At 39.0% G+C, this 144,179-nt stretch overlaps 5 protein-coding genes across 11 annotated transcripts in view; 3 read left to right on the plus strand and 2 right to left on the minus strand.

Annotated features, from left to right (window-relative positions):
* Positions 1-433: 433 nt before the first annotated feature.
* TM7SF3 (transmembrane 7 superfamily member 3) lies at positions 434-31,992 on the plus strand. Of its 2 annotated transcripts, XM_032472803.1 has the most exons (13): positions 434-703; positions 11,032-11,186; positions 13,564-13,714; positions 16,689-16,809; positions 17,549-17,720; positions 20,234-20,411; positions 21,400-21,486; positions 23,056-23,136; positions 23,218-23,340; positions 23,737-23,889; positions 27,276-27,373; positions 27,978-28,140; positions 29,877-31,992. In XM_032472803.1, the coding sequence occupies exons 1-13, from the start codon at positions 613-615 to the stop codon at positions 30,137-30,139; spliced, it is 1,836 nt and encodes a 611-aa protein (XP_032328694.1). In that variant the 5' UTR covers positions 434-612; the 3' UTR covers positions 30,140-31,992. The 2 variants fall into 2 exon arrangements, with proteins under 2 accessions (XP_032328694.1, XP_032328695.1); XM_032472804.1 differs by lacking the exon at positions 23,218-23,340 and having other exon boundaries at positions 435-703.
* Positions 31,993-38,586: 6,594 nt separating this feature from the next.
* Positions 38,587-59,134, minus strand: FGFR1OP2 (FGFR1 oncogene partner 2). Of its 5 annotated transcripts, none has more exons than XM_032473501.1 (8): positions 58,876-59,134; positions 53,489-53,662; positions 50,487-50,635; positions 48,226-48,343; positions 46,877-47,019; positions 44,399-44,512; positions 41,758-41,871; positions 38,587-40,641 (listed from the first exon to the last, which is right to left on the minus strand). In XM_032473501.1, the coding sequence occupies exons 3-8, from the start codon at positions 50,619-50,621 to the stop codon at positions 40,504-40,506; spliced, it is 762 nt and encodes a 253-aa protein (XP_032329392.1). In that variant the 5' UTR covers positions 50,622-50,635; positions 53,489-53,662; positions 58,876-59,134; the 3' UTR covers positions 38,587-40,503. The 5 variants fall into 5 exon arrangements, with proteins under 5 accessions (XP_032329392.1, XP_032329391.1, XP_014414642.1 ...); XM_032473500.1 differs by having other exon boundaries at positions 58,713-59,134; XM_014559156.2 differs by lacking the exon at positions 53,489-53,662 and having other exon boundaries at positions 58,713-59,134.
* Positions 59,135-59,294: 160 nt separating this feature from the next.
* INTS13 (integrator complex subunit 13) lies at positions 59,295-87,833 on the plus strand. Of its 2 annotated transcripts, none has more exons than XM_032473499.1 (17): positions 59,295-59,827; positions 60,804-61,039; positions 63,063-63,137; positions 68,740-68,942; positions 69,334-69,414; positions 70,859-70,949; positions 72,315-72,443; positions 74,148-74,232; positions 76,573-76,662; positions 76,849-76,956; positions 78,061-78,239; positions 79,357-79,527; positions 79,774-79,928; positions 80,242-80,472; positions 82,152-82,291; positions 86,294-86,429; positions 87,229-87,833. In XM_032473499.1, the coding sequence occupies exons 2-17, from the start codon at positions 60,815-60,817 to the stop codon at positions 87,266-87,268; spliced, it is 2,139 nt and encodes a 712-aa protein (XP_032329390.1). In that variant the 5' UTR covers positions 59,295-59,827; positions 60,804-60,814; the 3' UTR covers positions 87,269-87,833. The 2 variants fall into 2 exon arrangements, with proteins under 2 accessions (XP_032329390.1, XP_006184619.1); XM_006184557.3 differs by having other exon boundaries at positions 59,296-59,827; positions 76,867-76,956.
* Positions 87,834-129,808: 41,975 nt separating this feature from the next.
* Positions 129,809-134,251, minus strand: LOC106729592 (serine/arginine repetitive matrix protein 1-like). The gene is made up of 5 exons (XM_032472896.1): positions 134,118-134,251; positions 133,585-134,074; positions 132,851-132,915; positions 132,188-132,223; positions 129,809-130,806 (listed from the first exon to the last, which is right to left on the minus strand). Exons 1-5 carry the CDS (start codon positions 134,249-134,251, stop codon positions 130,518-130,520), a joined length of 1,014 nt encoding a protein of 337 aa, XP_032328787.1. The 3' UTR covers positions 129,809-130,517.
* ITPR2 (inositol 1,4,5-trisphosphate receptor type 2) overlaps positions 133,966-144,179 on the plus strand; it is a 417,643-nt gene continuing 407,429 nt past the window's right edge. Inside the window, exon 1 of the mRNA XM_032472913.1 lies at positions 133,966-134,351. Coding sequence (XP_032328804.1) covers positions 134,260-134,351 — 92 coding nt within the window. The 5' untranslated portion in view covers positions 133,966-134,259. The remainder of the gene's footprint in view (positions 134,352-144,179) is intronic.

The following is a 144,179-nucleotide window of genomic DNA, read 5'->3' on the forward strand; positions in this document are numbered from 1 at the left end:
CTTCGAGGATATTTCGCTTCCAGAAAACGAAACTTTCCCCCCCAATGCGCAGCAACCGCTGCAGAAACAGCGCTGCCCCCGCATTTTCGTACCAACATCTCCATGGACAGCTAAGGCAATTGCGACAGGGAGAAACGATCATTTCTAGCGTTTTGAGCACCAGATTCCTCTTTTTTTTTTCTGTTTGCAAAGGACCGTTAAACGTGGGAACGGGAGCCTTGAGACGTTAGGCCACAACAGAAGGGGTTATTTTTTTAACTCGAACGGTGGTTTTCGTAAGTGAAGACAGATACACCTCAAAACTTCCTGGGGGCGCGGGGATCCCGGGAGCGCGGCCGGCGGGCCAGGGGCGCGCGCCGCCCGGACACGCCCCTGCGCTCCAGCCCCCGCCCCCCGGGGCCCCGCCGCCGTGACGTGAGGGGCGGGGGAGGAGGCGCGGGGCGGCGCTGCGGGGCTCGTTGCCGGAACAGGAACCCTCCCGCTGGGGCGGGGGCGCGCGCCGGCTCGGCGGGGCTGGCAGGTGTGCGGTGTGTGCACCTGGCGAGCGATGGCGCGGGGCGCGGACGCCCCGGGGTAGCGCGCGCGCGGCGGCGAGTCCCGGACGGAGCAGCGATGGGGCTCCTTCGGCTGCTAGTCCTGGCGGTGCTGGCGTCGGAGCCACGGGCGGCCGGCGGAGCCGAGACCGTGGGCAACTCGAGCGAGGGTAAGGTCCGGGGCGCGGCGCTTGTGCAACCCAAAGTTGGTTTTCCATTTCTTGCGAGGTCAAAATCCATCCCAGGGTCTGTCTACCTGGCAGGGGAGGCGGTGAGTTCAGAGCCAGCTGGAATGAATCAGGGTCTTTTCCTGCAGAAGGAAAATCCCTTTGCTAAGGAGGCCTTACTGTCAACCTCCTAATTTACTAATTTAGGCTGGGGAAATGGGAGAAGATGGGCAACTCTCTTGTTCGGACACATTATTCGCTCCCTTAGGGCGCAGCCATGTTTGTAGGTTTAATTTAACACTGTCCAACACCTCTTTGCTCCCAAGTGGCTGATCTGAGCCTCTGGACAGCGAAGCTTGGTGCAGAACTGAGGGTTTGATGGTTGATGACCCGCCAAGCTGCAGCGGGTTTTTTTTACACTCCAAAATCTAGATCCTTTTCAAATTGGTTATGCTCTACGGAGTTTCAGAGGAAAAGTGAACCCAGAACAGGACTTTAGATTATAGGTCATGTGCTTGGTGAATGAGTTTTAGCAGTAATTGGTGGTTTGTTAATATAAACTGTAAAAAGCGCTAATTGTACCAAGCTGATAATCATGTGCTGTTCTGTGAGGTTAAGCACATTCTTGGTTTTATTTTGAGCTTAAGAGACTCGTTGTAGTTCTGAAACATAATTTCTGAATAATCTGATTGTGTTTCTAAATGTTTATCTTTGAAAAGCCCTTGTGCACACTGAATCCTAGAATTTTTGCCTAGGACTTAAGGCCAAAGCTGAAAAGGGCAGTTATATTTTTGCAGAAAAAAATAGCCTTGTTTGTCATAGGGCCCTGACATTCACCGCGTGCAGCATGTACCAGGTGCTTTTCATGGCAGTGTTATTTAATCCTCACAACCCTATAAGATAATTACTGTCCTCCCCAGCAGAGGATGAAGCTGAGGCCCAAGAGGATGCTTGTTACACAAGTAAGCAGCTAATAGGGGCACAAGCGGCAATTAAACCCAAGTGTGTCTTGCTGTAAATTTCATGACCCTGCACTTCTATAGAGCTGCCGTCCAGAGAGAATATTCTACTTACTATGGTGCTTTCCACTTCCTTCTGTGAATTCTCATCCCTCAAAATAAAGGTCTCCCTCATAAGGCTGTCTCCATTCTTCCATGGTGAAGAATGCAAGAGATTGAGTCTTCAAATGATCAGACCAGGGAAGTAATTTGAGAAATTAATGTGTTTCAGACACTGTTTCTCCCCTCTTTTCTATCATTACAGCACCGATATTTCCTCAGCCACGTTATTTTGGCCTTTCATCAGTATTGTTGTTCTGTGCAGGACAGGGGCAGTATGTGGGAACTTAACTAATGAGGGTTAATAAAGGCTGTCATTCTCCACATCTGTCAGATAAAGAGCAGTGTGAAAATTAAGGAAGACTTAATTCAGGGCTTGCCAGATCCTCCTGGAAAAGGGCTGGATTTCTATTTGAGAATTCTGTAGGAACTTGAACTTAAGCAAGTGCTGTAAGTTAGGATTTACCCATCTTTAGCAGGAAGCGCTAACTTGACACCTTAAGTAGTGGCTTGGAAGCAAAGTGGATCTTTGAAGGTGGCAGATCGAGTTCCTAGAATGTCTGAGGACGATGCTTTCTGTGACCAACAGCACAGGAGACAAATCATACACCTGAACAATTTTCTCTTGGAGTCTCAGTCCCCAGTCCTTTTATTATTGTTTCAGAGTCATATCCAGTAACTTACATGAGCGTTCCTAGTAACTGGAGTCGAGCAGAATGTCATTTGAACCTTCTCAAGTTTGTGGTATCCATTGTGCTTTCAGTAAGGTGGCAGGCCACTTGTGTAGTTAGTTGCAAGAGGTCTCTTTCTCTCAAAAGTGTGTACACTTTTGTGTTTCCTTTCTCCTGCTAGAGCTAATGAAAATTCATGAGAAGATGTCAATGAGAAATTGGGAGGGGCAGCTGAATGCCGGCCAGCCCAAGCAGCTGAACTGTTTTGGTTCTTAATATTTCATCTGAAGAGAATTATGAAGCCTACATTTTGACAGACCTTTCCCAGAATTTGACCTTGTGTCAAAGCACCAAGGATGGAGTGCACTTTAGGAAAATGGTAAAAAGGAAAGAGTTGGAAATTTCTAAAGTTGCAAGGTTAGGATCTGATTGAGAATGAAAAGGAAAATACTAGGATTGGGCAGCTCTTTTTAGAAAGGAATTATTGGAAAGAAGAGGTAGCTGTGGGTAGGAATGGAGGAAGGCTATGAAGAATAGAAAAGGGTTCCCTGCTACAGATCAGATGGTAAAAAATATTTTGGGCTGAAAAAGCAGAGCCACCGCTTTTTAGAGGGGAGCTACAGCGTAAGTGCTGTCTCGGTGTGAGCCATTTGCTCTGTAATACCGTTTGATGTGCTGTCTGTTTCCCACCCACTCCCCAAGTCATAAGATCTAATTATCCCTCATAAAATGTTTCTAATGACTCCTTTTCCAGATGACTGAGACGTGCAGTTAAGCTCCTGTGAACCTCTTCAGGATGTGTTTTGTAGTCTTGTCTTCTTTTGTCATGTCTGTTTTTATGAGTAGAAAGTAAAGGCAGTCTCTGCCCGGCTGGACTGTTAAAGCTGTCTCGACTTTCAGTATTTTTCCTTGTCACTGTGTGGAAGGCACTTTCGCAACTTGATGTTTATGATGGATGTGCTGAGCTTTTACACCTGTTTGTCCTCTTCTTCCCACAGTTTATTTGGAGGAGGACCATACTGAATGCCAGCTTTTTTTTTTTTTTTTTTTTTGAGATGAGGCTCTGAAACATTGGGAAGCTTATGAAAGTTAATAATGATATTTTATTGCAATAGTATTGGAGAATTTACAAAAATTTTCCATTTGATACTTTCAGCAGCCAAGTGATGTACGTAGTGCAGTTACTTGGATTTTACCATGAGGCCCGGAGGAATTAATTACTTGCCTGAGGTCACAAAAGTCAGCGATCATTTACTAAACGTTTAATGTATGACAACCAGGTGCCTGGTACTATATGAGGCTCTGAAACATCAAATATAACAAAGCTCTACAAGCCAGGGGTCAAACCTGAACTGGCTTGTTTAATATGCAATCTTCTATAAAAATTGTGAAATGGCTTGTAGTTTGCCAGAGGAACGCTGCCAAAGGATGTTCACACAGAAGTTAGAAAAAGATAACTAAGAATAGGAAGAAAAAAGAATTTCTCCTTTCCAAATTCATCCAACATTGTGTTAAGTTCTCAAACCTGGCTGAACATTAGAATCACCTGGAGAACCTGGAAAAAAGTCATGTTTGTGAAGAGACAACTAGAAATTGACATTTGAAAGAAGAAGCAGATTTACAATACTATCAGGAAGCATGAACTATTTAGGGATAATGATAATGGGAATATGTAACGATCTTTTCAGAGAAAACAAGGCAACATTCTTGAGATAAATTGAGAAACTGAATAAATAGAGGGATACCTCGAATCCATAGATTAGAAAAATTCTGTATTATAAAGGTGTCATTTTTCCCTAAATTAATACATTCATTGCCATCCGATCAAATCCCAGCAGGCTGTTTTTGTGGAATTTCACACGCTGCTTTCTAAAATTTATACGGAAATGAAAAAGAACCAAAAATAGTCAAAGTAGTCTTGAAGAGGAAGAACAGATTTGGAGCAGAAATTAAGACAGTGTGTTGATGTTAATGGAAGGCCGTTAAGGGTTCAGAAACAAACCCTCACATGTGGTCACTTACGTGAAGGGTGGTATCGCCGAGCGGTGGGGAAACGGTTTTCAGTAAAGGCTACTATGTCTGCAGGATACCCAGGACATTTTTCACAGAACTAGAACAAATAATCCTAAAATTTATATGAAACCACAAAAGACCCAGAATTGCCCAAGCAATCCTGAGGAAAAAGAACAAAGCCTGAGGCATAACCCTCCCAGACTTCAGACAATACTACAAAGCTACAGTGATTAAAATAGCATGGTATTGGAACAAAAAAGCAGACTTATGGATCATCAATGGAATAGAATAGAGAGCTGAGAAATAAACCCACTCACCTACGGTCAATTAATCTTTGACAAAGGAGACAAGAATATACAGTGGGGAAGAGACAGCCTTTTCCGTTAGTGGTGTTGGGAAAGCTGGACAGCTGCGTGTAAATCAGTGACGTTGGAACACACCCACACACCATACACAAAAATAAACCCAAAATGGCTTAAAGACTTAAATACAAAACATGATACCATAAACTCCTAGCAGAGAGCAGAGGCAGAACATTGTCTGACATACAGAGAATGTCAGTCTCTTAAGGCAATAGGAACAAAAGCAAAAATAAACAAATGGGATCTGATCAAACTTATAAGCTTTTGCACAACAAAGGAAACCATAAATAGAATGAAAATACAACCTATGGGATGGGAGAAAATATTTGCAAACGATGTGATTGACAAGGGCTTAATTTCCAAAATATTCAAACAGCTCAATATCAATAAAACAACCCAATTAAAAAATGTGCAGAAACCCTAAACAGACATTTCACCAAAGAAGACATACAGATGGCCAACAGGCACATGAAGAGATGTTCCACATTGCTAATTATTAGAGAAATACAAAGCTACCTTAAGGTATCACCTCATACTGGTCAGAGGCCATCATCAAAAAAATCTACAAATAATAAATGCTGGAGAGGGTGTGGAGAATGGTGTAGTCCCTCCTATGCTATTGGTCAGAATATAAGTTGATGCAGCCAGTATGGAGAACAGTATAGAGGTTTCTTTAAAAACTGAAAATAAAGTTACCATATGATCCAGCAATCCCATTCCTGGGCATATAACTGGAGAAAGCTCTTAACTCAAAGTGATGCATGAACCTCATGTTCATAACACTATTTACAATAGCCAAGATATGGAAGCAACCTAAATGTCCATCAACAGATGAATGGATAAAGAAGATGTGGTGTGTGTATATATGTATGTATACACACACACACACACACACACACACACACACACACACACACACACACACACACACACACATACACACACACATATATACATGCAATGAAGTATTACTTAGCCATGGCAAAGAATGAAATAATGCCATTTGCAGCAACACGGATGGACTTAGAGATCATACTAAGTGAAGTAAGACAGGTATCACTTAAATGTGGAAGCTAAAAGAAATGATACAAATGAACTTATTTACAAAACAGAAACAGACTTATAGAAAACAAATTTATGGTTACCAAAGGGGAAGGGGATGGGGATAAATTAGGGGTTTGGGATTAAGAGAGACACACTACTATATATAAAATAGCTAGACAACAAGGACCTACCATATAGCATAGGGATCTATATTCAATATCTTGTAATAATCTGTAATGGAAAAGAATCTGACAAAGGGAAAAAAATACATATGTATGTGTGTATAACTGAATCACCATGCTGTCCCTCTGAAACTAACACCACATTGTAAATCAGCTATACTTTAATAATTAAAAACACCCTTAAGCTTCTGTTAATCTCAAGGTAAGAAAAGAGTGAAAGACAAGCTGTAAAGAGTGGGAGAAGATATTTGTAACGTATATCTGGCAGAATACTGGTATCAGTGATACCTGAAGAATTCCTAAAATTCAATAAGGACAGATAATCCAATTTTTAAAGTGGGCAAAAGACTGAAACAGATCCTTTCACAAAGAGGATATTTAAATTGCCATTAAATAAAACAGCATGTTCTTACCCAGTGTTGGTGAGACAGTTGGGTAACTGGACTACCTTCTCACGAGTTGCTAGGCGTATAAATTGGCAAAACCCTGTAGGTAACTATTTGGGAGTAGCTGCTAAAACTGAACACAGGTTTACCCTGTTACTTGATAATTTCTACTGATAAGTTTACCCAATAGAAATGTGTATATATGCACCAAAAGACATACAAAAAAATACCGGAATGGAGTTATTCATGATAACTCCAAACTAGAAATAATCCAAATGTTCATTAACAGTAGAATAGATAGATAAATTATGGTATATTTATTTCATGACGTATATAGTAATGAAATTGAATAATAATTACTATAGCAGCGGGGATGAATCTTGCAAACATGTTGATTTTTAAAAGGCTAGACACAAAAGAATTCATGCTATATGATTTCATTTAATTAGATTTCCAAAAAAATAAAAAAAATACTGCGCGCATCTGTGGTGTTAGAAGTTAGGAAAGGGGTTACCTCTGGGGAGGAGGGAAGAGGTGGTGATTGGAAGGGGTCCCTAGAAGACCTCGGAAATGCTTGCTGTTTCTTAACCTGGCAGCGTGAACTTCTGCACCTCATTGTGTGCATGTTATTTTAATAAGTACTTGTTTTTTAATTGATACTTGGACCCTAACCCCAGGGACTTTTATTTAACTGGTCAGGAGAGGGGCCCAGGCAATAGTATATTTTACAAAGCATCTTCAGATAATTGTAATGCACAACCAAGGCGGATGACCACTGTATCAGAATTTCTTTCTAATAAGAACACCTCGTAAGCACAGACAGAAAAGATGAAAAATAAAGACATGTGTAAAGAAAAGAAAAAATCACTTAAAATATACCCCTAGAGGTATTTGCTTTTAATGCTCCTACTAATTTGGTCAAGCAATCAGTTTTTAGAGTAATGTGCACAGTGTGTCTCCCGTTTGTTATCTGGCTTCTGCCTGGTTCTTGCTACAGACTTTTGACTGGAGAAGGAGGGTTGGTGAGGCTTCATCCTCTTTTTGGAAGCTTTTGGAAATCTGGGAAGTAATAGATGAAAGTTGTAACCTTCTGAAATGCCAGGTGTTCTTCTTGGAGTCAGAAGCAGGGACTAATTTTTTGGTCCTGATCATTATGTATTCTCCCAGAAGCTATTTGTTTTCATTTCTGATTTTCTTAGAACAAGACTTCTTAAGTATTTTAACCATTTAAGATCAAAGCTGATCTGTTACACTGTCACAGCAAAAACCATCTCTGACAGGTTTATTGCCAGATATATTATACTATATATATATATGTATACTTTCTAGAATACTCTTTCACAAAATAGAACTTTTTTATTTCTTATTTTTTGTTCATGCTGGAATGGTAACAGCCTATATGTTCATCAGTAGGGGACTGGTTGAATAATCATTATTACATAGACTGGAATATTATATAGCTTTTAAAATGGTAAAACTAGGATTATCTGTGTTGATGTGGAAGGATACCGAAGGTCTAGTAAATGGGCTAGCCCAAACATGTTTGTGTCTTTCTTTATGCATCTGCGTAGAAATACTCATGCTGATATCTGCCTAAATCCTGCTATACCAGACTGCGAATAGTGATTGTTCCCGTACAGTGTACTTGCTGCAGGAATTTGCTTTCTCTACATTTCTTGCCTTTTTCTTTTTAATATGGCTTATATATGATCTGGAAAAATATTACCATTTTAAGGGAAAAACAAAACAGGTGACAGAAATGTTGAGAGTGTCACCATTTTGTCTAGGGTGGGTGTGTCCCTGTTTGATAAACTTCAGATGAAGAGTTGAGGTGGAATCCGGGTTTTGAGTACCATCAAGGATGGAGGATTTTTTTCGAATTGTGCATTTTCTTTCTGATGAGAACACCTCGTGATCGCTATGGAAATTTGATAAACAATGAAATGTGCAAAGAAGAGAAAAATCATTTAACATACATTCCCAGGAATGCCTACTTTTGATACCCCTGCTTATTTTAAGTTACCAGTTGTTCAGTAATATGTTTTCATTTCTATGGCCCTGTCTTAAATCACTGAAAGTTTTGGTTCTCAAGGCATTTCTGAGTTGTGATTTATCTTCACCCTTGTGTGACAGAATAAGGCAAGGTTAATCTGTCACACTTGGTAAAACCAAGGCTTCACTAGTTGATAGCTTTAGTCTCTTCCAGGGCTTGTAAAGATTCCAGGTAGTAGTTTAATTCAAAGCCCATGTATTGATAAGGATTATTAAAACAGTTTCCAAGCTAGGCTTAAGGGCAAATTTAAGTGATAAGTAATCATAACCTTTATGAATTTTACTTACATCAGGTTTGGTCACAATACCCAGGCAGAGCAACTAGTCCGTAAGTACTGAAATGAATGTTTGTCAAATGAAATGTCAAATGTCAAAGGAAATGGGGGAGGGACTGAAAAAAAAAAAAAACAGAAAAACTGAGAATGTAACTAGATAAGGCAGGCTGGTAAATGAGCTGAGTGCTTTGGACAGTTAAAGGATGGAAATCCAATTAATTCCTAGGAAAATAAACTGCTACTGCTCTTAGTTTGACAGACTAGAATTTGTGGATGGTTTTGAGACTTGGAAGATGGAGAAAAGATGGGACCAAAATTAAAGTGCAAAACATGGAAGGTTTTTAGTGCCATCTACTGAGACCCACTTAGTTTTATGTATAATTTGGTTTCCTAATAAAGTCATTGTGATGATGGGAAGACTAGGGAATGTTAAAATGTTTTCCTTATTTCCCTCTGAAAAAAACCCAGAAAACTCTCTACATTTTCCAGACTTCCATAGATTCTATTAGCCACTCTCTAATATTTTTACCTCTTTTTGGGCTGGAGTTTGGTCCCACATAAAAGTTTAAAAATGTCTCTCTATTTATATAAATAAGAAATACTTCATTCATCACTGCCACATCTATTAAAATAGTCTCTGGATTTTTAGAAGTTAAATTATAACCACAGATAACCGTTTTTTCTATCATCACTTAAAAAATTAAGTTAATCATGAAGGTACTATAATAACATCATGGAGTTTGGAGAACATTTGTTAACCTTTGTTCTAGCCCTAACACTATTTGTATGTTCTGTTTAGTTTTCTTGGTTAGCCTTTCTTGATAATCTTTTTTTTTTTTTTCAATCATCCAGGTGGAGTGCATGTGTTAACAACGAAAACAGTGTTGAAAAAATTTAGCCTTCTTGGGAAACAGTGCATAAGAATGATTTGGGAAGTTATTTAGTGTCTGGAGTGTTTTTTTAGCTCCCACTGACTCTAATTTTCTTCTAAGATAGAACATGATCTTTCCACTGTGGGACTCTGGTGACAGTAACCTTTACCTCATCAACTCCTTTGCATCTATTCTAGATTGAAGTCTTTCTTTTCTTGAACCCCCAAGACTGCTTATGCCTCTCTGCTCCATGTGCGGAGATACACTGACCATAGGGCGGGGCTGAGATGGGAACCCAGAACCACACAGAAGTCAGAGCAAACCTCTGTAGTGGATTCCTTGAGAATTAGGGCAGAAAAAGAAAGAAGGGGTGTGCAGCTGGGAGAAAGGCACAGAGGGAGGGAGTGAAACACAAGCAGGCAGTGGGGGCGAGTAGACAGACAGGAAAGACCTAGCGAGGTGTCAGCTGTTGTTACAGCCTGTCTGTTGTGTGGACTCTGAACTCAATCCTTAAACAAACGAACAAACAACTCCTTCTTGCAGAAGGCCCTGTGGTTCGAGACTGTATACAAAATACCTGGTGTGGGCACTCAGCAGACATTTTTTGACCATGTTGAGGCACCTTCCTTTGCAAGCCTGGTAAAGTAGTCCCATTTGACAGATGGAGAAATGGAGGTTTAAGGGAATTAAGTAACTCGCCTAAGATCACACAGCTAGTAAGTGGTGGGATCAAACTGAAGGCAGCTGGGTTTCTCCAGCTGGGCTGACTTCACAAATCACTAGATCGTCATGTTCTCTAATACCAGTGCATTCACGATTTTTTTTTTTTTTTGGTTGGTTTTTTTTTTTTAATATCTTTTTGTTGAAGTATAGTCAGTTTACAATGTTGTGTCAATTTCTGGTGTACAGCACAATACTTCAATCATATGAGAACATATATATATTCATTTTCATGTTCTTTTTAATCATGTTACTACAAGATATTGAATATAGTTCCCTGTGCTGTACAGTATGAACTTGTTGTTCATTCATGATTGTTAGTAGCTCATCAGCGTTACTAATCCTTAAATTCAGAGACCCTGTTCCGAATGGAGATGTTATTGCTACTACCAGCTGGGCTGGGCTCTGGGAGCCCAGGTCCTTGAGCATCCTCAGGACGTTAAGTATTGTTCGCATCTTTGGAAATAACCTTTCTTCCATTTCAGTTCTCAGCTCCACCCAGTCACCCTGGGTGGGCTGTGTCACCCCTTTGAATCTCCATTGTCCTCCTCAGTGAAATGGGGTCAGTAATGATAATATTAATCTCAACGGGTTTTTCTGAGGATTAAATTAGCCCTGCGTGTATATTTAAGTATGTAATTTCTACAAATCGCTTAGAGGTACAAATGTTACAATGAAACATTTCTCCCATTGTAGGTCTTCTTGAATTTTCTGTGGGGAAATTTAGATATTTCACGCTCAAAAGGCCCTCTCCAGAGGAAGCTATCTTGCGTCATATTTCCAGCAATGTGACTTTTCTCATTTTCCAGACACACTCACAGTATCAGAATACAACAATTTCTTTTTCTGAGGTAAGTACGGAGAATTACTTCTGTAAAAGCCATTTCCACATTTTGGGGGCTTGTCTTCAGTGTGAATGTTTTTTTTTTTTTTACAAATCTGTTTCTGTTTAGTCTACATGACCTCTTAGACTAATAAATGAATTTCATTCTGCATAAGTTGTGCTTTTTATTTGTCCTAAGCCTACCTTCTGATACTCTGGAATTTGCTAAACAAAGCTGTCTTAGTCCAATGGGTATATATTTTATGGGCATTGGTTATAGTATCTTTCAAACTAAATATTTTGTATTTTTTTGTTCCTGCCTTTCTGCCTCTACCACAGAGATTTTGAAACTGTGTGTGCATGTGTGTGTGTAGTGTCTTCATAGACCAGAAATGAAAGAATTTGATCGAGAAAGAGAGGAAGGAATAAATTACGTTAATTGAAGAGATAACAGTGTCTATGACCCATAGTTGATTTTGCCAGAGTTCTTTGCAGCCAGAACAGAAATCAAAGCATGTTCAATTTTATAACTTTCTTACAAGGAAGAAACATGTCAGTTCTTCAGGGGAAGCCAAGTTTTTTCTGGCTCTAAATGCAAAGGGAAACTTTCTATTCAGGCCCTTACATAGGAAACATAGATGGCACATAGATGATTTCTTTCTTAACAACATCACAACAAAGACAACATTTGAAGGAAGAGAAAGAATGGAGAAAAAAGGCATTTGTATTTATGGCATGCCTACTGTGTGCTAGGCCAGTGGTGGCACACAGTAGGCATGCAATAAATATAAATGCCTTATGCTCCTGGGGCCATAGACTTAGAATCTGTTGAAATCTCTGGACTCTCCACCTGGCAAAATGCGTGGCTACACCTGTGTAATTTCATGGGCACCTCTGGAAACTCACTGGAGCTCCTATGAGGAACCCTTGCATTTAATTTTCAATATAGTTGATGTAATTCTCACAACAGCTCAACAAAGTAGTTCTAATGCCTATTTTTGCACTTGAGGACACAGAACTTGGATAAAGGGATGTTGGTATAACTAATGTGACAAAAGTGGCCTGTATGAACAGCATCTTGGGCTTCAGTTTTCATGCAGATAGGGTCTTAGTTATCCTCAACCCTAGTCACGTTCCTTCCTGGGCTGCCTTTAGTTCCCGCCGTATTTATACCACTGAGAAGATGGTAACCAGAGGCGCACGTGGCCCTGGAAGTGAGTGGTCTGTGTGAAGAGAGCTGTTTCGGTGGAGACATCTTGGTGAAGTGTGGCACTTTGGGGTTTCTGAGTCATCTTAGCAGTGGGTTCACTGAAACCGTGGACCCTGTAGTTCCTCAGTTAGTATTTGGGTCATTCTCTCTTATGCTTGTCAAACTGAAACCCATCTGGCAATTGTTTCTTCCCATTTCCTTCGCTCTAAGAAAGCACTCTGAATCTACTACCTCTTAACTTAGTGTGTTGTTACCCACTCAGCTTTCCAAGCAGGTGGAGGCAGGGGATGGGAGAGTGGAGGGGGCGTGAGGAAGGGTAAGAGCAGGGCACAAAGAAGGCGATGTGCATGTTGACTGTCCTGGTTGAGGTGATGGTGTTACAGGAGTCTACGTTGATCAAAACTTACTTGTATACTTTATATGAGGTTTATGTCAATCACAACTCAAATTTTTTAAAAAAGCTTTCCAAAAACTGAACTCCTTGGGGGCAGAGCTCAGCCTTTCGTCTTGGTATTGGTCAAGTTAGTTTGTATATCAGGACCACAGATGGAGGCTGGCCTGGTGGCCTGGCCCACATCCCAAATCCAAATCTAAGTCAGCCTGCATTTACAGGGAACCTCTGTCAAGAAAACCTAACCAATCACCATCCTCCAACTCAGTTCAGCAAGGTCGCCTCACCCTAGAAATCAGGACTTGCTCCCCTTCTAAGGAAATTTCCAGCCTCCTAGCCAATCATGCCCTTCTGATGTCTATAAAACTAGTTCATGCCCCAGATTCCTTGGGAATAGTGCTCCACAGCTCACAAGGCATCATCCTCCCCCAGCCCATGGGGAGTTTCCTCTTGAGCAAAGGCCATTAGACTCGTTACTAAATTGTTTTAGGTTTGTCATTCACACAATAGTCCTTCCCACAGTAGTCTTAGTACTTGACGTAGTAAATCCTAATGGAAGAGATTGAAAACTTGGGAATTTTACTGTGTATCTGCCATTCCTGATCAAAGAGCATATATGTTAACTAGTTCTCTCCATGTGTACGTATGAGTGCATAGAGGTGTAGAGAATTCTTTCATTGCTTAAGGAAGGTCTGTTTTTACTCCTTTTTGTTTTGAGAAGATTTGGAACAGGGCATGCACACTAGGTCAGCTCTGGACTTTAAAATCTCCCAATTCATGATGACTCTTCTTTTCTCATGGCAGACTCTCCTTCCCAATGCCTCGGAAACAGGCACTGACAAAGGACTGGTTTTCATTCTTAGACCAGAGCAGAGTATGTGCACTTGGCACTTGGCGACTTTAGATGCTAAGCCTGTCCAGAATGTGGCCATCCCACTCTCCTACTCAGAAAGAGGTAACTAGTCTTTCTTCTTCTTTTTTTTATTTCTTGATTGAAGTATAGTCAATTACAATGTGTCAATTTCTGGTGTACAGCATAATGTCCCAATCATGAATATACATACATATATTCATTTTGATATTCTTTTTCATTAAACGTTATTACAAGATACTGAATATACAGTTCCCTGTGCTATACAGAAGCAATTTGTTTTTTTATCTATTTTTATATATAGTGGTTAACATTAACTTGTCTATCTTTGACTCCCTGTTACTCTCCAGAAGGCAGGACTTGTTCATGAAAATTTAGGGGAAACTATAATCCTATTAAACATAATTATTACGAGTATAATATGTTGAATCAGAAACATTTTAAGAGCAAGGGAGACAGACAGTGTGATGCTTGAAAGTCCTTGTAGGGACACATTCATTTGGAAAACATTTAGGTGGCCCTTGGGGAACCTGTAATAGAAAGAGAAGACACAGAAAGACAGGACATGATCCTTAACACATTAGGTGGTTATTCTAGGCAGAGGGGGGCATAGAAGAAGATTGGGATATTTGGAGAATGGTGAATAGTGGATATGGCTGGAGCCAGAGTGTGAGGGGCCTTGTATTCAATGTGAGGTTTGCTCTCTATTCTGAGGGCGCTTCTGAGGAAGCGTAGAGTGTTTCTAAATGAAGGAGTGATGTGATCGATGCATTTCATCTCTTGGAAGGTTAACTCTAGAAGCCGTGGGGGGAGTGGATCAGAGAGGACATAGCAGAGTCAAGACAGCCCAGCATTCAGGACTCAAAGTGAGAAATGAGGATCTGAACAGAGGCCAAGAGTGGGGGATAGGGAAGCGGATGGATTTGAGGTGTTTGGAAAGTAGACTTGAAAGGACATAATGACCAGTGGTTATGGATTGTGAAAGTGGGGAGCGTAGACGTCCCATTTGTGCAGCTGGGAGATAGTGATGCAGAATAGCTGTGGAGATAGGGTTGTGGTGGTGCTGGATGTTTCAGGGGGTTGGAGTGGGGTAGATAGTGACATAAGTTTGGGACACAATGCACCTGAGCTGCTTGTAGGATATCTGAATGGGCATGCGTAGTAGCCAGTTTAAGGGCCTGGAGTGGAGGAGTGGGGTTCGATAGCCAACTGAATAGCTATTAGTAAAAGCCACGGAAGTGAGTGAGATTGTCCAGGCATAAACGTAGAGATTTAGGGGGGAAATAATAGCAGATAACTGGATCGTGCCTACCACATGCCAGGCACTGCTTCTGGGGGATGCTAACTGCTGAAGAATAATCGTAAGACTGAGAAGTAGACAGGGAGATAAGAGAAGAGCCTGGCCGTCCTGCGTGAAGTAGGAGTGGTAAACAGTACATTGCAGAGAGGTCAGGAGAGGTGACTGAAAGTGTCCGTGTGCTGGCACGATCCAGAGTCAGCAGTGGCCTTGAGTGAGCATCATTTTTGTGGCACAGCGAGGATGCAAACTACATAATCCCAATTGAGGGGTGAAGGTGAGATGAGGAAATTTACATACTCTTAAAGTTTGGTGGTAAAGGGAAGGGGAGGGAGCAATTGCTAGTAAAGGAGGTAGAATCCAAAAAGTGGTTGGAGTTGAAGAAAGATAATGTCATCTGTAGCAGAAGGGTAATTACCTGAGTTACAAAAAGCCGCTATACTTCAAACTTCCACTGAGGTCCGTGTACAAAGGAAATCTATGAACAGTGGCGCGTCAGTTACAACACATATCCTTCTCCCAGGTGTGGTAAATATTGGTAAATGCAGGCAAAGGAGACTGTGAGAGAGGAGCCCAGAATCCTGAGAAAGATTCCCCGTGATACTGAAACCTGTGCACTCTGGGTGTCTCTATTCCCGATCTGCAGGATTCCAACAGTTTATGGAATCTAAGACCCCACCGTGGGAGTGATTGGATGAGTGTATGAAGTTGAGCTCTTAAAAAGTCTTTAAATTGGTTTACCTTGTTTTGTCTTCTGTCAGCCTCTCCACTTGAGTCCACCAGGCTTGGAGTTGAACGAATGTCAAGTGATTTAAGCTTTGTCATGCTTGAAAGTCATGAATAGCATTCCTAATAAGAAAAGAAGAGCTGTTTTGAGCACACTGTTAGCGTAAATTAAATATCCCAAATGTATTTTGTGTTTGGTTAAACATACACGTACTATTCCAATACATGGTCTTGGGGTCCTTGAGGTCTTTTATTTTTACTCTTTTATATGCACACAGAGACTCTTCCAGTGCTGAGGATAACACCATCTTTCTCCCTGTTGAAAGGGTCAGATGGAGAGTGGACACTTTTCTTCTATTAAAAATTTTCGCCCTCTAGGAAATGCACACATGCAGCATTTGGCATGCAGTTTCAGAGTGTGCACGGAGCCCCTGAAACCGATTCTTGGACCCCCAGCTTAAGAATCTCTGTCTGTGCTGACTTTTTTGACTCTAGAGCAGAGGTTGGCAAACTGCAGACCACAAGCCAAATCCAGCTCGCTGCCTGTTCTGCATGTCAAGTCTTACTAGAACACAGTCCATTCGTTTACTATCATCTGTGGCTGCTTTCCTGCCACAGGGGCAGGGTTGAGTAGCTGCCACAGACACCATCAAGTCCAAAAAGCCTAAAATATTTACCATCTGGCCCTTTACAGAAAAGATCTGCTAACCCCTGTTCTATGGCTTGTAACCTCAGTTAACGTTCCCCTTGGTCCATGAGGTAGCACAAAACTTGAAGCTCTCTACTTAACTTCTGTATTGTGAGTTCTTGTGAGAGTGGGGTTCTGTTTATCTGCGTATGATTTGCATACAAAGAATTCTGTGTTAAGAGGGAGGGTGTAGCTCAAGTGGTAGAGCGCATGCTTAGCATGCATAAGGTCCTGGGTTCAATCCCCAGCACCTCCTCTAAATAAATAAATAAACCTAACTACCACTCCCCCCTACACCCCCCCAAAAAAGAATTCTGTGTTAAGTGACTTTCTTATTTTCCATCCAGATCCTATCCCCGGAGGCTGTAATTTGGAGTTTGATTTAGATATCGATCCCAACATTTACTTGGAATATAATTTCTTTGAAACAACTATCAAATTCGCCCCAGCAAACCTAGGCTATGCGAGGTACGTCTGTCTCCCATCTCCTGAAACTGCTTTTAGCTGTTGTGTAGGTTTCAAAATCAATAGCTCTCTTTAGGAAAATTGAATTGTCTCATGTTTTTGTTTGGAATGGAAGTAATTTAAGCTTTCTTGCTAGTACTGGAGCTCTCCTTTACAATGAATGTTGTTTCCCCCCATTCTTACGAAGAGCCAGATGTTGAGTCTTTATTAGGAGCTTAGAAGTACATCTCAGTTTTTTTCGCAAAGAGTTTTACATATGGAAAGCATTCTGGAGGCATTAAACACTCCTACATGTTTGTGAGGATTTTAATATTTTAATTAAAAGTCTGCCCTGGTTTCTACTTTAACGGTGATGATCGTGATGATCGCCGACATTTGAGCAGCACTTGAATGCCCCCGGGCATCTTCCAGTGCCGGGTGCTGTCTGTTCTTTGTCATTTAATCCTAAGGATGTTACGAAGAAGAGGCTGTTGTTCTTATTTTCCAGAAAGGATCCCCAAGGGTTGTTGAGGTTAAGGGACTTGCCCACGGGCACACAGCTAACAAATGGCAAAGCTGGCCATCCGCTCGGCCTGCCCAACAGGCACATCTGGTTATTTAACCTTACCACCTCTCTTTTCTTCCCGATGCCACACTCAGAATTGTCGCAGAAGTGTGACGTTCGAGCTTTTGGTTCCTTCCCATAGATGAGACTTGCCCCGCACGAGAGTGATGCTCAGTTAGTTTTGTTGGTTGACTTTAGAGGCGCGGACCCTACGCCGTGTGATATCCAGACAGGCCGGGGCTCCAGGTGGAGGCTGCAGTACGATGTCTACCAGTATTTTCTGCCCGAGAACGACCTCACCGAGGAGGCGCTGCTCAGGCACCTGCGGAGGATGGCCGAGGTGCCGCAGGTGAAGGCCAGTGCTGTCAAGGTAAATCTGATTCCCCTCCTTTGCGTGGCCAGATCCTGACACTTTTATAAGAGTTGAGCAGGGGAGAAGCTACCGGGAGCTTTTGTGTGTGTGCTGTTTTCTGGGCCTTTCTGGGATTCTCACCTCATTGTCTTTTATTTTGTTATCATTTTGGGCGTCATTGCTAGTGATAGCTCAAAATCGTGCTGACTTTTTGAGGAGATGCATGTAAATTACATTATGTTTTACCTTTTTTTTTTTTTTTCAGTGGAGGTCCTGGGGATTGAACCCAGGACTTTGTGATTCTAAGCATGTGCTCTACCTCTGAGCTGTACCCTCCGCCTTGTTATGTTTTAGTTACAGCCACATGTATGACCTGGTAATCTTGAGCTATGGATGGAAGTGGGTGGTGGTTTTCTACGTACTCCCATAACTGTTAGATAAAAACTTTTGGCAAGTATAAAGGTTATATAGTGTTTCGAGAAAAAAATAACCTGAAACTATTTATGGATATAAACATTATCATTAATGTTTAAACCCAAAGTCTCCAACTTGGAGCAAAAATTTTCTCCGAACTTTTTAAGCCCTGAAAACTCTTCCTCCTCCGAGCGTGGGGTACAAGCCGGCAGCATTGGCTTCACCTGGGAGTCTCTTAGAGTTGCAGACTCAAGACTCCACCCCAGACCTGCTAAAGCAGAATCTGCATCTAATGAGATTCCCCAGGGGATTCCTATGCACTTAAAAATTTGAGACTAATGCTTTAGGTCCGTATTTGGAGTGCAAGGTTTTATCTTTATGTCTTAAAAGATGCCTGATACGCCAGTCTAATACCCGGGTCATCCTTTAGTCTAATGGTCTATGTGTAGAGTTTCTCTGGACTGCTCTGATCTTCCCAGGAGGTTGTCGATGACCAGGTTACATAGAAAGAAGTGACTAAAACAAGGTGTGTGTGCTTAGCCCAGGGGCCCAGTCTCTCTCAGAGCAAGGTCTCATTTCGTTACTCTGTCACCTGGGTCGTCATTGCCTCGTGCTGAGAGCGAGCCCTGTACCAGAAAACTAGTCTATCAGATGACTTCCTTCATCTCTCAGAAGACACTGGGCGGGTGGGAGAAGGGTGGTGGGAAGGATTGTTCTAGATTACAGAGACTGGAGATAAACACCATTCATGAAACTTGATTGGATTTTGGTTAAAGGGGAGAAAACAGCTATAAAAGACATTTAGGAAAATTTGAATATGGACTCTGTATTAGATAATAAGAAATTATTAATTTTCTTAGGTGAGCTAAGGCATCGTGGGCATATAGGAGAGTATGTTTGTGCTCAGCACTTTGCTCCTCAAGGTGTGGCAGATCCGTGCACAGCAGTGCATCACCCAGGAGAGTCTCAGAAAAGCAGAATCTCAGGGCCCCTCTGACCCACAGAACCTGAGTCTGTGTTTAACAAGCTCCCCAGTGACTCATAGGCCATTAAGTTTGAGAAACACGGTGTTAGGACATGCATGCTGAAGGAGTTACAAGTGAAATGTCACAATACCCATAACTTACTTTAAAATGGTTCAGCAAAATTAAAAGAGAGAAAGAGAGGGGTGGGGGAGTAGGAGGGAGGCACAGAAAAGCAAATACAGTGAAATAGTCACAATTGTTGCCTCTAAGTGGTGGGATGTAACTCATTCATCATGTTATTCTTTCAGTATTTCTCTCAAGTTGGATGTCTCGTAATTAAAACTTGGGAGAGTAGGAGGTAGTGTTAACATTTTTGTTGGGCTTGACCAATTCTTGGCCCAGAAAACAAGTTTTTGAAGGTTGAGCACTATTTTTATATGGTAGAAGTTTTCTCAGAGGCTCCTAATTATTTACTTCTGATACTCTGTGTATTAGGGCTATGATGTCTGTGGGGGCGGGGCTTTTATTTCTGTTACATGTATTGCCTATCTAAAAAACAGCCTTTCAAAGGGAATATTTGAAGCCAAAGATGACAGCATAACATAGCTATATGTAATTTTTCTCATTTCAGAACCTGGTAGGCAAAGACAAATGGGAGTTCTCTCTGAGATGTTAGCCCACGTGGCTTACGTGGGTTCGTAGCTCGCAGCGATCGCTAATGTTTTGTTGGCCACTTAACTGTGCCAAGCACCACGCTAAGTATTCAGGGGAGGCTAGTTAACAAGATCAAGCAGATGCCTGCCCTTAACATCATTTACAATCTAGCAGATGAGAAAAACTTTTTTACTTTGTCCTGATGAACATTTACCCATTATTTATATGACATTTTACTTAAATTATGGACATCTAATGCTATACGAAAGCTTTAAATGCATTTTGTGTAAGAGGTGATTCATATCAGCACATGCAGACCGTGTAGGACAGTCTTTTGACAAAGCCAGATGGGTCGGTGTGTATCTTAAACAAGAATTATACTTTAATATTCGAATTTAATATTACCTGTAGGTGCGGTTATAATAGAAAAGCTTGTGGAATTTGTTTATGGTTTTTTTTGAAATCCAAACACTAATCACGCTTTATTTTTGGCTTTAGGTGGTTACCCTAACAGCAAATGATAAGACAAGTGTTTCTTTCTCCTCCCTCCGGGGACAAGGTGTCATTTACAATGTCATCGTTCGGGATCCATTTCTAAATACGTCTGCTGCCTACGTTCCTGCTCACACGTACACTTGCAGTTTTGTGACAACAGAGGGTAATTGTTCTTCCCTGGGTGAGTATATGGATTTAAACTGTGACAATTCTTCTTTAGCTTTGCAGGTGTTATCAACTGGTACGGAGCTTAAGAATTTTTTAAAGTACGTTTGTCTCATTCATTCATTCGACACACATCTCCTGAGCCCTTCCTTTATTGCCCTCTCTGTTCTAGGCACTGGGTTACAGCAGCGGACAAAAGAAACAACATATCTGCCCTCCTGGAACCTGTATTTTAGTGGGGGGGGGGTGGTAACGAGACAGACAAGGTACTTCTGTAAAATATACAGTATCTGAGATAAGCGATGAGGGCTAAGAAGCAAAAATGAAATAGGAAAGGGAGAGAACGAGTGAGGGCAAGAGAACTGGAGAAGGCATGGCTGGGGAAGGCCTGCTGCACAGGTAGCATTTGAGTGAAGACCCAAGAGAGGCAAGGAGCCATGCACATGGCTGGGGGAGGGTGGGGGTAGGCAGAGGGGACAGCCAGCAGAGGCCCCCACCTGGGAGCCTGCCTTGATTGCTTTGCAGTTTTTTTGTTCGTTTATTTCAGTCAGGTTTCTGATGAGGTCTGACCGTTATGTTTAGTTGACGTGTCTCTTAAATCTCTTTGAAGCCTTAGTTCTCGCCCCTCCCTCCCTCCTTTGTCTCCTGTAGTCTATTTGTGAAGAAGCAGAACTGATTGTTGCAGGCACACTCTCTCTCCTCCTCCTTTCCCTCTTTCCCCCACCTCCTTCCCCCAGGTATATGTCGGAGTTAGTGCTGCAGATGCCCGTCAGGAAGCAATACTGTCTGGTTTCTCTTTTTAGTATACCAGCAGCCACTGGTATTCATTGCCCAGCTAGAATAATTCCTCAGGGGTGGAAAGAGTGTTTGTAATATAAATTGTTTATGTATGGAATAAATTACTGTCAGTTCACTTTGCTTTTTTCTTGAAACTTTGCTCTATATTGATTAACTGCAATGTATCAAGTTGGATGTATCATTCACTAAATGTTCACTATTTTTAGGAAGAGTGTCTTCCAAAGTGTTCTTCACTCTTTTTGCCCTGCTTGGTCTCTTCATTTGTTTCTTTGGACACAGATTCTGGAAAACAGGTATCTTGTCTGATGTAGCTGTTTACATGCCTCGTGGTCTTTTTTCTAAAACGCTCTTGGGGAATTTCTGACTTGTAAGGAGCATGAGCCGCTGGTTATCTCCACTGTCTTTATGGATTTGTGGCTGGGGTCTTTAGTAAAGATTCTGCTGGGTTATTCTGCATTTTTATTTTTTCTTTTCTCAGCAATGGAGTGCAACCTCCTCTTATTAGGAGGAGAATAAAATTTGATTTGCGCATCGAACTTCTTCAGTTGCTAGATTGGCTAGTTGACCAAAGATAACGGAGGTTAGAAATCAGGACGTCTGTGTCCAAATATATGTGGGTTTTGCTCATGTTGATCGGCAGGGTTTCATATAACTTAGGCTGCAAGGCTGCAGTGGACAGTGAGTTTGAAATGTCTGCTCAGTCCTGGGAGGTTCAGACAGCACATGGGAACTCCGCAATCTGCTCAGTGAAACCCAGTGTGGGGAGTAGAATATATATTATGCTATTAAATTGATTTGAATTCTTTGGGCTGCCTTTTATGTCACTAACGTTTGCAATTACTAAAAAAAAAAAAAAAAAACCTTATCCTTATTTAATTCATTAACAAGGGGTGATCAGAGAATCAATGGGAGAGTGAACCTAATCCTGGTCTTATAAAAACTCTTCAAACTTGCTTTAATGAACTGAAATAGCAACTCCTCTCTCTATTACTATACTTTTTTTCTTGATTGAGAAAATCGTGAAGAATATTTAATTCCTCAAAGTGTAGAATGATTCTATAGTACAGAATTTAATTACTGAGCTGTGTGCATGATCCCAAAGGTATTACTAAGGTATTTTAGTGGATGAGGACAATGATTGATGTTTATCCTCAACAGGAAAGGATGAATTAAAGAAGACAAAAAGTCACATTTTGCTTTGGAATATTTTGTTACATATATATATATATATATTTTTTTAATCTTTCAAATTATATTGTTGCTCATGTAATGAATTGAAATTTAGTATTTGATTCTGATCAGAAACAATGACAAAAGGAAGGTACTGTGTAACACAGGGAAATACATACAGGATCTTGTGGTGGCTCACAGCGAAAGTGAATGTGACAATGAATGTATGTTCACGTATAACTGAAAAATTGTGCTCTACACTAGAATTTGACACAACATTGTAAAATGACTATAACTCAATAAAAAAAAGTTAAGAAAAAAAAGAAACAATGACAAAAGTAGTATTTTTGTTTTAAGTAGGAAGTATAAATATATTAAAATGAGCCACAAAATTAAGTTACCTTATCAATTAAAATTGACCTATAAATAAGAAAATGTATCCTACAGTTAATACTTTAATATTATACTCATTTAATAATAACATATCCTCCCAATGGCTTTGACATTTTTCCTGCCTTTTAGATAATTATTTCTCTTCTCTGAATGCCCTCATGTGTACCTTCTGGGAATTTAAACATGTATTTGTAGGTTAGACATTTAAACTGCGTTGTAAAAGGACTACTTAACCATAGCTCGTGGCTTTTTGTTTTGTTTTCTTTTGTTTTTTCCCTTCCCTGGTGGTTTCCTGCTAGAACTATTCTTCATGGGCTTTATCTTCGTGGGATTCTTCTTTTACATACTGATTACAAGACTGACCCCTCTGACGTACGATGGTAAGTGAAAAACATCTCGCTTGACTGAGGGTTCAGAAAGAAGGTGCCGTGTTGACACCCACCTCTCCTACGTTGGCCCAGAGCTGAGAGTGACGTCCTCCTGTGTGTGTGAAGTAAGGGGCCGCCCGTGCTCGACACATCTTCCCTCAGCTTCTTATTCACGCCTTCCCTTCCGGGTTCTCCATCCGCGTGGTGAATTCTCAGGTACTTAGGGAAACGAAGGGCCATACTGATTATCCACTTGTGTTCCAGCTGTGTGGCGTATTGAAGAGATGACATTTCCAGCTTCAGAACATTAAGATTTTCTTTACCTTAAAACAACACGACGACTCCTTCCTTGTCTCATTGAACAGAGTGCTTGTCGCCCCTTCTTCCTCAGTCCCAGTTGTATGTTGGGCCAAGCCCCGCCTGTCGCTGGACCTGGGGGGTGTAGCTTCCCAGCGGGTTTCCAGCCTCAGACGAGAGGCTCCCTCCCTGGAGAGGGCTTTCCCACGCTGGTTTCGCGGCACCCGAGCGACAGAAAGGCTAAGGCTGGCTCTGGGGACAGCACCGTGTGTCTAGGCGGCCTTTGATCCCCGGTTTTCCTCTCCCCTCGTGCAGTCCTGCTGGCGCTGACCGCCGTCGCTGGAAGCGTTGGTGGGGTCTTCTTGGCCGCCGTGTGGTGGCGATTCGGGGTCCTCGCACCCTGCCTGCTGTGTGTCGGACTCGTGCTGGGCTTCCTCGTCTCGTCAGTGACCTTCTTCACTCCGCTGGGTAGGAGATGCCCAACTAATGTTTTGTGTGTGTTCAGTTTACTGTTTTAAAGACTGTTTCGACCCTCCACGCATACTGCTGCATCCGGGATTCAGGGCTTCTCCTGGAGAATTCTGGACATTGGGGATGAAAATGTGGCACTTTTGGGAGAGTCAGTACTCATAAGAGTCCCTCTGTCTTCAAAGATGAATTATACAACCTCTTTGGAGGTGGCTTTGTACCTGTTTGTTGTGATAACGTGTGTGTGAGTTAGAATTAATGAAAGCAGAGGGGATTGTTAATATATGGCACAATGGTGGGTTTTGTTTGTTATTTTTTTAAAACCCTGGAACTCTTTCTTCAAGTGACTCTTCAGCAGGAGCCCAGTACATCCCACGGATACATTCGGTGCTGCTCTGATGGCAGCTGAGTTGGGGAACCTGATGCTTGGTTCCCGGTGTACTCTTACACCCCTGGCCTCTGCTCCCACCCCTGGCTAGACCCCGAGTGTTCCTAAGGCACCGACTTGCAGTCCTCCTAGGACTGTAGCTCAGGGATGGTTCTGCGGATTTTTTTAGTTAACTTGTAAGTTGACTTTCTCTTGTAGGGGAGAAAAATTTTCCTTCTGCCCTTCCAGGTTCTTTGGCTGCTCTAATAGTTAAATTGACATAAGACAGCGTATAGGAGGAAAACAAATTGAATTTCGTATGTCCTGGAGTCCCATTTAAAAATATAAACCCAGAGGCAGTTCAGCAGTTGAGGCTTATCTGCCGTCCTGAGCTAAGACATGAAGGGAGTCTGGGGCTTCAAAGGGGAGGAGGGCAATTCAGAGGAGCTTAAGAAGAGCAGGTGTTTGGTGGTCAGATGTTTGCCCCGCGATGCAGCTGAGTCTTGCAGATAAAACGCTATCTCTGGTAGTTGCTTGCTTTCTGGGCCAATCCCCACGATCTAAATTCTTTTAGGCAGTAGAAGGGGAGAAACGTTTTTCCTGAATCCCAGGGTCTTGATTGTCTTTAGCACAAAATAATCCACATGCCCAAGGGGCACATTTTAGGGTGGCCTATTCTGTCCTCCGTCACTTTGCAGTTGTACAGTACCTTACACTTCCTGGTTGTTGTCAAAACTGCAAAAACAAAGAGGAGTATCTATAGTCAAAGGTTCTCTATTAAGCTATTTCTTGTGATAATGTTTAGTTCTTATATTTCAATATCAGATTAGAGGTTATGGGAATGTTAGATATAAGAATAGGTGTCTCCTCAGATGAATGGAGAAAGAAGATGTGTGTACACACACACATACAGAGACACACACACAACATGGAATACTACTCAGGCATAAAAAAGAATGAAATAATGCCATATGCAACAACATGGGTGGACCTAGAGATGATCAAACTAAGTGAAGTAAGTCAGAGAAAGACAAAGATCATGAGATATCACTTATTTGTGAAATCTAAAAAAATGATACAAATGAACTTATTCACAAAACAGAAACAGACTCACAGGCATAGAAAATGAACTTAAATTGTTACCAAAAGGGAGAGTTGGGGGAGGGATAAATTAGGACTTTGGGATTAAGAGATGCACACTACTATATATAAAATAGATAACCAACAAGGACCTGCTGTGTAGCACAGGGAACTGTATTCAATGTCTTGTAATAACCTATAATGGAAAAGAACTGGAGAAAGAAAAAATATATATAAAACCAAATATATATGTATATATATATATAAACTTATATATATATATATATAAAACCAAATCACTTTGCTGTATACCTGAAACTAACACAACATTATAAATCAACCATACTTCAATAAAAATTTTTTAAAAGAAGAATAGCTGTCTCTTGAGGCTGTCCACTCTTGAGAATGCAGGATACAGAGAGCAGTTGGCTCTCTAAAGATCTTTTTAAGACCAGAGAGAATTGCTGACCTGTGAGTTTACTGACCATTCCAAGGCCCTTTGTTCTGGTTTTAGCAAACCTATAGCCAAGTCCATTCCCACAGTCCCCCTTACAGGCAGCTTTTTAATCTACCTGCAAAGTAGCATTGTTTAGATTTGGCCAGATGACAGATCCACAGGGATGTTCGTTGACAATGCAGGTTCAGGACGTTAGAAGCGCTAAATCAAATACCGCTTAGTGAGCTTCCTCCCTTTTCGTTAATGCTTGGAGGATGGAGGGGTGATTGGTTAGAGTTTTTTATAGCTAATATGTCAAACTGTCTTATTTTTAGTAGCTAATGCATATGAACTATCTCATTGCTCAAGGATATTTAGGGTAAGTGTCTCCTTCATGAGAGTGGGTGCAAACTCCTATTTTTAAGCATTAAAATTTGAAAAGTCTTTGGCTGACCTCTCAGATCTAATTAAATGACTGTTTTCACCTTATTATGTGGCTCACAAAGAGCTTGTACTCTGAAAGGGTCAGTCTTCACAAGCCTGGGTCATAACTACTATTTTTAATCCCTGGATTCCTCGAAAGACTTTTTTTTAAAGCCCCATGTGTATTTTGTGAAGGTTAGTATAGTTGAACTAGAGAAGATGGTCCACACACTCCCTGCAGCGGGTTGGAGTTTGTTTTCTGAGATTGTGGGGTCTCCAGGTCAGATCCCCTGACCACGGAACCCCTACTCTTGGCACATGGGTCTCAAGATGCATGGCCACCTCCAGTTGGACTGAGTGCTGGTGCCAGTGTCATATTAAATAATTCTCAGGCTTATCTTCTTGCTATTTAAGCATAATTTATAATAGGAGTTCTAATGTATCCATCATGAGTCACCCCGAGGTGTGCCGAGTTTTGGAGAGGGTTTAGTAGGGCAAATAAGAGGCTGGCTCCTGTCTCTCATCATGCCTGAGGAAATCGCATCTCCAGTGTGCAGTCGCTGGGCGGGAAATGAATTGATGGTAAAAATCTCTTCAATGGATTTTGCTGCTGTATTGCAGTTCATATGGTTAGCTCTGAATGCCACTTGTATTTTTCACTTTGCAGAACAAAATCATGGAATTGTAGACACTGATAGTGAGAAAGGATAATTTGGAGCTTGGAGATGGAGTAGTTCAACCTTCTTACCTCATAGGTTAGGAAACTGAGACCCAGCATGACAGCTAATGAAGGGAAGAGCTTGGACTAGTCCAGCCTCTTCTAAATTATCCTGGTCATAAGTGCAGAGCATTTACCTACTTGGTTTTCCTCCCACTCCTCTACCTTCTTCGAACGTACCCTTCAAAGGGGACTGTATTGACTGTTAAATGAAAAAAATATCAATTCATTTCTAATCGCCAATGTAGTCCCTGGTTGTTACATGAAATCTTCAATGTGTATCTGTGTTCATGTGTTGAGAAAGTGAAATTTGACTTAGTGAACCTGTTTGTGTACCCTTGATTTTTTTTTTGCTTTTTCAGGAAACCTAAAGCTTTTCCGTGATGACGCAATATTCTGGGTGACCTTCTCTTGTATAGCTGTTGTCATTCCAGTGGTTTTCATAGGCTGCCTAAGAATAGTAAGTGAGAAAGGATATGTTTTATGGGGTCAGTTTATTCCTTCTATTCTCCCGGGCCTTCATTTGTTCACTTGTTGCATCATTTTGCATTTTTATTCACTAGGGAGAGTCTGATAATCTGTATCAGATGATTGATTTTTACATAGCCTGGTTGCTGCGAAAGCGAGAGAAGTTCTAGTTACGATTACCACCCTGTTTTTTTCCATCAAATAGAGCAGGCATTCATCATGCTCATCATGCTTTTAACAGTGGAAGCAGAGAAGGTAGGGCTTACAGTAATGCCACCACCAGATGGGTGGTTAGTTTCAGCTCTCTCTCCAGAGGAATGGTTCTTCATCTAATTAGAGTTCATTGTTGAAGCTCTTTCGTAGAGAAGATATTTCCTATGATGAGGGAACGTGTGTTTTACGAACTGTGGGTGTTGCAGGTTCTTTGCAGTTCATCTTCTCAGAGAACAAAGCTTCACTCAGCTCTAAGACTTGGTTCCTCTTCATGTGCCCTGAGGGAGCGGAAGTGGTTCCCGGAGACTGAGGCCAGTGGTGCGAGTTCAGAGCTATTATTGTTCTGCCAGAGGTGATGCCTAAACCCTTCTGTTCTTCCCCAGCTGAACATCCTGACTTGTGGACTCGTTGGCTCCTATTCGATGGTCCTGGCCATTCACAGTTACTTGTACACGAGCCTTTCTTACATCACTTTGAACGTACTCAAGAGAGCGCTCCACGTGGATTTCCGCGGGGCTTTCCTAAACGTGCCTTTTCAAACGAATGGTAAGACTCCAAATCCAAGAACCAGAGTGATAGTCAAATAGGAACAGTGGCCCACCTGTGCTAACGAGAGCACTCGGTAACTAGATTGGAAGAAGGATTCCCTGGACCAAAGGAGGAAACTCACAGAGTACAGATGCCTTTAGTGTCCTGTGTCAGTGATAACTTATGATCCCGGGAGCAGAGAATTTAAATTTGTAAGGTGGTCGAAGTTCATGCTTCTAAAAATCTGCTCTGTGGACTTCATTAAGACATTTCTAAACCAGAATTACTAAGATTCACCTGGTCAATTCCTAGTTGAGGGGAAAATGCTGAGAATAAAGCTGTTGCACCCCTGAGGAATTGGGGTGGGATAAGGGGTGAGAATGACAACCTGATTTTGTAAGCTGTTCCCTTGTTTCCCGCCTGTAAAGAAGCAGGTAATTTGCTCATCAAAAGTGAGAAACAGACGCGGAGACATAGTAAACAATCTTATGGTTCCCTGGGAAAGGGAGTGGGAAGGGATAAACTGGGGAGATTGAGATTTGCAAATGTTAACCACTATATATAAAAATAGATTAAAAACAAATTTCTTCTGTATAGCACAGGGAACTATATTCAATATCTCGTAATAACCTTTAATGAAAAAGAATATGAAAATGAATATATGTGTATATATATATATTTATATATATGCATGACTGGGACATTATGCTGTACACCGGAAACTGACACATTGTAACTTACTATACTTCAATTAAAAAAGAATTTAAAAAAAGAAAAGGAATATATATGTATAAATGAATCACTGTGCTGTACAGAAATTAACTCAACATTGTAAACTGACTATACTGCAATAAAAAAAAGATGTGCTGAGATTTAAAACTTTTTTTTTTAAAAAAAGGTTAAAGTGATTTTTCAATCAGTAATTGTATGGTTTCCTCAACTGTAAGAGTCTGCCCGTTAAAACTTTCCATTAACTTTTTGAAGGGAAAAAAAAATGACTACTGAATCAAATGTTCACCAAGGTTTATGATACGTTGGTTTCAGAAATGTTAAAATAGAGAGGATGGAAGAGCAGGTCTTAGAATTGAAGACCCATAATCCGATTGTGATTGTTTTGAATATTTAAGGGCAAGTCTTTCCCTCTGCTGTCCTCAGCCTGCCCACGTTGTTTGAGAGGTTGACAGTGGAGACCTTGAAAGCCATGTGTCTTGGAAGTTTGACAATATTTTGCCAAGCCTTTTATTGGAAGCTCAGTACAATTTGTTGAATCTCTTCATGCATTTCTATACCCATCCTACCCAAGGGGGATGGATATAGAAATACCATACAGGTTCGAATGGGGAAAAACAGCATGGTGGCCTCTAATGTTCCATGATGTACATTAGTGAGGTACACCTAGATCACTGCCTTTTCCCCACCTCCTCTGGAGAAACACAACAAACAGCTCTGCCTGTGGGCACTAGTCACAAGATATTGGAATGACAAGGATCCAAACAACTAATTCCTTTACAACCTGTCTGGATTTCAAATGCCTGTAATAGGAAATTCCTATTTTAAAATGTGAGACCAGAGCTTCCTCGCTCATTCCTTGGTTTGTAGGTGAGGAAATACACGTACGTTTGGACTGACTTACCAGAAAGCCTAATATTAACTGAGGAAGGATGAAACGGAGGGAGGCTAGGCAGTGTTGTGTTAGATCTGTGTTAGGTTTTAAAATTCGAGAGTTCACGCTGCGCTTTTCTCCTGGCTTCTAGACTTCATTATCCTCGCAGTGTGGGGGATGCTGGCTGTGAGTGGCATCACGTTTCAGATTCGCAGAGAAAGAGGGCAGCCGTTCTTCCCTCCCCACCCCTACAAGCTGTGGAAGCGAGAGCGAGAGCGCAGAGTGACCAACATCCTGGACCCCAGCCACCACATCCCTCCGCTGAGAGAGCGGCTCCGCGGCCGGTTGGCCCGGATCAAAGAGCTCTTCCGGAAGGAACAGCCCGCCGGAGAGAGGACGCCCCTGCTTCTGTAGAGGCCAGCGGGCTGGCGGCACAAGTGTGATCTTGCAGCGCGGCCCAGGCACCGCCTCGGAGTTGGTGTTGACGGCCGGCTGCTGAGAAACCGGCCTCTGCACCTGCGCTTTGTACAGTATTGTGGTGTCCTTGTGGGCATGGGGTAAGGGTGTGCTGGGGAGATGACAGTAATTCTCAGTCAGAGTGAGAAGGATGACCAAAAATGCTGGTAGGGAGGTTTTTCCTTATTACCGAATGCCTAAGAAATTCCCCTCTGGTTTATAAATATATGATCAACTTATTCCGTTAAATAAATACACTCAAAAAAAAAAAAAAGAAAAAAGAAAAATTAAAAATCAGTTGTTCTGATATTCTTTTTATAACTCCTGGAACAATTCTCTCACCTGACTGTCTAAACTCTGGGGCTGGGGCGCAGAGGGTGGTTTTATTTAAGGCTTGGACTGTATTTTTATTTGCTACTGTGTTTAGAGGATTCAATACTGCACCTTTGAACTTCAGAGTACAAAAGAGGTAGAACCAACTTATTTTCTTACTAAAAGCAGTCTGATTACTTAGTTGCACCTTTCTTAGTATCCTGTGTTATCAAAAGATACCACTCTTTTGTTTATTTAATTGTGGTAAAATACATACTTACGTTCCAGTCATTTTTAAGTGTGTAGTTCAGCAGGTACCCTTTGTCTTTGCCTTTTATTGCCCCAAATGGTAATTTAAATAGCTAAATTATTTCAATTATTTGAAAATAGGTCAATTTATATGAATAATACAACTTCTATATGAATGATTTATTTATATTCCAGATTTAAAAAGGGCCCTTTTTTTTCCCTTTCAAGACCTTTTAAAATAATATTGACAGTTGATCTCTAGTAAACTGTATTAGATGACATAAGAATTGTTTTGTTGTTAGGAAAGAGGTTGGCTCCTAACTTCATCTACATGTAGTCCCATTACTAAGGAAATCTTTAAAAAATCTGCGTTTTGTAGTTCTTTCTGCTAAATGAGTTGTTAGAGCATTGATGTAAAATACAGTTTCAAAACATTTCTGTATGAAGCCTTCGTGCTCTCTGTGCTTCAAAGTGATAAGGGGGGATTCAGAAGGGATTCAGGTGTTTAATAGAGCTGCTTTTAATGAGGACCTTGGATTCTGTAAGGAGAGTCTCTTCGGTTTTGACTCTTTTTTTGTCCACCACGAGGCACTCGGATGCCCTGGGTTGCGTCCCTACTCCTCATGGCCTTTCCTCTTAACTTTCAGAGCCTCTCCCCAGGTTCTGCCTTGGATTCGAGGCTGGTGACTCTGACAAGCCTGGGTGATGGTGAGCCTGGGTGTGGTTGCTGCATTTCCACTTGTGAGTGAACCACTGTTTAAACGATGCTGCTTCTAAGAGTTTTTCAAAATAGATTTTTGAAGTTTCAGTTGACTGGAAAATTTTCAACTTTTGCTTTTCAAAGTGTTTTGGAAAGGCTGAAACAAAATGAAAAAAAATTTATAACTAATCCTTTCTGCTTTGAAAAATTATACACAATTGTTCGTTTATTTATTTTGTAAACTTCACTGTTTAGATAACTTCAATAACACTTAAACGTGAAGAGAAAAATATTTTTTTTTATAATTCACCATAGGGATTCTGGCTTCTGCCATATCACTGTAAATTCTAACAAAGTTACATGGAATATTTGTGAGTTATTTTCTATACCATCAAAATGCACTGCCAGTGAGGATTGTAAAGACAGAACACACTTTCTTGGGGGGGGTAAGGGGTTACAAATTGTTTAAAATTTTTCATGATAATTTGTGAGTAATAAAAAGCCAGTTTGTATAATTTTTTAAATAATAAATACCTATTTTGAAAAAAAATGCTAAAAGTCTCCTTATTATAAAATTCTTATAAAATTTTTTCCCAGCTGTATTGGTACCAAAGTAATAAGATATGAGAAGATAATTTCACAGCTATAAAAATGAAATCATTTCATCTGGACAAATAATTCTTTATCTTAAAAAATCAGTTTAAGCATAAATGGAATGATAGGAATTGAAGGGAACTTGGGGGCATGGGTTAAAAGTTGTAAGCTTTGTTAGAAGGAAAGCTGATGTCTTGAATGCGTTAGTTTGTGTTGGTGTCATTAGCCCTTCAATCGTGTCAACTCAGAAAAACAGCAGTGTTACCGTAAACTTGGTCCTACTGTTCTTTAAGAGTTTTGGTTCTGACTAACCTCTTAAAGATTAGCTACCAGGTTGTCAAAGCCCAGCAGCTAACCAGTGCTATGGACCAGCTGAGTTCTGTTTAAAATGGGATAGAAAACTGATTCTAACAAAGAAATTGCTAGAATATTAGACCAGGAATGAACTTTAGAGATCATGTTGTCTGATCTAATATGTTAGCATGTTATTTTACACCTGAGGAAATTCTCAATCAATTATATGAAGTCACAGTATCAAATAGTAGTGCCCAGACCAAAATCTGGGATGCCTAACTCCCTGTTCAGATGTGCTTTACATTCTTATCATTATGAAAATGTACCTCATTGATTATTTTCAATATCCTTCTGCTGGTGAATTGGTAGGGAGCGCCTAATGTTTATATTGCCATGATATCTTTTGGGGAATTATCAATTTTACACAGTGAAAACATATTTTTTTCCAAGTTAATTCTCTGTGGTCCTGGACCATTTCCTATTCAGTGCAGGGTATATGATAGATAAAATTTCCAGTGTCTGTAAGTATTTCTGCACAGCCGCATTTGTGTAGGTTTTTTTTTTTTTTTGGTATAAAGTTTATTTTTTGATGATGTACTTGATACCTGTTATTAACTATCATTAAAACCTCAGAATTCTGGGCTCTCGTTTCCTGAGAACTGGGCTGAAGCTTTCCCACCGCGCCCAGGGAGGGAGGTTACCTGTGTTTTCCGTTTTGATACGGGCTGAACTGTGTCTCCCTCCAAATTCATGTGTTGAAGCCCCAGCCTCTCAGTTCTTTGGAATGTGACTGTATTTGGAGAGAGGGCTTTATTAAAGAGGTAATTATGTTAAAAATGAGGCCACTAGAGTAGGCCCTTATCTCATCTGACTTGTGTCTTTACAAAAAGATGAGAACACACAGAGACACTGGAGCAAAGTACATTTGAGGACACTAGGATGCCAGCTGTCTGCCAGCAGAGAGAGGCCTCAGATGAAACCAACCAGATCTTGGACTCCCAGGCTCCAGAACGGTAAGAAAATGAATTTCCGTTGTTTAAGTGATGTCACACAGTATTTGTCTTTCTCTGCTGACTTTTCTCACTGGGCATAATGCTCTCAAGGTCCATCCATGTTGTCACAAATGGCAGAATTCCCTTCTTTCCCATGGCTGAATAACATTCGATTGTACGTATAAGCAACATCTGTTTCCATTCCTCCATTGAAGGACACTTAGGTTGCTCCCCTATCTTGGCTATTGTGGATAATGCTGCAATCAACATGGGAGTACAGATATTTTTTCAATATCCTGTTGCCGGTTTCTTTGGATACGTATCCAGAAGTGGCATTGCTGGGTCATATGTTGGTTCTATTTTTATCGTCTTCTTTTCCTCATTAAATTTTAACCGTACTACAAAATGGCACAGAGCGCACTGCGTCTTTTCATTTACCTTTCTTTTTCCATTCTTCCCAAGACCTTAGAATTTAGCAATTATTCCCTGGCAGGCACATCAGAACACCTGAGTGACCCACACACCATGGCCCTTGGAATCATTCCTTCTATTCCAGAGTCCTGCACATACAAGTATAATAATATACCTAACTCTGCTGCCCCAGGGTGAATGCCTTCCCCTGGAAGGAGGTTAAAGAATGGCCACATTCTTTTTTTTTTCTTTTTGAAATCTTTTGCCTTTGAAGTTCTTAAGGGCAAAGAGGTTATTCTGTCTCACATGAGGTTTTATGGCTCCAGTGAGTGGATTCTTTATTGCCCAGACTTGCATGTGATCAGCTTGCCTGAACTCGTGGTGTACATACTGGGAAGAGCATGGGAACCTGTGCTGGGAGTTTTGAGGAAGCAGGTAGAGCATCAGAAGATGAATGCAGCTGGTAAGATGTATGACTAAGCAGGCCTTTGCACCCAACTTCTCCGGGGACGGTGTTTTCAGGAATTGAAGTAGACCTCAACTCCTTTTTTTAAGTAAACCAGCTGTCTCATTTTGAGACCATCCATGTATCAAAATTCCTCAAAATGACTTAAATATATATATTGTTAGGGCTGGGCCTAGGGTTCTAGGGGACTGATTTCAGGGATGGGATTGAAGGCTTCTCTGAAAAAAAAACTCACTCCCTCATCTTGTGTATTGATGCCTGAAGGTTTTTGAACAGAGGACAGTTTCCCATTCCATGAATTACTCAACCTTTCTTCCAAACCAGCTGTGCCTCTGAAGCCCTTCAATGATAACACACCATGATTTTCTTTCTACTGACTAGAGATGTTTTCACCTCTTGTATTCTGTATAGGTCTTGAGTCTGCCTGACTTAGCCTGATCATAGGACAAAAGCCTATGATCATTGAGCCAGACCTTCAAAAGAACATATTCTAGGAGAAGCTTATATTTGAAAAATTCATTCACTTGCTCTCACATCAGCTTTGGCTTGATAGGACTGAGCACTTGACCCCTGATTGGGGCTGAAATCTGAGATGAAGCTGACAAATCCTCAGGCGTTTAAAGCAGCAAGAGCCACTAGCCCCTTATCAACTGTTTCCACCAGTCAAAGCTCTGTCCTGAGGCTCAGGGTTACACACACACATGACAGGGACACACTCTTAGGGAACAGTGATTCTAACCACATGTCTTCATTGTTAGTTTTACAGGAAGCCCAAATGTAGCCTTCTGATACTAAAGAAGTATACCATGTGTTTCAAGATTAGCATATTTTTATTCGGGGCACAACTCTACCCACTGATACTGATTTTAATGTAGTGAATTTTCTGAAGGCTTTTGGTTAGCAGGCCACAGAAACGAATTGGCTAGTGTGTATAAACAATGGAATAAGTTGTTAGTATACTGATATTATTTGCTTATAGTCAATATCCCCCAATGCATTTGATTTTTACATGATTGTAATTAAATGTGCAATTTAGTACTAAGCTTTTTATTATGCAAATTTAGATTCATATTTTCATTCCTGTTGCTAGAATCTTCAAGCCATAGTATATAATAAACTTCACTGAGTAGGTATCAATACTTTTAGACTATTAAATTAACTAAATTTAGATTAATTAAATTTACTATTTCCCTATTGTAGGGTATTTTTTCCCCTTCTAAAAAACTGAAGTATAGTTGATTTACAATGTTGTATTAATTTCTGGTGTACAGCATGATTCAGCTATACCTATAAATATATACATATTCTTTTTCATTACAGGTTACTACAAAACATTGAATATAGTTCCCTATGCTAGGCAGTAGGACCTTGTTGTTTATCTATTCTATACATAGTTTTGTTTTTTTTTCTTGCTAATCCCAAACTCCCAATTTATCCCTCCCTGCCCTGGTCCCCTCCTGGTAACCATAAGTTTGTTTTCTATGTCTGAGTCTTTTTCTGTTTGTAAATAAGTTCAATTGTATCATTTTTTTTGATTCTACATATAAGTGATATCATGTATTTGTCTTCCTCTGACTTACCTGATTTAGTATGGTAATCTCTAGGTTCATCCATGTTACTGCTAATGACATTATTTCATTCCTTTTTATGGCTGGGTAGTATTCCACTGTATTCATATACTACATCTTCTTTATCCAGTCATCTGTTGATGGACATGTAGGTTACTTCCATGTCTTGACTATTGTAAAAAGTGCTGCTATGAACATTGGGGTGCACGTAACTTTTCAAATTAGAGTGTTCTCTGGATATATGCCCAGGAGTGGGACTACTGGATCATACAGCAACTCTATTTTCAGTTTCTTAAGGAACTTCCACACTGTCCTCCATAGTGGCTGCGCCAATTTACATTCCCACCAACAATGTAGGAGAGTTCTTTTTTCTCCACACCCTCTCCAGCATTTATCTTTTGTGCATTTTTTAATGATGGCCATTTTGATTAGTGTGAGGTCAGATCTTATTGTAGTTTTGATTTGCATTTCCCAAATAGCATCATTGAGCATCTTTTCGTGTGCCTCTTGGACATCGATATTTCTTCTTTGGAGAAATGTCTATTTAGATCTGCCCGTTTTTTTTACTGAGTTGTTTTTTTGATATTGAGCTGTGTGAGCTGTTTTTATATTTTGGAAGTTAATCCCTTGTTGGTTGCATCATTTTCAAATATTTATTTTTTCCATTCTGTATGTTGTCCTTTCATTTTGTTTATGGTTTCCTTTGCTGTGCAAAAAGCTTTTAAGATTAATTAGGTCCACTGGTTTATTCTTGTTTTTAATTTCCATTATTCTAGGAGGTGGATCCAAAAAATATTACTGCAATTTATGTCATAGAGGGTTCTGCTTATGTTTTCCTCCAGGAGTTATAGTATCCATTCTTACATTTAGGTCTTTAATTCATTTTGAGTTTATCTTTGTACGTGGTGTGAGAAAATGGTCTAGTTTCCTTCTTTTACAGGCAACTGTCCAGTTTTCCCAGCACCACTTATCAAAGAGACTCTTTTCTCCATTGTATAGCCTTCTTTGTCATAGATTAATTGACCATAAGTTCATGGGTTTATTTTTGGACTTTCTTATTCCATTGATCTGTATGTCCGTTTTTGTGCCAGTACCATATTGTTTTGATTACTGTAGCTCTTATTGTAGGGTATTTATATTGAATCCAATTTGTTCTAACAGTATCATGATGTGGATTTAATCAGGAGTGATGCTGAGAAATGGTAGGATTCTGATATACAGTTGACCTTTGACAATACAGGTTTGAACTGCATGGGTCCACTTACATACAAAATTTTTCAGTAGTAAATACTACAGCCCATGATCTGTGGTTGGTCAATCCGTGGATTCAGAACCTTGGATATGGAGGAACTGCAAATGTGAAGGGTCGACTATAAGTTATACTCAGATTTTCGACTGTGTAGAGTTGGTGCTCCTAATCCCCCCGAGTTGTTCAAGGGTCAACTGTATGTAGAAGGGAGTATCAACAGAATTTGCTAATGAATTGAGTGCAAGATTCAGGAAGAAATGGAGTCAAAGATGCCACCAAGGGTTTTGGCCCTTGTAGTTGGACATACGGAGTTGTCATCAACTGAGATGGGAGAGATCTGAGAGTAAGATTGGGAATGCAGCTTTGGACGTCTTAAGTTCGAGATATTTCTTTGATAGTCACAGTTGGATGAGTCAGGAGTTAATGAGAGGTCTAGGGAGCTGTGGATCTGGGAGTCATCCAGCATACAGGTGGTAATTAGAGTCACGAGCCTGGGTGAGATCATCAGGGAAGTGAGTATAGATACAGAGCAGGAGTAAGGCCCGAGGTCTGTGGTTCCCTAACACTAAGAAGTCAGAAAGAAGAAAACAAAGGAGACTGAGGGGCAGTCAGTGAGGTAAAAAGAAGACGTCCCCTCAAATTCATTAGAAATTATTGTTCATTGATACTTCACTAAAAAATGTACTCCTGTTTTACACTGATAGTCAAAAAAGACAATAGTCACCCCAAATTAAGTGAAGCATCTCTGATCTCCCATTCATTGAGTCAGTTTAGAAACACAAAATTTTGGAAGTCATCTTGATATTTAAGAATATCAAAGAATATTGTTTGAGCAGAAAACACTTCATCTGTGAAGCTGTACATAACTGGTTTTTTAGAGCTGCACTCCACTTATAAAATAAATAATACAGCGGACAGAAGATAAACAACGGGTGATGTATTTGTCTCCAGGGCTGCTGTAACCAATTACTGCAGGCTGGACGGCTTAACAGAAATGTATTGATTGTCTCAGAGTTCTGAAAATCAAGGCGGCCAGCAGTGTGAAATCAAGCAGGGCTGGTCCCTTCTGGAGGCTCTGACGGGGACAACATCGCTCCCCACACGTCTCCTAGCTTCTGGGGGGCACCTCATAAAACTTAGGGTTCCTTGGTTTGTGTATCTCTCTGTCTCTGTCTTCATAGGACATTCTCCTTCTGTCTGTGTTTCAAATCTCCTTCTTTCTTATAAGAACACCAGTCATTGGATTTGGGGCCCATACTAAAACCAGGATGATCTTATCCTGAGATCTTTAAACCTACAAAGACTCTATCTGCAAATATGCTCACATCCACAGGTATGGCAGGTTACAGGACCTGGACATTCCTCTGGGGGACACTATTAAACCCACTACAGATGATCAAAATTTCTGCAGAATCAGCAAAAAGTTGCTGGCCAACTCCTAAGAAATACAGACAGGAGCTGTTGCTAAGTACTAAATCTGTGGTAAGAAAAGATAAATAAAAAGCCCTAAAAATAAACTGTATGTAAGAATAAATGTAAACACTGTTTTCAAATTAACTTGGAGATCATACCAATTTCAATCATTCATCTTTATTGACAAAATAGGTTCCCAGCAATACATATTCTCAGACATAAATTTAAGGTTCTGCTTGAAAAAAAAAAAAAAAGAATAGAACACTGTTGCTATATAACAAAGTAAATGTCTTTAAACATCAAGTTCTTGAAATAATATTGAAGAAGAGCAAGAATAAATTAACTCAACTTATTTGTTTTACAAAAATAATTATTTCTCAGTTTTTATAATAGAGCTGCCCCAATGAATTGCCTCAGACTTAATCTCAATTATGTAGTTTATTCTAATTATTACTGGGGATAAAAACTCTATGAATGATGTGCCATCAAATTAAAGGATACTTTCCCCAAAATCAATAGAAAAGTTTAAAAATGAAAACTGTCACTTGTTTATAAAATATCAATTAAGGCCTCTGAATGAGAAAAGAAATCAATTTAATGTTTGAGCCATTTGCCCTTTTCTGTTCAATCTGTCCCATCAACCCCACTTACTCCAAACTTAAGATAAAAAATTCCGAAGTGAAAAGCAGTTTTGAATTTCACCAATATATGAAATTATACATTAAAGTTACTACATGAATATTACCTTAACGAATTATATACTCAAAAGTAGAATGTTCTATCATGCTGATTTTAATACATATTTAGTATAAGTGAGTACAGTATATTAATCATATTTGACACATCCTTTTCTTTTAAAATCACCACAAAATACAAAAAATTTAGATTTCAGTTGATGTTAAAGCACATTCCTATTTCTAGCAGCTTTTAAAAATTTATACACTGGATATATATTTTGTAAAAAGTAAAACAAATATTTATAAAGCCACAGATTTCCCCTATGCCACCCCCCAGTCCTTTGACTGAAAGGTGACAAGAAACATCTCATAGGCTCTGAGGACCAAGTGGAGCTTAAGAATAGATCTAGAAAAAATTTTTTTTTAATTTTAATTTACTGCATCTGTATCTCTTAAGAGTGATTACTTTAAAAAAAAAAAAGGTTCTGAGGCAGAGGAATTCCCAACTTACTTTGAAATCACCAGACCTAGCCCACCATATCAAACATTTCCACCGTTAGCTAAATGAGCTGCATGAGATTTTCCCTCTCGTTTTCATTACTGATTTAGAACCAAAACTTATTCCTTCAAATAAGTAGTTTAACCTACTAAATATGTCTCTTATAAGATCTTCTTTCTTAGAAAGTAGTATTCCTTCTCTTTCATTCCTGAAATGATATTTCATACACTTATGCAAGTCATGGACAATTGTTAGCTCAGTATTAATTATGATAAATTAGCTGAGATTAAATTACCTCTTTTGTTTATGATGCATATGAAACATCCCTAACAGACTTTCAAACTGCATTTTTTTTGACAAAAATTTAAATTAATGAGAAGGTAAACAGGTAATCACTGAAGCTGAAGTCTCACGGTACATAAGCTATGTGTTAACCTTCACCAAACAGGGAGGATGTAATTAAGTATGATGCTCTTCCATTCACCAAACTGTGGCAAAAATCTATATTTTTAAATTGGGATAATTTAATGAATTACCAGACATGTGTTGAAACTATTCATGCTTATCCAAGTATCATCCAGAAAGCCAAGAGCACTGCTGAAAGTTCTTGACAACGTTCAGCGGTCATTGTGAAAATCTTTAACTTGTTCACCAATTAACAGAGGCTTCCTTTCTATTTTTCAATTTATATTTTGGAATAAAAGTCTAGGACCATTAACTATGCATTTTTTGCTGCTATCTTTCAAAAATGTCATTGCCAGTGCACTATACACATGATAGAAAAAAAAGTAAAACAAAGGGTAGCTTGAGATGGATTTCTCTTTTAATTTATTCACTTAATAGGCCAGTCCCAGTGACGGTTGGAGCCTTGTAACAAGTTCACAGACTGAAAAGCTCTTCAGCTCTTCCTCAGGCTCAGGTCACTATTGGTCACTAACGCTGACAAAGACGTACTTTCCGAGCCATCGTCTTTCCTAAGGTTCAAGAATGATTCTCGAGTTATTTGAAGGATCTCTCTCAAGCCTTTATTTTCTTGCTATAAGAAAGCAAAGACAAAGAAGCAGTCACCACGGTGGCTACCAGAGTACAAACGGAGCTTAAGAAAAGCCAAACATATGAAGGCATGAAAAATAAAAGGCAAGTACTGTAATTGGCAGAAATGTACTAAATGATAAATGACAGCGCAAGGGGGCAACCTGAATGTAGGGAACACTTTTTTTAGAGAGGTTGAAATCATGTGTTCAGTGCCTTCCACCACTGCAAAGCCTGGCTACTTCTGCAGCATAACTGCAGACAGAACCTCAGAAACTGCCTTATTTTACCATCACAGGACAGATAAACTAACACCAAGATTTATACTTACATAAACTCAGAAAGTCTGTGAATGACACCTTGGGACTAGAACCTCTCAGTACGTTAGCACTTTTTTAATTTCTCCATGATGGCATGGAGCGCAGGGCAAGCCGTCTGGCTTGCTTTCCTCACTGGAACTTAACAGCAGCAGGGCTGGCTCAATAGACTGATATTTTTCAAGAAGGAAATTAAGTGACCAAATGTCTGGTGTGCAAATCTCACAAGATTTTTGCCTGGCCTTTTATGGAAAAAGTTTGCCTACCTTGGTTATAAAAGAATGAGAGAATGTGTATGCTTAGAGAAATCATTTCTGGCCTTCTAAAACCAATTTCTCCACCATGATTTCAAAATGAAGCTTTTAAAGTTATAAAAGTCTATTCTACTGACTTGAGTTATTCAACAATGACTTGTGCTTCTGCCACCATAAAATAAAGGCCAGATGAGATAAAAGCTTTTATATTCCCCAGAAAAACAGCATCATTGTGATCTCCAATAGAATAAAGGCATTTTTTAAAAAACTGCTAAACTCAAAAACTATATTCACCTAATATAACAGAAGCAACACAGGATCAGAAAAAAATCAATTTTCTCAATTACTGGTGTAAGTTTACTATTGATCCTAAACTCCTGCATTACTCTATAAATGGTCTTGCATTATACACTCATATAACCAGTATCCAGATTAAGAAAAAGAACATTACCAGTATCCCAGAAAGTATATATTTAAAAATAGGACATATTTTCAGGCATAAATCTTTGAATGAACAGTTTTCACCTACATCTGCAATTTAAAACTTACTTCAAGTTGAAATATTCGTTCCTGTTCCTTGCAACCCTGCTGCTCATCAATTTCAATGGCTTTCCTCATTACTGCTGCCATTTCAGTTATCTGGTCAACATGTGCTTGTAATTCCTGAAAAAAAAAAAAAGAGATGGCGTTGTGAATTGGTGAAATACTTCATTATTTTTATTTTAGGATCGTCTCCTTTTTATAAAAACTACATTGACACTTAATACGAACATAATATCTTTACACTGCCATTTAACATAAATGTAATATATCAAACAGATATTTACAGGAAAGTTGACTGACTGTGAATGGGCTTTTGAAATTAGGTTTCTGTTAGGACTAGGATTAAGGATGAGCCGCATAATATAACTAAACCCACTAACAAGGATACCCGTATTTCACATTCCTCTCAGGACAAATGATCAGCAACTTTCTCTTTGTTACACCCACACACCCTCTACTGATCAGAGTAATTGGAAAGATAAACATTCACTCTCTTTTCCTCCCTGAAGTCTTCATGATTTACAAATATTTTCTGTATTATCCATTCTTAAAAACTGATCTCAATTCACTCTGAAGCTTTTCTAGATTAGAATCCTCCTGAGAGCAGGAACTGTATAGTGTTCGTATTGCCTATCATTTAATGTTAGGTACATGATAGATAATAAGTATTGAGTAAAATGAACAGAGTTCTGCTTTTAAGTATTCAAACATAAAATGGTCTTGTTTGCAAACTGTTCAAAATATAATTCCAGTGTAAAACAGACATCCACATTTGCTTGGCACAGCAAGTAGCATAAAGTTCTCCTCATCTTGTTCTCTTATTCTTTTCTGCACACCTATGATGTGCCAGGCACTGTGCTGGGCAGTAGGAACATGAAGCCTGTTAAGAAATGTTCCCTGATTTCAAGGAGCTTACAGTCAATGAAAGAGACAGACAAAAGGTTTAAAATCAACAGAAACAGAATAATAATTTTTTAAATGAACAACTTCTATAGACCATTGTTCACTGGCAATCAAGAGTTATTTTATTATACTAAAGCCAAAACTTACATATAAAAGTTAATAGTTTCCAAAATAAGCATTAAATCTCTTAAATAGTTGTATATACTCTATTTGTAAAAAGGATTTGAACAAGACCTGCCCCCCAAAACCTATAAAACTAGTAAACTATGGAAGAAATAGAGAACAAACAGGAATATCTTTAGCAAACCACACGTTTAACATCTTCTTAATTAACATAGAGATCTTCATACTATTTTAATGCGCTCTATACAATGCTAGTATGCAGGAAAAAGGCAAAATAAAGGGCTATGCTGTCCAACATGGTGCCATTTACATTACAATTACCAGAGGTCAAATACATTTTAAGAAATTAACAATTCAGTTCCTCAGCTGCACTAGTGACACTTCAAGTGCTCAACAGCCACATGTGGCTGGTGGCTTCCATACTGAACAGCGCAGATAAAGAACACTTCCAGCACCGCACAAAGTCCTACTGGACGGCTCTGGATTAGATTACAGCAGCGAGAATGATGCCGAGACAAACAGCTATCATTTTCTGGAACAGTTAAAAAAATGATTTAAAATCCCTCCCACTGTAAAGGAAGCATAATGTGTAAAAGCAAGTTAAGCACAAAAAACTGCAGCAGCAAATAAAATCAGGGTGGTGGGTAAAAACTCTGAAAAGCCACAGCTTTCTCGGTTTATGGTTTCGTGTCTAGGCACTGACTTAGGATAAACAATTACACAGGAAGCAGATCATTATCTGTCTTTAAAACAAAAAACAAGAAACTACTAAATCTCAACTGTGTAGCTTATTCTTGCAAAATCATCATAAGAAAAAAAACCCCAATACTTCAAAAAGCAGCATATTTCTATAGGCTCAGTTCCTGGATGGTTCACTTATTACAACAAAATCTTTAGGGAAGTATCATACATCTTTCAATGGGCACAAGAGGGCAAGACCTGTGCTTTCCAAACTGACTTAAAGGTAAGAAGGGCTAGCAACATAACCCCTGAACTGTCTTGAAATGCCCTTCATTGGTAAACTTTCGTTTAGGTTCATTTCAACTTTGCTCAATAAAGGCCTGCCACAATGAAATTTAAAAAAAAAAAACTGTCAAAACACAACGGAGAGCGTACTGTTATACTTAATCGTAACACTTAAACAAAGGCATCCTTCATTGTGAACACAAGGTAAAGGACTATAAACTATCAGAAACCTGAATTAAAACAATTTAACAGTTTGGTTGAACAAAATTTTTATGAAGTCAGAGTAAAATGACTGCCAAGAAAATATCTTTGATGTCCAGAAGGAGGACGACTGTTTAAAGCTCACTACAATCCTGCAGCAGCAGTTAGACGGAGCAACACAATGAAAGGCCGGCCTAGAGAACGAACCTTTCTTTAAAGCCTGTGATTATCCAGCAGGCGGGCTATGATGACCATACACAGAGAGGCAATGACAGACTTCAAGTTGCTACACTAAGTATTTCTGGAAGGCTATCAAAAGCACAGCATTTTTTAAAAAAGCAATTTCATTTATTTGCTTATTTAATTTGGGAGGAAAATCCAATGTAAAAGTATTTTTTTAATGGGCCCCCCCTTCCACCCACATCCCAAAAGTCGACTGTTTTATTTAGTGTACATTCTGATTTGCTTCCAAGTGCCTCCTCTCCAGTCCATGTTGAGGTGCTTCAAGGATGTGTCGAGATGCATCAAGGAAGAATCCTTCGGAGTGGTTACGATGCACCATGTCAATCTGTAGTACAGAGTCATTATAATGTTAATACGGACATTATCCGTAATTTAAAAACTGAATGAGTGTTAGTTCATGCGTGTTAGCCAACTGTTTGAAATGTTTGTTTTTTTAAGATTTCCAAAAAGGTATCAGTACAAGAATAATGTAAGAATGAGTATCTGAATGAAAATCAGTTCTGCTCGAACTTTTCACTGATTTTTAAACGTGTGCTCAAAACCTTCTGGGTGAGCGCAAAATTCTACATTACAGCAGTCTCAGAAGGGTCTCTCACTCCAGGATGCTGTTATGTGTAACTCTGTTTATTATCCCTAAATGTATTATAAAATTATTTCTGTGTTTCGGCCTCTCAGAGCGCTAGCACCTACACATATCCTGGAAGCTCACATATTTCTGTGTCTTTATCATGCACGTTTCTCTGCTCACCCACTTCTGCTTGTGACACCTCCCTCCCCCAGTAATTAATGCAAGGCTGGATGTAGATGGATGTTCTACCTTTCTCTGCCACCTTCCCAGATTCTCTTCATGAGAACTAATCTTGCTTCCCTCCAGTATCCCAGTAATAATTCATCTCTCTATTTTAGGATTCATCACATCCTACCTTATATTCGATAACTATGTTTTTGTGTCTGTATCTCCCATTATACTGAAAGCTCCTATGGAAGAGTAATGAAACTTATTCATTCATCTTAGTAATAAACTATGCCAGTGCCGAGTGTTGATAAATATTTGTTTGAGTCAAAATGTCTCCTTTTTGGGAAAAATCAAAACCACAAACATTAATATGTATTAGTTAGAATTAATAACAAGTAACCAAACAGTCATTTTATGGAAGGCAAGGATCAGCACTTAGATGAAGAATTTAATCTACATAGTGAAAAAGGATGGTTTACAGCTATCTTACAAAATGTGTAACTCTGCTAATTAATAAAAAAGCTCTGAGGAATGGTAAAATCTAATGTGTTTTAGAGCACATCTGCTTCTGATGTATCTGCTACCATAAGGGACTAGCGAGTTTCAGTATCGTATTCTAAGTACTTTTTTGCCAGAATGTTCTCTTTAGATCTTAAAAAGTTTACTTCTTAGCTTGTTAAACCTAAGGGCCTTTCGGAATTTTTCAAGATGATATTTATTTTACCAATAACTTTAAGTCAATTCATATTTGTACCTTAAAAAAACCTGATACATTTAAATTTAAATGTTTTTCAAATGATCTCACAACAACAGATACATTTTATATTCAAAAAATTAACTCTTAACTATCCAAGGTTTTCCTTTTGGGTCAGAGATGAATAGCATAATTAGATAATATTAAACCCATATTTATTTACATATTGTTTACTATTTGACATAGGAGGTATTCATTACTAACTTCCTTAATATGTAAAGTAGAATTCACATACCAAAGCAATTTACTAGGTATTTAATTTTAATATAATTAATAATTAAAAAATACTGTCAAGCACCATGATGGATGAGGTATTTAAGGAATCTAAAATGTGTTTCAGTAATGAAAGAGAAAAACACATCTTATAACAATCAATATTTCTTAAATAATATTATAACTAATAGTTAGCTCATCATTATCCAATATGAATAATGGTCTAGTAGTCACAGTCTGTTCTGATATTTTTATTTCACACCAGCAGTTAAAAATCAGTTTAAAATAAAATGTAAATGGGAAAGGATTATTCTGCCTGTTTTTGTAGCAGTTGCTAGCAAACACAGGGACATACACAAAGGGAACAGACACAGGGATCACAATGAGTAACATGAACAGCAGGAAAAAACGTTAATTTCTAACCAGTTCAGCTCTGGCTCTAAAAATGTTGTTAACTGATATGTGACTGGCTAGGGAGGTGGGGGTGGGGAAGGCAATATTTTAATATGTTTGTTCTTTTCTTCTCCCTCACCCCACGGTGTTTCCATTAATAATTAGCCTCATCCAGAAAACAGTCCTAAGAAAAACAAATCTACCTTTAGCTGCTTTCAGAATTTTTTTAGTTTTAAGCATTTAAATTTTTGTCTTTGCAACAGATATCAATACACACATTTATTACAAGAAATATTTCTTAAAAGCAGATAACCTTGAAAAATAATTTTGAATAGACTTACCTTTATTTTCTAAATAAAGTTTATTTTTGAATATATATTAAAGCTACTAGGAAAGAATGGGAGTGAGAAGAGTAAATCAAGCAGAAAACGACACGTACGTAACATGAAAAAAATAAGGAAAAGCAGAAAATGTCAAAAAGAGAAGTATTCAATATTATGTAAGACACCTGTGATTTAAAAAGAAAAATCGGAACACAAGTTAGCCGACCGTCCCTCTGTTCCACCTCAAATTATATTTACAGAACGGATTACCTTAGAGTGCTGCTCTTTCAGCTTCATTGTTACACCCGGATCATCCTTTTTGCTAGCCATTAGCAGTCTGAACATTTGCTCTCGATACTTGCTCATTATAAGTTCCAAGGCAGACTGATGTTCTTCCAGGGACGTACGCAGTTCTGTCAAGAATAACAGTATATTGTATTCAAACTTGAGTGCAAGATGTACAAAACATTCTCTTCCACATTACGTTTATCAAAAAAGCAATTGGTAAAGGGGGTATTTTAAAAAGAAAACATGATGCACAAAAATCTAGCCACATGGAAATATAGGACACCAAATGGAGTCTTCTATTAGTTTTTTATTTTATCTATTTATTTTTTAAAATTTAATTTTTCTTTTTTTTGCAGGCGGGGAGGTAATTAGGTTTATTTGGTTTTTCTATGGCGGTACTGGGGATTGAACCCACAACCTCCTGCATGCTGAGCATCCACTCTATCACTTGAGCTATACCCTTTCCCCCATTAGTTATTTAAATGACTATTTTAAACTCATTTTTTGAGAACCATTTTAACAAATATATACCAAATGATAATTAAGTATCAGATGGTGCCCTATATTAGGAATACCAAAACGCCAGGGAAGAGTCTAGTGGAGAAAACAAATCGTAAATAATTATAATACAATAAGCTCTACTCAAATACGTGTAAAAGGTCTGAGAGGAAAAAGTGGTGAAAGCTTCACAGAAGTATACTATTGAGATGAACCTGTGTTCTTTGAGTTGAAAAATAAAGGACAGGGCATTCTAAGCAGGGAGGCATGGCGTGGATGGTGTGTTCAGGAATGAGTCTGATGGCAAGAGGAAAGGTTCCATGGAGAGGAGAGGTTGGGGAGAGTACGAAAACAAAGGCTTGGAGGTGACCCTGAGGGCCTCTGGATGGGGAACTAGTACGCAGTGAAGGTTCTCAAGCAAAAGAATAACATGAGCAGATATATTTTTGAAAATATCAATCTGATGCTTGTGTTGAAGATGATTGGAAGGGGAAAAGAGACTGAAATCAGGGAGACCAGTTAGGACAGCTGGGGGTCAAAGTGATGGGATTAGAGAAAGAAACTGAGCTACTTCATAGGTAACAGCAATGGGACAAACTGGATATTGCGGGTGAGAATCTAAGGTGACTTTCAAGTGAGGAAGACATTCATATACAGCACAGGATAAAGAGCAATAAATAAGACTTAGGCATACCGGACTAGAAACGAGATTAATGCCAAGAAGTAACTATAATTGGCTATTTTCCCATTTAAAAAAAAAATTGGTCCCAGGTTGACAGTACAATTGCAGATTAAAGTTCTCTTTTGATTTGCTATACGTAGTTATATCTTGCCTTTGTTTTCTTGTTGCAATTCTCTGATCTGTCTGTTTTCTTGCTGTATTCCCATAACTAATGTGGACCGTGGCCGATGTCTTGCAACTTCATTAAGTTCCTGAATTTCTTCTTGATACTAATGAAAAGATTAAAAAAAAATGTGGAGAAAATAATTGAAAATATGTATCTGATATATATATATATGTTTGCTAAAGAACTCTTATTACTCAGCAATAAAAAGAACCCAATTTAAAAATGGGCAAACAAGATGAGTAAGTTCTGAGGATGTAATGTACATCATGGTGACTACAGTTAACAAGACTGTATTATATACTTGGAAGTTGCCAAGAGTACACCTCCAACGTTCTCAACACACACACACACACACACACACACACACAGTAATTATGTAAGGTGATGGAGGTATTAACTAACCTTATTGTGGTAGGTAATCATTTCACAATATACACATATATCAATAGAAATTGTACACCTTAAATTTATACAATATTGCATGTCAAGAATATCTCAATAAAGCTGAAAAAAATGGGCAAGACATTCAAAGAGACATTTCGCTAAATTACACAAATGGCCAGTAAACACATGAGAGATGCTTAACATCATTAGTCATTAGGGAAATACAATTCAATATAACAATGAGATACCACCTTACAACCACTAAGATAACCTTAATCAAAAAGCAAATAGTAACAAGCATTGGAGAGGATGTGGAGAAATTGTTAACTCTCATATATTGTTGATGGTAATGTAAAATGATGTAGCTGCTTGAAGAACAACCAGGCAGATCTTCAAAGAGTTAAACATTGAGTTATATGACCCATCCATTCTATGAATAGGCATATACCCTCCAAAACTGAAGACCTATGTCCACACAGAAACTTATAAGCTAGTATTCATAGTATTATATCTATAACCAGAAAGTAGAAGCAAACCAAACTCCATCAACTGATGAGTAGATAAACACAATGTGCTGTACTCTTACAATGAATATGACTTAGAAATAAAAACTAATAAAGTACTGATACATGCTCCAACATGGATGAAACCTGAAAACATTACATTAAAAAAAGTCACAAAAAGTAACATATTGTATGATTCTATTCATATGAAGTGTCCAAAACAGGAAAATCCATAGAGATAGAAAGATTTATGGTTGCCAGGGGCTGGGGGAAGGGAGACCTAGCGAGTGGGTGCTATTGGATATGGGTTTTTGGGGTGATGAACCGTTGTGAAATTAGACAGTGATTATGGTTGCACAGCATGTGAATATACTAAAATCCAATGAACTGTACCCTTCAAAAGGCTAAACTTTATGGTATGGTTCTTAACTTTGGTTGTCAAACTCCTTTTTTCACAACTCAATACCAGATGTATGTTCACTGGAACACCTGAGTCAAGCTAGACCGGGAGGTATGTAAGGCATCTAGGGCCACAGAGTTGCAAACCAAAATAAGTAAACTTGCTCCGCTATTTTCAGCAGCTTTGTTAAAAGAAGCACCCCCGAGTTGCTTCCTTTTACAAAATGGATGCATTTCAAGAGAGTAGGCTGTGAAGGTCTATTTACCTCCAGTGATTTCCAACATAATGTTAGAGATTTTAAAATTTTCTTAAGAGTTGAACATTTTTTATCAAAAGAGGGCTTAAAATAGTAGCTCAACTCCATGGCCCACTGGGAAGTGCTTACATACAATGCTAAGGGTAACAAGAAGTGAAGCCACTTCTAGTTTTTCTTTAACTGGAAGCATTAAATGAAAAATAAGGTAGCAAGTATGAATGCAGTAACTGCAAAAGTTGTAAACCAGACATTGCTTTGCATCTTTTTAAAAACAATTTTATTAATAGCATCACCTAAATACTCTTACAAGGAAAAATACAACATTTCTACATTATAGAAATAAGAGAAAGAGCAAAATATGTGTCAATATTAGTAAAAGATACAATCTGGTCTTTGTCAAATATATCTAGACCTAAAAAATTCACATATTTTCTAAACTCAAATGTGTATCACTGTCAGAAAAATTAGTGATCAAGTCTACAAGTTTTAGAATATATATATATACACACACACACATTCATGTCTCCTGAACTTGAAAAATTATATTCCAACCTAATTTGAGGCATAGAAGTCAAGCTACTTTTAAATTTTAGAGAACATTAAAAAAATTAATGAAATACTAATTAAGCAAAGTTTCAGCCACACATAAATGCCAATGACTGCCTTTTTATAATGAAATCAACAAGAAAGAAAAAAATCAAACCTGCTTCATAGCTTCTACTCGCTTGTTGAGAGCTGTGGTTTGCTCAATCAGAGATTCTGCTGCATCGTCGTGATCTCGTAATCTTTCCACAAGAGCTTTAGCGTCAGCAAGTGCCTTCTCAATTGTGCAACTCATTTCTAAGGGAATACCTATAATTAAAAATCAAAATCAAGATTAAAAACACAGGTGGGGTGTCATCTTATTTCAGTTTCACATTAACACAGATAAGTTCAGGTTACATTTGTTACTGGGTTGTTCACTGGGGAGAAAAGCCATCTAAGAACAGCTGTGGTTTTGCTTCCGCTAGGATGGCATAAGCTTGAAAGTGAATTTATAATATTCAAAGTAATTAGAACATATAAAAGTGATTTACAGACATAATCAGAATGTATTTAAAACACCCTGAATTTATGGTGGGGGAAAAAGTACACATCCAAAGAAAACAATCTATAATATAGAAATTGTGCTCTTTGTGAAGGCAATCCCTAGTACATTGTTTGTTAAAAAGGTTACTTTATTAATCTTATTCTGCAATGATTGTCAGGTCTCTGACCATATGACCCTTCTTAGCCTCTGCTCAGTCAGGTGACCTGAGACACAATTCATAAACATTAATGCATACTGACTAGCTACATGGTCTCTATGGGTCAATGCTATGTCAAAGTGTCAACCTACTTCTGGAGGAAATTCGACTTCTTACATAAAATTGCATTATAATCCTAACTCTTTCACTTTCTTTAGTAAATGGCAAAAAAAAAAAAAAAAAAAAAAAGGTTTGACTTAGAACAATAGCCATTATGGGAAACCTCTGAAATATTAAAATCAGTAATTAATATGTTTAAAAGAAGCTCAAAAAATTAGGAGACAAAACGTGAAATAGCCAGTAGTTAGCTTCTTCAACTGGTATGCTGAGACTTAAAAACAAAATTTTAATTTTAAAATAATCTCTCTCAAAAATCTTAAACATACCATTCTTGAATTCTTCTCTATTAAGTTTTACCTTATCTTCTAGATGAGCCACACTTTCTTCAGGATTTTCTCAAAAAATAAAATCACTCTGTAAAATTACTAGGCCAGAAGCCAGGTCTACAGCAGTTATCAGGTACAGATCCAAGTTAAGGGCTATAATTAACGATTTTCATCAAGTTTAGGAAGACAAGAATCTGCTACAGAATGCAGGACTTTGTTAGATACTACTGTACTGGGCTTTAGATCTGTACCGGCTAGTTCAATTATTAGTCTCTCAGAGATGGAAAAATGCAGCAAAGTAGGAAAGAGACTTAACCCGACTGTGTAACATTTTAAAAGAAAAAAAGCAAACACAACACATCAGGCCATTTTAGTAGGCTTTCCTTTAAGGTCATATCTAACAAAGATTCAAAATTGCAAACTAAATAAAAGATGAAACATTCGAACAGTATTCTTGGTTGTACTCAACAGCTGAAGCAAAGGGTATCTTGTCCTGTTAATATAAATAGGTTCAAAGCTGAAGAAAAGGATTCAATCAAAATAAACTAAAATGTAAAACTGCCAATTTAGAAAATATTCAACATATGACTAGACATTTCCAGAGAGCTTTAAGAATTAAGCCAGAAATTAATAAAATTTCTAGCTCTCTAGAAAAACAACACAAAACAAAACAAAACAAAACAACCAAAAGATCTGTCTTCTAAGATTTAGGAGGTTTAGATAAGTGTACTTCAAAATACAACAAGCAAAAGGGCCATTAAAGGAACCAATGCCTCATACTGGTTAAAACACAAAAGGACAACCATCCAAAATCCATCTAGGATGCTGCTCCAAGGGAGACATTAGCCTCCAACAATGCCTTGTCCTTCCTCTAAACTTCCAAGGGAAATGAAAGTCACGGGTAGGTAGGCAGTAATACAGCTTTCCTAACTATATGGTAGTCACTATAGCTCCGTATCTCCCATTAATCCTTCTACCATAGAACACCAGATGCTTCACAGTAAAATTTTAAAGTTAGTATGTTAAAAAAAAAAAAAAGTCAGGAAAGAAGGGAGGAATAAGGAGCAAACTGACTTGTAATAAGTTAAAAAAAACTAAAAATAGAAAAAAATTTTGTCTTACAATAAAAATAACTGGTTGTAACAGATGGTGAAAAGAAAATTTTTTAAAAATTGGAAGTCTAGAGAAAATTGTAAAAGATTTGAGAGAAGTAATAAAGGTTTCTCTTGATTTAATATAACAACTCAAGTATGAGGAACCTTTAAAGTCCTAGGTCTCAACCTATAAATGAGATTGCTGGGAAAATTATCAGAAGAATATTTCTTTATGCTTTGCAATAATACAGCCTCTACTAACTTAATAGGTAGGATGCGCTTCCAAACAAAATGGACAAAAGTTCCTACATATGAAAATATGACATGTGATTTCGACCTGAGAATACCTATACTGTGTATAATTCAGTAAGTTGCCCCCTCCCCAAAAGCCATGTCCTTAGAATCCTAAGGGCAAAAGAATCTATAGATTAACTGAAACAGAGAACCAAATCTGGGCTCTTTCTAGATAAAGATAAATCTTTCTTTTTGAAATATGAGAAAGTTATGCTGTGTTCTGGGGGTATCAACTTGAGACAACATGGCACCAAACACCCACTGCCTGTCAAATTCTACGCTTTAATTCAGTAGCTAAGGCTCACTCTTCCTGCCTCAACTAAGTCATAGAATCTTCAGTTTATACTAGGGTTTTATAGCCAATGTTCCCATATGCTAATCCCTGCTGCTAAATGAAGCCACCCTAAACTTTCTACTAGTTGAATAATTATGAAATACTGTTATTTTCTGTTTTTCATATTACCATCAACTGGTACAAGATTCTCGCGCCAACGACCATACCTACTGAAAAAGAAATCTCATGATTGTGCTTCCATATGGTTTAGGAGTATACAGCATTCCTATGTATACTAGCAATATACTAATAATTGTATGTTTATATGATGGATGGATTTAAGTCCCCTACTGAAAAGTCATAATACTCACAATGGTTAAAATACTATTCTATTTTGTGTTTTCTTCCAAGAACATTCCAACTTGTCAATCAGGTAATATGGAAGCATATGTAACTGGATCAGTTATTCATGAATTTAAGTCATGCAACTCTTTGCTTCTTTCTTAGAAATCTTTGTTTGTATCATTCCCAGTCCTCAGCAAACCCTAAACAGAATAAATCCAAGAAGGTCCAAGTTCAGACACATCATAATCAAATTTCTGAAAACAAAAGACAATGAAAAAATCTTAAAAGTAGCCAGAGAAAAATAACACATTACTTATAGAGAACCAACAATTTGAATGACTTAGATTTCTCATCAGAAATCATGAAGGCCAGCAGACTTGCATACAGATGTTCATAACAGTTTTGTCTGTAATAATGAAAAACTGGAAAATGGAAACAACCTAAATGTCCATCAACAAGTGAATGGAAATACCCAATGTGGCAAATCCATACACCAGAATACCACTCAGAAATAAAACGAAATAAACTACTGACACAACCAATAATATGATGAATCGCAAGAACGCAAGTGAAAAAAGTCAAACAACAAAAAAGGGTCTATACTGTTTGCTTCCATTTATATAAAATTATAGAAAGTACAAACTAATATCTGGTGAAGGAAAAAAGATCAGTGGTTGCCTGGGGATGGTCAGGGGGAGGGAGGGATGATTTAAAAAGAGGCATGAGGAATCTTTTGGGAGTAATATGTTCATTATCTTGATTGTGGCAGTGATTTTAAGGGCATCCATATGTCAAAAACCATGAAATTATACATTTCAAATATGTATAGCTTATCAGTCATCTACTATACCTAATAAGCATAGAATTTTTAAAAACGAAAGAAATCACGAAGGCCAGTGGAAAGTGCTGAAAGAACAGAACTCTCAACCCAGAATCCCATATCCAGTGAAAATACTCTTTATATATGAAGGCGAAATAAAAGTCATTCTCAGATAAAGAAAACGAGAACCTGTTTCTGGTAGGTTTGTTCAGAAGTAAATTCTTCAGAGAGAAGCAAAATGATATCACAAGGAAACTTAGAGCATCAGGAATAAAGGAAGAGCAACAGAAACCATAAATATCTAGGTAAAAATAATAGAGTATTCTCTTTTTGAGTGCTTTAAAGTGTCTGATGTTTGAAAACAAAAACTGTACCTTTTGTGATGGAATTTTCAATTTATGTAGCTGTAATATATAACTACAACATAATAAAGGAGGAGGATAATTGGACCTATATTGTAATAAGGTTTCAACATTTCACTTGAAATGATAATTTCAAAATGTCAATTTTAAAATGTCAATTGTAAACTGTAAAAAAAAAAAATCACATATATAATTGTAATCCTAGAGGAACCCCTAAAAAAAGTTGTACAGAGGTAATAGTCAAAATCATAACAGATGAATTAAAATGAATTAAAAAGTTTCAATAATCCAAAAGAAGAAGAGGAAATAAAAGAACAAAATACTGAGGGTACAAACAGAAAACAAATGGTAAGATGGTGGACCTAAATACAAACATATTAATAATTACACTAAATGTAAATGTTCTAAACACATTAGAATATACCATTGGATAATCTCTTTACTCAGAATTTTAAAAAAGGACACAATTATATGTTGACTATGTGAAACTCACTTCAAATGTGATATAGGTAGGTTAAAAGGATGGAAAAAGACATACTATATAAACATCAATCAAAAGAAAGCCAGTGCGCTAATTGTAAGCACCCGAAATATGCTCAATGTGATTAGCTGTCAGAGAAATGCCAACTAAAACCACAATAAGATTCTACTTCACATGTACTAGGATGGCCATAATAAAAAAGATAGTGTCAGGTAGGATGCAGAGAATTTGGGGCTTTCACAGGCTGCTGGTTGGAATGTAAAATGGTGTAGCCACTCTGGAAACCAGTCTGGCAGTTCCTCAAAAGGTCAAACATATGATCTAGCAATCCTGTTTCTAGGTATACGCCAAGAAATGAAAGCACGTCCTTGCAAAAAATTGCATATGAATCTTCATAGTAATATTATTCATAATATTCATTCAAAGCAGAAATAACCCAAACGTCCATTAAGGGATGAATGAACAAATAAAAAGTGGCATATTCTTATTTTTTGACCAGCCTCTTCCAGAACTGGAACCTAAATCAGTCACTCACGAATCGCCTGGTCAGCACTACTGAGGTAATCTGCCTGACTGACCCCTACCATTCCCCAGTGGAAAGTGGCCTTGTCACAACCAATCTGCTTTTTGCTACTATAGCTTCCTTGTAAGTTAAGTACACTGTGACTAGTTAAGATATGCACTATAAAAATAGATAAGTGGAAAATATCTTTTTTTTTAAATGGAGTCTTTTTTTAAATTTAAAACTCCCTTCGCCTATAAGTCTTTCATTTTGTACAGCTTGTTGGAACTCCTTTTTATCTGCTAGATGGGATGCAGTCTGACATGAATCATGAATATAGTCAATAAGGTCTTCAAAGTTTACTCAGTTGAATTTTGTTTTTTAACAAGACCAATTAGGCTTTTTGAAATAATAATTTAACATCCACTTCAAAAAAATTCTTTAGATTGCATAATGAATTATTAGTATCAAAATGAACTCTATTTAAAATTTGTCTTGTAACTACAAAAACATACCTACTCAGGGAAAGGAATTATAAATAGCAAATAATTAAAAGCATACTTTTATTAGCATTTCAGAAAAACAGTGACAAAATTTCTAAGAATCTGCACGTTCATTTCCTGTATGTGAAACCACAGAAAAGTTTAAAATATTTTATAATATGCATTTACTTTGCCAACTTTTTGAAAACCATCGTGCTTTCCCCAACTTTTTGCCTGGTAACTAGAGTGGGAGGAAGATTGTTTTTCACATTTTCTAACAAATTTTAAATTTTTAAAAACTCCAATTAAAAAAAAAGATATTTTCCATTTATATATTTTTATAGTGCATGTCTTAACTAGTCACAGTGTACTTACTTACATTACCTTCTATAGGTAGGTTCAAATTACAGGTGAAATTTTTTTAAAGCAGTTTCCTCCCTACCCCCTCTCCCCTTACATTCTCGCCCACTTTACCACCTAAAGACATTTGCAGTCAGAATCCTGGCAAAGGGTTCAGAACATTTTGCTGCTGATAAAAGAGAAACTACCACCCACCAAAGACAGCAACTGCCAACTGTTTAGTTTCAGATTTTGGTTAAGAAAATGTTAAAGAAATTCACGTCACTCTTCCTTCTCCTTTCTCCACAAATCCTATAGCTGGAACTACACAGAAATACTGTGAGCGCTGACATACCATAGATGTGTCTATAAATGTCAACAATCTAGTTTAGTTAAAAACTTGGATTGTTCAGGCAGGTGCCTCTAATAAGTGGATGATATTAACTGACACATATGCCAACAGGAAAATTAAATGTCATAGTTATGGCTTTCTTAGAAACTTATGCAAAGAGATCAGGAAAGAATGTAAGTAAAATTACAAATTACATATTCTAAAAAAGCATCTTATACAGACATATCACTGTATCTGAAAGCACAAAAAATTTTCATTGTCCTTAAAAATGATGGAATGAACATACGTTTGTAGCTTAATGAAAAAAATGAATTTTTAAAGTTAGAAGGTACAGAATTCGAAAGGACACAGGAGAATTTTTCTTTTAATTACATGTTACCTTTGACTTGTGGCTAAATATAAGTTACACATACAGATATGTTCAAACAAGTAGACAATTCAAGAAGGAACTAACCTAATCTTAGCCAGTTATTTCTAACCTATGGGTAAGGAATCACTGGAAGGGTTGCATGGATGTGCAAACACCAAGCATGGTCTACAGTCTACATATTTCTCTCACACACATATCCCACTATTTTTTTTTTTTACAGACAAGAGACTAGTTATAATAAAATACAAAATCACTTAAAAGCATAGTAGTTTTTTTTTTGCCATTATGCATAATCTCAAGTAAGAGATACTAAGAGTACAATTACTTGTGTATTAGGGGTCCAGGGTCCCTCATATTCAAAACAGGTTAGGGTTCTCTAAGCTAATATACAAGATTCCTCCTGGTTCTAAAATTCTTTGGTTTTAAGGATGCTAAGGACTCCTACTCCTATGGTGAATCTTGAGAGCTATTTACATTATAAATGTGTATACATCTGTACATATAAATATGCCTGCTATGTGCCAAGCATTGGACTAACTTTTGTTACAAAGATGAATAAAGACATGATTGCAGACTCGAGCTCAAACTGGCATTAGACACAGGTACTTAAACAAATAATGTTACACAACTTAGAAAAAATACCTGCAGAAGTACTGTTTCAAGTGCTCTGGGAGCACAGTGGTACTATCAATGTCATCCGGGGGAGTCTGAGATGACAATGGTCTATGAATCGGATCTTGATAGGTGATTGAAAAAAAAAAAGAAGAGTAAGCATTCAAGCCAGATGGTACAGCACATACAAAGGCACAGGGCTGTGAAAAAGTGCTTGGCATGTTTGGCGAAACAGCCAGGAGCCAGGCATGACTGGATATTGAGGTATTTGGAGGAGAGGCAAAATAAAACGGAAAACGTAAAATGGATTGCGACAGATAGTAAAAGGTCCTAAGTGATATGTTTAACAATTAGGACTTAATTCTGTTAGCAATACGGTTATCGAAAAAGTTTAAAGAAAGGACTAATATAAATAGATTTGTATTTCAGGATGGTAACTCTAGGGAAGGATGATGGGGGGAAATCAACTTGGGGGGGGTGCAACCGTAATAATTCTGGTGAAAGAAGAAAGAGCATAGGGCAGTGCAAGTGTAAATACACAGTTACGGGTGAGCCTTAGGCTTCTAGTTTGGGCAGCAGGATGGATACCATTATCTGAGGTGGGATACAGAAGAAAGGCAGGAAGAAAACCAGGAAGAGAGTGGGATTCTTTGAAAGGCAATTTCAAGACAGTCTGGTTATCCATGACAAGGATCAGGAAAAGATGGATATTTCTTGGAGGGCAGTTTCAAGAAACAGGGAATGGTTACCCACGTCATGTGCTGCACAGAGGTAAACTGAAAACTGACAAGGACCCCTCTGCCATCCCTGCCGACCATCCCCCACCCCACCCTGCAAACGGTGACCTCCCAAGTGGGTTCGGCAAGAAGAAAAGAGAGAGAAGGTGGGACCACAGGGTTAGGGTCAAGGTTTTCACCGAACTTTCCGCACCTCGGTTCCGGGGAAAGGTGCTCAGAGCGGAGAACAGCGAGAGGAAGTACCACGCCCAGGATCGGCCCGCCGGCAGTTCAAAAGGTGGAGCAAAAGCACCGCCAGGGGAGGGAAGCTTCAGACTCCCTATTTTCGCTCTCGTCCCTGGACTGATTCCACTTACTCTGGTCTCAATCCCTCGCAGCTGTCAGCCGTGGCGATTAGGACTCAAAGCCTCTGCCAACGGGACCTATGCACCCAAGGGAAGAGACGCCTCTCGCCCGCTCAGCTTCTTCAGCGAGCAGACGCAGAACCCAGCAGAGCAGTGCGGCGGCGACCGACGGGGTCACAGCGGATCAGCCCCATCACTGGCCGGAGGAAAACCTCCGCTGACCGCCTCCGACCGGCGCTCTCAGAGCGCTTCAATCTCGCGAGATTTCCTTCCTCGAGTTACCGTGGGGGAGAGCCGAGCGATTCATTTGAGGCCGCTAGCTGACATGCGCGAGAGGTAGGGGCGGGCCATTTCACGTCCCTCCCTATTAATCTACTCTCAAGCTTTCGCTCGGCCTCTCGCAAAGTCTCGCGAGTTTTGCTAGGGGCACTGGCCTGGGTGGAGAGACCGAGAAGGGGAGACCGAGTGGGAGGGCCTTGCGTTTAGGGGACGGTGGCTGGTTTAGCCGCCGCTGTGGTTGGTGCTTCGCTGTTGGGGAGGCTCTCAGGTCGCCCGGATCAATCTTCCCAATGCGTGATTGAGAAAATTAGCGGGTAGAAGAAAATCTTGAGGGTCGGAGGCATTTTTTCCCTTGGCTCCGCCCTCTTCCTGTTAGGGACCCGGACGGCTGGCCCACCGAGGGGGAAGGGCAGTTTGGCGGGGCTGTCGAAGGGTGCTTTGCGCACGCGCCAGTCCGAGTGTGTGAGTGTTTGTGTTCACGCGCAGGCGCGCGCGCGCTCCTGCATTTAGGAAGCCTGGGAAGGACCGGTGTGCTATGAGATGAGCGGGGAAAGCATAGCCCCCTGTCTTTGGTGCCAGGCACTCCTGACTGTGCGCTGACCTTCCCCACCCAGCCAGCAGCCTTTTCCAGAGAGGCTGTGGTCCATAGCCTCTGTTCGTTTTCACTGCAGGACCAGGCACGAAAGTAAGCGAACCTCGATCCTGAGGTCTTCCCTATCCACTCACCTTGTACTTTCCACCCCCCACTCTCCAGCAGAGTGTGTCTAGGTTTCTCAAAGAAGAGTTTTGCATGAAGGGGAAATGCGTTTGAAAGCAGGAGAAGAAAATAGCTGGATTGTAAAACGTCGGTTCGTTTTGATGAACACTTTTGCTCTGTTTACCATGTGCTTTTCGAATGTGGATTGTCTATTCAGTATGAGATTTTATTAGCGAAGCAAGGGAGTTTTTAGAAGAAAAAGTTTTTAAAAGTTCCTCTTCCCCATCAGTGTGATGGCAGTACCTAAGTTTTTCTGTTCTACGTGGTAAATTACTGTTGTTTCAAAAGCTAAGGGGAAGAGTGTGAATTTGAGGTCCTTATTCCTAATGCTAAGACCTGATATGCACGTATCTTAGGAGATGTTATGCTTTGGGCTTCCCTTTTGTTGTCACTCTTTCCAGTTAATTCTCCCCCACACTTTTTCAGAAGTCTTGAGTTTTTTTGGAGGGAAGCCCCAAAATGCTGACTTATGTTAATTGAAGGGTTTATATGTGCTTGATGTCAATTAGCAAGGATCATCAAAAGTGTATTTGAAGAGTATTTGCTGTTTATTATGTTTGGTATTATGGAAGGGAGTAAAGTACAAAATATTTGTAAAAATGTTTTCTTCTGACAAATTTTAAGTTCATTCAAAAGGCAAAAAAAAAAAATGCATGGATTGTATTTTGCCTGTGACTGGTAGAGAGACCCCTTAAGATGCTGTAGCTCATCTCTTGAATTGATAGTTACTTTCTGGTTATGACCTCATTAAATCTTGTCCTTTGTTGGATAAATTTCTTTGAATACTGATTATTCATATTTCCTATCAAATCTTCTTGAGGAAAAGACACATCAATTAGAAATACTTTTAAGATAGTAAATGTCATGTGTAAGATGTTTGGCTAATGTATTTTATCTCTTACAGGTTGAAACAAAATGAAGATTTTTTCTGAATCTCATAAAACAGTATTTGTTGTGGATCACTGCCCTTACATGGCAGAATCATGCAGACAGCATGTCGAGTTCGATATGCTGGTGAAGAACAGGACCCAAGGAATCATCCCTTTGGCCCCCATATCTAAATCATTGTGGACTTGCTCAGTAGAGTCTTCCATGGAATACTGTAGAATAATGTATGATATATTTCCTTTCAAAAAGCTGGTGAGTGTGAATTACAAGTAAAATCATGATTTGGGGGATGTGCTTAACTGCCTATTACATTTTTTATATATGAGTTTGCTGTGGATTTGACTTTCAACTGTTTATTTACTACTTTACAAATGTGGTATATAGAACTCCCCTTTGGAATTAATATGTGTATTTAATTGGGGCCAGCAATAATAATAACAGCTAACATATGGAGCACTTACATGTGCTTCGTATTTATTAACTCCTTTAACTCTGACAACAGTCCTATGGGGTAGCTACTGTAATTACGGGGACGGTATTCAAACTATATAATAAGCAGAATGGAACAGGCACGGAGCGTTGAGAACTGTTGCCAGCATCAGCAGAAGGGAGGTTGGCTGTAGGCAGTTTTGTCAGAGCGTTTTGGTATGTACCACCTGAAGATCAGCCTTGTTTATTACTGCCATGATGGAGATGCAGAAACTGAGATAAAGAGAAGAAACTTGCCCTGAATCATATGACTAGTTAGAGGCAGAATCAGAATCTGAACTGGGCTGGTTAGAGTTTTAGTGACTGTTTACTAAACTGCTGCAGAATTGGGAAGAAATGCTCTTAAGAATGCTAAGCAGAAATTGTTTTTATCAGAAGAAAATTTGAAGATTGTTAGAAATTCCAAGGGTGAAAATTATCTTCGGATTTCAGAATCTCAACTGTTTTATTTTGGGAAGGTCATTTGGTTAGCCACAAGTGGGTGAGTTGCTTTCTGTCTCACTTGGAGTAGCCTAGGCCGGGACCTCGCCAATTAGACTGGCACAAGCAGGGCAGTAACAGGAAGGCTGAGTATAGAGAATCTAATATATATTGTGCATTCAGATATATTCCAGATTTAAATTGTGTTTAGTCCCTCTGTAAATTGTGCATGTAGGCTAAAAAAATTTACATATATATATATATGAGAGGAGGCATGATGTAGTGATTTTAGGGGGCAGATTTTGATTCACATCCTGGCATCATTGGACTACCAGCCATATAACCTTGATCTTTTTGCTTAATCTCTCCAAGCCTCAGTTTCCTCCTATGTAAGCATGACACCTCCTTCCTGTGATTGTTGTGCAATTGCAGTGAGGTTAATGTAAGTAAAGTGGCTACTAAAATACGCTCCTGTCAGACGAGCCTTAGGAGAGAAGGCTACTTACCAAACTTGCTGGGGAAGCAAAGCTAGTATTTCATGGGTATTTGGAAAAAAGATCATGAATTAGATCATATAGTCCAGGGGAAAGAAATAATCTCGCCCTCCTCCCAAAAGAGAACATAGCCATCATTTGGTGTACTTTCTAATACATCCTTACTGTCACCGTATTATCGCATAGTGGTTTTTTTTGTTTGCATTTTACTTTCTTTAAAATTTAGAGTAAAGCCCAAACCCATTCTTTCGGCTTTCAGTGCCCTGTGTGATACGGCTATTGCTTATTTTTCTGACCTTACCTCCTACCTCTCTGCCCACTTTGACCTTCACGTTTTTGAGGGTACACACTTGGAGGCTTTTGCATTTGCTATTTGCTATACCTGGAATTCTGCCCCCAGCTCTTTCCATAGCTGGTTGCTTTTGGTCATTTTGGATTCCCCTCAATTGCCACTTCTATAGAGAGCCCTTCTCTGATCACCCAACCTGAAGTAGCTAAAAACAACTTCTTTTTCATAGCATTTATCACTCTTTGAAATTATCCTGTTCATTTATTTTTGTTTATATTCTCCTTACACTGCCCTCTATCTGACTACATCCCCGAACCCCTGGCTTTCCCCATTGTTAGCAGCAGAACTGTTTGATTCATCACTGTATTCCCATATCCCCAGTGCTGAGAATAGCACCTGGCATGTGACTATAACTATAAAATGAATGAATCAATCAATCAACAAACCTGTGCTATGGACTGCATTCTCTGTTTATATTTATATTGTTTATATTAAAACATTTATAATAAAATAAATATCTTAAATATGGTGTGATGGAGTGGAATTGGAGTTGAATACTAATTATTTCTTTCAACTCTATTAGGTGAATTTCATTGTGAGTGACTCTGGAGCACATGTTTTAAATTCTTGGACTCAAGAAGACCAAAATTTGCAGGAGGTATGCTTAGGTTTTGAGCTGTGACCGTTTTTGAAAATTATGTGAACATGGTAATACTTTCTTTAAAAATGATTAATTTTTAGAAATTGGTATAATATTTGTACATAGTTTTAAAACATCAACTACTACTAAAAGAAAAACAACTGTTTAGAGTCCAGTCTTTGCCCGCTTTCTGGAAGCAAATTTTCAACTCTTTACTTATCTAGTATTTACTTCCGTATTTGTAAATAACATGTTTTTACTGCTATTTATATAGAGTTCTCAATTTAAAGTTTATTTATCATTATTGTTAATGGGAATTTACCTTTTATACTTCCTCTCACCCACACCACTATGACTGCCCCCTCCCCTTCTCTCATTTACTTAATATTGTTATATCAGAGGTTTTGGTTAATTAAAAATTCCATGTTTACATTATGATGTCTACGTAAAGCGTTACCCGCTGCTAAGCCAAGTAGGGCATGTGGTTATTTCCTTTCTTTTGCTTCTTTTAAGATTTTATTAAGACAAAGTTGACTGGCAGCACTGTATAAGTTTAAGGTATACAGCATGATGATTTGACTTACGTGGTATTTCCTTTTTTGTAAAACTTTCTGTGTGTTCCTGGAACTTATCATTTCCTTTTTTTCCCCTTTAATTTACTTAGTTTGCTGAGTATCTGTTGCTGCTTTTCCTCATGTCTCTACAAAACTTCTTGATATTTTTATCATTGGTGTATTAGAAATTTAGCAGTTTTTTTTTTTTTTTTCCCTTGAAAAACTTCTTGGAGCGCAGTCTTCAGCTGCAGTTTGAATTGGTTGCTTCCTAGGCCTGGTGCCCGGCTGTCTCCCTCTCCCCCTGTTTTTCAGATCCTGACTTTTCCCCTCTATTTTGGGGGGTGTAATCTCTTTTTTGGGTAGAATACAACCTCCAGAATTCCTGTAACTTACAGTTTATTGATACTTGGGGTATAAGAATTTCAGGTTGGAAATAATTTTTTCCTCAAAATTCTGAGTGCCTTCCTCTACTGCTCTACAGCTTCCAGTGTTGTTGAGAAGTTCAGTATTAATCTTTTTCATAATTTCTCTCCGAAAGCTTTTAGAATCATTTCTTTCCTCCCTTATGTTCTGAAGTTTCTCAGTGATCTGCTTTGGTGATAGTCTTTTCTCATTCATGGCACTAGGCTATTATTCTTCGGGAAAATCCCCCTGGATTGTTTCTTTGATGATGTTCTTGTCTCTGTGTTTCTGTGTCTTTCTGGAATCCCTGTGAGTAGAGTGTTGCATCTTCTGGATTCAATTCCTTATTCTTTTTCTCATTGGTCCTCTTGTTGTTACTCTCCTTTTGTGAGCCTTTTCCTATTTCCTTTTAACCCTTATATGGAACTTTTTTTGGTGGGGGGGAGGTAACTAAGTTTATTCATTTATTTATTTTTTAATGGAGGTGCTGGGGATTGAACCCAGGACCTCATGCATGCTAAGCACACACTATACCACTGAGCTATACCCTCCCCACTGGAACTTTTTATTTGATCATATTTTTAATTTCCAAGAACTTCTACTTTGCTCTAATTATGTCCATTTTTCTCATATCCTTTTCTTGTTCTGTGGGTATAATTTTTTAATCTGAAGGTATTACTAATATTTATTCGAAGTTTTCTTTTGATCTCTTTGCATTCATCTCATGTTGAGGCCTTTCCTAAATGCTGGCTAGTATTTAGCTACGCAGCCTTATTTAAAAGCAAGGCACTAAATGTACAGCAGATGAGACCATCTGCATGTTGTGGAGTATTACTGACTGGCCTTCATCGTAGTTCAGTCGAATTGTTTTCCCTGGGAGACTGCCAGCTGTCGGACTGGACAGATCCTCTCTCTGGAACTGTTCAGTGTCTCCAGAGAAGACCTGCCTGTGTGCTGCAAACTTGGCTGTCTGCCTTCTGGGAGCCACAGGAGATGGTAGGTTTCACCATCCAGAAGTCAAACCTTTACTCAGTCTTTCTGTTTTTGGGCGAGTACTGTGCTGTCCAATATAGTAGCTACCAGCCCTGTAGAGCTACACTTAGCTATTCTATAGCTACTATTTACATTTAAATTAATTAAAATTAAATACGATAAGATATAGAACATTTCCGTCATCACAGAAAGTTCTTTTGGGCAGCACTGGTCTAGTCTCTTACCCTTACCCTCTGCTGTGCTTTGTGGCCCCCGTGCTGGTACCTTTCTGGTTCCGTTCCTCCGAGGCATGCGATTCTGTATGTGGGGGGATCAGGAAGAGGTAGGCACTGACATGGGTAGGCTGTGAGTAAGATTAGGAGTCCGGCTGTTCCTCATTCTGACTTCAATCCCTTCATGGTTTTCAATATCTTGCCTCACCCCTGCTTTATGTGGTGCTTGATAGCTCCAAGTCCTGAACTTCTCCTGGATTCTGACAGGCAGATCAGCTTGCCATTTTGCCCTGGAGGCACTTAGATTTCAGCATAGCCAGTCCTACTAAGTCCGTTGCCCTTTCTCCATCCATTTTCATACAGTCTTGCTGACATCTCTTGTTTGCTCTCATCTCCTCCTCCATTCCTTTGTTTTTGCAGGTTTATGTGTTTTTTCCCCCTCTTTGGTGTTTGGTTTCTTAAATTAAGTTCTTTTACTACAGTTTTAATGGAGTTTTAGGAGAGAGCAGAAATTAACCCATGCTCAATACATCAGATGTGTACGTTTTAAACATTTGTCTCAGGATATTGAGCTTACGGTAGATTACCTTCTTTGCATTTGTTCAGTTGGGTAGAAGACTTCAGTTTACTACCAGTGAATATGAACATGAGAGACAGGCATTAGTGAAATATTTGAATGTATTATTTAAACTCTTTTATGTTAAAAATTTTCTATTAATGGATGCCCTTTGGTGGAAATAATCTCATCCAAATGTGTTTTAAATGGGACTGTTTTTTTAAATTGAAGTACAATCAATTACAGTGTGTCAATCTCTGGTGTACAGCACAGTGTCCCAGTCTTGCATATACATACATTTATTCATTTTCATATTTTTTTCTAAATGGGACACTTTGTAAAGAAAGTGTGTTTATCACAGTGTTTGGTCTTAAAATGTTGTGATTAATATTATAATATGTAAACATTTCTAACCTTTTTGTCTTTTGAGGTAACTCACTGAAACGGCAGGGCGGGGACTTTTATTGGCTTGGCTTTGCATTTGTATCATTTCAGAATGTTCTTTATTCTTTCACTGCTTTAAAAAATACTAAGGATTCTATACACTCCTCCTGTACTATCTTTTTGAAATAGCACATATTCTGCTTGCTTTCTTTCAAGAGGCACTGTGAAAGAAGCCTGAAGCTTTTCTAGTGTATGAATAAAAATAAGTACAAGTTCGGATAGGTTTTCCTTACTGCACCTCTGCGGTGCAGTAAAAGGTATGCATTTGATGATAATGGGGGTACTGATGATACAAGAATTACTGCTTCCGTCTGCTTTCTGAAGGTGAAGGCACGTTATATCTCACTCACTGCTTTTAGCGTATGATCAGAAGGGGAAACTCCAGTTGTGAAGGCAACTAAGTAGCAAATCACTGATGTTTAAGATGATACGAAGTAATTGACATTTTGTATAAATTATGTGTAACCTTGTCTATGTTAACACATTTAATGTTTAGCTTTGGTTATCCATGTGACACCTTTCTCTAGTTATTGTGAGTAATGGTGAGAAACAGTTGAAGTAGATTGATTGAAGAATGCATGTTTTCTTTTGGCTCCTTCGTTGTGCTGGTGAAGGAACTGAAACTCCCAGGGGCCAGAGGTTTTTGACTTCCACACCTGAGTCCGGGGCTGTTTCCCTTAGAGCACATATATACCTCTATTCTATATATCATAGGTTTTATGACAAAAATTTGTCAGAGTCAGGAGTTTTGGTCTTATTTTTGTTGGTTAAATTAAATGAAGTTTGAAGGTAGCAAACCAGTGGGGAGCAGGTTCTGTTGTTAGTTTCACTTTCAGATTAGGAAAGGGCGAGGGGAGATTGACCAGGGTCACACAGTATTAAAAGGCAGAGCCGGAATTTCAGTGCAGATTTATCTGCCTCCAAAAGCTAAGCTTGCTTACTGCTGCTTTCCCAGGATCACAGTACCCCCTCCCCTAAAAAGCAGCTTTTTATTGAGCTTCTCCTGTGTCGCAGTGACTTCATATAGTCATATATACACAGTATTTTTTTCTTTCTTTTTTCATTACTTTTTATGAATTGGTAATAACTATGTAGTTTAAAAATAAATTTTACATATACTTGCATGTATATACATATGTACGTGTATATGTGTGTGTAAGCAAAAGCGAAGCCTTGAAACATTTCCCATTCATCCCCTGCCCTGGTTAGTGGTGTACTAGAGGCTGCTTATACCAACGTGGAAGAGCTATCAACTTTGCATTCAGTGAAAGCTTGAAATTAGTGATTATGGTAGTATTTAACCATAGATACTGGCAAGCATTGCAAATTAGGGGTTTTTTCCCCTCTTTGGATAGCTGGTTACCAGCACATCAGTGTTTGTCCACACCACTATTAGTTTTTAATGGGTCCTTCCAGTGTACCTTTATGCATATATAAAGCAAAATCCTCACACTTTATTCTTTTCTAAGATTGTTTTGGCTTTCTGGGTGCCTTGCAATTCCATATGAATTTTAGAATCAGCTTGTCAATTTCTATAAAGAAGTCAGCTGGGGTTCTGATAGAGATTACATTTAATCTGTAGTTCAGTTTGGGTGATATTTTCGTCTTCACAGTATTAAGTCTTCCAGTCCACGAACATGGGATGTTTTCCATTCATTTAGACCTCTAATTTCTTTTAATAATATTTTGTAGTTCTCAGAGTGTAAAATTTGCATTTCCTTTGTTAAATTTATTCCTAAGCATTTTATTGTTTTTGGTGCTTCTGTAAATAGAATTATTTCCTTAATTTCAATTTTAGATTGCTCTTTGCAAGTAGATAGCAATATAGTCGGTTTTTGTGTGCTGGTCACGTAACCTGCAACCTGGCTGAACTTGCTTATTACTTCTAAAAAATTTTTTAATGGATTCCTTAGGATCTTCTACACACAAGATCATCACCTGCCACATAGAGATAGTTTTACTTCTTCCTTTCCAGTCTGAATCCTATTTATTTCTTTTTCTTTCCTAATTGCTCAGGTTAGGACTTCTAGTGAAGCACTGAATAGAAGTGATGAGACTAAACTTCCTTCTGACCTTAGAAGGAACACATCTTGAGGAAGTTCCCTTCTATTTCTAGTTTGTTGAGTGTTTTTATCATAAAGGGTCTTAGGTTTTGTCAAATGCTTTTCTGTATTTATGGAGATGATCATCTGATTTTTAAAAATTCTGTTGCATATTGCATATTTGCATTAGTTAATTTTCAGAATTTAAATCAACTTTGCATTCCTGGGATAAGTCCTGCCTGGTCATGGTGTATAGTTCTTTTTATATGTTGCTGGATTCAGTGGGCTAGTGTGTTGTTGAGGATATTTGTGTCCGTATTTATAAGGTACATTGGTCCTACAGTTTCCCTTCCTTGTGGTGCCTTTGTCTGACTTGTGCTTATTCTTGTCCACGTGGTTGTTTTCCCTTTCCCTTAGCTCATGGCAGCACTAGCTGCTGTCGGGCCTCCTAACCCACGGGCAGATCCAGAATGCTGCAGTATTCTGCATGGGCTCGTTGCAGCAGTGGAAACCCTTTGTAAAATTACAGAATACCAGCATGAGGCTCGTACTCTACTAATGGAGAATGCAGAACGAGTTGGCAATAGAGGACGAATAATTTGCATTACTAATGCGAAAAGGTAAGATGTTAACCCCAGTAATTCTTTCACTGAGGGAATTTTAATGTCCTGTTGCAGTTTTTATTTAAAAAGGCAGGGACAGCATGTAAACATTTAAACATATCACGTGTGGCCTTTCTAATATCAAAGTTCTATTTATCCAGTTCTAAAATAAACACTCATCTCAATGAAAACTATTTACTTTGTTATCATGTAGGTCAATTTGACTTTTTCTCACTAGTGTTTTCATTTAGTTGGTTGTTGGGTGTCATGAATCAGCACACTAAAGATAGTTCCTGATTAAAGTAATTTTAAGTGCCTATAACAGGATATTACAGCTGAAGAGTACTTGTTAATTTTTTTCTCTTACTGTTTATTTCTTTAAATTGGTTATGTCTTTTTTATGCCATAGTGATAGTCACGTGCGGATGCTTGAGGACTGTGTTCAGGAAACAATTCATGAACACAACAAGCTTGCTGCAAATTCAGATCAGTAAGTATAATCCACAAATGGAATAAATATTCCATTTTATGGTCATATATATTTCACTATAATTATTCTAAAAATTCTAGTATTGGTAGCATTCCCTTAAATTCTCTACTGGCTCTACAAATCAGTTGAAAAATGTATGTTTGATCAGAAACTTCTTGTCCCATTTTCCCTTTCACTTTGAAATTTAACTGTTTGCTCAGAGGAAAGGTGATCAAAAGGATAAAATAATACATAAATTTATAATGCATATTTTTTGATGTCTTGCTCTCACACTCTGTGTTAGAAATCTGTAAAATGAGCAAATTGTTGGTGGCATTATTCAGTGTGTACCAAATCAGAACATAATGACTGATTGAGTTGTATGAATTTTTAAAAAAGAAACAAGCTACTAAAGACATGTTTGGGACCATTGCAATGTGGAGTCTGTGTTAGGCTGAGTTACTATTAATTTTCTAGGTGAAGTACTGGTATGACTGTTAACGAGTAGGGTTGTTCTCAGCAGGAGAAGGAAGCATGCTGAGGTGTTTAGGAATGAAGTATCATTTCCTCTGCAACTTACTCTCAAATGACTTAGTTAAAAAAAAAAGTACACTTATTTAGGCATTTATAGAGACAAAAATTATAGCTAGTGGTGAATGTAGCTTAAGGATATATGGGTGTTCATTGAATAGTACTTTTCTTTCAATTTTTCTGTAGGTTTGGAAATTTTAGAATAAAGAGTTGGCTCTCAGAACAAACTAGTAGTTACCAGTGGGGACAGGGAAAGGGAGAAGGGTATTATGGGGGCAGGGATTAAGAGGTACAAACTATTATGTATAAAATAAATAAGCTACAAGGATATATTATACGATATGGGGAATATGGCCAATTTTTTATACTAACTATAAATGGAGTATAACCTTTGAAAATTGTAAATCACTGTATTGTATACCTGAAACTTTTATTATTGTATATCACCTATACCTTAGTAAAAAAAATGAAATGAAATAAAATGGAGGCGGCAAAAAATAAATAAATAAAATAAAAAGCTGGGAGCAACTTTTTAGCATTACAAATTCTGTGTTCTTGGAAATAATCAGTTATAGGTAATAATATTGCCTGAACTTGTCCTTAAAAAAAATTAGTAAAAGGGAAATTAATATACAATATATTCATTTTCTCTGTGGCAGTTACTATTGAAAATTATACCTGATTATAAGACTTTTCCTTTTATTTTATCCTACAATACACAGAAAATTATTTTTGCATTTGAATTAAATTCATGTAAATTATTCATTAAATGTTCATACAAGTACAGCAGTTTTTCTAAATATTTAGCTTTTATGTTAACTGTATTATCTAATTATAGAGATACACTTGTTTTATTATACTTTTTATAGTTTACCTGCCTGAACTTTTACATAGTATGTATTCTTATATTCTAAGTGAAAAGTTTCTCTTTAAGTCTCATGCAGATTCAGAAGTGTGAACTGGTCTTGATCCATACCTACCCAGTTGGTGAAGACAGCCTTGTGTCTGATCGTCCTAAAAAAGAGGTGAGTGCAGAAGGAATGGAAGAAAGATTGTTTGTTGTTAATTATTATTAATAAATGCTGAGAAGTTTTAGCCTGAAAATGATCACATTGCCAAAATTTTCTGCCAAGAAGATACTTAGAATTTTAAAAGCAACCTGTATGGCATAACACCTAGATTGGTTCTTCATGTCATAATGGTATATTTTAAAAGCATTTTCTGCTTTTCTTGCCTGTTGTTGTTTATTTTAAATAAATGTGTTGTCAGACTGTCCACATTTGTATTGTTCCTCAGAGTTCAAGTGTTGTAATGGTGTTCAATTGCTTTAATGACTTTTTATTCTGTAAAAATCTTTTTTTCCTCCTCATTAGGAAAACAATACACTCTTTAATCAAAATACACTTCTATAACAAAGAAATTAATTTTATCTCTCCAGAGGAGGGAAAAGCTAATTTCCAACCTTGATTTTACTTTTTAAATAAATTTGAATAATTTTAAAGGAAGAGATGAATCTGTTGATTATTCAATGGATTCATATCATGTAATATTCTTCATCAGTGGTCTGTGTTTAGAAATACAGATATATGTATTTATGTAATTATATTAAATGTTTATGTTCTTAGTTCTGGTTTTTCATTTAGCATTATTTAATATAAACATATGAAGTATTAGTCCATAAATTTTTTATAGTTGATTGGTTTTTTAGGTCATCTCTATCATGTGTTTTAGGTGGTTTCCAGTGTAAGCCCATTTTTTGTTAGCTTTTTTCTGACTCTTGTTAACATGACAGTATATTGGCTTTACTTTGTGATAACTAAATTTTACTTGCAATAAATATTATTACCCTGCAATGAGTAAAATTTTGTGTTACCTTGTTATAAGGAACTTTCGGCTGCCGTATCGCTTTTACTGATGACAAAATACGGTGTTTGTAGCGATTTCCATTCTTTGTAATAAGCAGTTCTGTCTGCAGGGGTTTGTCCTCTCCACAAAATGGATTATTTGTTCCTCAGTATTTCTGTGGGCTACTTCAAATCAATTTTGCATTTATATAAATATAAGTAAAATATTAATTAAAATATATATTTTAATCAAAGACTAAGTTTCAAGAGGACAGGGACTTTGCCTGTTCACTGCTGTATCCTCCAGTAGCTCACACAATTTCCGGCAATTAATACAGTAAGTTCTCCTTAATACCTATCTGTTGAGTAACTGAATGTGTGTAAGTCTATTACTAAAATAATGATCATGGTTAATTTATGGACCTTTTTTTTTCCCCAAATTCTTATAAGTGAAAGTACTTAATTTTTATGGGTTGAAGTAAAATATTTTAGCACTAAGTTACAATGTGTTAATGTTCTGTGGGTTTTTTTCATACTTCTCTGTAGTTGTCCCCTGTTTTAACCAGCGAAGTTCATAGCGTTCGTGCAGGACGGCATCTTGCTACCAAGTTAAATATTTTAGTACAGCAACATTTCGACTTGGCTTCAACTACTATTACAAATATTCCAATGAAGGTAGGCAGTTCTTTTCCTATTTTGAAAGCTCTGCTTTGCTTTTTAAATATTTGTTTGACATATATTATTTATTTTAATGAACCTTAACTTTTTCTCCCCATATCATATTTTCTGTTTCGCTAGCCCACATTCAGTGTCTTTGACCAGGTTAGTAAATAATGAAAAGCAACAAGAAAGGATCACAGAACAAAACGCTGTATTTTTCTTTTTAATAAGAACACTTTATATCAGCTTTTGTTTTTTATTTTTTTCTCGTTATTTTCATCAAAATATAATTTCTATCTGAAATGATTACTTTTTCTGTGATTCTTTTCCTGACAGTTGTTATTAGATTTTCCTTACTTTATATTTTGTAGTAGATCTTTTATTTTCTATATTTTTGTTCTTTCCTACTTAGTATATAAAGGTGCTTGTAACTGATAGGTCTGACTAGGGAAAAATAATTCATAGTTTTAAAAAAGTTTATTACTCCAGCTGAAAAACCATCCATATGAGTCTTATAATTTTACTAATGGATATTCTTAGGAATCTATTACATTTTTGTCATTTTCATTATATTGTCATTTTGTTGTCTAGAATCAGCACAATGCCTGGCCCATAGTAAGCTTTAAATAAATTTTTACTGAGTGGAACTTAATTTTATTGATTATGTTTACAAATATAAAATAGTCACTATATCTAAAAATTTAAATTAGCTTGCTTATAAGTCCAGTTTCATTTTTTTGCCACCATATGATGAAAATTAAATCGCATGAGAAATGTAATCTTTCCATTACTAATTTCCTCCTAACTGACTGGCTCTTTAATGAAAAATTACAGCCTTAACCAATAGAACAGTTTGAGTGAGGAAGCAATTGATAAGTAAAGTAGCATAATAGGTGTACTTTAATATATATAATTTCATGAGTTTTAAGAAAAACACGCTGAGGGTGACAGATACCTTACTGTTTAAATTTGACCACATTTGTGTGCTACTGGTTTTCAGCAGCTCACATTGAGTGTTATGTTGGCTGTGGGTTTGTCTTAAGTAGCTTTTATTATGTTGAGGTATGTTCCCTCTGTATGCACTTTGGTAACGTCATGAATGGATGTTGAATTTTATCAGCTGCTTTTTCCGCATCTGTTGAGATGACATGTGGTTTTTGTCCTTTCTCTTGCTGATGTGTGCTGCTGCTGTGACTCTCCAATCTTTGTCTCTTGCTTGTAAATAGATAATATTGAAGTTTCTATCTACTATCGAGGAAAAACAAGTTACTAAACTTGTTTATTAGTCTGTATTTGCCATTTTATATGATTAGTGTTTGCTAATTTACTGTAGGTATTTAAAGATGCTATTTCCTCCTTTGAACAACTATTTCACATTGAATTTATGTAAACTATTTCAATTACATCATATCTGTGTATAAAGAATATTGTCAAGACGGTGCATTCAGAGTAAAAAATATCTTTGAATTTCTGGATGAGTTGTCTTTGTTAATTCTGACATAACATAAGGAAAATCACTTATATTTTATTAGTGATACATAGCCAGTTTATATTGCTGTGGAAAATTATTGCATCTTTAAATAGATTAATTACTGAGCAAACTCTCCCATTATTATAGCTAATTGTTGGGTATATTTAATCTCACTTTAAGCAAAGTGAATAATTAATAACTTCATTATTTTAAAAACAAAACCAAGTTATTTTAAATTTTACTTTAAGGAAGAACAACATGCTAACACATCTGCCAATTATGACGTGGAGCTACTTCATCACAAAGATGCACATGTAGATTTCCTGAAAAGTGGTAAGTAAGAGACATTGGAAAGTATTATTTTGTAAGATCTGACGTGGGAAAGCACACTAACAGCTTTGAGAAGTTCTTCAGTAAATAAACCTGATTGAGTTTAGTTCATCCCTTTCCAAACTTATCTGACAGTATCACCTATTAATGGCCATGGAACTCGTGTTCTGTTGAATTTACTTTGGGAAAGTCTAGGCTAATGGGACAGATACAAGCATACCTCATTTTATCGTGCTTTGCTTTATTGCACTTCGCAGATGTTGTGTTTTTTACAAATTGAAGGTTTGTGGCCACCTGGGTTGAGCAAGTCTGTTGGTGCCATTTTTTCAACAGCATTTGCTCAGTTCATGTCTCTGTGTCGCATTTTGGTAATACAATATTTCAGACTTTTTCATTGTTGTTATATTTGTTACGGAGGTCTGTGATCAATGATCTCTGCTATTGCTATTGTAATTGTTTTGGGTTGCCACAAACCGTACCCATGTAAGATGGTAACCTTAATGGATAGATGTTGTGTGTTCTGACTGCTCCACTGACTGGCTGTTCCCCACCTCTCTCCCTCTCCTTGGGCCTCTCTATTCCCTGAAACACAGTATTGAAATTAGGTCAGTTAGTAACTCTGTATTGGCCTCTAAGTGTTCACATGAAAGGAGGAGTTGCATGTCTCTCACTTTGAATAAAAAACTACAAAGCTTAGTGAGGAAGGCATGTTGATAGCTGAGACAGGCTGAAAGCTAGGCCTCTTGTGCCAAACAGTTAGCCAGATTGTGAATACAAAGGAAATTAAAAGTGCTACTCCAAAGAACACAAGGATGATAAGAAAGTGAAACAGCCTTATTGCTGATACGGAGGAAGTTGCAGTGGTCTGGATAGAAGATCAAGCCAGCCACAGCATTCCCTTAAGCCAAAGCCTAAATCCAGGGCAAGACCCTAACTCGCTTCAATTCTGTGAAGGCTGAGAGTGGTGAGGAAGCTGCAGGAGAAAAGGTTGAGGCTAGCAGAGGTTGGTTCATGACGTTTAAGGAAAGAAGCTGTCTCCATAACATCCAAATGCAAGGTGAAGCAGCCAGTGCTGATGGAGAAACTGCAGCAAGTTGTCCCGAAGATCCAGCTCAGATGATTCATGAGGATGACTACATAGACAAAGTCTTCTATCAGAAGAAGATGCCGTCTAGGGCTTTCAAACTAGAAAGGAGAAGTCAGTGCCTGGCTTCAAAGCTTCAGAGGACAGACTGACTCTCTTATTAGGGGCTAATGTAATCGGTAGCTTTAAGTTGAAGCCAATGCTCATTTACCATCCTGACAGTCCTACAGCCCTTCAGAGTTACGCCAAGTCTACTCTGCCTGTGCTTTGTAAATGGAACAGCAAATCCTGGATGACAGCACATCTTTTGAGAATATGGTTTCCTGAGTATTTTAAGCCCACTGTTTAGATCTACTGCTCAGAAGAAAATATTCCTTTCAAAATATTACTGCTCACTGACAGTGCACCTGGTCACCCAAGAGCTCTGATGGAGATGTACAAAGAGATGAACAGTTTTCATGCCTGCTAACACGACATCCATTCTGCAGCCCATGGACTAAGGAGTAATTTTGACTTTCAGATCTTAAGAAGTATATTTCAGAAAGCTATACTTCCCATAGAAAGTGATTGCTCTGATGTATCTGGGCAGAGAAAGTTGAAAACCTTCTGGAAAGGATTCACCATTCTAGATGCTGTTAAGAACATTTGTGATTTATGAGAAGAGGGCAAAATATCAGCATTAACAGGAGTTTGGAAGAAGTTTGGTTCCAACCTTCATGGATGACTTTGAGGGGTTTAAGACTTTGATGTTCATTATTATTTTAACATCTACAGTTTACTGTAGACTCCATTAAGGCAAAAAATGCTCACTATTATATATCTTCTTATATATTTACCGTATAGATCCCTCATTTTATGTTTCTTCTAATAAGTTTATTGGGATTCACTATAATTATTTGTGCATTTTAGATTCCCAAAGCTTTCTTTGAGTACATAACTGTGTAATTTTATCATTTAATGGTGTCAGAGGGGAGCAGTTATAGATTCTAGAAGTTTAAAAAAGTGTTAGCTGTTGGCTTTTTAGTGTAGTGACTGAAATGACTTTTGTTAATGAGAAGTTTGGAGGAAAATATTTATTTTAATCATAGTTAATATCTAAACTTTATTTGGTATTTTCCTAGAAGACTTTATAGTAAAAGATGTTATTCTAGAGGTATTTTCTTTTACAGAGCTTAAAAACTCTTTTGGAAACCTTGGTAAACATTTGAAGTTTGTGATCTATTTAGTAATGTTACTATTTCTCTGACTTATTTTTAAAGGTGATAACCACTTAGGTGGCAGCAGTAGAGAAGGCTCATTTAAAGAAACGATAACATTGAAGTGGTGCACACCAAGGACGAATAACATTGGTAGGTATTTAAAAACAATTGAAAGAGAAGAGAATAAATGGAATGGTTCTTTAAGTATTACGTGGGGATCATTTGTTTCTTCTTGAGTTTTTGTTTTTCGTTGTTTCAGGGGATCAAGGAACACGTGGGTTTTTTTTTTTTCCTCTTTTAATTGTGGAAATATTTCTTTATATTCTTTCAAATCAGTGTGTTCTTCTGTTTCAGAATTACACTATTGCACTGGCGCTTACCGAATTTCACCTGTAGACGTAAACAGTAGACCCTCCTCCTGCCTTACTAATTTTCTTCTAAATGGTAACTTTCATCATTTAATTGTTTTCACTGAGATTTTTACAAGTGAAATCACTGGTGAGAATATGTGAAAAATGTGAATTCTGGAAGGCTGTTTTCTTCAGTATAGTCTAACCATTTTATTTCCTAAAACTGTTTTAAAGTTCCATAATTGTAAATACTATTTGACAGTTTCAGTTTTACTAATGTTTAAAAATAAGATGACTTCATGTCTTTCAGACTGTTGCATCTACGTAAATTTTACTTAGTATGGTTTTTAGTATTTTTAGTTTAAATATTTGACATTTAGAGTCTAAGCTGATTTTGGGGGGACGATAGAATAATCCAGACCATTTATCTTGGCCTATTGAATTTTAAATTACAAAATTTATATGGACTTATTTCCCTTTAAACACTATACCTTTAATAAATAAACATTCTATTTTCAACACTGTACCACCATTCTTATAGACAGGATGTCAAATCTGTTGTTTCCTTGTGTAAAAAGTCTTTTTAAAAGACCAGATTAACTGCACTCCACTTACTAAATCTAAATTCTGCTGGCTCCTCTGGTGATTCTTATAATAACTAGATTTTGGAACTACTGCTGTAAAGAGTTACTTTGCCTTTATCATAAGGTTAATTTAATTGTTATATGAAGCACAATTTGATTATCAGACCGTGTAGAGTCCAGATTAAACAGCATTTGGTCACGTAGACTAGAAACCAGTTAGTGAGTTAAGACTGTGCCTTCTCCCCCAGACGGCTTGTAGCTGTGGCAACCTGAGGGTTCTATGTGCGTTATCCCACTTTCTTCCTGACGTCCAGGAGAAAACTTTTATATGAACTTGCAATTGAATGAACAATATAACCAAACATTATACCACAGACCACTATAATTATTTTGGAAACCTGTCTGTATGACTGTGTAAGCTGAGGGTAAGCAAGAGAAAGCTAAGGCCAGAATTCAGAGTTTTACGACTTGAAATGCAGATATACTCAATTAGCAATGCTGGTTAAAATATGGAGAACAATAAACAAAATGAAAAATCTAGACATCAATCTTAAGAGAAAAATTAAGAACCCTTTTGCATTTCTTTACTGACAGAATAATCTTGCTTTTGACAGGTCGTTCTGTTTTATTGGAACAACCACGAAAGTCGGGTTCCAAAGTCATTAGTCATATGCTTAGTAGCCATGGAGGAGAGATTTTTTTGCACGTCCTTAGTAGTTCTCGATCCATTCTAGAGGATCCGCCTTCAATTAGTGAAGGATGTGGAGGAAGAGTCACAGACTACCGGATTACAGTAAGACTCTAACTAATCTATAAATTTTATATTTTGAGTCTGTCATCATTCAGCGAGTAGTTATTGAATGCTATTATGTGCTAAGATCTGTGACAAAAAGAAGTTTAGAGAAGTTAATTTTCTTATTATTATTTTAATTATTAATTTAATTTAATATTATTCCTGCAGTACTTGCTCAGAAGAACTATTTATCACTAGTCTTCCTTATGTATTTGTGTGTGCTGAGAAGTATCTGGATGGCATTGACACACTGGAGTTACAGGAAAGAATGGAAATTGATTCAAATTAATATTTTAGGGGGAACTTTCTAGTAACTCAAGTGCCAGCCATAAACATTTGAATATTTGGATTGCTGCTCCTTTGAAATAATGCTGTAAATTTTTGTATTACTGAGAGATGCATACAAGGAAATTGTGCCTATTTTGGGTAGAAATTGTATTGTTCTAATTTGAGTTTTTCACTCCCTCACCCCTCTTTTATATTCAATATTTCATGACTATACTTTTTGAGGTGGTTATAAAAATTAAATGTGAATGATATATATGAATATACTTTGTAAACTACAAAGTTTTATGTACTGTAATTAATCATTTTTGATCAGGCTTTTTATTTTCACATAGTTTTTTAAATAAGGAGAGTCTGGTAACTATTCATTATAGAAAATTTAGAAAATATAGATATCTTTAAAAATAAAAAACAGAAACTATGAATTACCTATAATTCCATCATTCAGAGATAATCACTTAACATTTTGATGTTGCATCAAGGTAATTTTAAGTAAGCAAAATGGTATTGTAATGTGATTAACTCATTCTTTTATCTGAATATAATAGAAAAGAGTTACATTACAGAAGTGAACAAAAATGAGTGTTTTAAAAAGTGGAAAGAACCATTAATGTATTTATGTTTGAGGTGTTCTTCCTCTCCGTTGTATAAGGGCTGATAGGTTTCATGCTCAAAAAGAAGGGAAAAAATTGTGTGTTGGGGAAGCTGTTAGAGGAAATGCTTTGTTGCGTATCACAGGATGGAAGACATCAGGGGAACAGACTGTTACATGTAATCCATACTGAAACATTAGAAAATAGTTTCTAATTTTATCTTATTTGGTTATCATTAGGATTTTGGTGAATTTATGAGGGAAAACAGATTAACTCCTTTTCTAGACCCCAGATATAAAATCGATGGAAGTCTTGAGATCCCTTTGGAACGAGCAAAAGATCAGTTAGAAAAGCACACCCGCTACTGGCCTATGATTATTTCACAAACCACCATTTTTAACATGCAAGCGGTAAGTGGTTCATAGTTTGTTTTTCTTCTAGATTGGGTATATATTGTTTACAGATTCCATTTATCAAGCAAAGAGTGAAATTTATGAGTTTGCTACAGTTAAAGAATCAGTGATAGAAAATTGAAGTGATGGTTATGGATTATCTCACCATGATGTTTAAAATCAATTCGAGTTCTGCCTAGATGCTTTGGTACTTGTATTTCAAGACAGACTTTTCTTTTTCTTTCTTCTTTTTTAATCTAACAGGTAGTCCCCTTAGCCAGTGTTATTGTGAAAGAATCTTTGACAGAAGAAGATGTGTTAAACTGTCAAAAAACAATATACAACTTAGTTGATATGGAAAGAAAAAATGATCCTCTGCCTATTTCCACAGTTGGTACAAGAGGAAAAGGCCCCAAAAGGTAGGTTTTTTTCATACTTTCTCATATATCACATTTACTTGATACTTACTGTTTTTTTCAGCTGACTTATTCCACGTGTAATTTATATGTTTGGGAGTATGTATACACATACATGTGATTAAGATGAAATGATACAGAATATAGAATAACGAAACTAAACCCATTATAACTTAGAATTGCACCATTAACTATCTGGAAAGAGAAAGGAACCCCGTGTTTAATTGCATCTTTTTGCTTTATCAGTACCGAGTGACACTTCCATATTATTTAAAAGAGTATTTTGTGAGAACGTTATTTTAAATCTTTACTTTAGAGATGAACAGTACCGCATCATGTGGAATGAATTAGAAACGCTTGTCAGAGCCCATATCAACAATTCGGAGAAACATCAAAGAGTCTTGGAATGTCTAATGGCGTGTCGGAGCAAACCCCCAGAAGAAGAGGAACGAAAGAAACGAGGAAGAAAGAGGGAGGACAAAGAGGACAAGTCGGAGAAAGCAGTGAAAGATTATGAACAGGAGAAATCTTGGCAAGATTCAGAGAGGTGATTTGTTGATGTTAATATAGCACTGTGGTGCCTTTTGTCAAATCACATTCTGCATATAGCACATGTGAACAGTCAAACCTTATTTATTAGTAACTCATTTAATGTGTTTATTGTAGCTTACTGTGATTTTTATCATTCTTAAAATCTGGAAGGTTTTTCTTGGCCTTAGAGAAGTATAATTTTTTTGTTTGTTTTACTGTTAGGGGCAAAGACAGTGTTTAATTCTTTCCTAATTAACTTCTGAAAATCACACTACATGATTTTTGGTATCGGTAGTTGCATTTATGTGTTATGAATATCAAAGACATAGCTTTATGTCTTTGTTCAGTGACTGTTAAATGCCCGCGATGTGCCAGGCATTTGGCATAAGATCCTTGCCCTGGAAGAATGTGCAGTGTTGTGGTAGAGGCAGGCAAACCAGCGGTGGCAGGCAAACCAGCAGTGGCGGCCAAGTGTGGAAGATGCTGTTATAAAAAGAGGCACGGCGGGGGGTGGGGGGGCCATGTAGCTCACTTGGTAGAGTGCCTGCTGAGCATGTACGAGGTACTTAGTTCGATTCCCATACCTCCATCTGAAAAAGAAAAAAAAAGATAGAGAAACCAAAAAAGAGGCACAGGAAAGCCTTGAAAGCATGAAAGATCATAGTCTTAATTCTGAAAACCTTTATCAATAGTACACTCTTTTCCCTTAGTTCTTGATTTATATAGTGATATCAAGGCTAAATCTGAAAAAAACATAAAAAGTAATAAAGGTTTCCAAATAAAAATATCATTAACATAGTAGTTGGTTTCATTTTCTACCTTCTTGCCAGAAATCAGGCAAAGAACCAGGTAAGTATTATAATGGCGTTGTAGTCGGTCCCTCAGAAACAACAGAACTTAATATGGAAAATTTCAAACATATACGGCAGTAGAACAAATCAGTTATCAAGTCATGGCCAATCTCATTTCATATATATCCGCATCCATTCCCCTCATTACCACCACACTCCGCCTACCCCACAAGGATATTTTGAAGCTAGTTCTGGAAATGGTATGATTTCATTCATAAATAAGTAGAACACTTTAATCTCTTTGGCCTTAGAAGTTTACTTCTTCCTTAGGGCTTCTGAGCTTCTGAAACAGAGTGGTCTTGCTTTAAGAAGAGGAGGGAAAGAGTATTCTCATTCAGATCTTCAGGTGTATGAAACTCAAAATAAGCTTGGAGTTAAGTTCCTAACTTGTGGAATATAAATACATTTCCACAGTCCATAAACTAGGGGACAAATGCTAGTAGATTTCTTAATCTTCTTTGTAATTTGTAGTATTTTGTCAATATCTTTAGAAATTAAAATTATGAAGTATCTTCCAAAGATCACATTATTGCTGGCCGTTTTAATTTTATCTTCTTAAAATTTCCTCCATTAAAAAAAAATAGCTTCATTTTACAGCTAACTGCATTACTGATTTATTTCTCTGCAGTAAAGGAAAAGGGAAACTTGTGTTTAAGTTCATTAAGCTCTCTTACCCGATTTTAGATTGAGGTTTGGCTGCTGATTAGTTCCTAGGTTTACGTTGAGAGAGCAGATACCTTTTAAGACTAATATGCAAAATCTAGTTTAATTATTGAGCCATTTAGATTTCTAAGAATTTAAACTTAGATTTAAACTTAGTTTTTACTGTTTGTCTCTTTAAAAGATTAAAAGGAATCTTAGAACGTGGAAAAGAAGAGTTGGCTGAAGCTGAGATTATAAAAGATTCACCTGACTCCCCAGAACCTCCAAATAAAAAGCCTCTTGTTGAGATGGATGAAACTCCACCAGTAGAAAAATCGAAAGGTGAGACAGAACTGCGGTAACTGTGTTCATAAAAAGTTTTCCAATTTAGATCTGTTGTGCAGGGTCCTTTACTGCTCTGTATGAGGAGGAGCTACTCACTGTTCCTCATGTGGCTTAGAAGACCCTTTGTTCACAGCCTTGGAAAATATAGGTGGTAAATATATTTGTCAGCTTTAAAGAAAACATAGTGTCATATGTTTATTAATGAAGCCTTTGGAAAATAAGCACTTTTAGTATAAAGTCTGTGTTTTAAGAAATTTTAATTACATGAATTTGAATCTGTTTATGTTCCTAACACTATGCTAAGTGGTAGATTATTGAAAACCAGACTCTTTGTCCTAAACGCTTACTGAATTTAGGGGAGGACCTAATATCATCCATTTATTGATAATTTAAAATGTCATGTGAACGATTTTCAGAAAAGGTATTATGAACAGTATTCTTACTGTAAAAGCCTTTTATGTCTTATTTATAGACTGAGAAGCTCAATTTCCTCTTGAGGAATTCTAGGCATCAAAGATAAGATTTGGGTTTGGGAGCTCTTGAAATCATTGTAGGCCTTCGTTATCTTGAAGGTAAACTAAATTCTGTTACTTTCGGATAAATGGGAAATGGTCCTGTCCTATGTCAACAGGACTGAGTTCTTCCCACTGTATCTTTACAATACAGTAAGACCTCAGGGCTGGCTAGGTTACGGTTACTGGCAGCTCATCCTTGGGGGAAGGTAGGCTTGTTTTTTGTATGTACTTTTGTTGCAGTATGTATTGTGATTCATGTTAATAGTCTCTAGTTCACTGATTTCTTTGAGATCAGAGATAAGGGTGATCCTACGAGATTTATCTTTCACGTGTTAGTAAGAGAATGACTAAATGGTGGTGTGTCCATAGGGTGGAATTTTTAAAGCCCCAGAATAACTATTGTCACGAATGCCCACTCTTCCCTCTCGCTAATGTGTATCATTGAGATTTTAACTTAAGCAACCCTTTTTTTGAGAAAGACTTCCCTGAACTCCTCTCACAATTAAGTTAAGTGCTGCTTCTCTGTGTCTCCCTTGCATCCCAGGATTAATGCTATGGTAGCGCTTACCGCGTTGGCATTGCTTGACATCTTGCCTCTACTGTTAGTCTGAAATGTTTTAAAGGTGGGGTTTTTAAAAATTTACTGTTGTATCTCTACCACCACAGTCCCTGACCCACAGTAGGAGTTCAGTTCTTATTTATTGAACAAGTAAGTTAATTAAATATATAATAAGTTAAACTTAAAAAGCAGGCTGCACGAAAGAGAAAGAAAAATACCGTATGATATCGCTCATATGTGGAATCTAAAAAAAATAGGCAAATGAACTTACATATAAAACAGAAACAGACTCACAGACATAGAATACAGACTTGTGGTTGCCAAGGTTGGGGGGCGGGGTAGGAAGGGATAAACTGGGAGTTTGAGATATGCAGATACTGACTGGTATCTATAAAATAGATAAACGAGTTTATACTATATAGCACAGGGAACTATAGACAAGATCTTGTAATAGCTCACGGTGAAAATGAATATATGTATATTCATGTATGACTGCTGTACACTAGAAATTGACACAACATTAAACTGACTGTAACTCAGTAAAAATAATAAATAAATAAATAAATTTTAAAAAGCAGGATACAAAACCACATGCACCATGATCTCCACTTTGTTTTAAAGTAAGTTTTTATACACATGCGCACCAGCTTGTCACTCAGATGAGATATCAGCTAAATTAAATTACATGGATCCCTGATGCTTCTCATCCTGGAAACACTACAGAATGGCCTGTATGAGAAGCAGCTTGATTGCAGATCACTTACTGCCCTTGTAACTTTGCCATTCAAGACTGGTACCTGGAACTTGTCTGTTTCTTTCCTTTCATTCTGTTTTACAATCTAAGTTGTATGTGTCTTCTGATCAGCAATTTTATATGGGGCTCTAATGTACCCTGGTTTCCATCTGTTTTGGAAAATGACTTCCTAGGGCTCTCCAAAGTGAATTTTGTGTCTGCTGTGTAGTCTGCATGGAAGGTTGGGTTATCCCAAACATGCCCTCTAGATTTGGTAGAAATCTGTTCTACTCTCTTTGTATGATTCAATAATAGAATAACCAAACTGTAATTTTATTGATACAGGTTGGCATTGAAAAAAACCAAAATACATACAGTTGTTAGAGCAGTAGTATTATGGGTGGTTTTATTTCCTTTTTATATGTTTCGCTGTTTTCTAAATTTTATGAAATGAATATGTATTAGTTTTATAATAAGAAAAAGTTTTATTTTGTTATTTATGAAAGGTTTAGATGCAGTAACATTAACTCTTTTTGTGTACAGTTCTGTGAGTTTAGACCTTACGTATAGTTTGTGTAACAAGCACTACCACAATCAGGTATAGGATAGTTTGATCACCCCACAAGATTCTCTTGCCCTACACTGTAGTCACCCCATACTCTCCTACCCCCAGCTCTCATGGCCACTGATGTGTTTTCTCTTCCTATAATTGTGCGTTTTTCAAGATGTCATATAAGTAAAATCAAAGTGTGCTGCTGTGTGAGATTGGCTTATTACACGTAGCATAATGGATTAGTGGTTCATCTGTGTTGTGCGTTTATCAGTGTTTTTTTTTTTGTTCCATGTGTATGACTAACTATTAGAAACGGCCAACTCCTTTTTCCAAGTGGCTGTACCAAGGTGCATTCCCACCAGCAGTTACTGAGAGTTCTGGTTATTCCGCCTCCTCGACAGCACTTGGTATTGTCAGGATTTTTTTCGCCCCTCTTCTAATAGGTGTGTAGTAGTGTTTCCTCGTGGTTTTAATTCATATTTGCTCTCATGGCTAATGATGATGAGCCTTTTTCATTTGTTTGTTTGCCATCTGTTTGTCTTCTTCAATGAAAGGTCCATTCCAGTATTTTGCTCTTTTTTATATTAGGTGGTTTGGGATTTTTGTTGTTGTTGTTGAATTTTGAGAATTTTAAACTTTATTCTGGATACGAATCCTGTGTTGGAGATGTGATTTGCAGATATTTTCTCCTGGTCTGTGAATTGTCCGTCTCCTAATTGTGACTTTTGCAGAGCAGAAGTTTCTAATTTTCATGAAGTCCAATATATCAATTTTTAAATGTTATGATTATGCTTTTGGTGTTATATTGAAGAAACATTGCACAACCCGAAGTCACAAAGATTTATTCCTATGTTTTCTTTTAGGAGTGCTATAATTTTAGACTTTACATTTAGACTATGATCCATCTTTTATTTTTATTTTTTTAGTAAGGTGCAGGGTAGGGTGAGTGTTCATGTTTTTGCATGCATTTGTTAAAAAGACTGTCCGTTCTTCATTGAGTTATCATTAGAAAAGCCTACCTGCAAGTTTGGCTGTTGGCTGACATCCGGGAATATGGCTTTTGAAATATTCCCCAAACGAGAGAGTTATTTGCCTTATATCTGAACTGAACACCTGCTTTCCTTCTGGGAGTCTGGAATTTTGGTAGTTGTAGTTAGGGAGAGAACGCCTACGTGACCAGTCCCCAGAAAAACCTTGAACTCTTGAGTCTTAAATGTGCTTTTCTGGCAGAAATACTGTACACACATGGCTGCATTTTTGCTGCTGGAAGGAGTATGCACTCTGTGTGAACCCTCATGGGAGGAAGAGAGCGTGGAAAGCCTGCGAATGGGTTTCTCTAGTCTTTGTCTAATGTGTCTTCCCTGCCCTGGTCTGGCTCTGTGTCCTTACTGTGCTGTTGTAATGATTCTCAGCTGTGACTGTAACTTTATATTTAGTCATTTGAGTCCTTCCAGCAAATCACTGAATTAGTAGGTGCTCTTGGGAACCCCTAAACACATACAAATTTTAGAATAAAGGGGCGATGATACTGCTTTAATTATATAAAATAAACAATAGAATTAAGGTTAAATTTTGTTAAATTTGTAAATTTTGAAGTAGTGAATTATTCTTTTTTCTCTTCTTTCGAACATGCCGCCAGGGCCCGTGTCCTTACTTTCTTTATGGAGTAATAGAATCAATACTGCCAATTCCAGAAAACATCAAGAATTTGCTGGACGTTTGAACTCTGTTAATAACAGAGCTGAGTTATATCAACACCTTAAAGAGGAAAATGGGTTTGTATTATTTATTGTAGAAATTAGTTTTGTTAATTGCCTTATCATATAATAAGTTTAAAATAATAAACACTGCTTGTTGGTTGTGTCCAGCAGTTTTTTTATTACTAGTATTATGATCTGATACATGCTACTTACAGAGAGAAAAAAATTACCTTTGATTCTTAGTACCTGTAAAAGACCTGATTATATTGATTGTAAACCTGAATGATCTGTAAACATCATAGAGGGGAAAATCACAGAGAAAACTTAGTATACAACACTGAATTTCGTTTAAAATAACACGGAGAAAGTATTTTCCTAGTTAGTAAAACAATATTAGGAATATTGATTTTAATTGAATAAATCTAAAATCTAAAAATAATTAAAAATTTGTTAGAATAAGTAAGTCTAAAATAATTTAAATGATTATTTTAATCTCTTTTTAAGAAGAAATCCTCTTAAACATGTATTGATAAAGGAATTTCTTTAATGGAAAAGGAAATAAATCCTTGACTAAATGGTAAAGAGTTTTTCCCTAGGTTCTGCTTGGAGAGGTAAAGTGAGAAAAAAACAGACTAGTAGCCTTTGAAATGAAACCTCTGGGCCTCCCTCAATTTTCACTCATCTGTGAGATGAATAAGTAAACTAACCAGGGGAATGTAACTTTTCTAAAGTCCTTTTCTAAAGTTCTTATATTCGTCTGTTGTATGAATGCATTAGGTTTTAATTTCATTTGAAAGTCATGTAAGGAGAAAAAACATGGATAGCTAATGAATGTTTTATTTTACCAACTCATTTTTTTCCTCCTATTTTTCAGAATGGAGACAACAGAAAATGGAAAAGCCAGCCGGCAGTGAAGAGTGACTTGAGCACCTGAATTTAGTATATTGCATAAATATTTTGGACGGAATTTGATACAAGTACTTTTACAGCAAGATTGTATAGTTATGCTGCCTGGACTGGTTTTTACATTTTTAAAATATTTCAACTAACTTTATCTTTTTTGTATTAATTGTAAAATTGGCACATACGTCAAAAATATACATTTGTCCTCCCAAATTAAACAAGTTTATTTTATGGTAAAGGGTATTCCCTCTGGAAATGTTTTTTAAAAAATTCTCAGGCTTCTCTTTGCCAAATAAACTATTAAAATATCTGAAATGCAAAATACCGGAGTATTCCTTTAGGAATAAGATATTCATATAATGATTGACAACGTTGAGAAATTTTTAAGAAACTTGAACAGAATTTGGGTGAGATTTGCAATTTTAATATGAAATATTGCCTGTTAATCTGCAGCATATGCAGTGCTTTTCCAAAAAATAATGTTTTTGTTTGTTTTGTATTTTATTTTAGCTATTGTGTGTGTTGCACATTTAAAAGCAGAGTTTCCAGGTAGTTGGAGTAAATTTATTTACCCATGTTGGATATTACATTTTTTTTTCTGCAAAAAACTTACTATTAGCTTTTCATATTGAAAGAGAAGCATGAAGGAGATTTCTTTGCAGACTTGAAAGAGAGAAAAGTTACTATGTTATTTGTTTTAATCCCTGAATAGAATCTTACCTCCTCATCTCGCAGAAATGTCATGGTCGTTTGGTGTACGTTTGGGGAGGCTTCTTCCTGCGCTGATTCTGGAACCTCATAACATGTTATTTCAGTGTTAAATGCTAATTCTAAGTTTGTCGTTTTTCCTTGAGTATCTGTTAGAGAGGGGAAAAAGCTCTTTGTTTAAATATAGAGTCAATATTTTTTGTTTTAAAAAAAAACCTGGTGGTTAAACAAGGCTTCAGCAGGCTCTCTTGTCATGTCTAGTGAAATTGACACTGTTCTCTCTCACCTCCTGTCTCATCCTTAGCCCTTGCCTCTCCCGTAAGCTGGAGCCATTTTTATTGCTTACCCCTGGGTTTAGATACACACCACGCAAATCATAGAAAAGCATGACCAGCCTAATGAGTACCTAGACTTGCAAGATTCAAGGAGCTGTAACCCAGCACCAACCCACTGGATCACATTTACTTGTGGTTGAGCTCTGACCTTTTGTGTCTTAGTTCTTTTGTTTTTTCTAATTATTTGTTTGTTTATTTTTAATGGAGGTACTGGGGATTGAACCCAGGACCTTGTGCGTGCCAGGCGTGCTCTCTGCTGCTGAGATACTACCCTCCCCCACCGTGTGTCTTATTCTTGATACCCCTTTACCTTGTACCAAGTTGGGGTCCTGGGTTTATTTCTTGATCCAAAAATATTTTCTTTACAACTCGTTTGAAAAGAGATCCTTTTTCACTCTCAGTTTGTGCTTCCTCCTTTCCCATGGGCTAAGGCCATGCTGCCTGTTGACAGACTTATCTACATTTCAGCCTATTTATGCACATATACTGCTGTTAGTACGTTCTGCCAAGTGGGAGAATGTTTCTATGGCAGCATTTGGAACTACTGTACCAGCAGCTTTCTGTATTATTCCATATATTGTTGGTTGTTAAGATTGTCCAGCAGACTCATTCTACCTGCTTAACTAAATGCCTTCTGAGCACCTCAAATTGAGCCCCTCCTCCACCCCCTTCAGAGGGTCAGGCTACGCTTGGTCTTATCTAGAGATACATATTACTGCCTTTTGATGGAAGTGACTATTTCAGGACAAAAATTGAAGAATGACTGGTGGATGCTGGCTTTCTTTTTTTAGAACAGGATCCATATTGAGGATTTTCTAGTCAAGAGAAGTGAACAAAATTTTAATTAAAAAAATCACCATTCATATTGTACTGGAATCTAAGCTTAAGTCCAGGCTTAATGATTGCGGGACTCAAAATTACCCTACAGAGAACAGGAGCATTTTCAGTTACAAAGATCCTGACATCAGTATCATGGTAGCAAAAGATGTCCCTTATTTTTGTCCCCTTGCCTCCCTGAACAATTTGGCATCCATCATGGAGTAAAGGAGCTGTGGCATCTCGTACCATATGCCAAGGGACCTGGGGGAGTCTCACCCACCTGCGTGTTGGGTAACTAGGCAGACAAACCTTGGTCCCAGCTCTGGACCCTGCAGTGGGCCATGAAGAGGCTCCACTCCTCTCAGCCAGTCTGGGAGCCCCTGGAAGACACTGTCTTAGACAGTCACCCATGGACATGAGAGCCTTTATGGAACTCCAGGTTTCTAGATGAGAAGTTTCAGCACACCACTGGAGAAAAAAAAATAAGTGCCTAGAGGCACTGGAGTGAATGAGAGAAACAGCTTCACTTTACCTGGCTCATTCTTCCTTCAAGGCAAGCTTAGGGCCAAGAGAGATCTCAGCCCATGATTTCTCCCGTGGGGGAAAGGGAGAAAGGGAGAGCGTGTGAGCGAGCACCCAGCTTCCCCAGCCGTGTGGGACATTGCCAGAGGGGCTCATTTCTTTCTTGTCCCACCCAGAGTACTGAATCATGAGCTCTGTGACAGGGGGCCAGGTGGAAGGGGTGGGAAGATGCTGGGAGAGTGGCAGATAGGGCTCTCAGAGGGCATTAAAGGGATGTAGGTCTTAACCATTGTAGATTCTATTAGGAAGCCAATCCACCAGTTGCTGGGGACACTTCACCTTGGATTCCCCTCAACTAGCCCATGGGCAGCCCTCTGCATGCCTCACCCAGACGCCCCACCACCCTGTGGCCAGCTCCCTTTGTGTGCTGCTGATGGCAGCAGTGAGAGTGAGCTTTGACAGACAGCTAGTGAGCACATGCAGAAATCTGCAGGCCAGGGCGAAACCACAAACTTGAGCTTTAGCACTTAGCCTGGTAAATTGCAGAATCCAGAGGAAGCGTATAAGCTTAAGAAATCTGCCACAAGAGGGAGCAAAAAGCATGGAGCCAGGTGTGCTCACAGAAGGTCTGAGACGCGTTCAGAAGCCCTAGCAGGGCTGACAGAAGTTACCTGTCTCCCACAGGCAGTTAGTTAAGACTGGATGAGGTGACTGCTTCTTCAAAAGCAAAAAAAAAAAAAAAAAAAAGGCAATGTAAAACTTCAAGGAATATGAAAAACCAAGGTAACATGATAACATGACACCACCAAAGGCTCACAATCTTCCAGTAACAACCCCCAAGTTGGAAATCTGCAGTTTACCCGATAAAGAATTAAAAATAGCTGTTTACCAAGACTGGAATTTGACACAACATTGTAAAATGATTATAAATCAATAAAAAATGTTAAAAACAGCTGTTTACCAAGAAACACGATAAGCTACAAGAAAACAAAGACAATTCAACAAAATCAGGGACAGAAATACATGAACAAAATGAGAAGCTTAACAAAGAGAAATCATAAAAAAAAAGAACCATACAAATTTTGGAGATGAAAAATACAATGAATGAAATGAAATGGAAAAATGCAACAGACAGCATCAAAAACAGAAGGGATCACTCAGAAGAATCTGTGAGACAGGAGACGGAACTTCGAAATTATCCAATCAGAGGAGTGCAAAGAAAAAAGAATGAAAAAAAGTGAAACAAGCCTATGTGCTCTATGGGATACCATCGAAAGGACCGATTTGTGAATTACTAGAGTTCCAGAAGAAGAGAGCAAGAAGGGGGCAGAAAGCTTTAAAGAAATAATGACTGAGAACTTCCCACATCTGGGGGAAGATTTAAATACCCAAGTTTATGCAGTTCATATGTCATCAAACAAAACTAACTCAACAGGATCTTCCCAAAATATATTCTAATAAAAGTGTCCAAAAAAAAAAAAAAATCAAAGACAGAGAATCTTAAAAGCAGCAGGAGGGGAAACAAGCTTGCAGTCTACACAGGAACTCCCAAAAGACTATCAGTGGATTTTTCATCAGCCACATTATAGGCCAAGAGAGGGTGGGATGATACATTCAAATTGCTGAAAGAAAAATCTGCCAAACAAGAATATTTTTACATGGCAAAGCTGTTCTTCAGAAATGAAGGTGAAAGAAAGAACTCTCCCAGACAAACTAAAGCTGAGGGCATCATCACCGCTAGACCTGCCTCATGAGAAATACGGAAAAGAATTCTTCAAGTTGAAATGAAAAGGACATTAACTAGTAACATAGAAACATGAAAATACACTGGTAAAGGTAAGTGTATATAGTCAAGTTCCGAACACTCTAATACTGTAATAAGATGTAGTGTTAACCACTTAATGCCAGTATAAAGGTTAAAGGACAAGAATGTTAAAAGTAACTATAGTGGCAATAATTTATTAAGAATATGCAATATAAAAAGACGTAAACTGACACCTAAAGCATGAAAAGCGTAGAGTTTCTGTATGTGATCAAAGTTATTACCAGTGTAAAACAGACTGATGTCTGTAAGATGTTTTATGTAAGTCTCATCGTAACCACAAAGCAAAAACCTATAGTAGATTCACAAAACATAAACAGAAGGGAATCAAAGCAAAGCGCTTCAGAAAACCATCAATTCACAAAGGAAGGTAGCGTGGGAGGAAGAAAGGAACAAAAGAAATACAAAACAGCTGGGAAACAAGATGACATTACTAAGTTCTTGTCTATCAGTAAATACTCTAAACGTAAACAGATTGAATTCTCCAATTAAAAGACATGCAGTGGCTGGATGGATGAAAAAATATACGTGAGACAAATATACGCTGTCTATAAGAGAATCACTCCAGCTTTAAGGACACACATAGGCTCAAAATGGAGAGAAAAAGATATTCCATGCAAGTAGGAAAGGCAGGGTAGCTGTACTTATATCAGACAATATAGACTTAAAGCCAAAAATGGTAACGAGAGACAAAGAAGTTCATTATTAAGATGGTAAAGGGGTCATTTCATCAAGAAGATCTAAGAATCACATATGCACCCATAACTGAGCACCTTAATATTCTGAGCAAATGCTAACTGATCTGAAAGGAGAAATATTATTGTATTGTAACAATACAATAATAGTAGGGGACTTTAGTACCCTAATTTCAACAATAGATAAATAATCCAGATAGAAAACCAACAGCAACAAAATAATTGTATTGTAACCAACATTACTTAGACCAAATGAACCTAACAGACATACAAAATACTCCATCCAACAGCAACTTAACAAGATGAATAAGTAACTAGGGGGGTAACATACACTATGATAAAGATAATTAATTACACTGCCATTCGTTATAAATGAAAGCTGTTAGGAGAGTATACTCTGAATTCTCATAACAAGGAAAATTTTAAAAAATTTCTTTAATGTATCTATATGAGATAATGGGTGTTCCCTCAATCTATCAAGGTAATCATTTAATGACGTATGTAAATGAAGTCATATACAGTGCTGTATGTCAACTACGTCTCAATAAAACCGGAAGAAATTTTAAAAATACAATGGCGAGGTAAAATTTTAGTAATTCTTTCTTATACATAGTCGAACTCTAACCTAGTGCAGAATTTATTATTTACAGTTGAATTATTTATGCCTTCATAATGAGTAGTTTGGACTGGCAGTTGACAGCATTTTTTACGTTTGGAGATGCGGTTGCCAACAGTGCAATTGTGTTCCATAATGAATGAGTCATTCATTACATGATCTGTTTATGGTAGAGGTGGCCTGGGTGACATCGATTTATAATTCACCATTGGGCTTCTAAAGGGAAATAAGTGATTAGAATTAATTGGTAGTATGTTAGCACAATTAACACAGAGGATGAATTATTTATTGCGTCTCTTTTGACAATCTGATTCAGCAATTGTTTATTTTACCTGATTTCTAGACCAGTTATCCCTGTTTCTCCTACAGCTGCTGACACATTTGGACTTCTGAGCATATTAGTAGTCCTCTGGCTAGGGAGACCCATTTCACTATGGGATGAGGGGTGGTATTTCAGAGGCGGGAAGCACGGCTGCTCTTGTGTCTGTCGCGGAGGTCACGTTTCCTCCCTAAGGTTGATGTTGAGAAGACCCCGGCGCCCCTCTCCACAGCGGAGGTGAGGGTGGAACTTTACTCTCCAGGTTAGGTGGCTTTCGGGGCCTTGGCACATCCATTTCTTGCTCTGTGGTACTTATTAAGGTTCTCCCTTGGAATACGAGGGGCTGAGGAATAAGAAAAGTCTTTTAGTTCTTACAGAAATGGTAATCTGCACCCATAGTCAGCATACCTACACTTACCACCAGGGCCAGGAAGAGACTGCTGATCCGGGGGCTATTTTCCACATTAGATGAGGCAAGAATGCTGCTTTCAATTAATGATCCAGGGTCTGGCTCCAGAATAAGGCAGATTCCACTCTATGCAATGTTCTCAACTATGCCGACTTTGTATTCTGGTGACATAGCAGATGCGAAGTTTGGATGGATGTTTCCCTCAGGTCTCCTTCGTTTAAACATCACTTCCTGAATTTTTCTGTTAGAACACCTTTTCCGAGAACTGCCGCAGACTAAGCATAAGGTTGTTATACCAGGATATGACAGTAGACCCTGGTCTCAGGGTGGTCAATACAATTTGTTCAAGGCTACTGGAGTTTGGATAGTCAGTGAGTTTAGCAAAAAACAAACCAGTCCTCTCCCTCTTCTCTATAAACGAGTAGAAACTGTTTTTTGTGTGCAGAGTGTTAAGTGTGGCAGAGTGTGACTCTGGGCAGCTTCAGTTCAATGGTGAAAATCATCTAAGCAGCCAGCCGCCACAGAATCGGTGGCATGAAGAATAAATTCCTGAGGGAAATATTGTAAATCCAATTCCAGGGGATATCCATATAGTATTTGATGAGTTGAATTAAATTGCAGCCAACTTTCTGAGCCTGAAGGATATTCACTTACTGATTTTATTCCAAGTGCCGGGTGAGTTGAGCTGCTGTCTTCCTGACCATGAAACGTGTCTGGAGGGACTGGGGAATTAAGTCTGTGCCCGATAGTTGCTGTTATCAATTGAATTGGATGAACAACCGTTTGAAATGTGTTGGACTGACCTAGAAGGAACAAACAAGAAACAAATGGCAACAAACACCGCTCTTATTTAAATGTTTAAGGTTGTCTTGATGGTTGACTTATTTCCCTCCATATTCATTTTTTTGCCTGATTTGCATAGGAATGTGCATACATCCTGTATCTGGGTGGTACCACATAAGGAGCCCCAGGAGACAGTGTTTCATCTCTGTTTTTAGCCTTTGATTTGGAGACACTTCCTCCATCCGCTCAAGGGTCAGGTTCTTCCATCTTAAGCTCTGTCTGCCCTTCCTCTTCTGTTTTATTTCCCCCATTTCCCTCTCCTTCACCCTTTTTCATCTTTTCTCTTATCATCAACTGGTAGATTCTGTATTATACAGCCTTGATGCTGCGTCTGCATATTCATCAAGTCTGTAAATTTCTAAATCTCCTGATTCTTTTAGTCTTAAATTATAGTATGGAAGAAGACCTTAAAATTAGCTCGTTAGTACTATCAAGTAACTAAGTCTGGGTTAGAGGGCTTCAGAAAAACAACACTTTGGCAGCGGGCCCAAAGTTCTAAACTGATTGTGGTCTGTGTGTGTGGTTAAAAGTTCAGCAGGGACATTTCTTAGTGTTCAGGACATGAAAGTTATAAACCTGAACAGAAACATAGTAATGAACTACTGCTCTAATTTCAATTAATACATTTAAATCTCAAGGAAGCTAGAAAAAGAATTCAAGCTCTGCACAGAAAAGGTGTTGTCTGGGAGAGAAAGATGAGGTGACGGATTACCGTAAAACCGAGATGTGCTGCAGCATAACAAAGGCGGGTGGCTTTCGATACTGGGAGTCACACTAAGTTGGAAAGAAGAAGAGAGGCATACTCCTGGGGAAAAAAATAATGAATCTGGAAGACAGACTGGGGCAATTACTAGATGAACAGGAAGACCGTTTTGAAGTGAGATCTGAGCACTGTTGCATATTTCATGGGACTGGTTAACAGTGTATGTTCTCACTACCAGGGAGATAAGTTTCAAACAGGCTCAAATTCCATCAGCTTTCTCTCCTGGGTGACAGAATTGCTTACCTGGGGCTGACATGTCCTCAGGTTTCTGAGATTCGGGATGGAGAGTACATGTTTTCAGAATCTTTGTTGCGTGAAGCAATTCATATTTAGTGAGAGACAGACTGGATGTACCCTGTCTAAATGATGTCTCTGGGGGCTTGGTAGGGAATCCAGATAAAATGGTGAGCATCAATTTAAATTAGATGTTTAATTCAAACATAGGAAATCCCCCAGAATTAAAAATCATCCGTGAAATTTTCCACAGAAGTTACCATACAGGTATGCTTCAATATGAAATAAGTTCTAAGTGAATCGCTCTGAGTACCCCAGCTCAGAAAAGAGAAAACGGGCAGAGATGATAACAGGTTGTATTGAAAGAACATTCATCAGATGCCAGGAGCTGCTCTGAGCAAATATTTCCTTTTATCTTCATGACAAATATATTGGGATAGTAATTATCCTCAATTTATAAATAATAAAAATGAAATAATAAAATTAAGTAGCTATCCAAGGTCACACAAATAGTATGTTATGGAACCAGATTTTGGAACCCCTGTCTGACTACAGATACTAAATTCTTAATCACAATACTGCCTGTGTTTGCAGTTTGGTGAATGAGAAGATGGTCTTAATTTTACCAATAGAGAGTGAATTTGTTAGCAAGCCTGTTTTTTTGGGGGGGGGGCGGTGGTAATTAGGTTTATTTATTTATTTATATGGAGGTACTGGGGATTGAACCCAGGACCTTGTGTGTACTAAGCACGCACTCTACCACTTGAGCTACACCCTCCCTCTAAGCCTTTTTCTAAGTACAGTAAACCACAAGGTTGCAACAGATGATTAGTGTTTTTCTAAAATAATTTAGGAATAATAATAACTAGACAGAGCATGGTCTGAGTGATGGCTTGAAGTTCCTTCCAGGTTTGTGAACTTTTAATAAATCTGAATTGTATTTAATTGTGTACAGGGCATAAAATGGTTACTGTATTTTGTGTTGATTTTCCTTACATAACGTTTTCTTAAAATTTTTTCCTCCTTAAAAATCACTATGTTCCTTGTGGAAATACTGAAAAGTACAGGAAATACAGAGAGAAGGAATTCAAGCAATCATAGTATCACCCCAGTTAACATTAGGCACTATAGTTTCATCTTAACATTCTTAGTTGAATATTTTAACCAACATTAGTTAGTTACTACTTGTTGGTATAGAGATACACTGAAAAATATAGAAAACAGAAAACTCAGCAACTACCACAATCTTACCTTGTATGTTGTTAAAGTCAGAAATACTGTCATACCTTGTCAGTAAGTTTTTGGAGGTATATCAGTGATTTAGCACCATTTCAATAGAATCCATGTTAAACACTGTGTTACTTGGTGAAGTTTTGCTAGATTTTAAGAATTTGCTGAAAGCTAAATGTTCTATGTCTGAATACCGGTCTCTAAGAAAATGCATTATAGTCTGGGCCCATACTTTCAAGGTAACCCAGATGCATTTGCAAATTTGGGCAGCTCAGAAAGGGATGAATCAGATAAGCCAGGTAACTGAGTAAATGATGAGGTCTTCTTAGAACAAGATGGAGTTGTCGTAGTCATATCACACGGTGAGTCTTCCTCTAATTGGTTGCTGGGGAAACAAGCAGTTTCCCACAGCAAAAGAGTTCAGTCAAATATATTATTCCGTATAAATTTTGTATTTCTGCTCATGCCAAGAGGTGAGATTGTTTCTGTAAGAGTGGGGAATGAATCAATCTGCTGAGAAACTTTAGGAGTCTCCGGCCCATGATGATGTTCATGAAGATGCTTCTGCCTCAGCTGGCTTGACAGGGGTGACTGGCTAAACTCGAGGGGCAAACGGGAGGCTGCCAGGGTCTCCCTTGCTGAACCTGAAGGGAGCAAGAGGCTGTTAGGTGACTGTGCAAACCCTTCCAGGTAGACTGAGTTAGAGCCACTCCATGTGCTGAGGAACGTTGTCGTGGAAGAGAGTCCCTCGGAAGGTCTGGCTGTGTCCTGTGTGGCCTCCTCAGAGACCGAGGACCAAGAAAATGAGAGGACTTGGCTACATCAAGGAGGGCTTGTGAATACCAAGCTTGACTAACTGATCCCGAGACAAGATCAGATAAAACAGGATGCTTTCGTATTTCTGTGCCGTGGAGCAGGGTGTACTCCGTTATGTCCCACTCTATAGTCTGGTTTTTTGAGTAACTTTGATACTGTAGATGTTCTACTCTGAAGGAGGTCGGGATCTGTGAGTGAAGTCGCCCTTAATACCATAGAAGGAGTGACCTCAGGGAAAGCAAGAGAATGTTCAAGGTTTGCTGTCGAGGACATTTCCATTAGTGAATCCTGTGATACCACCGTACGCAGGGGCCTGTCACTTTTGTGCACCTTGGAGTACCTGGAGTAAAGTCAGGATCCAAGATAGGAGTGGTCTGTCTTAAGGCAGCAAATGAGCTGGGAACTGACCATGCCTCATCCTTAGGGATCCAGTGAGTCATTAAGGTGTGTAATGAAACAGAGAAAGGCTTGCTTAATTCTGTTATTTCATTTGGCCCCATTGTTGTAATCGGGGTAGCTCTCAACTGCCTGGGTCGTCTCTTTTGAGATTTTTGAAGTAACCTCCAACCTCCAACCCTATATCCTAAAATTTGGGCAAGATACTTAGAGGAAGCATGCTGCTGAAACACTTGCATTAGCTCTGGCAGTCTTGTAGAAACCTCATACTCCATAGACCAGTGGAATTGTACAGAGCGACCTTGTGAAGGAATGACTGGCCTAGGACATTCAGCCAACACTGGAAGGTTCCAGAGGTGCTTGTTTATCTTGCTTCTGAATGAGCTCACAGTCACTACAGAAGGATCCAAATGGAAACAGTCTGCCAGGGTGTGTACCAAAAAGAGACAGTCTTGAACACCAAGATTTTCAGCAGGTGCTTTAAGAGTAGTTTCAGCTATGACGGTGGAAAACTCCTTTGAGCCTCCTTGCATCCTAACACTGAAAATTTAACACAGTATGGATTATTGCTTTATTTGGAATCCCTTGTTTTTATGTAGTAGTATTCTCACATACACCATCTTATTGCTCCCTCCAGTAACTAGGAGGGTAGGGAGGACAATCATCACAATCCCTAATTCATAGTTGAAGAAACTGAGATTCAAAAGTGCTTAGCAAAACGTCCGAAGGCACCGAGTAAAGTGCCTGATCCAAATCCAGGTGTTCTGACTTCAAATCAGAAGGTAAGGATTTCAGGGGAAAAGTAGTTTTTGAAGTTAGAAAGTTTTGAGTTATGTAACTGATCTGAGCTTCAGTTTCTTTGAATAGAAAATGGGAACAATACTTAATCTGCAGGGATATTTTGAATATGAATTGACATATGGCACTTTGTGAGCTACCTGGCACCCAGTAAGACTTTCACTCTAACTGTGCCCTTCTGGTTCCTTTCTGTCCCTTCTCCTTGTTTCCCTGTGAGCTTTCCTCTCCTTCCCATCTCTGGGTCCTTCCCTACGTTCTTCCTCTCCTTTCATCCTTCTGCATCCTTCTCTTCCCTGCATCCTCCCTTTTGCTTTGCTTTACTGCATTTCTTCATCTCACATCTCTGCATCTAGACCAACGGTAGATCTCCTCTTAAATGGAACTCCTGGTTAGTAGCCCCTGCAGTTACTAAACATGCTCTTTTAAGTAACATCCTATGATTCAACTTTAGTCCAGAGTTGAGATCATGAGGCCAATGTCTCTAGAAGACTGTGGCTTAGCCAAACACAAACTCAAATGCATTCTCTCACAGATCTAGAAAGGATCTGAGCGTAGGATAGCCCTAGTTTACTGTTGAAATGAACAGGCATGCTAAACTGAAAAGTAGAAAAAAAATGGAAGTTCTTTCAAGAGAAGGAAAATGAGATTTATTTTTAGGGTGACATGATTAGATTCTGCTTTTAATGCATTCCGAAGGCTTCTGTTTCTTTTTGTTGGGGGGAGGTAATTAGGTTTATTTATTTTTGTTTATTTTTTAACGGAGTTACTGGGGCTTGAACCCAGGACCCCACGCATTCTAAGCACACACTCTACCACTGACGTATATCCTCCCCACTGAAGGCTTCTACTTCTTGCCTTTATCTCCAAGACTTTCAAATGTTCCATGGAGTCCACAGGGCTTTTCAAGATCCAGGCTCTGCCAACTTCTCAGCCTTACTTCCTGCCACAACCCAACGAACTCACCCTGTGTTCCAGCCACGCCAAATTGTGTGTGGCTTCCCCAGCATACCATCCTGTTTAATGCTTTTGTAACCACTGAACAGGTCCTTCTTTGAGCCTATGGTGCCTTTCCTCCTCCTCTGGCCAGCTGACTTCAACTTTAAAAATCCATCATGGACATTACCTCATCCCCCATGTTTTGCCAACATTCTCCCCTCAGCTAAGTTAAGCTATTAATTTAGCCTCTGTAGCTTACATATGGTTCTGTTAATGCATCTGTCACATTGTATTATAATTTTTATTGCATTTCTACATCCCCTACTGGACTATTAGACTGAGTTCCTCAGCAATAACTTATTTATATCACCTCCTACTCCCAGCTCAGGGATCTGGCAAATAGTAGGCACTTACTACATGTTTATTGAATGAATGAGTAGATAAATGAACAAAAAAAAAAAAAAAAAAAAGAAAAAATGCATGTCATGGGTGAAAACACTTTATACATTGTGAATTGCTGTGTTAAGAGTTGATTATTACTGGCCTAATCTATAATTTTCATTGTTTTGCATACAAATTCTTTTAGAAGTTAAAAGGAATTTTTCTAGAGAAAAACTTCAAAAATTTAGATTAAGAGGGAAACGTATTAACAACATGGTTACTTCCAGATTGGAAAATGATTTAAGGAAAATAAGAAAATACTCAAAATGTGATTTGTTAAACTATATAGAATTGCCTTTCAATCAATTTAAAAATAGATAATACATGCACATAATATAAAATTCACAAGGCACAAAAATAAAAATCATATAAAATACCCAACATTTCTTTTTTACCCCTGTCATCCTGGCTGCCCAGTCTCTCAGTTTCCCTCCTTTACTGTTACCATAACATTCCAGTGTACTCTATGCTTACAAGGCATACATATATTCCCTTTCGAAAGGGAAAAAGAGAAAGGACTGTTTTCATGGTCCATAAGTGTAAAATAAAATAGCATGAGAAACTAAAACTTGGATCCCAAGAGTTCATTTATTTGGGGAGGTTGTTTTCCAATTCAAGGACTTACCATAATAAGCTTTATTCTGAGATTCTATTGCTCAGCAACGTTGTGAAATATGTCTGCTTGTCCCCTTTGGGATGGTCTTCTGTTCCCTCCTCTTTGTAGTGCAAGGTTTGGCTTCTTCATATCCTGCTCTTCCTCTTTTGACTAAACTCACAGACTGAGCACCACCGCCAGCTGCCCTGGGACTGTTTAACGAGGACACCTACCCAGTTGGAGAAGGAATCAGGCTCACTTCTTTCCTATCCAGCACACGAAGGGTAAAGATGATGGAGGCTGTTCGTGTTTGCTGGAAACAGAAATCCCCAGGCAGTAGCACCATGATTTGGTAATCTCTTCCTTCGTCTTCTAAGGGCAGTCCTTGCAAGGTCTTGCTGGAAGAATTATATTCCAGCCATCTCGGCAGTTTGACGTTGTGAACCATTGTGACCTGTTCAATCACACATGAAATAAAGTCCGAACTTGCCTTTCGGAAGAGGTTTTACATGTGTTTGCTCTGTCCCTACAGCAGAGCACTGATAATGAGAGTTAAATATCTCTGTTGAGGTATAAATGTCAAGTTGCATCATAAACCAGATTTTTTTAAACCTTGAGATAAAGGAACAGACATTCTTTTATCTCAGCCTCCCAAAGTCCTTATGAAAAACATAAACTTTGAGTAGAATTCACAGAATAATCATGAAACTCATTAAAATACTTGGCCAAATGTTTCACTAAAAAATGTTTACCAAGAACCTGGCAACTATTTAATACGACTGACAATTAAGGTTTGTGTCTAAAAATGCTATATTCTATTAAATTCAAATATCGAATTGTTTTTCTTCTCAGACCAGGCTCCTTAGAGTAGACTGTAACTTGTGAGCCTTTAAAAATACATTTTCTTGGCTAGTGTTCTGAGATACGTAAATTATTACAGGGACAACTTGGAAAGCTTGAACCCTGTTCATTTTTAATATCTGTAAGAACACAATAGTGAGCAGATGGGTTAGAGATACTTAGTGCTTACCTGAAGCTGACTTACTTTCCCCTGGAAGGCATTTGGAGAAATTGGATAATAGAATAACTTTCCAATAATAGAGACTGGGTGTGGCACGCCGTGAAGAACTCAGCTTTTCACATGAATAGTGAGTGGTCAGTCAGCGTATTCATGGGGACAGATGTCAGCAACAGCTTAAGACTTAGTATTACTAAAACTCTTCTGATCCAGCCCAGGGACAAGTGGGTGCCGGCGACGTCTGCTCCCGGGCATTTCTTACTGGGACCCATGGCCGCCGGGCAATTAGCTCCACTTGGGTAACTAACTGGATATCACCTCACTGAACCTCAAACTGCTTAAGAACAAAAACAGCGAGATTTGAGCCCAACCAATTAGTACTCATCTATATTCAGAGCAGTAAGTAAGGTTTAGAATCCTTTTGTTTTCATGTGTCATTTGCATCAAGTAGTGGAGAATTCAAATAAAGATTCCCACTGTCTCAGGACATCACTGCTCGGTGGTGACAATAAAGTGAGAGAGAGGGAGCTCACTGATGCTCTTGGACATAGAGCCAGCCCTGCATTGCTTCCTTTAGTGATCTCCATCCTGCTCTACTCAGATTAATATGGGACTCATAAAAAGATGTTAATGTAATAATACAGTGAAAACAAATACAACAAAAAAGTCTTCCTCAGAGGCAGCCTTAAAACAAACAAACAAAACATAAACTGTGATTAAAAAAAAAAAAAGATCTGTGTCCCTGTAATAGACCTGAGAAGTTTCTCAGCACCCCTCTCCCTCTTTTGGTCATAACAGCCTCCCTCTGGGAAAACACCCGTCTCCCACCTCATGACCAAACGATGTAGCTCCCAGTCTCGGTCACCTACCTCTCTGGCCAAAGAGACGAACAAATGACTCTGGGCTGGTCAGTCATGATCTTCAGTGCCTCTGGCTGTGCCGAAAGACCAGGTTTGGGGAGGAGACCCAGGTGAGGCTTACCAGATCCTTTTAGTGTTTTCTGGGGTTTTCTATGAACGTGCTGGGACATAAAACTTCTCCCTTTCCTCTAGGGTCGCTGTTCTAACCTGCAGTTAGCTACCTATCACCCACCCCACCTTCCCCTCCCCACTCCAATGCAGTATTCTCCTAGCACCCCCGGCCCAGCCTCCTCTGGTTTCTGGGACTTGTTATAGAACAGCCCGGTCATATACAGGCACTCTGGAAAACGTCGAATAATCCATAGTGTTCGTTACAATTTATTCCTTTTCGGCTCCCGATGGACCGGCCTCGAGAGCATTTCTTTACAGTGAGCACGATGCGAAGCTCCGCCAGTAGAGGGCGCGGGAGAGACAGCGCGGGAACACGGGGGCGTCCGGTGTCCGCGTGCTCTGCTGCGTTTGCCGGCTCCTGCTTTGCAGGGCGCAGAGAGGTTGTGCGTGGAAGAAACATCAGGGCACTCGGCACCAGCCACACGCTGTCCCTTGGGGACCTTGCAGCCCGGTCCAGGCCCAGCTGGCCACGTCACCGGGACCCTCCTGACCCGGACGCTGGCCTGTTCCAGACCTCCCATCGGCCGTGGCACCCAGACCCTCGCTCTCCAGGCATGCGCACACCAGCCTTGGCGCGCCTGTCCCCTGGAAGATTGCTTCCTGCTGCCTGGTGACTGTGGACCAGCTCTGGCTCAGGTAACCCAGTAAACTTCCCTGCCGTCCCGTGGGCTGCAACCATGCTTTCTCTAAAGAGGCCTATACCCTATTCTTGCGAGTGGGTCCTCCCCCAAGTTTGCTTTTGCTTCGGCACCCTCCAGCAGCCCGCGTGACCCTTTGTAGAGTCCTCTTTTCACCCTTTTTAGTTACTCTTCTATTCTGGGTTAATAATTCTTTACGTAAAACCGTTCCTGTTCAGATTACTATGTTTTCCGTTTCCCGATTGTCCAGACTGATTCACCTCTTATTCTTAACATTACTTTTAGTTCCTGTGTTTGGCTTGCCTCTTCTCTGATCGCCGTGTTGTTACTGTTTGATTATTAGTATTCCACCCCTGAAGTCTAGTAAAACGGGAGAAGCAACGCGGCTCTCACCTGCTATCATGCATATGGAAGCGTTTGTAAATTACAAGGTGACATTTTATGTTCGTGGTTTTACCTCACAGCCCTTCCCTCTTACTTTCTTTATCCCAACCCTCTCTCTCAATGTTTCCAGGAGATTGGTTCTAGACTCTCTCTGTGCCTTAGTTTCTCATACTGTAGCTCCATCTTGCTCTCTTGCTGGAACCATAGGCTGACCTCTCCATTACTATCTTCAGTTACTCTCCACTGTCTAGTTGCTGGAAGATAATGTCCTAAACTCTTAATGTGACAGTCAAGACTTCATTTATTCAACATGCAGGAGGGCCTGTAATGTGTAAGGCACTGTCGCGGTTGCCGGGTGTACAGAAGTGAGTAAGATAGGCAAAACCTCTACTTTTATGGAGTTTATATGCCACAATTTAACCCTTATCTATCCTTCCAGGCTTATCTCCCTGCATTAACATGTGCTCCAGGGGAAAGCAAACAGCTTCTTGTCATTTCCCTGCCTCCCTACCAATGATCAAACCTGAAATAATCTTCATCCTCTCTGTCTCTCCAAACCCTATGCTTTAAGACCCAGTTTAAAACCATCCATGAATCTTCTGTAGACAACTCCCAAGGCACTTAGAGCAGTGATTCACAGATTTTCCCTGAGCAACTTAGAGATAAAATATGCGTTTTTGTAACAGTGGCTCAATTTTCTTTATCCTCAATGGGAAAAGAGAGGGTTTTTGCTGGAATCTTACGTAGGTGGGGGGGGCCATGTATAATTTGAAAGCGTCTCCCCTGTGATTGTGATATGTCTGCATAGAAGGATATGACCCCATCCCTGTTGAGAATCACTGGTCTATACCTTATGTTTCTCAAGGAAATGCGTGCTACTTTGAAAACATCTTCTATTATTTAAATTCCCAACGCTTCATCTCTTTAAATAAATGGGAATGCATTCGGAAGAAGGCATAGGTCTACCACTTCTTGAGTCTTCCCTGCCCACAGTTCCTGCTTGTGTACATTACACACAGAATGTCAAGAAATACTGAAATGATTATTGCTTTTACTTGTAAATTGCAAAAGCAAAACAAAATAAAGTAAAATACTACTCACCTTAACAACTGTTGCCCACAGTTTACTTTTTTTTTTTTTTTTTTGCCAAGGGATTCCTAAGCCCATTCCTTAGCTTGTGCCTCACACTTAATTTTAGATTGAAAAATCAAGGTTATATCTAAATATGAGTTAAAACTATAAAACTTCTGGAAGAAAACTTGGGGGAAAACTTAATGACCTTGGACTAGACACTCAATTCTTAGGATATAAAAAACACATAATTTCTAAAATGGTTAATTTTTTTTAAAGTTAACAATAGCAAGGGCTGGCAATGACATGGAAAGACTGGAGTTCCATACATTGCTAATGGAGTTACCAAATGGGGTAGCCACTTTGAAAAACACATTGATAGTTTCTTACAGAGCTAATCACTTACTTGTAGAATTGATCAAATATATGGTTTTTTATTATTATTTCCAGTGGCAACATAACATTTCAGAACCCAAATTTGAAGTTCCCTTAAAGATTAGCATTTTGCTTTTTAATGAGGCCATCCCTCCTTACGATATTTCTTAATGTATTTTTTCTGCACTTAGATCACCACTTAGCTGTCTCTTCTTTACGTAAACATCTTCACTGCATGACTCCTGCAGAGAGACCACTTCCCATCCTTTAAGTCTAAGTTGCTAATCTTAGACTCTCTTTAAGCTCACCAACATTCTTTCACATGAGAGTGAAAGTAGACATTAAGGAAGGATTTCATCTTGTGCAAATGTTGTGTGAAAAAGACCATTTCGCTGAAGTGATTCCTAGGCGGAAATGTGACTTAGCTGATTGTATGAGAATGATGGCCACCTCTCCACGTTTCCCACATCTGCTGGGGTTCGGCTTTGAGCTCCCTGTGAATAGGATGGAGGTGCCAGGAGGAAATGTGTGTATGCCTCAGAAAGGGAATGTGGGTCTGGACAAACTGCCATTTGTTTCACTGTGGCATCTTGGCGTTAATGACCCAGGAAAGTTAGAATCCATCATTCTGATGAGTCCCGAAAATAGAAAGCGCCCTCCAGTCAACAGTTTGTAGTCTTCTTTTTAGGCATTTAAGGCTTTATCAGCAGAATGATAAATGGAAAGTGGTGAAGTGAATGGGAGGCTGTCTGAATTGGAGAGAGGTAAGGGACCTGATTCTTGTCCCTTTTGCAATTAACTAGATGGTACACCTTGGGAAAATCACTTCCTTTCTCTGGGTCTCAGATGTTGCAATTGTTGAATCAGAGGGGCTAGGACTGGAAGTTCCCTATGGCTTCTTTTGCTTCTTGCCTTTTTATGGTTTTGTGCTGATAGGTGTCAACACCTTACTAAAGTGAATCATAAGAGAATGAACCGAAGGAACTACCCTTGCTTACTTGGCTCTCAAGAGGGAAGCACTTCAGTGATTCCAGAGAGCTGAAGAGACTGAACACTTCAAATTCCATTTCATAATACACACTGATAAAGGAATCCTAAAACAGATTTACTGGGTAGCTTGAGAATATGTGTTTGAGTCCATTAGAAACTTACTGTTCACTTAAATAGGTAGGAACTTACGGATTTTTTTTTTCCTATTCCCCATGACAAGTGATAACAGCTAGAACATAAACAGGACAGGCTTTGCCAGAGTTTGAGATCCTCTGTTCCTTTTGGTGAACAGGATGATTGAAGAAGCAAACAATAGAGAATGACCTCACTCTCAAAAATCTTGGTTTTAAGGTATTTTCCCAGAAGAAAAGCACATTTCATATGCAAGATCTCAAAACCAGGCTAATAAAAGAATCTGTGGCTAGGGAATTCATGAAGTTTTGAGTTTATAAGGATTGGAGGTTGCTCCTTGTTCCCTGAGTACTCCAGCAGCACATATTTAGATACACTGTGTACAACGGTTGCCTAGTAACTGTTTATTTACAGCCACTGTGGGGGCCACTTCCCTGCAGCCTAATTCTAAAGCTAGAAAATTCAGTGAAAACGCAAACACTGAATGATTTATTTCATTGATTATCAGTTTGATTTTCAAACTTCCTGTATTCTTATGTTTTAGGAATTCCAGCTTTAAACTGTGGATTTAAAAAAAATCCAGTCTGAACTTTGCTTTCATTCAGTGGGAAAATTTAATGTATTTTCACTTATTGTGGTTATTAAAATATTAGGATTGTAGAAATAAATCTTTTTATGTCCTTTCTTTTTGTGCTACCTTTTCTGTCTGCTTTTCACTAATGCTGTCTTTCGAATTCATCGAGTTTTCCTTTCCTCCTTTTATGTGATTCTTTCAAATGTACTAACTTGGAAGTAATCTGCTCTGTGTCTTTTATTTTTGTGGTTATTCAGATTATTTTAATGTGATCACTTGGCAGAGTTTATAGTTGTTGAATATTTCTACCTTCCCCCAAAACACAAAGACCTTAGAATATTTTCATTCTGACCACCCCTCACTATTTATAAGCTACTGTCATGGTATTTTAGACCAATTATTCTCATGGATTTTTTTGTTACATTACGATCAGTGTGATCAATTATTATAAACAATCAATGTGGCTTTATTTTGCCCATGTATTACCAATGTCTTAGTTCACCATATATTTTTTTTTTCCAATGAAGTCCTCCCTTTAAAATTCCTTTAGTGAGCCGTTTGGTGGTAAAATCTGTTAGTTTTTAATTTGTCTGAAAATTATTTTCTTTTCTCCCAAGTTCTTAAAGGATATAGACTAATAGATTGTCAATTGTTTTATCTCAGTATTTCAGCCTGTTGAAGACATTCCACCACCCCTGGTTTCTATCATTGCTGTTGAGAAGTCAGCTGTCAGCCTAATTGCTATTCCCGTGTGGGTAACGTGTTTTCTCTCTGCGTGCTGTTGAAGTCATTTTGTCTTCGGTGTTTTGCAGTTGTGATTAGATACGGAATTGTTTTCCATCCTGCCTTTTGCTTTTGTTTGGTTTGCTTCGGTTTTCCTAGATCTGTGTCCTTTAACCATTCTGGGACATTCCTAGCCATTACTTTGACAAATATTACTTCTTACCAATTTTGTTACCTCATTCTGGAATGATAATTAGCCTCACTTTACATTCCATATCTTCTAACTTCTACTGCATAGTTTTTGCCTCTGGCTAAGATATTTGCTGAATTTCTTTGTAGCTTTCTTCCAGTTCTCAGATTCTCTCTTCGGATGTAGCTAATCTATGACTCTTGTCCCTTGATACTTTATTAATTCAGTTGTTGACCTCTAGAAATCCTGTTTGACTTTCTTTAAAATCTGTTTGTTTGTCTTTTGCGTCTGGTATCTTTACTCATATTTTGAGTTTTCACTTTTATGTATTTAAGCATATTAAATGTAGTTATTTTATATTCTGTATCTAATAATTCCAACATTAGAAGCCTTTTGGGATCCTGCTGCTGCTTCTATGTCATTTTCATAGTGCCTTGCTTCCTTGTGTTTTGTGATGTTCACATGTGAGTTACTCCTTTTCCTTGACTCTTTATCCATGGGAATTTTTGAAGCCTGGATTTTACTCTCTTCAGCCGAACATCTAGGAGACAATGTCACTGCTTTGAATAAAATTGTTTTCTTAAGTTTTGTTTTGTTTTGGGCCATACGGACAGGCTGTAAATCACATCTCAGGTTATAAATCCCTGTGAGGGTCAGCTGTTAATTTCTGCCGAGAGTGCTTTTACTTGGTTAGAAGATACAAATATTTCTCACTTTCCTGCTCCTTTTATCCAACATTTCATTTGTTTCTATTGTGAGAGTCATTTAGGGCACCCTGTCTGCCAAACTGCTGGAAATGGATTGGTCTTATACAATTCCAAGTTGAATACAATTTATTTTTGTCAGTGAATTTCATTTTTGACACAAAGAGCTGGTGATTAAAAAGTCACACAATTTGGATCAAGCTTAGCTAAAGAGCAAATGAGAATTATTACAAGGTAAATGGAACTGTAGTTCTGTTTCTTATAACATCCAGGGCACGTAGACCCTGACACTTGCCAGCTTTCAGAATTTACTTTACTCAAGGTCTGTATCATTGAATTTAAAATGTGAAATGTGAGTTTTAAAAAAGACTTGACTGAATCACTCCTAGTAACTTACTGTTAATAAACAAATTATACTGATTTAAGTGCAAGATCCACCCTGGGAGTGCTTCCCACGTGATACTGGATCTGGAGGTGAAAATTCCCACTGATGGCTATAGCCAGGTGTGCTGTGCTGGCACCCAGGAAAATATTCCTCCTCGCCTTTCTTTTTCTCTTTTGACTTGCTCAGTTGCCCTGTGATCAGGAACTGGCATTGTTTCCTGAGAACAGTTCTGAAAAATAGTTCACTTTGGAAATTCATATGAACAAACTTCTTTTTTTTTTTTAAAGGGAAGGTAGTGTTTTTTTTTTAATTTTGGTATTATTTTTCATTATAGATTAACACAAGATATTGAACATAGTTCCCTGTGCTATACAGAAGAAATCTGATGTTTATCTATGGTAGTTAATATCTGCAAATCTCAAGCTCCCAGTTCATCCCTTCCCACCCCTTTCCCTGCTGGTAACCAAAAGTTTGTTTTCTATGTCTGTGAGTCTGTTTCTATTTTGTAGATAGGTTCATTTGTGTGTGTCTCTCTCTTTTTTTAGATTCCACATATAAGTGATATCATATGACATTTTTCTGTCTCTTTCTGGCTTACTTCACTTAGAATGATGATCTCCAGGTCCATCTATGTTGCTACAAATGGCATTATTTTGTCCTTTTTTATGGCCGAGTAGTATTCCACTGTATAAATATACTACAACTTCTTTATCCAGTCATCTGTCGATGGACATTTCGATTGTTTCCATGTCTTGGCCACTGTGCTGCTATGAACAAACTACTCTTAATGCCAATAGCAAGTTGGTAAATATCATGTCCCTAGAAAAAGGCAAACGGCTACATCCCTGTTCCTGCCTCTACAGGACACAGTGAAACCTGCTGTCATCTTAAGAGTTTCTCAACCAAATCAACAAAAAGAAGGAAACTCCATACTTAGCTACTGCTTCCTGTAGCCCACATGAACCCAACATTTCTTCTAGCTTAAAAATGCTAACATTTTTTGATTTACTGCAGGCTATTAATAGAAACTTCCACTATCTCTGGGAAAGCAGTCAGTTGAACGTGGCTCCTCACTACAGGGAGAGTAGCCCATGGCCAGTGGTGACACCACCTCTGAACCCTCAAGTGCTGTTCAAGTAGGCAATCTAGGATGCTGGTTAAAAAGAGATAGTTAAGTAGTTCAGAAAGCCCGAGTAAAAGCGCTCACAAACAGCAGCTTATTCAATAATTTAAAAAATATTTATTGTATGTCCACTGTGGTCCAGCATTGTTCTATGTGCCAGGGATGTAGTAGTGAGCCAAACAACCCCATTCCTACAGCTCACAGTCCTCTAGTGGAGGATGGACGAGACGAGAGATCATCCCATTGCTAGAGTTTAATGAGGATGGCGGAAACTGCCACCTAACCATCTCTATGTCCCCTCTCCTGGTTCCCCCTGGAGCCCTGCAGTCACAATTGTATATGTTGCATGTCACAACACAGCATGTGAAACAGTATGCTAGAAACTGTCTCCCTAGAATAACAGAGATATGGAGGGTGGGCTGGGAAAGGGAGCAAAGAATGATGATGAAACTATTACAATTATTTGATCCTTTTTGATCTTTCAGAGAAGTTTCAAATATATCTAGAAAAGCTGTTTAATAAAGAAACATTGGCATGTTTGCCTGGCCCATGTAACTTTTAGACAGGAGTGGGAAAAGGAAGTGAAGAAAGTTTTTAGTTTGGAACTAAAAAATCAAATTTCAGTATTTTTCCATGATCCCCAAAATAGCTTTATTTTAAAAACTAGGAGGGGAGGGTATAGCTCAAATGGTAGGAGCACATGCTTAGCATGCACGAGGTCCTGGGTTCAATCCCCAGTACCTCCATTGAAAAGAAAGTAAATAAATAAGCCTAATTACTTCTTCCCTGCACCCCCCCCCAAAAAGAAGAAATTAAATCTTGATGTAAAGAATATTTTTTAGGGCAGTGAAAATACGCTGTATGATATCATTATGATGGACACATGTCATTATATATTTGTCCAAATGCATAGAATATACAACACCAAGAGTGACCCCTAATGTGAACCATGGACTTTGGACGATTATGAAGTAGGTGTCAATGTTGGTTCATCAGTGTAACAAATGTACCACTCTGGTGGGTGACGTTGATAATGGCGAGGCCGTGCGTCTGTGGGGGCAGGAGTGCACAGGAAATCTCTGAACCTTCCACTCAATTTTGCTGTGAACCTAAAACTGCTCTGAAAGAAGTTTTGTTTGAAAAGAAATATTTTGCATCTTGCTTGTGAGCTCTGAGCACATCCGCCTTATAAGGCCGCCACGTAAGAGAATCAGATATTACAGAATAAAAAGCCCATCAACGCACAGGCTCTTAAACGAACAGGAGTGGCTCCAGCACTAGCATTGTTGGCATTTCTCAGGAATAATAGATAAAGCTTAACACGTCCATTGGAACATTGAGACCATCTTCTCTCCCTTTTCAGACGTCAAACGTGAGAGCTGGCTTACTCACCAGCGCCCCCTACCGCACGTGCCTTACAATGTGGTCGTTGCTGCTTGTCAGCGACTGACTTCTCTGTGTTCTCTCTGCTGGAGCTCCGGGCACAGAAGTGAAGTTTGGTAAACTATTCTAGCGACCGTTTCCATAGCGACTGTGGCAGGAAATACCCGATCCTTCCTCTATTGTTTGTAGTGGAAGCCTGATTCCAGGTCGACCAGCTTTCTTCTGCATCTTGCGGGGAGAAGCCAAGGTTGCTGTATTTTCCCTTGGGCCCTGGCCACCTGGCCCCCTCCCCAAGCACTGTTCTCTCTAGATCAGCAGATGAGGGCAACCCCCATTCACCCTGAGGCGAAGCAGGTGAGGAAGTGGAAAAGCCTAGTTTTAAATAGGGAAGATGACAGGCATCAGGCTTATCAAGATTGCCTGGCAGGAGGAGAAATCCTTATATTTTTCGTGTCTTCAGTAATATTCTCCAGCTCCATATGCCCTTCTCATCACTAGTCCTACCTGAAATGTTTGCTTATTCTCTCTTAATGAGAAAACAATCCTTATGTATGTTAAAAATACTACCTTATTTAGAGGGCTTAGTTTAAGGTACCTGACCCTTTGTTGCACATTGTCACAAAGAGAACTGTCTTAACGAATGAGACATAGAAGAATGTTTTCATGAGTCCCAAGAAAATGAAATGTTATTTCTTAGGATATAGACTGTAGATGGGATGCTGTGTGGGAGCCCTGGGTGCTGGTGATGGTCTTGGTGGAGGTGAGTTAGGCATCAAGAGAAAGGAGGCATATAATATAAAGAAGATAACTTTTATAATCTCACATTTGTTCAGGGCAAAATTAACACAGACCATTTAGCCTACATTTACCCAGAGGTACTTTTTTAAATTACCCGTGGTGGGGGCGGGGTACCTAGCTGACTGTAGTCAGGTGGTTGCATTTTCAACTCTCCTTTGGAGCAGGAAGACCAACGGACTTTTGTATTAACCTGGGGACCTCGGTTTGGCATGTACCTCTTAAATCAGATGCAACTTCATGCTTTATGTGGATCTTTTTTTTTTAATTATTGAAGTATAGTCAGTTTACAATGTGTCAATTTCTGGTGTACAGCACCATGTCATACGTGGATATATATATATATTCATTTTCATATTCTTTTTCACCATAAGCTACTACAAGATACTGAATTTGTTTCCCTGTGCTGTACAGTATAAACTTGTTTATCTATTTTATATGTACCAGTCAGTATCTGCAAATTTTGAACTCTTAGTTTATCCCTTCCCACCCCCTTCCCCGCTGGCAACCACAAGTCTGTATTCTATGTCTGAGTCTGTTTCTGGTTTGTAAATAAAATTTGTTTCTTTTTTTTTAGATTCTGCATATAAGTGATATCATATGATACTTGTTTTTCTCTGTCTGACTTACTTCACTTAATACGATAACCTCTAGGTCCATCCATGTTGCTGCAAATGGCATTATTTCATTCTTTTTATGGCTGAGTAATATTCCATTGTATATATACACCACATCTTCTTTATCCATTCATCTGTTGATGGACATGTAGGTTGGGTCCATGTGCTACTGCAAATAGTGCTGCTGTGAATATTGGGGTACATGTGTCTTTTCAAATTAGAGTTCCCTCCGGATATATGCCCAGGAGTGGGATTGCTGGATCATATGGTAAGTCTATTTTTAGTTTTTTAAGGACCCTCCATACTGTCCTCCATAGTAGCTGCACAAATTTACTTTCTCACCAACAGTGTAGGAGGGTTCCTTTTTCTCCACACCCTCTCCAGCATTTATTATTTGTAGATTTTTAACAATGGCCATTCTGACTGATGTGACGTGATATTTCATTCTAGTTTTGATTTGCATTTCTCTGATAATTAGTGATACAGAGCACATTTTCATGTGCCTGTTGGCCATCTGTACATCTTTGGAGAAATGTCTATTTAGGGTCTTCTGCTCATTTTTTTTTATTTTTAATTTTATATATATATATATTAAGCTGTCTGAGCAGTTCATTTATTTTGGAAACAAATCCCTTGTCAGTGTCATCACTTGCAAATATTTTCTCCGTTTCTGTAAGTTGTCTTTTCATTTTGTTTATGGTATCCTTTGCTGTGTAAAAGCTTATAAGTTTAATTGGGTACCGTTTGTTTATTTTTGCTTTTATTTCCATGACTCTAGGTTTGAAAAAAATATTGCTGTGATTTATGTCAAAGAGTGTCCTATGTTTTCCTCTAGGAGTTTTAGAGTACCCAGTCTTGCATTTAGGTCTTTAATCCATTTTGAGTTCATTTTTGCATATGGTGTTAGAGAATGTCCTAATTTCAGTCTTTTACATGAAGCTGTCCAGTTTTCCCAGCACCACTTATTGAAGAGACTTGTCTTTTCTCCATTGTATATTCTTGCTTCCTTTGTTGTAGATTAATTCACCGTATGTGCGTGGGTTTATTTCTGGATTTTCTATCCTGTTCCATTGATCTATGTGCCTGTTTTTGTGCCAGTACCATGCTGTTTGGAGAAATTTTTTTTTTAATTGTGAGAGCCCCTGAACGTCCTTAGGGATGTCTTCTATTTTATTTGATTTTATTTGATGTCTTCTATTTTAAACATTCGAATTCTCACAACTTCCATCTGTTGGAAGTAAACTAATGAGAGCCAATATGGGCCACATCGCCTCAATATTCAAAACTGTCCTGTGAGGCATGAACTAGTACTTCTTTTATTTTACAGATGTGAAAACTGAAGCTTAATGAGAGAAAGGGAGTGCCCCAAGGTCAAAAAGCTCTTAAGTGGCAGAGCTGGAATTTGAGTTCAGATTGGTCTGAGTCTAGAACTTGACTTTTTTTTTCCCCTTTTTCAGTTTTATTATGTAGAATTATTACAGACTGGAACTTGACTTTTAAATCGCTTTGCTGAAGAGCAGATACACCCCGAGGTCTGGCTAATGATTGTTTTCCTGCGTCTTGATTTTGTGCATCTGTTTTTATGAGAAAAGGAAAAATAATAGGTTGGTTGATTTAATATTATTACACAGTACATCTTCCATTTCCTTTATAATATTTTCACAACCCTCGTTATCCTTTCATTAACTTGTGCCTGCAAGATTTTTACCAGTTGACTGTTAAGAACCGTGATGCAGATTCATGATAATGAGAATTACGACAGCACACATTTCTGAGCACTTACTACGTGTCAGGCGCTGTGTAAAGCACTGCACCTGAATTTCCTTTTTAGTTCTCCTAACCACTCTCAGGGCAGAATCTGTTAGCAACATTTTTACATACTAAAATTTTGAGACTTAAGAGAGCCTGAGTGCTGCCCTGTTAAAAAGGGGTAGAGCTGATGTTAAATCTTGTCAGCCTGTCCCAAGAGCCTGTATTTCAATCACTGCTGTATAATAGCCTCTTAATCCTCTGTTTATGTCCTCGGTCCTGTTAATGAAGAATGGTCTTGGTTCCTGCCTGGACTGGATTTCACCAGTATAAATATGTGAACGTGCATTCTGCCAGCTGGCACTCTTTTAGATAAGATCCTTTTAGTCCCAAACACTTAAGTCCACCTGGTCTTCAGAAACTTGGAAAGCAGCCAGGTTGGCCCTTGGCCAAGTCGTGAAATGGACAAAGTTTGTCTTGGGCATTTTAGACAACTCTGCCCTCTGCCATACCCTCTAAGTATCCTCTCAAACAGAGACTCCTCTAATTTTCAATTCCCGGAGCCCAGATCTTGCCAGAAGGACTGAGTTCTTCAGCCTCTGCTGTTTACTTCTCGAGACACCCTGATGCTCCTTCGGCTCCCGCCTGCCCCGGCTTGTTGGTTTTCCATCTGTATCTGAGTCAGTTTCACACAAGCGTCCCCATCCGAGCCTGTGCTGATGTCCTCACGGAGGGAGGTTGGTGGAGGCCCTCCAGACACCTGAGGCTTTCTAGGGATGGGTCTCCTACCATTTTGGCAAGCCAGAGGAAAGGAACAGAGCTAATCACGTAGTGTTTAATCTGTGTCCTGGACTGTTCTGAGTACTTTATATGTATTAATTTATTTAACCCTTACAACAGTCCTATGAGGTATGTTACTCAAAGGTCCAGCAAGAAATAGGAGTCACACACAGATGGAGTTCTGAAGAGAATTCAAAGAAGGGACTATTTGTAAATGTGTAGGCAGATTTAAAGGAACCAGTCAGGAGTACTGAGGCACCCAGGAAACTAGCCATAGTAGGAAGATTTTCCTTCCCCAGGTGGAAAAGGCAGTTGAGAAAACTGTGTCGTTAGAGCCTGATGAGGAGCTGTTCCAGGAAGACCTGCTCTCAGGAGCCACTCAGCAGTCCTGGAGGAACAGGTGGGAGCCCCAGGGGCGTGGGGGCAGGGGCAGCAGGGAAGGGAACAGCGTGGAGGTTGGTGAGGTGCAGGGGAAACAAGTTCTCGTCCTTCCTCTGATATCCTGTTGGCTGAAACAACTGGAAGCCTGAGGGCAAGGCAGTCCGGGTGATATAGGCTTGAGGTACCAGTCCCAGGGAGGGTCAGTACAGGGCATAAGGACAAACAGGATAACCTGCCTTTGAAGAAACTGAAGCACGGAGAGGTTGAGCAATGTGCCCAAAGTCACAGAATTAGGAAGTGGCCAAACCAGGATCTGAACTGAGGCTGTCACATCTGCTCTAGTGCTGAGGGGTTCTCCCTCACTTACATAGTACCTTACAGTTCCCAAAAATGCCTCCGGGCTCCATTCACCTATTTAAAAATGTCCTTGTACACATGTATTACTTCATGACAGGTACGGGCAACACTGCTAGGCCTTGGCCAATTCTGTGGGTTAATGATCACTGACATGGTCACGTTTATGAAACAGAAGGATCATGAAATAGTAAGTATGCCAGATAACTGCTGATATGATGGGGAGAATCATTTTGCCTCAACTTAGGAGAAACTGAGACCTGTGGCTTCTGTGTGAGAGAAGTCAGTATGCACTCAATTTGAACAACTTCTGCAAAAAAAAAAAAAAAAAGAAAAAGAAAGAAGAAAAAGCTACCCACCTGGGTAGAACCTGCTCAAGACAGAACAACTGGTAGGAAATATATGCATTGTGTGGAGACATTTCCTGTGAAATGAGACAAGGAGGTACTCTTTTCTGAAAAAGAAAATTCAAGAGAAATGAACAAAATGATTAGAGGATGAGTCTCTTTTTTCGGGGGGTAATTAGATTTTATTCATTTATTTATTTATTTAATGGAGATACTGGGGCTTGAACCCAGGACCTTGTGCATGCTAAGCACGTGCTCTACCACTGAGCTATACCCTCCCCCTGAGTAAGTCCTTTTTACATTAAAGCAGTAAAGCTCTAATGATATCCTTTTGTTGTTTAATTATTTTATTTATAATTAAGTTTTTGTTTTCTCCTCAGTAACATTAGGCGGCAAGCTGACTGAAGTGCACTTTTAATGTAAACCAGACAATGGTTTCCATGAAGAAAAAGGGTAAAGTTGGGAAAGAGACAAGGGGCCTAGGATGATGCATTAATTAACTTGTATATGAATGTTTATATCATAATAATTAAATTAATCAACACACTAATCAATAAATTTAAAAATAACATTATTAGTTAATATAATTATAATAGAATATAATGTCATAATTGCCAAAAAACTGGAAATTACACAATGTCCTTCAATAAGTAAACAAATAAACAAACTGTAGTACGTCCATATGTTGGAATACTAGTCATATAACAACTTGGATGAATCTAAAAGAAATGATGCCATGTTACAAGAGACTAGTCTTAAGAGGCTAATATTATAGAATTGCATTTTTTGACATTCTTGGAAAGACAAACAGTTGTAGTGATAGAGAACAAATTGGTGGTTACCAGGAATTATAGGCAGGTGGAAGGTGTGACTGCAAAGGGATGCCCTGAGGGGCGAAATAAAAGAGTTCTACCTCCTGATTGTGGTGGTGATTATATGAATCGATACATGTGATAGTTTCACTCTACATTGGTTTAAAAATAAAAATTAAAAGAGATGAATCAAAAGTGATAGAATTCTGACATCTGTTAAATCTAGGGAATGTCTCTTCTGTATGTTTGAAAATTTTCAAAATAAAGATGAAAAGGAAACAGATTTGTTCAGTCGGAGCACTAGCTGACAACGCAGCAAGGCACACTGATTAAGGAATCAGCCTCTAATTTTAGATTTTTAGTTTCGTGTCCTAGCTCTACAGCCACTGGTTATGTGACTTGGAGCGAGTTACTAAACCATCTGGGACTTCAGTTTCTTAATCTGTAAACAGGGATCATGACAGTGTCTATCTCTAAGAGCTTTTATAGGACCTAGTCAATAATGCCCACATATAGTAAACACCAATAATTGTCATCTATTATTGTTACGTTACTATCCCAAACTATTGATGTAAACTGGGTCTTCTGAATGTTGATTTTGGACTGATCTAGTAAAAGTCTATGTCTCTAAATCTTTTATTCTAGAACAAATTAAACAAAACACAGAACATTAAGATACTTTTCTACTACTGTAGAAATTCTTTGCTTCGTTTTCTTTCATTTTCAAGGGGATGAAAGTGTCGTTAAGGAAGTACCTGGCCACCATACTAATGCTTGCTATTTTCTAGGTCATTATTAGTATCCTAATATTCTGGAAAATATGCAAGAAAGAGTTAAAATTAGTCAATATAAGTTTTAAAAAATAAGCCATGTACAAATACTCTGCTATCTCTTGAATACTATGAAATAATTAAGCATTTATACTCATCAGAATGAAACCCTATGAATGCATCATTGGTCCTGGGCAAAATTCTAGATCATGTTAGTAAAGTAGTGATTGATGAGCACCTACAAAAGAAAGCTTTGGTCGCGAGAAACCAGCACAGATTCACAAGGAGCAAGTTCATTGGATTGATTCCATCTCCTTCTTTGATAGGATTACTGTCAGGGAAGTGTGGACCAGTTCAAGGGCTTTGTGAAAGTCTCATGATGTTCTTTTGGGTGCAGTTGAAAAATATAGGTTGGATGAAGTACTGGGTCATTGATAAGCAGTGGTTTTTCAAAATCTGGAAGAAGGTATATCTTTCTTGATTTTTCCCTTTGTCCTCCCTTATTAAACATTTTGATTGGTGATTTGATCAATAATATAGAAAGAAATGCTAATAAAAATATCAGTAGACCCCAGGAATACTTGGATGTCAGAATCAGGTTTTAGTAATTTCTTGATAGTTGAAGGGATGAGATGAAGCAAGTAAAATAAAGTTGATGCCGATAATTGTGAAGGTTTTATTCTTATATCCAGAAAATCAATCATGTAAATGTAATATGGAGTTTGGCTACAACATATATGAACAAAACCTGTATTAATCTAAACTAAATACGAGTATATTTGTTTCCTACTGCTGCTATATAAAAATTATCACAAAGTCAGTGGCTTAAAGGAACACACATTTATTCTCTTACAGTTGTAGAGGTCAGAAGTCTAAAATGGTTCAGTAATGCTGCGTTCCTTCCGGGGGGTCTAGAGAAGAATTTGTTTCATGCCTTTTCCAGCTTCCAGAGGCTGCCCACATTGTGACCTGTGACATTGTGCCCACCTGTGACCCTGCGTCACTCTGATCCCTGCTTCTGTGACTCTCTAGCCCTGCTGCCTCCTTATTATGCTTATGTTGTGGTTACATTGAGCCTACCCAGGTAATCCAGAATAATTTCCCCTTTTCAAGATCCTTAATTCAATTGCATCTGCAAAGTCCTTTTTGCTGTGTAAGGTAACATTCACGGGCTCCTGGGGTTAGGATGTGGACATCCTTGGAGGACCATTATTCAGCCTTCCACAGTGATGTTATTGCCAAAAGTTACGAGATCATTGGATGTACTAATATTTTGAATAAAATATTATTGTGATAACATATAGTAAACATATGAATAATATAGCGAACAATAAAAGTAACATAACACTTCCAATGAAAGAGATTCTAGTTTTACTCTATTCTTCTTTACCAGGGAATACATGGAAAACTGTTCAGCTCTGGACACCACACTTTAAAATACAGCCAAACAGGGGCACAATCAAAGGAATATTGAGAAAGGATCTAAGAAGAGGGCACTAGGATAAGACATTGATTGGAGATGTCTACTGGAGAAAGAAGATTGGGGGAGTACGTGATCGCTCTCTTCCCTCTTTGAAGGGAGAGCATATGGAATAAGCATTAGAATTGTTGTGAAAATTTATTAATGGGACAAACTCAGGAAAGAGCTGGACACAGCAGGGAAATCATTTCAGGTCAATGGAAGGAAGAGCTGTTCAACCTGGGAACGGGTTCCCTGCAGAGCTACTGAGTTTTCTTTCAGTGGAGAATCTCGTGCACACTCTGTGATTTATAGAAATAAGCAGTGCAAACATATGGAGAGCACCGAGCCAGATGAATTTCAGTGCCTCTCCCAGAGTTCAAGTTCCATGATTCCAGTGACTAAATGTCTAGCCCTTCTTGGGGAAAGGAAAGAGAAATTTAGCCAGAGCCCAAGAACCAGTGAGCAAATAGGGCCTTTGTAGGGGTCTGAATGGGCTGTTTTGATGACTGACAGATTTATGGTGGAATAATTTCCTCTGTTTGTCCTGTAATGAGTGTTTGTACCTTGCGTTAGCAACAAACTTCTTGCCCTGTGAAAATTTCCAGCTGGATTTCAAAGAAAGGAAATGGTTTTGCTCAAGTGACCATTAACAGAATTCCTGCTGATTCTTTTTTTTCTGTATTATTTTCATCACAGGCAAATAGGTAGCTATTTGTTTCAGAGTTATAAACCTAAAACCTCATAATTTCAAGGTAAAGGTTTACATTGAATTTAGTTACACAACATGTAATTTACCTAAAGCTTTGACTTTGTATAGGTGCTTTTATTCTGAACACAGAAATAGAGAATTTATTTCTACCCAGCAGCATCTTAACACCCTCTCATGTGTTCCTTGTGTGCATCTGTTCATTTTCCATTTTACAAGTAAGAATTTTTCTAATAAGTTCCTCTCTCTCTTTGATTATTTACATGCTCTCCTCTCTTTTGTAACCTTCCCTGTTTCTCCCATTTCTCCCTCTCCATCCCAGTCTATTGAGCATCCTATGGTGCTCTCGGGTCTTCCCATGAGCAGTCTTCTGAACATGCCTATTTCTGCACCATCTCCCTCTTTCCTTATGTTTCGATAAAAGAAATGTCCCCCCTCCTTTTCTTCTATTTAAAAAGGAATTTTTGACAACGTTAAAAGGAGAGCTAAGTCCCGTGTTTGAGGAGAATCAGGGGATGTCATGTTAGAGAACAGACAACTTATGAGCAATGAAGTGGAGTGAGGCTTTTTTGTTTACCCAAAAAAGAGAAAAATAAAATGATTTCAGAATTCCTCCAGTGCCATCTAAAATTTGGTTGCATTCAGCTTGTGACATTGAGGTGATCTGTCCACAAGCATTTACTGCCCTTCTACCAGGGTAAACAGTTTTATATTTGGAGGCCAATGTTTTGGAACTCAGGTGTAGAATGATCACGTCTTTGTTCTGTCTTGTCACGATCGTGAGCTTATCCGCTCCCTGAGTGCTTCTTGCTTTTACCAGATTTTCACATATTTATATGTTAAACTTTTCTCCGGAGATGAAGTTTTGTATCTGCTACTGGCTGAATAAGCAATTGCTGGGCATTGCAGGAAAAATAGAACTTTGTCATATCCTTTAAGAGATTGTTAAGAAGTGGGCCAGCACTAGCCCCAGGACCTGGCCTTGCCCACCCGTGAGTAGACACCAGCGCCAGGACCCCCTGGGCCCGGGCCCCTGCCCACCAGCAGGCCAACAGCAGCTCTGGGACACCCTGGGCCCCTCAGCCAGCTGCCCGGGGATCTAGCCCCACCCACCACTGGGCCTACACCAGCTCCAACCCCCAACCCCCACCCCCCGCCCCGGGCCCTCCAGCCAGAGACCCCACGACCTGACTCTGCTCACCAGCAGGCTGACACCAACTCCAAGGCATCTTGGACTCCTCAGCCACGTCGGCCACAAAGCTGATGACCCTTTCACTTCTCTCAGGTGTACCTCTGCCCCTATAATACATCTTGGAGTATGAATTATGTTAGACAAACTGATGAATAAGGAATTTCCAATCCTTCTGGAATATGCAAGTGTTGCAGTAAAGCAAAAGAAGTTTCATTTTAAGGTTAATGGTGACTTGTTCAATGTCCGCCAGAATATCGATTTAATCCTTACACTGTTGCCACCGATTTATATGGCAATTTTCTTCAGATTACATAAAATTCCAATATAACCTTTGGAATTGTACCAAATAAGAGAGTAGATGCATTTTCTTCTAATAAGTCCAATTTGAGTATTTCTTTAACTCAGAATAAAGATGAAGAATCTAAAGATGGACAAACTAAGTGTGCAGCAGTAATTTTCATTGCAAAATGAGAGATTGATTAAAAAAAGAGAAAATGCAACTTATTTTCCCAAAAACGTTACCAAAGAAACAAGTTCTGGTAATCTGTTAATATACATCATGGTTTTGTTTTTCCATTTACTGATACCCTCCCTATTTTCAGACAGGATTTTTCACTCTTTCTCCTTTTTTTCCCACTGTATCTCTTTGAATGTAGCTTAACTGGATATAAAAGTAATTTTAAAAATTATAAAAACTTATAATAATAAGTGATAAAGTTGTTCTCAGCAGTCTTTATTCAAATGCTTAGGCCAAGAGGATTTTGTTATGAGAATGCATATTAAATATTGATGTGTAGACAGCTAAGTTTCTGTCTTATAAGCAGACCATGTTCTTGAGGAGGAATTGTGACAGTGAGAATTGCCCTTCCTGGCATTCAGAGAGCTGTTGGTCCAGATTTATTGAGAATGGCCAGTGAACAATGGGTAGTTGATGGTATGTGGTGTTTGATTTGATAATTACCACAATTTCCTGCTTTGCTTTGGCTTTGCAAACACGTCTTTATTATCCACATTAAAACGTACTAACTTTAAAAAGGCGTAAGACCAGCCAACGATGTGCTCTCAGTGGCGACTTCTGCAAACGTGACATGAATCCAAAATATATTATAGATCTGATCAAAATGTGCAAGTTAAAAAAAATTGTTTTGGAACAAGCTATGTTCTAGAAGCAATAAAAAGCTTGACAGAACAAAACCAGAAATTCTCAGTATTGGTAAGGATTTTGCTGTTTAATTATTCTACACGGGAGGCAATTGTTTTCAATCGAAATGCATCCTTTTATTCTTTGAAAAGCATTCCATGAAAGCCCCCGTGGCACTGACATTCTAAAAGCCAAACAAAGAATAAACTCACCTTAATAAGTAAGCTGATCCCACCTAGAAAGGCTGGCTCTTGCCGCCCTCGTCCGGCTACCTTGTTCTGCATCGCGTGGGGGAGGGGTGGGAGGACCATTTCCTTTATTGCTCCCTTGCTTGCCCTCCCTCCCTCTGCTCTTCTACCCTCTCTGTTTCTTTTCTTTCCATTCCTTTTGCTCTCCTTTCCTTCTCTTTCTGTAAGTTTGGATAACTTGAAAAAAGTTCCTAGTTTTGTCTTCTTTAGAATTGCTAAAATACATTTGTTTAAGTGTCACTATGCTGTTAAAGATACACTATCAAAATGATATTTGATTATAAGAAATCCACACATACAGGCAGAAAACATGAATCTATTTCAATCTGGAGTAAATGATAGCAACAAATAATAAAATGTGTTCGGCTTTTGTAGGTAGAGAAGACTGTGCTCACAGACACCAAACTTTATTGATTAGCTATTTCATTGAGCTAAAGTTTTAATATATTTTTTATGTGAAAATATTTGACATCCGTTAATGGTCATACAAACCACTCAAATCTGCCTTTTCTTTCCTTCAGAGTCTCTATAAAATAATTATAAATATAATTATTTGGAGTTTTTTGTATATATGCTTTGGAGGACTGTGTCATTATGCTTAACGCTTCGTGGGTGACAGTGTATGGTTTCATTCTTTTGCCCCTCAGGGCACCAGTTTTCTAAATTCTCATTCCCCCACCAAATGCTTTCTCAGTAACAGGCACAAGAATACATGCCTGTCAGAGGAAAGAGTCAGTCCAAAAAATCCATGAGCTTAACTTTTTTCTTCCAGTTTTATTGAGGTCTGATTGACAGACAGCACGGTATAAACTTAAGGTGTGTGGCTTAATGATTTGAGTTAACGTTCATCATGAAGTGAGTATCACAGTACGTTTAGTGAACATCCATCCTCTTGTATAGATACAAAATTAAAGAGAGAAAAACATCAGTTGTTGTGATGAAAGCTCTTAGAATTTACTTTCTTTTTTGGGGGGGGTAGAATTTACTTTCTTAACAACTTTCATATATAACGTACAGCACTGTTACTTATATTTATCGTCTTGTACATGACATCCCTGGTACTTATTTCGTCTTATAACTGGAAGTTTATACCGGTTGACTGCCTTCAGCCTGTTTCCTCACCCCCCACCCCCACCCCTGGTAGCCACAGATCTGATCTCTTCCTATGAGTTTGTTCACTTGTTTTTGAAATATAATTGGCTGACAATACTGGCTAGTTCCTGGTACATAACACAGTGATTTGGTATTTCTGTACAGTTCACACCGGTCACCACAATGAGCCTATAGTTAAGTCACCGCACGAAGAAATGTCTTATGTGGTTATTGACCGTATTCCCTACACTGCACATTTCATATTCAGGGGCTTAATTTTTATTGTGAAGTTGAAATATGGCTACATTTAATTTGCACTTTAATATTTTGTTCAGAAAAAAAGGGGAAAATAACAATTTTAGTAGGGGAGGAGGTTTTGCTGCCTCTCTCGGTATAGCAGCTCCAGGGAGAGGATGAGAGGGGAGTTGTTCACCTGCTCTTCTCTGTTTCAGCAGCATCTGACCTTTGGAAGTGTGAGCACGTGACAGTTCTTGAACAGATTCAAATGCTTAGAGGATAATTTTTTTTTTACTTTATTCAATTTTCATCTGATTCTGATTTTAGACAGAACTGGACTGGATAATTCATAAAATATTTCATATCAATTTTTTCTTTTTCTTCAGTGCCTATCCAATTTTACATGACTTACAAAAATAGGTTGGCATTTTCTAAAGGAGGTTTAGGTCAAACTCCTTGAGGGCAGAAACAGTTTCTTGTCACTCTTGAATAACGGCACTCAGCGTAGGTGTTGGCGCATAATAGGTGCTCAATGAATATTTACTGAATGAGTAAAATGAGTGCCAGTATATCCCGTTAACCTTGGATAAACTTATATTTAAAGCATTTAAGATGTTCCTGTCTTCTTGCTTTATAAGAACATTGTCAGGTGAATGACAACACGATTAGTTTTATGTTTCCAAATCCTGTGTACAAACTGACCTGTAGTCATGGAGGAAAAGAACACAGGGAGTCTCAGCTTGCGAAGAAGAGAAGGCTGAGACTTCCAACAAGTTAGTGGAGGAAGTGGATGGCTATCAGGAGTGGAGCAACCTGACAGCATCTAACGCAGATACATTTTAACAAGGATCAGACAGAATGAGGACTCTCCTCTCTCTCCATATCCCTGTCTTTGATGCGAGAATACATCGACAATAAGAACAGCTGTGAAAAGAAGTTAGATAAATATTAAATTGGAAGAAAATAACTAATGACTAAAACCAGATGATTTTAAAACTCTAAGGATGCAATGTTTTAATATTTAAGATTTGTAATATCGCAGCCAAAACACCAACAGGGTACGACTTTACACGGTGTTGTGTATGCCTGTGTTAGGGGAGATGGCATGTACTGAGAAGTCTTAATACCAGAGATCTGGACAATTATGGAATGACTCTAGGGGAGAATATTTCAAATGCTGTGGGAATGGAGGGATTATGACCTGCGAGTAAAATTGCACGTTCGCCAGAAGCAAACAGAACAGATGCTGGTAGCAAGTTTTCTCAAACGTTCTACCACTACCCTCTGCCCCTCCTCCAGTTCCACCCACAGCTACTTACACCTTCTCTCAGCGATTCTGCAATGCAAAGACAGACTACAAGGAAGTGAGCATGTATTCAAAACCTGGTGTTGTGTTATCTGAGTCCACATGCAAACGTCGGGAGGAAGTGATGTCTGAGGCAGGTGTCCATCCTTTGAGGGAAATGAAAGTCTATGTGAAGCAGCTGTGCTGTTCGCAATATTTGAAGGCAAGTGAACATTTTTTTCTAGTGTAAACTTACTTCAATAGGAAAAATACTGGGTTAGATTTATTCGAGAGCCTTTAGGCATTCTCAAGAGCAGATGCAGTCTGATTTGGGAGAGCTTTGGGGAGCTGAGTTAAGGCCCATAGATTTGAGTATCTGTAAAAAGTTCCTATTGAAAAGAGTTCAGCATTTTATCTCTCTATCGATGTTTCTGTGTCATTTATGGCAAGGTTTACTCAATATCAAACCTGTTCCAGTTTGATAAGCAGAGATTATAATGGTGAGCGTAGCCAAATCCTTGCTTAGCCAAAGGCCCAGAGCTAAGGCAAAAACGCTAACAGGTTTAGTTGCAACACTTTCCTGGAACATGGTACCCAGAAATAAGCAGCCCTCAAACGCTGATAAGGTTGTCATGGAGAGCTACATTCCAATCTTAAATCTGTTTTTGCCAAGAAGGGTGGATTTGAATCCTACAGGCTTCTTGAATTACCACTTAGCATCTTTGTCTACTGAGATGTTCTGAATGATGCCAGGAGACACTGGCCCAGCCAAAATTGAATTACTGAAGTGCTATGAAGCTGGATGTGCTCTGCTCATAATTTTGCTACAAAGAATGTGATAAACAGTGTCTTCAAAATATGCATTAATAGGAGATGGTCAATTAAAACACCAGAATCAAAAGATAGTTTCCAGCCATGTCTTCTGCACAGCTGAATCTGATGATTCTGCTTTTTCTGTGTCAAACATTGAAAAAAAAAATCTCATGGTTTCTTCTTTGGAAAATTTTCCACTTAAAAGCAAATGTCATTTATTGCTGTATGGCTTAATTTTTCACTTAAAAAACAATATAAACTCTCTAACACATTAGGAAAGGAGAGAAAATTACCCATAGTTCTATGAAACAAGAATTTTTTTTCTAGCATGTTGATTTTTCTCCAACACTTTAGCGATCGTACTCATATAAACGTTTAGCCTACTTTTAAAGTCAAGATATAAATTATTTTACATGTTATTACATATTCTTAATAAAAATCATATATATAAGTCCTGTCAGCTACTCATTTGTACATCATTAATTTGCTATTGTTCAATATTTACTTTGTTTCTAATGTTTATTGTTATTTTTAATACTATGATAAAAGCATAATTGCGATTAAAGTATTTTTCCTTGATGGGATTATTTCCTTAGGCTATATTCCATAGTTCTGCATTGTCATTTAAAATGGTTGTACAGATTTAAGATTAGTTGTTTCGCTATCAGCATTGGTTATTATAATGAAAAAAAAATTTCTTGCTAATCTGATACGTGTGAAATGATATCTCAGTATTATATTACTTCCGTTTCTTGCTTGGCCTATAACATTTGTAGCATTGAGCTTACCCATTTTGTTGTTTTCCTTTTAAATTTTGTTAGAATTTTGATATAAAAATTTGCAGTTGTAAATTAAATCTACTCGATATTTTGCCTTATTTTTTATATGAATACATGTGTATTTCTAAGCTAAGAAATCCTTTATTTGTAGAATTTAAAATGTCAAATTTCATTTTTTTCTTATATTGAATAACAATATGTTCCCTGAATTTATTTTGATCTTAAGATACTGTGTGATATTCTAAAACTGTGTTAAACTAAATTTTTCCGCAGTATGCCAATGTGGTACAGTTTTACATGGGTGTGCATATGGCTGGGTGTTGGCTGAATCCTCATATACAAAAACTCGTGGATCTGGAGGGCCAAATGTACCAACAACCATTTTATATACTCCAGGGATTTTGGTATCTGGAAGGGCTCCTGGAATCAATCCCCTATGGACACTGAGAGACAACTGTACAACCATTCACACTGTGCACACAGGTGAGAGGAAACCAAGGCAAATGTGGAGAAGGGTCAAGGGGTGAGAAGAAAGAGTTTAGGAAGTTCTCATTGGGTTCATCCTTCCTGTTTTTGCCCTCTTCTGAGTTGTGGTGCTATTTTGTCTTTTCTCCCTGTGTATTTTACTATTTGGGTGACCTTGGGTTAAAGGTTCCTTAACTTCTAAGCCTCATTTTTTTTAGCTGCAAAATGGGGTCAAAAAAAGTAATGCTCTCTTGGAGGTTCTCAGTTAATATATGAAGAGTGCTCAGCACAGAGACTTAAATATATAAATTATTAATATTCATTACTTTCCTTCCTCCATCTCTTTCCTCCCTACCAAAACTTGCTCTCAAATCTTTCACTCCCTTTGGCATTTATGAGTTTGGCCTTAGTAGTTTGTTTCCATTCATTAGGACAAGGTTAAAATTCCTGAAGTAAACCTTTAGAGCAGCCCAGAAATCCTGGGGGATCTGGGAAATCCTGGGGGATCTGGGAAACTGGATTACACATTGAGAAACTGCTCTAATTTACATTGTAGGACCTTAACAGCCACAGCTGCATTTCTTACGGTTACTGGAAGTTTGTAAAACGCTAGGGAGAGTCAAAGTTCTGCATTACATCTTCCCTGTTATCATCCAGGGGACCGCAAGCGTGACAGCTTTCTCTGCTGTTAGACGGCAGTTTTCTCTGTGGGTTTTATCTGCCCCCTTCTGTGAAGAGATAAAAACTGTCAGCTTATGGAAGGCAGAGTTCCCGTGGGACATTTTGGGGGTGGCTCTGTAGCCCCAGGCTGGGAATTTAGCCACCTCTGTTTCTTTTGTTTCAAATTTTTCTCTTTTCTGTCTGATGTCCCTGTTAAAAATTGAATTTCTTTCTTTTTCAGAAATTAAAACTATTCAACTATCCCTGAAAGAGATTATCAAGCATTTACTACTGTTTACTGAAGGCCCAGACGTGTAAACGAGAGAGCTATTGACGCAGACTCTCTGGAGACAGGTCTGGTGTGGCTCAGTCACTAATGTGTCTTCTTGCACGAGTCACAGCATCTCTGGTGCCTGGTTTTCTTATGACCTTAAATATTGCTTTCTTTTGGATAATCACAAAAATAGTTAGCATGATTGACCAGGCACCATGCAGAACCCTTTAAGTGTATTTTCTAATTCAAATCTCACAAGGACCTAGGAGGTAGGTACTATTGCTGCCCTCATTCTTCAGATACAGAAAATGGGGCATCAGAGGTTAAATGTTTGCATAAAGATTAGCAGAGAGTAAATTAGTGAGTTAGTAACTTACACAAGTCGACGTGATGCTTGTTCCCCTAAGTGTCCTGGTATACAGTTACGATTGATGAACGCTGGTTCTGATATCTAGCTGAGAATCTGAAATTATATCGGGGGAAGAATTGTTGCAAACTGAAGTAAGCAAGGTTTGAAATACTTGAGCAATTTAACAGCAGGTCGTGTAAGTATCTCTAAGAGCCGTGACTCTATCAAATAGGTTGGAAAAATATTTTAATAGGATGTTAAGTTGAGAATTTCAGTGGAGGCAGTGAAATACAATAGTGAGGACCAAGATGCCATTTGAGAAGGGGAGCATTTTGAATTGGGCTGTTGGGGATGAAAGCCTATTTTGGAGTGCTTCGGACTGCGCTGTGGCTGTGTTCTGAGTCCTGCCCAGCCCCCAGCGCATGGGAAAGGCAGGTGTGTGTGTGTGTGTGTTGGGGGGAGGGTGTGGAAGGGATCTAGTTCAGTGTGTGTGTGTGTGTGTGTGTGTGTGTGTGTGTGTGTGTGTTGGGGGGAGGGTGTGGAAGGGATCTAGTTCAGTGGGAAGGACTTCAAAGGCACAGCTCGGGGAGCTTGGTATTTATCCCCTGCAGGTAGGAAAACACAGTAGACCGATGTCAAACTCCAGATTTAGCAATAGAGAGGTTAAAGGTTAAAGGAGATGGGTTGGGCAGCATTTTTGGCAGGAAATTTAGACTTGCTGCTGCTCTGAGATGGGCCTGCATTTCTGGAGTTTTCCCAGGCTAAGAGAGTGTTTCTTGTGGACCACACTTTGAAGAGAGAACTGGTTTGGGATGATTGCTAAACTCTTGTCCACCAGGCAACACTTTGACAGTGATCAGAACTAACGTCGTCAACAACGGGGTGGATGGACACCGTGCGCCTGAGGTCAAGGCACCCAGGGACATGCATGTCATCACGTGGGTACACTTCTCGTTGGAAACACTTAGGCTAATCCAATTATGAGAAAAGGCAAGATAAACCCAAATTGAGGAATATCCTATAAATAAATGGCCTGATTCTTCAAAAATGTCAGTGTCATTAAAGACAAAGGATGGCTGGGGAGTTGGTACAGATCAAAAGAGACTGAAGAGCTATGACAACTAAATGCTGTATGTGATCCTGGATGGTATTCTGTCCTGGAGGAAAAAAATGCTGTAAAGGATACAATCTGGACAATTGACAACATTGTAATATGGACAGCAGATTCAAGTTTTAGATCCATGTTAACTTTTCTAAGCTTGAAAGCTATGCTATGGATATGTAAGAGGGTATCTTTGTTCTTAGGAATACACGAAGTGTTAGGTAAAGGGGCATGATGTGTGCAACCTACGGTCAGATGGTTCTAACAGTAAATTATATGTGTGCATGTGTGTGTTTGTAGAGAAAGACAATAATGAAACAAAGCTGGCAAACTGAAAAATTGATGAATTTGAGTCAAAGTTATGTACTTTGTAAAAAGTTACTCTTTTTGTAACTTTTCTGTTTGAGATTGTTTCAAAATAAAAATGAAAAGTCATTTTCGCAGCAGTGCCTTCCCACTAGCCAAGGTCTGTTTCACTCCCATCTCGCCCCACCCCTGCCCACACATAACCACCCCCTTCAGAAATGCTCGTAAGCCCTACTCTAGACCTGCTAACTCAAAATCTCATGGGATGGGGCCCAGGAAGCTTTAAGATGGTTCTTACACATGCTGAAGTTTGAGAGGCATTGGTTTAGACTAGTCAGGACCCATGCTTGGAGCTGGGGGTGGTGGTAACCCCACTCAGGCTGTTAGCCATGCAGGAGAGGAGGACGGGTATCCGGGCTGGACCTTGCAGCCGCGGCTGAGCATGGCTGTGAGATTCCCCTACGTGCTCCCCTGGATCATCTACTCTTCTTCCTGCTTGTGTCTAGAGGCAGGTAACAGCATTTTTTTAGTCCAAAATTTCACAGCAGGCTGTACAAATGACTAACACAGATTTGTTAGAGAACAAATCCGCAGATCTCTTCCCGAGGAGTGTAGGTTGCATATGGGGAATGGGCAGAGCTGTCCATCTGGGGACTGGTGAGGCAGTGAGGGATGGTGGAACTTTTCCTTTGTCTCCATGGAGGGTGTTTTGCACGGAAACTTGTAAAGAGTGGTCGTGTCCATGAGAGGAGGAGCCTGGCCTTGACTCTGGTAACTGGAGGACGCTTGGTACTTGGTACATCAGACTTGTTGCCCTGAGTAAGGAAGAAGGAATTGGAGAGACGAAGATGAATAGAGTAAGGGGAGCCAGGGGAGCAGTTCATATGCCCACTCTGGCATGGAAAGGGTGCCAGAATTCAGGACTGACTACGTAATTGGCATGGCCCAGTGCAAAATGGAAATGCAGGCCTCTTGTGAGAAAATGATCAAGAATTTCAAGATGCCACCAGCAGAACCTCAAACCAAGTATGCAGCCCTTGAAACCCAGGCCCTGTGCGACTGCACAGGTTGCACAGCCAGGCAGTAGGCCCTGCCTGCCTGAATCTCCGATGGTCAAAAGGAGACCAGATTTGCTAGAACTCCACCCAAGAGGGAGGTCTGCCTGTAGGGTGTACCGTCAGTGGCGGAACTAAGGGGGTTTGAACGAAGTCAGGACAGGGTCAGCTCTCCCACTTCAAAGAAGTGTGCATGGCAGAGGTTACTTAGAGCTACTAAAACCTCATCCACCTGCCCAACAGAGAGCCAACATTTGACATCTATCTGACAAGGAGGCCCTTGCACCCAGTCAATGTTGGTCATACGAGCAGCAAAAGTCAAAAGAAAAGAAATCACACACTCAGTTCAGAATGATATGCTTGCCCATTTCATCCTGATCCTCACTTCCCTATGCCAACACCCAAGGAGCTCAAATGTGAAGATGTCTGGGTAAAAGTAAAGAATGGACCACACTCCCTTCCTCATGGCTGTCACACTGACCTAAGGAGGCCTGAAAGAGATGAGACCAACATTTTAAACTGGACTGGAACAGGGTGTGTGTGTGTTTAATAACAGAAAGTAACTAAATCCAAGTGCTCTCCTTGAAATATCATTAAGGAATGGAACATATAGATTTGGTTCTTGCAAGGGTGTGATTCAAACATCTGTACTTTATTTGTATCTTGTAAAGCAGACTGCTCAATCAATTAGTAACATATTAAAATTTATATTTATTACAAAGCAGGGGAGTGAGGAAAGCTATTCATGAAAAACAGTTGACATATAACAAATTACAAACCCTTTCACTTCTAGTATTGATTGACGGACTGAATGTGGGGTGTGAGAGGGAGTCAGAAACCACCCCAAGGTTTCTGAGCTGAGCAAATGAAGGATGGATTTGCACTAATAGCTAAGGCTGGGAAGACCCTTTTAAGGAGGCTTGACTGCCTTGGAAGGAGAGCCCAAACCTTTAGTGGTTGGCTGACCATCTTGGCCAAGCTAATGCAGAAGTGTGACCAGATCCAGGCTTCAGACTAAATAGGACATCCAGTGGACGGTGGGTGGTGGGTGGTGGGATAGGGTGAGGACGAAGAAAGACATCAGACTTGGGTAGGTGGCTTAAAGTTTTTAACCTGTTCATTGGCATAAACAATCACCTACTTGTTTTGTAGTATGTTGTCCAGAGACAGTCTGCACCTAGAGGAAACAAAGAAAAACATTCATGACTTTGACAATGTGGAGCATCCATTTGGATGTATGGCACAAGACTGCAATTTTGGAAATCATTGAATGTAATCCATGGATCTCTTAGATAAATAGAAACCTCAGTTTCCTGGGTCATCATCTTGTTCCATCACAAGCTTTTAAATAGCTCATCTGTCCAATGTCTTGGAGGCTCCCAACAGTGATATCATGTGTCATGTAGAGAAGAGGGCTTCTATCATATAACAAGCATTTCTAAGTTGCTAAGTAACCATTTCCAAAGGAGAACCCAGAAGTAGAGATCTGTCAGCTGCATGGCAGCCCAATGACTGGGTCCAGTTTATCTCAACACAAACAGGCTTTGTGCTGACATTTCCTGGATTCTGGGTCTAGTACGTTATTCTCTATCCTGCAGCCTTTCTAAACATAAACATCTGAATATTAAGCTTATTCTTTCATATTCCATTAGGTGATTATAAGTCTTAACCCAAGCCATCTTTGAACTGTCAAGACAGCTTCGAAATGCAAGTTTAAATTTTGGTCGGTTGCAGTTTGACACACACCACTTTGAACACCCTGGATTCCTCCACCTTTCAGAAAACGTTGCTTTAGGGGGATTACCTAGGTCGTACTTCTTTGATGAGTTTGCCTTCTCCAGGTCTTCCACAAAGGTGGGAGAAAGTCTTCTAAAATGATAAGATGAGGGTTACAAAAGCAAGAGAAGGTGTGGAAACGAGTCCTGTCGCCAGTTTCCTTCACTAACCACTGGAGCCTTGAGTCAGAAGCTTTATAAGCAAACAGACCAAGACTGTCAGTGAGACGGTGACAACGGGCTCCCGGAGGTGAAAGGTTAAACCTGGTCTCCGAGTTTAAGAGCAAGAGGCCTTAAGAGGAGGTTCACCGCCAGCGACTGGCTAAAAAACCTGCCAGCTTGGACAAGTGATTTTGTGTCCACCTGGACAACTTCAGACGGGTCAAGTTTCACCAACTCCGAATACTAGAGACAAAACCCCAAAACTGCATACCCCAAATAGGGGCAGCCCCTCCCTCTCTCCCTTTCCCCTTCTTCTCTTTCTTACTTTCTTTCTTTGCTGTGTATTTGTTTTTTTATTTCTTTTTTTTCCTTTTCTTTAACATCTTCCTTCCTCTCCCTTTGTCAGCAAATTACCCACCCGTTCCACCCGGCTCACTCCTTCACCTCAGTTTCAGCTCCAGGCACATCGCGGGCTCGTCTGGCTCCGGTCCTCTGCGCCCGCCCGCCCCATGGCCAATTCCCATCCTCCCCGCTCCCTTAAGACCCATGAAAGGGTCTCGGCCACGCCACCCTTCGCTTTCCCAGGCGGGAACTGTCGCACCCCAATTCTAGCCTCTCCAGGGCGGCCCTGCCGCGCCCGCTTCCCGGCTCGGGGCTCCCGCGGTCCCTCGAGCGCCTCCCGGCGTTCGGTCCCCGCGCGCCGCAGCTTCCCGGGTGGCAGTGTCTCCCTCGGCGTCGCCTCGGCCCGGCCCGGCTCCGCCCCCGGCCGCCGCCGCCTGATTGGCCTCTGCCCCGTCGTCCCGGGCTGCCTTCCTCCCCTTCGCCCAATGGGCACCACCACCTGGTCCAAAAATTCCCCCGAGGGGACCGAGGGGCTGTGCGAGCGCCCGCTCGGGCCGGGCGGCGGGGACGATCGCAGCGGCGCGCGGAGCGGGGAGGGGACGCGGAAGGGGGAGCGGAGGAGGGAGGAGGAGGAGCAAAGGTGTTGGAGAGAAAACTTCTGAAAGGAACAGGAAACCTGCCGGGGAGGCGGCAGCTGCGGCTCTCGGAGCGTCTGGGCCGCGCACGTCGCGGGGCGTCCGGAGCTGCGGCTTCAGGCTGAGCCCCACGCTCTGTCTCTCGGGCCGTACCCGCCGCCGCCGCCGCCGCCGCCGCCGCCGCCGCTCTGGGAGCTGCAGGCGGGCGCCCCGTTCCGCCTCTGCCGCGGCGGCTCGCTGGAGAGGGCGCCGAGGGCGCCGAGAAGCGGAGGGACGTCTTCTTCGGAGCATGAAGCAGCATGTCTGATAAAATGTCCAGCTTCCTCTACATAGGGGACATCGTGTCCCTGTACGCGGAGGGCTCGGTCAACGGCTTCATCAACACGCTGGGGTAAGCCGGGGCGCGGGCTGGGGAGCGCTGGCGCGCGGTCGCCTCGGAACCCATCCGCGTCCCTCCTGGCGCCGCGCGTCCTCCGCTCTGGCTCCCGCTCCCGCCTGCGGTGGCCCGGCGGCCGGGCAGGCTCCGCGCCCGCGGACAGCGCCGTGCGCTCGGCTCGCTCGCTCACTCGCAGGAAGCTGCCTGGAGAGGCAAGTCTTTCTCAGCAACTTCGTAATCTCCAGCTCAGAGACGCCTCAGAAAAGGAGGAAGTGATTCAAAAGCCCGGAGACAGGCCCGGCGAAGAAGCCTTTGCTGGCTTCTCCGTGGGTTCTTTTGGTTAAAATGTTTGTTTTCCCTCAGAGGTGAAGCAGAACGCCTCCTCCCTCCATCCGAGCCTGCCGCCGCTCTCGAGCCCTTGTCCCTCAGGGGCCGAGTTTGTAAGGGCAGTCGATAAAAGTCCGTGGCCTTGGACATGGAACTCAGGCGATGTGGTGAGCAGGAGTGTGGCTTTGCCCTGCGGGAGGAGGTCACCGTCCCCGCTTCGCTTAAGGAATTTCCATTTGGCCTTACCGAACGGGGACTCGCCCAGCCTCGGGGGCACCCGGGGGTGTCTGCCGCGCTGTGAGCCCCCCAAAGGGCTCCGACGGCCGTCTGGGTTCTAGAACTCACACCTGCTTTCTCCCTTCCCGGGCCTCGGCCCACTGGAATGCTGCACCTCTCCTGGGACTCAGCCAAGTGCGGGGCTCTTGAGATTCGAGTTGATTTATGAATGGGGGAAATAGATATATAAACATCACCGTTAAAGAGGACTTCCTTGATTACTAGTACTTTCTCTCTGTCCTGAGCGTGGATACCGGTTCTCAGTTTAAACGCACACTGCACTGTATGCTGATGCGCACGTTTGTTGTCGCTACCGCCGGGTCTCAGTACCTGGACTCCCCAGACTTAGAGACTTCAGGTCCAAGAACTGCTGCTTCCCCTCCTGGCTGGTCACTGTGTTCTGCTGTTAGTCTTTAGGGCACGTGACTTAACGTTCAGTGTCCCTGGTCTGTGACTTTGAGCCAGGCCCTTAACTGAGTGGTGGCTACTCGGTTGGGGATGTGGAAGTCACCAGAACATCCACAGTTTCTGTTACTGGAGCATCTTCCCTAATGGGTGGAAGAAAGGAGGTAGATTTGATTCAATCTCTCTAAGGTCAATGTTAGTTAATTGTGAAACTGAAATGTGGAAGAAAAAAAATACCGGTGACAAGTGCTTGTCATAAGCTACCATTTGTGTCTGAGAGCATTCATAGTACAAGGTCATTGTTTGGGCCCCAACAACGTTTTGCAGATGAACTCTGCTGCAGCTCCCCCTCCCCCTCCCCCAGACTCTCTAGGTTTGTGTAGTGTGGTGGTTAAGGGGGAAGGGTTCCAGGGCCAAATGCTTGGGGTCAAATCCTGGCTTCTCCTCCTGAGACCCGTATGACCCTGGGCAAGTTACATAATTGCATCTTAGTTTCCTTACAATGGGAAAATCAATGGTTATGGCCTCATAGGGTTGTGCTAAGGAAGAAGTGAGTTAATGTATGTTAAGTGCTTAGCAGAGTACCTGGTACAAAATAAACACTTGTATAAAATGTTAGCTATTGTGATTATCACTACCTTGGTGACTGTGAGCTATAGTAACGCTTGCGTACAAAATGATAAGAATTAGGGATAGAGTATAAAACCTCGAAAAATAAAAGGGCATGCTTTTGTACTGTCTATTTGGAGTAAAGTTATGTGTTTGGGGAACTATGTAATTTTTAGCAGTTGTGGAGTTTCTTCTGCTCTTTTTAGAGATTGAGAAACAGGGGGAAGAGAACATTAATGCCAAAAGCTGAAACTGTAACCCTGTCCCCAGATTTTCATCCAAGTGTGTGTTTCTTTGGTTACACATTGTATCTTTAAGCCTTGCGAAAAAGAAGCTTGACCTTTTATCTAGCATATAGGTTTATATTAATATTTCTTACTTGTTTTCAACATTTTTTGGTGGTGTTTTGGAAGTTGAGTTGCCTTAGAATGTATTATTTTTCTGTTGACAAACTGAGTCCTGTTGAGGTTAAGATGACAGGACTTCTGTGCAGCTCGAGCCTGAGGTGAGGATGGATCTTTGGAGATACTGCTTTGGTGAAGCTCAGTGGATTGGTTGGATATTCCGTTTCTTTAACTTGTGGAGTTCCATTGCCCTCAAGAGGGTTAGGAGTTGCCCAGCTGGCAGGAGCATGTGTCTGTGCCATATGACATGTTCTCCAGGGGAAGCAGCATCACCTACTTTGTTAACTGAGAATATAATTGGTAGATAATTTACTTTGCAAGTTCTTTTTAGGGCCATGAAATCAAAGCAACATTATAGTTTTTCATTGTGTTGTTATTGGTTCAATATTTATACACTTTTTCTTTTTGTTGTTGTTGTTGTTGATTTTTTGTTTTGTTTTTGTTTGTTTTTGACGGGGGTAGTAATTAGGTTTACTTATTTATTTGTTCTTGTAGGAGGTAGTGGGGATTGAACCCAGGACCTCCTGCATGCTAAGCACCCAGTCTACCACTTGAGAGATACCCTCCTCCCCCCTACACACTTTTTCTATCAAAGACAGAATGCATACTTCGAGTTGGATTTCCTTGCTCTTCTATGGTTGGAGGTCAGTTGTCCTAGGTCTGTTGCTAATTTTTCATGTGACCTTGTTCATATAGTTTATTCTCTTTTCCTGTCAGCATGTCTTTGTGGAGACTCAGAAAAAGAGTATATGCTGTCCTCACCGCTGGGGTATTACAAAAATGAATGAAAGAGACAGAAATGAAAGAGCCCAATTCTTTTTCAAGAGAATTGCTGGGAAAATCCACATTATGCTTAGATTTTTGTGGCCCTGAAATGTCTTCAAAGGCGTGTGAATTGTTAAAGTGAATTGGAGAGCTGGATTGGAGACATGGGCATTGAATCTCTTTAGCTCGGAAAGTTTGTTCCACTGCAATATCAAGAACTCAACGGAAGAGCTAAAAATGAGGCTGAAAGTTTCTGATTTCTATTTTCGCTCTTTATCTGTTTGACACTTTTGGTCACATGATGGTTTTTCAAATTCAGTTCAAGAGGTGGTTAATGAGAATGGAGTTTACAGCATTTCAGGGTAACTCAGAGATATTTATTTGTCTGCAAGTAAATTTTGTCTGATTTTAATATTTAGTGTGTAAATTTATTTGGGAGGATATACGTTGTTATTATTTGGCTTTTGGGCATTTTTGCCATAAGGTAATGAGTTTTTCAGCTGAAAACATAATCAAAGTTTCAATCTATTAGAATTTAGCAGGCCCTTTTAGAGGTCCTTCCACCTGGTAATGTGGACCCAGCTTTTAAGTCTGATTTCTCAGTCTGAGAAATTGGATTGTCCCAGAAGCGAAGATTTGCATTTCCTCTTATTCTCTCAGTTATCCTTTAACCAGGATATACCCGATCTTTCTGGATCCTGAGTTGCCTCTACCTGAGGTTGTGTTGGTGCAAAAGGGGTCTGGTTTGTATATTCTAACTTAATTGCTCACCTAAAGATCTAATTAGGAAATACATTGAGTTCAGGGGAACTACTTTAAATCCTATTGGGTGATGATGGTGAATATATTAAACAATTTTTATGGTACTGGCATATTTTAGGGTTATAGGTTTAATTTTTCTCTTAAAAGGGAAGGAAGGAGTTTGGGGATGTGCTGTACAATTTCAAATGCGACGTTAATTGCTCCTTCCCTCTTCTTCCATTTTCTTTATACTGAGATTCACTTCCCTGGTCACTGACACTTTGTATTTTGGGGTCCGTCAGCTTGACCAATAGTCAGGGACCAGAGGGCGTAGTGAGCATGGCGGAAGTCCCAGGAAGGGTGGGATAGGAGAATCAGTGAAAGGTATATAATTGTTTCATTGTCTGTTCCCCCCCAGGGCTGAGAGGTTAGTGAACAAGTGTGCACGTGTGTGTCTCTGTGTGTACACCTACGTACCTGTGTTTAAGTGATTGTTGCCTTTGGCCTGAGCTTTCTTCTCGGGATCCACCAAGAATCAACAGCCACTAGTTAAGGTCTGACAAGACTGTCAGGTGACCCACTGAAGCAGTGACTGCCAAGCATCACAGTAGTTTCTTAGCCAGAATGGCAAAAGATTGGGGCCCTTATTTTTACTTGCGGTTTGATTTTGGCCTATTCAGTGAGCTTTTTAAGTCCTTTGTTTCCATGTTCATTGATGGACATCAGGTAGGCGGCTGGTGTGTCACACGGTTTATAATTCTGACTTAAATCCTTAGACAGGTGAGTAAAACTGTGTAAAGGTTTAGGTTTTATTTTTCCCATTTATGGTCCCTTGAATTTCCCTTCCTGATCTTTTGTTTTTGTTGCTTGAAGTTTTAAATATTTAAATATTTGCAGATTTATTATTATTTTTTTCTTCTTTTACTCATTTTACTGTGGTCTCCTTATCCCAGTTTAAAAAATCTTCCCCTTAACAGCACTGTCTGATCAGTAGAGGCACAGATGAAGCTAGGAATGGTTACAGCCAACTTTCACATCTGCATGATTTGTAAGTTATCTTTGGTCTCTTCCAAACAGAACACTTCCAAGTAATAGCCATTGTTTCCAGCTGTAACTAGGTGTATAAACCTAGCTTTGTTTTGCCTAGGGCATCTATCACTGTGATAAAAGTTATCTAAAAATCCATTGGATGTGTGCCTGTGTGTTTAGTGGGGAGGAGGAAGACAGTATAATCTTGAATCCTGAGTTGTTTTGGAAAGTCTAAGGGTTGCTCATGTCATGTTATGGAACTTGAAATCAGCTGGAGTACAGAGACAGTTTCTGAAGTGGTGAACACAAGGCCTACTTTAAGCTGAAAGGTCGACTATTTCTTAAACTTTGAAGTCATTCCATAAATAACATTGCAGCTTTCAGACCCTCTCTGGTAGAAAGCTCAGTCCGGTAAACAACCATCCCTTCTCAAGTGCCCCTGATGCTTGACGTTGATGGAAGAGAATTCAGAGGCAACTGCTTGGCCTCATTCTAGGTTTAACAGAGTTTTCTTGCTTAAAAAAAATTTTTTTTTTTTTTTTTTTTGCATAGGTAGCATTCTTCATAGTCATGTTTTCCCTTTGGAACTATTCTTGGACAGGTGGGGTGTGTATAACTTACAGAATATAGGCAGAATGCTATAGACTTAAACTTGAAAACTTAAATTCCAGGCACACGGTGTACCTTCATATATAAACATAAAAGAAGCAACAGCGGGCTTCTATGACAAATTTATAGCATTATAGCAGATTGAATTTTACTCTTTTTTTTTTTAACATCAGAATTTGATAATAGGTCACCAGATTATAATCAGAGGAGTGAAACTTTAATGGTCATTCATTTATTCATTCATTCCTTTGGTGCCTTTCAGATACATGAATGCCTTTTTTTGGTGGTCATCTTTCTACTCCCATGCAGATTTACATGGGAAAATTTTTACTGTATACCTTTAGAAAACCATAATTCTAATTTAAAAATGTAGAAAATAAGGTACATGGAAAACAGTGAGAGAGAATAAAACAGCGTATTTACTAACAACGGTGACGCCGCATGGTGGATGGGCGGGTGATTTTTATTTTCGTTTTCATTTTTGTGTCTCCTGTATTTCCCAGATTTATATACGTTTCTTTAATTAGACACCTATTACTGTTATAGTCAGGAAAGTTAACTAAAATGAAAATAATGTTTTTAAGGATTCTCCAATTTCTTACTACTCTTCATCAACAATGTTTGTTTTAAAAAGCATACGTGAAGTGTTTTTCTGGTCATGGTCAGTGGAAGAAAACCACGAAGTGGGAAACTGCCTGTTGCTGAAATAGATGGTCATATGTTTACCATAAGAAATTTTTGTTTCTGGTTATTTTTGGTGTTTTAAAACGTCATATGGAAGAATGTTTGGCCAGTAATGCTGAGCATTTATGAATGGTTGGTTTAACTTATGCAGTAAATATATGGTCTGTTTTATTTTAGAAGCCTTGTTTACACATGTAAGAAATACGCCCTTCAGCGTGGCTGGCTTGTTCATTTTCGTAATCTTAGTACCCACTTTCGAAGTTCTGTTGTCTGAGTCACTTTCTGTAGGCATTAGTTTGTGCAGGATTTGTGTGTGTGTGTGTGACTGAAATCATTTGATTAAGTTGTTTTTACTGAATGTCTTTGAAGCGGATGGATTAGCTGTCTCAGAATTCAAATCAATGATTCGTTAATGATAGCTATTTTATAGTTTATTTCAACACAAACCTACAGATCTCCAACCTTGAATTCAGAATAAGTCAAACTATCAGGCTATTCAGAAAAAATGTAATCATAAAATTTAGGATGTGTCCACACCCTGAATCAAGTTCATGCACCTTTCCCGGTAATGTGGTTTACGCTGGAGCATGCTGTAGACTGAATCATTGGTTCCTTTGACACATGTTTATCGAGCCCTGACCATGTGCTAGAGATACAGTATGAAAAGATGCCAGATATTGTGCTATTTTAAGGTGTTATCTTAAGAACTCAAACTTCATTTGAGAATTTGTGGTATGACACTTGGATAGGATCAACAGGAGACATCAGGGCATGTGGTACCTTTGCTCTCAGTGTTGTAAATGCCACAAGATCAGGAACTGACTCTGACCTTATAATCCTTGTATGCTCAGCACCTCACACAATTCCTGAGGTAGACAGTAAGTGGTTACTAAATATTAGTGAAGTCGGTGTAGTGATTATTTAGTATGAGATGAGACTGGTATTGAATCACCACGACATAAAGCAATTCTTTTCAAATAAAGATGATTAGACACAAAAGAGGATTCTTTCTCTGGCTGGTATGAATTGGGGCGGGCTTCAAGGAGGAGGTGGCATTTAGGTGAACTTTCAAGGATTATTAGGATGGATATTTGTCTCAAATCTATACCCTATAATTTGTGTTCTTGATACTTGTTTCTTTTGTAAAAAATATTGGTGAAATTTTACTGTTCATTTTAATAGGTCCAAAATGGGAAGAAACCATTTGATGTTATTGAGATACGCAAAGATGAAAGAAATAATCTAAGAACGTGTTTTATACTGATTTATGAAATGTGAGAGCTTTAAGTTTGATTCAGACCCTCTGAGTGTATTTGGACTGCCTTCAATCCTTGTCATGTGCGCTCAGTGTACCAAAACCTGAGATACTGACGGCAGGATAGAAAGCCAGAAGCTTGGCAGTTATTTGGGGGAACTTATACAATGTTTCCCAGCTCCTTTGGATATTCTGTTTTCACTCCTTTCCTCCTTATTTCTCCTCATCCCCAATGTTACATACTTTTTCTTCAGTTACCATGAACTTAAATAGTCTTCTATTTAATAGATCCCTGGAAACTTTGGCAATAAGGACAATTTACTATCTAAAATAGTTCTAAATTGTTTGGTCTCCTTGTACCTATGAATATTCAACACACAAACACACACACACACTTGGTAGTATGTGTGGAGTCCATCCTGCCCTCTTTCTCTCTTGGTATTTAAACAAGCGATGGAGTCCCATGAACACAGGGACAGGCTTAGGAAGCGAACAAAGCATCGTCTACGTGCATTTCTAAATTCTTAGAATTCAAACATGTGTTACTGCGGTTCTGTCTGTTAAACTATCATCATAAAAACCTCTTTGTGAAAAATGATGAAATGCTGGACTTTCATTATATATTAGTTATCCAAAGCAATTCTTCAGCAGAGTCCTAGGAGAAACTTTCAGGTCTTTAATTCCTGGATGTCTAGCTCTCCAAGACTTTGTGGTGATGAATAGTTACGAAACAGTCCCTAAGAGCAGACACGGCTACTCCCCACACAGATCTCCTATTGAAAAGAGGAGTCTTCAAGTTATGGAGGGAATCGATGGTCGTCAGAGCTAACTGTAAGAGCTCAAACAAAAACCCAACAAAAACCCAAAAACCCAACTGGATTAAAAAATTGTTGATTAACTTTTCTAGTGGCAAATAAAAGTATATTATTTGTAAAACTTTCAGAGAATAAAGTGCTCTCCAGCTCACATTTAGTTAAATTATTTGCAAGCCTTGTATTGAATTGTCTTGAAACTCTTGAAAAACCACCTATAGTTGTCCCTTGCTATCCTGATTCTTACTGTCTGATCCCAAAGACACAAGAGATTTGGAAGGCAAAGGATACTTGCATTATCATTTTGCCCACACGGATAAAGCTTAAGAATTGGAAAACTGTATAATATTAGAAGTACAGTTTCTATTGTTTGTAGGGAACAGAAACCATCTTTGGCTAGCTTAAGCAAGGAAGGAAATTTATTAGTATAAGGATACTGGAGGAGCGTCAAGGAACTGAATGATGCGCTCAACAACTGAGCATCGAGAAAGGCAGAAACCCAGGGCTGCTATTGGCATCGCCAATAGCAGAACCTTCTCTCTGGGTCCTGACATTTTCATAACTGGCACATAGTAATCCCTATAATCTGTATCTCTTCTTAACATTAAAAATACAGAGTGATGGAATTTGGCCCCACTTGGATTACTCACTTATGTCCACGACAACAAGTCACAGTGCCAGATCTGATGACCAGGGAGGTCAGATGACCAGGACTTGGATTTCTTCCTGCTTCTGGGGCCGTGTAGTATGGCAGAAAGCGGGCAAAGAGGACCTGGGCGTGAGCTGCGATGTCACCACTTAGTAGGTAATTCAACAGTGGTAATTAGTAGGTGATTTAATAGTAACTTCTTAGCATCTTTTAAAATAAATTATGGTAATATGTCTAATATGAAATTTACCATCTTTTTCATTTTTAAGTGTAAAATTCAGTGGCTTTAGGGCCATTTACAGTGGTGGGCAGCCATCACCATTATCCATTTCCAGAACTTTTTCATTATCCCAAACAGACTTTTTACCTTTTTGACAATAACTGCACATTCCCACCCCCTGCCCATGACCCCTAGTCTACTTTCTGTCTCTATGAATTTACCTGTTCTAGGTGCCTTATGTAAGTGGAATCACACAATATTTGTCCTTTTGTGTCTGGCTTATTTTACGAAGCATAATGTTTTCAAGGATCATTCACATTGTAGTGCAGGCCAGCACTCCTTTCCTTTTTATGACTGAATAATATTCCATTGCAAGGATACAGTGCTTTGTGTTTATTCATTTATCAGTGGATTGTCATTTGGATTGTTTCTACTTTTTTGACTATTATGAATTATGCTGTGATGAATATTTGTGTACAAGGTCTGTATGGACATATATTCTTAATTCCTTTGGGTATACACTTAAGCAGAGGAATTGCTAAGTCATATAGTAACTCTTATTTAACACTTTGTCTCAGCCTTCCTGGCTCTCCTTACCTTTCTTTACCTTTTTTTCATAAGCTCTTTGAAGGCAGAGATCTTTTGTTTTGTCACTGAGTGTCTTGAATGCTTGGCTCCATAAATATTTATTGAATGAATATTTGTTGAATGAGGATGTGCATATTCCTGGATACCTAAGTCGCTGTTAACATCACTCCCTTGTTGGAAAAAAGTCAGTGTAATTGTTCTTCCTAAATGTTTTGAGACTCTATATGGGTAATTCTTTTAAAATGGATGAAAGTTGTCACTGGATTTATGATACCATTAACTCTTGCTATAATAGGTGTTTTAATAATCTCTTGCGTCATATCCCTGCACCTACCTGGCCCAACATGTGAGGAAACTTACAGCCTGGAAAAAGTAATGTATTGAGCCTCATTTAATGGTTTGCATGTTATAAGCACATTAAAGAAAAGTTTTTTCTGAAAGTTCAGTTTGGTTTTTATGTTTGCAAAGAG

The sequence above is a fragment of the Camelus ferus genome, chromosome 34 (genome assembly GCF_009834535.1).
Source record: "Camelus ferus isolate YT-003-E chromosome 34, BCGSAC_Cfer_1.0, whole genome shotgun sequence".
NCBI lineage: Eukaryota > Metazoa > Chordata > Mammalia > Artiodactyla > Camelidae > Camelus > Camelus ferus.

Coding starts and splice junctions, on each gene's coding strand:
- FGFR1OP2 (XM_032473501.1), bottom strand. CDS start 50,621: ATGAGTTGCACAATTGAGAAGGCACTTGCTGACGCTAAAGCTCTTGTG. Junction 48,344..50,486: donor GAGTAGAAGCTATGAAGCAG/GTTTGATTTTTT, acceptor TCTTTTCATTAG/TATCAAGAAGAAATTCAGGA. Junction 41,872..44,398: donor ACTTGGAAGCAAATCAGAAT/GTACACTAAATA, acceptor TTTTTTTTTCAG/GAATTACAAGCACATGTTGA.
- LOC106729592 (XM_032472896.1), bottom strand. CDS start 134,251: ATGCTCCGAAGAAGACGTCCCTCCGCTTCTCGGCGCCCTCGGCGCCCT. Junction 132,916..133,584: donor CTGGAGAGGCTAGAATTGGG/GTGCGACAGTTC, acceptor TTATCATTTTAG/AAGACTTTCTCCCACCTTTG. Junction 130,807..132,187: donor GACAACATACTACAAAACAA/GTAGGTGATTGT, acceptor TTCCTTACTCAG/GGCAACAAGTCTGATGTACC.
- TM7SF3 (XM_032472803.1), top strand. CDS start 613: ATGGGGCTCCTTCGGCTGCTAGTCCTGGCGGTGCTGGCGTCGGAGCCA. Junction 13,715..16,688: donor ACTCTCCTACTCAGAAAGAG/GTAACTAGTCTT, acceptor TTTTCCATCCAG/ATCCTATCCCCGGAGGCTGT. Junction 28,141..29,876: donor CGTGCCTTTTCAAACGAATG/GTAAGACTCCAA, acceptor CCTGGCTTCTAG/ACTTCATTATCCTCGCAGTG.
- INTS13 (XM_032473499.1), top strand. CDS start 60,815: ATGAAGATTTTTTCTGAATCTCATAAAACAGTATTTGTTGTGGATCAC. Junction 78,240..79,356: donor TCACAGACTACCGGATTACA/GTAAGACTCTAA, acceptor GGTTATCATTAG/GATTTTGGTGAATTTATGAG. Junction 80,473..82,151: donor TCTTGGCAAGATTCAGAGAG/GTGATTTGTTGA, acceptor TCTCTTTAAAAG/ATTAAAAGGAATCTTAGAAC.